Source organism: Megalops cyprinoides, chromosome 4 (assembly GCF_013368585.1).
Source record: "Megalops cyprinoides isolate fMegCyp1 chromosome 4, fMegCyp1.pri, whole genome shotgun sequence".
Classification (NCBI taxonomy): Eukaryota; Metazoa; Chordata; class Actinopteri; order Elopiformes; family Megalopidae; genus Megalops; species Megalops cyprinoides.
The window spans coordinates 25,560,808-25,704,986 of record NC_050586.1 but is presented as its reverse complement, the minus strand read 5'-3'; the positions used below and the strand labels follow the sequence as shown (position 1 = coordinate 25,704,986).

At 45.0% G+C, this 144,179-nt stretch overlaps 1 protein-coding gene across 4 annotated transcripts; it reads left to right on the top strand.

The window, feature by feature from the left end:
* Positions 1-46,935: 46,935 nt before the first annotated feature.
* Positions 46,936-92,702, top strand: LOC118775968 (transducin-like enhancer protein 4). 4 transcript variants are annotated; one of them, XM_036525969.1, is made up of 21 exons: positions 46,936-47,617; positions 48,144-48,241; positions 49,376-49,439; positions 49,955-49,999; positions 60,261-60,323; positions 61,314-61,391; positions 67,333-67,534; positions 68,686-68,702; positions 81,556-81,675; positions 82,137-82,190; positions 82,930-83,082; positions 83,411-83,543; positions 84,340-84,533; positions 84,705-84,781; positions 85,424-85,673; positions 86,821-87,068; positions 87,192-87,339; positions 87,722-87,872; positions 88,971-89,047; positions 90,165-90,622; positions 91,326-92,702. In XM_036525969.1, the coding sequence occupies exons 1-20, from the start codon at positions 47,573-47,575 to the stop codon at positions 90,270-90,272; spliced, it is 2,325 nt and encodes a 774-aa protein (XP_036381862.1). In that variant the 5' UTR covers positions 46,936-47,572; the 3' UTR covers positions 90,273-90,622; positions 91,326-92,702. The 4 variants fall into 4 exon arrangements, with proteins under 4 accessions (XP_036381862.1, XP_036381858.1, XP_036381863.1 ...); XM_036525965.1 differs by having other exon boundaries at positions 67,330-67,534; XM_036525970.1 differs by having other exon boundaries at positions 61,317-61,391; positions 91,326-92,701.
* The last annotated feature ends 51,477 nt before the right edge of the window (positions 92,703-144,179 follow it).

Genomic DNA, 144,179 nt, shown 5'->3' with positions numbered 1-144,179 from the left:
CCATTCAGGGCACGGTCAGAGAGTTCTCTCTGTCAGACACAAAGAAGAAAACCATGAACGCGTGATCCCCAGCAGCAGGTTGAAGCACTGCACCACAAGGGATGGAACTAACGTGATGTCAATCACTTACTTATTCAAACCAATCATAGTGTTTTGCTGTGGGGTGAACTGTCATCTCATAGGTTCGTATGAGCCAGTGATTCACAGTGCAAGGTATGTCCACCCATTATGGGGTTCATTAAGCCTGTCTCCCAGATGTCTCACATATACATGCACTCATGCACACACACAAGCACACACGCACACATACACAAACACACATACACACACGCACACACAAACATTGTATGTGCGTGTATACTTGTGGGTGTACACACAGAAGCTCTGATCCTGCCAAAGCTATGATAAGAGTAAGCTGTTTTCACATAAACGTATGTGAAAAAAGAAAAGATTTCAAGGCACTCACTTAGCTCTATAGCTGTCAGTCATGTGACAATCCCATTGCCATCCCTCTGCTGTTCGCTCCCCTTAGCACTGTAATCTCAGTCATGTCCCATGCAATCTTCCTACAGGTCCAACCTGCTAAGCCTGTGTTTACATGATGAAACAGAAAAATGCTCTGCTGCTGGCCTACTAATCCCCACGCTGAAGTTTCAGGTTCAGGGCTATGGCCCTACAGTGACGGTCAGCCAGTGATAGCACTCACCCAGTTTATTTATATTTGAGTGTCCTAGACCCGAAATCATACTTCATAGTGCCAGCAGTGTAGTATACAGCACTGATCAATCACAAATGGGAGAGAAAACAGTGTTTCCACTGTAATGTGTGACACTGACTATGGAGAAATACTCTTTACCAGACAGCAAGGGGGGGGGGGGGGGGTCTGCTCTAAAAGAGACCCCTCCTGATCTGGCAATCAGCCCCGCACACCACTGCAGCAGACACAGTCAGAAATACGTTCTGCCACGTAAACACGCCTTCTCCGAGGGTGGGGGCGTTTCGCTGACCCTGCAGACAAATAAGATTGAAAAGTTAGAGAATCGGCAGCGGATTGGACACGGCCGGCCGGGGTTTTACAGGAAAAGCAGAGCGAATGTGCTGGGCTTGCACCTGCAGCTGAAGACCTCCACATCCTCTGAATGGTGTGTTTCTCATGCAGGGCTAAATGGCTGAACACCAGGAAAAGGAACAGGGAAGAAGATGCCTTGTGGCTCAGATTAAATTACCTCTTGGATGATAAAACTGGTGTGCACAGATATCGAGGAACGTGTAAATAATACAACTAATCCTCATAAATACACTGCCAGTACAGGATTACTCACATTCATACATATGACAGTGTCACGCCTATAAGATGGGGGATCCACCTTATTAGCTGGTGAAATGTTTGTTTTAACATTAGGTGGATTTTCTGTGTTAGGCAAGGTTTTATTTTTAATAAATTATGGGTGTGGGGAAATAGTGTAGCATAGTGGTGGGGCACTGATGCTGTACCCTTGGGCAAGATACTTAACCCAAAATTGCCTCAGTAGATAGCCAGCTGTTTAAATGGATAAAACTGTAACCTATGTAAGTTGCTCTGCATAAGAATATCTGCTAAATGACAATAATGTAATGCAATGAGTGAAGCACAGGCTAATTAGCACATAAAATGAGATCAGAGGTGTAACCTTAGACTGCTGGGTGTGACAGGGTGGCTGCTGGATAGTGGTTAAGTTTCTTACAACCAGAAGGATACAAGATCAATGCCTTGGATACACCTTTTGTAATGAGATACTTGATATAGACTGCTTTATTGGATATCTGCCTGTATGAATGGATAACGTGAAATGTCTTCTGCAATAAGACCTTCCTGGAAAGCTGACTCTGAAAATTATGTCAGAGTAATGATTTTATCAGGATTAGCTACATCATCCATATCGCTTCTGTTCCTTCTCATTGGTCCTGTCTCATTGGTCTTCTTAATACTCAGCAAATTAATTAGTGCCCTGTGATCACTACTGGAAGTGGGGATTTAAACTTGGGTAAAAAATGCACAAATACCTGTTAAGGTCTAATGAATCTGGACATGTTTGTTTTCTCTTTGACAGGGACTTTTGTAACTGTAACAACTGATTTGCAAAAAATATGTACGGGCAATACTAAATTCCAAATCCTACAATAGTGGCACAACGAAATCCTCAACCTCAACATTCTACAGACAATAACTCTCAATTAAATCTTACTGAAAACTGCATGCAAACATTTATGAAAATATAAATACCAGTGTGGTTTCCAGACTACACAGTAAAAAAAAATACCAACATTAAAATAATGTACGTGCACGGCAAACAGGCATTACTTCCACTGGGGGGTATGACCAATTGATTGGCGAAGCAGCCAGGATCCCTCCTGTGCCCAAACGGGGATATGACTGTACCCCCTCCTGCCTGACTGCTGCAGCAAAAAACGAAAATCCTGATTTCCATGTTTCACTTGTGATTATGGCACTTGTTTTCTGCTCCCTGCTAGATGTAGGAAAGATGAAAGATTAAAAAAAGAACAAAGCATTTCACATTCGGCGCTGCCGAGCCACAGCGACTGGCTTTCATCTCTGCCACAATGGGCAAAACAAGACTCTATTCAGTGTTATTAAAAGAACGATTTTCCGGCACTTGGGGCAATGGTAATTTGATGACTAATAAGCGGTTGGGAAATGTTCAGGGTCAATTGCTGTCATTTTCTGGTTGATTTGTGCACCACGTACTTTACTCCTGGGACGAAGCTTTCACACACATTTTCCTTTTAAAATAATGTCGCCTAATCAAGATCAAGTAAACGCATCAAGTGCTGCTGCAAGGTGAAGGCAACACAGCTGCACCTAAATGCACCTAAACAACCGCTCCTACAGAACCAGCCGCTTCTGGGAGGGGACCACATTTATCTGCACACTTAATCCAGTTCCAACTGGATTTATGCTGTTAAAAAAACCCTCAGAGTTATCTGTACATTCAGTTGTAATATCATATTCAGACAGCCCAATATATATTGACGATATAAACATAAGTAAACATCGGGAATATATTCACACACACACACACAGGCCTATACATATGTTTATGTATCTAGACGATATATGCATATATTACATATATGTATATATAATATTTTTCAGGCACATCGTACAGGAAAAATATATTGCATAAATGAACATACAATTACAAATATTAAAGTGGTGATATTTGCAATATGTTGACTGATTTTGATACATACGTTGCCATCTACCAAAAATCCATTCATTATTTTTTTGCATTTTTTTTTCTCAACACGTATACTTTTTCATAAGGGCAACGTGTTGTGCAAACTAGTTACTTTCGGCTGGCTAACCCTACATTCCTACCGCTATTTTCAAAAACAGAGTCTAGTCTCACAAGAGCGTAATAAACTTATGTCTGCCTCTTCAATGATTTCACAGACGAAATAATTCCATCATAACAGCTTCAGAACGTTTTAGGAGTAATTTCCCGTACTCGTGAACACTCCATCTAACGTAGCCCATTTCAGACAGGCAATCACCCCTCCTCTGATCCCTCTCTGCTCCGGAAGGCTGTTATCAGAACGGCCATTACACATGATGAGAGATTATTACGCACAGTTTGAGAGATATTTCGATACATCTCTTTGACAGGGCCCCTTCTTCCTCTCCCGTAGCGGCAGGTAAAAAAAAATGCCGATCTCCCGCGAGCTGAAAGGCACAGTTAACTAACGCAGCGCAATGTCGCCAACTTCCCTCGGTTTACCCAGGGAGGTGACTGACGCTGTCGTTTTGGACACGTTTTTTTCGCATTCATCTGCTGTAATTGTGGGGCCCGAGAGCTTTGTAGGTGATAATGGGCTCGCCTGAAAGTGCGTCCGCGCATAAGTGGCTGCCTCTCCCGCAGAACGCACTTTATGCAAACCGTGTGGCCGTGTTTTAACCCCGCGAGCTCTGCTCGTAAGTACAGACTATTCGTTCTTACAATTTCACAGTCGGAGGCCTTCAAGTGCGCTTGCTGTTATTGTGCCATTGTTTCCGCTCGCTGTTTCGATGGCTCCACTTAAAACTGGATGGAAATGAGCTAATAGGTGACTTTCCCGCAGATGGGAATCTAAAAAGGACTTGATTACAGTGATTCCATCCTGCCCTCTCTCGCAACCCTCTCTTCAAATGTCAAGTTTACTTCATGTGCGACTGAAAGTAGAAGAATGGGAATTTTAAATTCCCCCATAGCAAAAAAAATAAATAATAAATAAATAAAATAATAAAAAATAAGTGAATAAAAATGAAACAAAAACACAATTGTGTCTGATGAAATATTTGATTAAATGTTATGGTCATATGTTAAAATTTGAAATGAAAACTTAAAGTTTGAAAACTCAGTAGAAATGCACTTTCTGGAGGGAGGGAGAGAGAGAGAGAGAGAGAGAGCCCTCTCCCACATGTCAGAGGAATGGGTGAGAGAGGTACGTGATGGCTGATGGGAGGGTTAAATGCGTACCTGATGGAAAAGGCTCATCAAACTGTTTGAATTCTGCCCTCATTTCATAGCGCCCCTGGCTGGGCAGGCTGAAGTGCTCCTAAGAATAAACAGTATGTGTCACTCGAGTGGAACATGCACATTCTGTACCTGGGTCCACACACACTAATGATAAATGGCTGTAAGCTGTCTGGTTTTTCCTGATTGCCACCAAACATACAAAAAGTATAGTTTCAATTTCATGGATTCAAAACATAATACAACCACCTGCCATTTCCGAGGAAAACGAGGCTAATAGATTTCATCAGTGAAAAAATTTCACAGTCAAAATTTTTTAAACCTAACTCCAAAATGTAATTACAGGGTTAGTTATTAAGAGAGGAACTGTCAATCACTGCTTCTTTTGTCAATACGGCTATTAATAAGTTCCAAACACATGGCAGCACATTAAAAAAAATAAATGGATATTTTGTATTTATGCTCTTCTGTTTTTAACACACACACACACACTTATTATTATAACACACACACAATTATTAATGCACTTTCTTAAACTATTTTTGTGATGCAAGCCTCTGCTGCTCCCTCTCTCTTTCCTTCTGTCTCCCTCCCTCTCTTTCTCTGCCTTTCCCTCTTTCTCAATTCAATTCGACTTTATTAGCATGACAAACATACATTTGTGTGTCTCTCTATCTGTCTCTCTCTCTCTCTCTCTCTCTCCCTCCCTCTCTCTCTGTGTATTGGGGCAGGGGGCAGACCGACCATGGCTTCCATGTAATAACCTTGGACAGTTTCAATTTCAGAGTCACTGCTCAAATAGTCTTTATAGCTGAGCCCTTAGATTATATTACAGCGCCCCCCCCCCCCTCCCTCCCCTCTCTCTCTGGCTCTTCTGGGCTCTGCTGTCCCACGTATAATTTCAAGTTCATTGTATTTTTTTCCCCCCATTTATCCTTGAAGAAAGATTGTTCTCGAGGATTACCTTCTTTATTGTCCAGAAATATCAGCCATGATTAATGCCCTGCCATCCACCATACATCACATTCTCCTGCAGACCTGGGCACAGCGGCCTCTGATGAGCTGCACTCACACTGCAAACACGTTCTCCTTTATTGTGTTTACAATAGGACGCTTTCCTTTGTGTTTCTCCCTCTTCCCTCCCCGTCTCACTGCTGTCTGCGCGCACCTTCAGAGCCGGCTGATAACCCCGCCCCAGACAGGCCAGTGTGGGCGACGCCGGGCGACACCAAGCGATACCAGGTGATTACATCTCATATCAGGGTCTTACAGGTGATGGTGGGATACGATGCTGAGGTTGCCAGGTGATGTCACTGGGTGATGACCCACTTACCCACGATGTTACCTGTGATGATACTTCTGGAGCTGAACGACCTCCAATAATGCTGGGTGATGTTGGGTGACACAGGTGATGCTGAGGTTTGTAAGGTTTGTCATTTTTAGGGGTTCAGCTGAAAATACACACCCCCTCAGCTTCAGACTTGGCTGTTTTCTCATCAGGCATTGCAACAGCACAGCTCTGTATTCCTACTGTTTCCTGCTCCTCGGCTCCCGGCTGAGAAGCGCGACCCAGCCGGCTGTCGCAGCTATTGATTGCAGGCTGTATTGATGAATGATTATGGTGTGTGGTGATGCATCACCTAAAACTAACCGCAAAAGGACTGCCATCATTCACCCCTCCCCCTCCCAGGAAACGGGAGATAAACTCTCTGAGACAGAACCACTCTGGGAATGAAATGACTGAGTTGCCGTGTGATGAATCCGCTTGTTTGAAGGGAAGTGGGGTTCACCTGTCATGTCTCCTGCAGTAAAGGGGAGCACGGCTGGCACATGTAATGGCAGCAGCCTCTCCCTCCCTGATTTCCTGACAATGACCGGATTGATGGCTTGTGTCTGTTTCAAAACGCTGACGTTCAAAATGGCTGGTTACTTTTTGTTCGTTATGGGACGATAGGGAGAACAGCTCCTTCATATCTGCAAAGATCATTATACATTACGTGGCACTTCGACTGCTCCACCCTGCGACCTCAGAACCCCCCGGCTGTCCTCTCCCCTCACCTCACACCATGTTGTGCCTCTGCCTCTTCTGCTACAGTCTGAAGATTCACCTCCTCAGACTGCACCTTGCCCTCTCTGCCTGATCTCAACACATCTTTCCCATCTTTATTCTTGTAACCCTCATATTACTGTAGGGCGTGTTGGACTGCTGTATTGCACATGTGAATGTACGCAGTTATGTATTTGCACTTTGAAGTAACTGTAGCATGTATATATTGACTTTTGACTATCTCAGTACTATGTGGGTGGCTTGTGCATATTCAAATGTGTTCTCTACATAGCTGTTCCTGCACTGGGTAAGAGAGTCTGCTACATGTAAACGTGGAACAACTTGACATCTCACATCATGTATTTATTTTGATGTCTTAGGACACATAGAATTCATGATGTCTTCTTCACTCCCTCTGTTTATCGATGTCATTCTTGGTGCAAATCAATTAGTCTTTTAATAAACCTGTAACTTTAAAAAAACAGTTTGTGTGGTTAATCTAGTTTGTCCATGGACACATTTAAAATTATGTGCGCTGTTGCATATTTCATGATAGCCTCTCTTTGAAAACATATGAGGACCTTTTTTACAGAAGAAAAAACTGAAGAACTATTAAACAGACCACAGATCTGAAACACAACCTGCAACCTATTTCCACCATTTTGGCGGTGAGAAACTCTCCATTTCAGAGCAGCGCTGATCTGAATGGCAAGTTCCACTCCACAGTGCTGAACTCTCATCTGAGCTCGACCCCAGTCCTGTGGCCACCACCAGAGGGTGCTGTTTCACCCTGTCACCTACTGGGGCCCTCAATCAGAATAATTAAGTTTCTCAAGGATGCAGATTGCCACAGGAGGGCAATGTCTTAACCTATTTGCCAGCTAAAGGCATAGCCCTGTTGTCTATACCCCCTCATGCACACACACACATAAATACACATCTATAAATAGGCACACCCACGCACATAAACACACACACCCCAGATATGATTTTCTCATTACCCATGTCCTCCAGTAACTGCCCTGGCTCCATTAAAGCACTAGGGGGTGCTGTCTGCCTCTGTCTCTCCCAGGCAGCACAGACCGGTCCTTATTAGGGGGTGGTGTGGATGAAGCAGTGACCAAAGAGACCTTTTTGTCCAGTGTCAATTGGAAACCATAGCCTGCCTGGAAAAAACAGCTCCTTTGAAAATGCTGAGAGAGAAAAATTCTTTTGGAAATAGTGTTCAGCAAAGGAGGCTGGATTTTTTGTCTGTCAGGAGAGAAGCTAAGTCCCAGATTAGTGCTTCTGCTTCATTCAGAGAAGTGTGTGTGTGTATGTGTGTGTGTGTGTGTGTGTGTGTGTGTGTGTGTGTGTGTGTGTGTGTGTGTGTGTGTGTGTGTTGGGTGCGTGGGGAGTGGGATTGGCTGTTGGGGGGGGGGAGCGTCATAACCAGCAAAAAGTTTATTCCAGCAGGAGTAATAGCCCTGCACTCACGGAGAGCGTCGCTCATAGATTACTCCTGTAAAAGCTGCCGGCGTTATCTGGCCTGGCTGCACATAAATCTGGCCCCATTATTCTCCCTTCCTCACATTCTGGGACATTAGTCAAGTTGACCTTTCTGCTGCCTAATAAACAGTCACTGCCATTTCTCTCTTTGCAAGGGGAGCTGTTGGCCCAATTAATATTAGGGCTGGGATCAGGATGTGTTTATGCCTCATGGTCCCGGTGCTCTGACTCCCCCACTGGCTTGCATGGTAATTGGACGAGCTCAGAGGGGGAGGGCGGGGGGGAGGTGCTGGACTGGGGGGAGCTGATGATGAATTTGTGGATAATTTACTAACAAGGTTTCCAGGAAGATGGGTCCGCAGCAGCTTCCACATTCACACACATGCTGTCTGAACACAGCTGGTTTCTGAGAGTATGCGCGCTGGAGAAAAGGTTCATTCATCTCACAGTGTTGATCTGGAACAAAAACCATCTTTGAAAATGCAAATGGTCTGTGTGCACAAGCAGTCAGTATTAAAAAGAGAAACAGAAAGAAGACATTACAGCAGGGATCTCCAACACAAGCTGGGCAGAGCAGATTTAAATATTCTTTTGACAACTGAACCAATGTTTGAATATTAATTAATTATCATTATGAAATATTAGGGCAGAGAACTCATGGTTTGCCTCCAGTAATTAGATGTTGATCCCAGATTTGCACAGTGCTGCTGCACTTATGCGCTGTAGCTAATTAAAAATATTGCCGGCATTTGTGTGAATCTGCAGTATTAAATTGATGATGTCATTGTAGAAGTACATAAAAGAGACTAATTTCACATATTTGTGCTTGTGGCTGATTCTGAGAACTAATGTTATATTGGGGTTGTGAGGAAACTGCAATGGCACTTCATAAAAGATGAAATATGAAATGTAGGTGAAGGAAGCCTGATTGTGCCGTTTTAAAACCTGACCTTTTCTGCTTAAGATGAAGGGAAAGAAGAAAAGCCCAAACCAGTATCAATTTCCTGTTTGCCTGTGTGTGTTTTAAAAAACCTCCCACTCTTTAAAGAGCCCGGACAGCTATCGACCTGTCTTTGAGTCTGTCTCCTGTTCTGTCTAATGATTGGCTTGTAAACGATGACCGGTTTTGCTGTTTGTCACTGTGGTCCCCAGACACCCCACCTCCCCCCTATAGCCCACGCTCATTGCTGGCCTGCCCACACTCCTGTGTGGGGTTGCCCCTCCCCGCCAACTGCCAAGAGGAGGACATTTCTGATTTCTGCAACTGAGGAGTTGTGCCCCCAGTCCCACTGCCCCCCCCCACTACCCCCACCCCACAGAAACGACTGTAGTGTCGTGTCACACTCTGGGATTGTGTGTTAGAGAAGAAATGCCATTTTCACAATGAAAAAGCTGCCTGTCCAATTACTGACTGCCACAGTGGGGGTGGGAGTGGGGGGAAGTGTAGATTAGAAGAAAGCTTTAATGAATTGTTCACCCCACCCCTGTACCCCCCCTCCCCTCCCCATCCCCCCTCATCCCCCTCCAACCTCAAATGGTGCTAGTGGAAGACTAAACGCTCTGCTGCAGGGGGGGTCTCTGAATTGGAACTCCCCCCTCCCTTGCCTTGCCCTGCAGACAATGCTCAGATGATTAATGTCCCCCCAGTTCAGACCTTGTTAAAGGCTGTACTTTAGAGCAGAGAGCCCAGGCACCACCACAGCAAGAGGCGAGCTGCATAAATCAAGCCCCTCTCCTGGCCGCAGGACATCCATTACACACGCCAGCTGGATGACTGCGAGATGGAGAAAAATGAATATTGTATCCTGTGGCCTTTTGGCTCTAATGACCACTTTTCAACATTTTTGCAGGCGTGATTAAATTTTGATAACCAGGGGGGAGTCTCAGTGAATCGGGGGGAAATAGAGATAAATTGACTGGGTCTCTGACGTCTCGGAGGAGGGGAAGGTACTAATTAGCGCGCAAATCAAATTCTGAAAAGATATTAGAAAAAAGCACCGAAAGCCCGAAAAGAAAGGGAGAGGGAAAGACAGGGGGAGACAGGTCTTGGGGGGGGCTTGGGTGGGAGAAATGTGTCGCCATGGAGATCTCTCCCCCCTCCCTGTACGAATGGCAGCCACTGACCCCATGGGCACAAAGCCTTCCACTTTACAGAAATAGCCGTCTAGTCTGAGAGAAAAACATGAGGTATGACGTGACCGCTTGCACCCCAGAGACGTGTGCCGCGTCCTGGCTGCAGAGCAGACAGGTTGGAGGAGCCAGCGGGTTTCAGGTGTGACATGGTTTCGGGTGTGGGTGGGTTTCAGGTGTAATAGGGTTTCGGGTGGAGGGCAATATTTAGCAGGTTTGAGCAGGTTCTTCCAGGTTTAGGTGTAATGTTAGCTGGGTCTTTGAGGTCCAGGTAACTTCACAAGGAATGGCACACTGATGAGCAACACAGAGGACCCTGTTCAGCTTCCAGTGTTCATCCTAGCTGTGTCTGTAGAGATGTGAGGGACAGGCAGTTGTCTCATCCTGGGTGTGATTGGATCAACATGTCTGCACTTGTGTGTATCTCATGTGTGTGTATATATATATATATATATATATATATATATATATATATATATATATATATATATATATATGTGTGTGTGTGTGTGTATGGGAGAGAGTGGTGTGTCTGTCAATTGTAGAAATAGTGGTTTTTCAGGGTCACAATTAAACCCTTTTTAATACTTTAATTACCACAGCACAGTGCTGCCAATAAAACTAAAAGATCATGGGAAATAATGTGAAACAATGACCCTTTAGCAGCAGACTGGGTATCTCTCTTTCCCCACCCTGGCTCTCCCATGTGCCAGACACACATCGCTTTATGTGCAGCTTTAGGTAGGCACTGATATGGTACAATGAAGGATGAGGTCATCGCCATTGTAGTGTGTGATTGGCCCAGATCCCTATTACATTTTCACTCTTCTATAGGATTCCAGTTACATTAAAGTCTTTCATATCAGCTCATGTTCTAGGCATGGGATCCATTCCCTCTGGACCCCAGTCTCAGGGCACTGTCTTTACTGCTAGTGTCATTTCACCTCCTTTCTTTCAGAGAGGAAAAGAAGGGTGGCACAGAGAGAGAGAGAATGAGAGAGAATGAGAGAGAGGGAGAGGGAGAGGGAGAAAGGGGGACAGCATATATGTAGTGGTCACTGCTATTATAATGGAACAGTAACATGCCTGTTTATGGTTTCATCTGCTGAGGTTTCCTGCTGAGGAACCCAATATCTTTCACAGAGTTAGCGATGTCTCAAACAACCCAATATCCATCACAGAGCTGGCTATCATTCACAGAACCCAATATCTTTAAGAGAACTGGCTTTCTCTAAGAGGTTCCAGATCTTTCACAGAGCTGTCTATCCCTCACAGGGCCTGAGGTGTCACATGTGTTATAGGAGATGCTTTTATTGGCAGACTGTCTGAGCCAACTGTGTTAGGTCCAGTTTTACACGGTAGCACAGAAACAGGTTGGAGATATTAAGCAGTGCTGTGTGGATGGAAGCACAACTGTAACTGTGACTAAGAACCCGTCAGGGCGAAAAACTTCCTACTTCAGCTTAAACCAGGCTGAGGCAATTTAGGATCTCATTTACGAGGGGACCAGGCAGCACTCCTGCCTCTCTCACGCAGGCTGGTCACACATGCGTATTTGCACACGCCCACATATATAGAGGAATGGGAAAACACTGACTTTCCCAGGGAGAAGAGGACACATTTGTTCCGGTCATACATTCCTGTTTCTGTAAGCTGTATTTTTGCATCAGACTGTTTCAGATCACTCCACCCCACTGATTAGTAAAAACTACACACTCCAGCACAAGTCCTTGTAATCCCTTTTAAAGCATGTAAATTGCTCACCTAGAGCATCTGGCCATGAGAGCTCGCTGTCCGCAGGTTAAAAAAATGTATCATAAAACAGTTCCTGTCCACAGTCCCCACACCCTCCAAACTGCCTACTCTCATTAAGTGTTGTTAATTAGCTGTCGCATGAGAGCAATCCTTTCAACAGCTTTGGAGCACATTATTTATATCTGCATCCCACCCCCCCAAGCCCCCAACCCCGTCGACCCCCCTCCTCTGGATTCCCTCACAAGCCCGCCCTCTTCACGAAGCCCCTCCCCCAGCCACACCCTATCTCCTAGCATGGCTCCACACATCCTCTCTCTCCTCTGGGTCCCTGTAATTGAGAGCCATTTGCAAACATCTTGTTTAAAAAAAATCTGCCACAGATTTGCCGGTGAAATGAATTAGCTCTCTCCGGTCGCTCGGCAGCGCGGCACGCCGCTCTCGCAGAGAGCTGCTGTAAATTTGCCAAGTGGGTAATCATGTTAGAGTCAGCTAACACAGCCTGTCGCCCCGCTCCCATGCAGCTGTCTAATTACAATTTCGTTATTAATAATTACATAGTAGAAAAATCATTCCTAATTAGCTTGTCCTGAATGATAGTTCAAACATTCAACATCGCATTACAAACAGTGGCGTAATTAAAAGCACTTCGCTGCTAAAGTATTTATTTAAACCCCAGGGTTCAGCCTGCCTTTGTTTCTCAATCACTCTGTTTATGTGTTTAAAAGGGTCCTTATCTGAGACAGCAATTAGGCACCGCTTCACAATTTCACACAGTCTACCTCTGACAAATCACAAGCGGGCCAGCCTGTAGATCCATCCCAGCATTGCTGCTATTGGTGGCCTCAGGTCACATGGGTCACATCAGGCATTGATATATAGGGGGCATCCACTGGAACAGCCAGGAGCCTCACGTCTGAAGGGCTGAAGTATGATGATCTCACAAACCTTTCTGGACTGCTAATTACCGAGCTGCCTAACATTCTGTATTTAAGATTCATTGAGTTTGACTCCCTGTTGATGCTAGCTAACCCACAATGATAGAAAAATGGGCCATGCAATGATACTTCAGGCATCCAAATGAGTTCTATAGTGGAGAATGGAGGATGAACATTCTGGGAAAACTATGAGTTATGACTTGCAGGGTTTCAGCCTTTATTATTTACATATGCCTTTCCCTTAATACGCTGGCCAAATAAGAAATGATTTATTGAGAAGCACTCAGACATATCATTCAAGTGCACATTTACATAGTATAAATCACATCAAATCCCATTTTGATGTTTAAACAAAATGCGCTTTCAGGGGTATAAAATATTTGCCTGTCCCTTATTGGAAAACAAACATTCTGTTCATCATCACGTTTGATCTAATGATGCAGGTAATGAATGACATTCGTATAGCAATGTTCATAAAACTCAAGGTGCTTTGCTTTAAAGCTGGGTGAATCTCCTCAGTCCCCACACACCTGGCTGATGAATCAAATTAAAGAAACATCAGTCACCTATCTTCATCAGAGAGTAACAGGCAGATGATGCTGGCAGAAATATCCCCCAGACTTCATTGTCATCCTGAACAATTTTGCTGAAGGAAATATTAGTTTTATGATTATCTTTTACGCTTTTGCAGGAGGTTGATTCTGAGTGGCAGGTGACCTGTTTCAAAAGGTCCACACTTAGTCAGCAATGAGGCAGGCATCCATGAGTTGGTGTCATACATACGTAACGGTGCTTCATCTACATTAATCACACAAGACACAAGACAGAGGGGCATTCTTGCCTGGCCAGCCTTAGTGTGCAGCTAGATTTCTGTTTAATTGGAGAATTATAAGGACAGAGAGAGAGTGTCAGGTATACCCATGGCATACAGTATACCTGATTGGTGTGATTACTCATTCAACTAAGTTTCCTCATTAGGACACACACACACACACACACACACACACACACACACACCCACATATATATTAATCAAACGAAATACACTCTTGGCAGGTGAGGGAACAGCAGAGTTCTGAAAACTGCAGACTGATAAGATGCTGCAATTAAATTAGTCTTCATCGTCTGCTTCTCTCCCCATCAGAGATCAGAGGGGTCTGACGCCAGCTTCTCCATGGAACCCGTCACATCCTCGCACTTTGGCCATCCCGGCCGTTACCTCAGGAAGGTGAGGCTGGCACAGGAAGTGAGTGATCGCATTAAGCACGTGGCTGCTGCCCCATGAGGCCCTGAGTCCAGCGGGCTGGACAGTGTGAGTTCCATTAAGTAGCGGATGTGGCAGTTGGGGGAGGGCTTGGAGGTGCACTCTGAGGTGATTACTGATGTTACTTCCATGTCTGTTCCCCTTCGCTACTCTCCCTCCCCTGTAGCCTCCTGACTCAACTGTCTGATCTGCCACTTCTCCTGAAGGCATCTTCTCTGTGCTTTTGGACAGGAAATAATGTCCTCCGGTGTTCCAGGAGAGTGTGTCAGCGATCAGATGAGCGGCTGGAGACACCATCTCCTGATGCATTGTTTTTGTGTGACTTATTCACATAGCACTGAGACTGTGCAATGAGAGTGCAGTCATCATACTGTTGAGTGATGTCTCTGTAAATGAAGGAGACCCAACAGTTATGGACAGCCTGGGTATTTGTACAGTATTTCTGTGTGTGTGTTAATGTTTGCATGCAGGGTTATGTGACAGTGTGTGTGTGTGGGTGTGCACATCTGCATTCCTGTGCAATTCAAATATCATTACATCCTGTACTTGAGGTACTTGAGGGATCGGGTGTGCATAATGATTCTAATAGGATTCATAATGGTTCCAATGGACGTGCCAGTCAGGTGGGCAGTTAGCTGCAAGTCCACCCCTGGCTCACAGGTGTACTGGTGCTTCTGGGGGCGGGGGGGGGGGGGGGGGGGGGGGGGGGGGGGGGGGGGTTGGGGGCGCACGGGTTCGAACTGAATGCTCCTCTCTGTGATTTATTTTCAGATCTTTCTGTGTGTTTGAGAGGAGACGGGCGGTAATGAAGTGGGCGAAGATCGTCGTTTTGTGCAGACTGAAGAGCGAGGCTATTAATGCCTCTTTATTCTGCAGACCTTCAGACGCAATCATTCTGTTTACCTCCATGGCACACGGCGAGCACAATAAACACTCTATATATTCACGTTAAAATCCTCACAATGTATTCCTGTTCTAATAGGAAAAGCCATTCAGAACTGCCAGCCTGTGACCCTGTTATTATAGAGACAGAGTGAAAGAGAGCGAGAGAGAGGAGAAATCAGAAATGAAGTCACGTTGAAGGCTCTGTGCGGTTTTGTTCACCCCAACAAAGAAGTGCGTAAATGCAACGTTTGCGGTGTGAAATTTCACCTTTTGTGTGTGCCCACTCTCTCCTTCTGTAAGTAAATGCTGATCAGAGCTCTGGGATGGGGAAACTGGTTTTTACAAAGTGCTCAGGGTGCCAGACCTTTGGTCTTAGAAGAGGTAAGGACACGGCTGCAGACCATCATTCCAGCAGAGTGGTGACCCAAAGCATGGGACTGACAGACCTCCGAAAGACAGACAAAACCACAGAAATAAAGTCTGACTGAGAAATGCTGTGCAGGAAAAGTAGTTTAGCAATTGCAAATGCACTTTCACTTTAGATCATCTCCGGTGTAATCACCATAATCATCCATCAACAAACACTACATTAATGTGCTAATGATCTCCGGCCCACAGAGGATAATAAATAAAGATTGAAATTTAAACAAAGGAGACAAACATCTATAATTCTTGGCTGGTAAAACAACGTCTCAATGGCAATTCACTGACTCATATCCTACTGTACCACCAGAGGGCATCACATCTCCCTCAGTGACCACATCTCTGCTTGGATTGATGTGACACAGCGTGTCCTGCAGGGCTCATTTCTGGGCCCCTCACGCTTCTCTATCTACGTACTTCCACTTTCCACCGCTCCATGCCCACACAGTTATGTCAGCACTGAATCCTTCTTCAGTTTACCACTTACTAATTCTGAATCCTGTTAATTAAAAGTAAAGTCCTGCATGCAATACAATTTCTTAAAACTCAACAGCGATCAGTCTGAGATCCTGTAGGGTCCAGGCCTATCCTCCATGAGGCTGGCAGCCTGGATCGGGTGGGTTTTACCGTGCCCCCCTCAGCTGCTGGTCATCACGCCACCCTGAAATCCAGCCGCTGGTCATTTTGCTGACAGATTCCTCTCCAGAATGGAGGCCAGGCTCAGGAACTCTCTCGCTATGTGTGTCTGTGACTCTGAATGCATAGCCGTATTCGAGCCCCCACCTTCTTTTCCTGGCCTACAGCTCACGTCCCTTCCACCCCTGTGCCTTTGACCCCCTGGACATTCTCTGTGTGGTGCCTCCTTCATCCTCTGCTGTCACCCATATTTTGCAGTTGCATCCACACTACTGCATGTATTGCTGTTGTCTATTTTACTTTCAATTTATTTGTCCCTATGCTCATTTCTCTCTTTCAGATATGGCTGCATAAGGCATCTTCGGGTTTTATAAATACCCTAAATAAATGTATTGTTATTAGTAGTAGTATTATTATTAGTCATGTCATGGATGATATAGCTGTTGATGCATTTGCACCAGTCCGCTCATGTTTCTTCCTCCTGCCACCTGTGATACCATCTCCCCCCTCCCTCTCCAGGCCAGACTCATTGTAGACAGGTTTTAATGAACACCATCTGCATCCCATTACTGTAAACTGTACAGTAAATGTTTTCTTCGGGGTGACTCTCATTACCATAGCTCCTCAGTACATGCTAATGAACTCGCCGGCTTATTTTTAGAGGCAGAGGGAAGTGTTCCGTGCAGGAGCAACACGCTGTAGCAGACTGCGCTCACTCTGAGTGAAACTGCAGCCAACATGAGAAAACAACCATGGCAGTTTGCCAAGCTGTTATTGAGATTTTTGTAATTAGTTTGCGTTTCTGAATATAACTTTCAGCTCCTATTGCACACTTGGACATTCATTCATTCTGATCACACAAAACTGTTTAGTTTATTCACTCTGTTGTTTCCAGTGATTCATTTAGCATTTATACAACTCCACTGGTTGTAAAAAAGGGGCATAAAAAGAAGTATCACAGGTTAACTTTGGCCATAACCTGCTTGGTTCACTGTAATGACTTAAATACACCCGGAGGAAAAGGAAAGCATATGAAGTAGCATGCTTGAAATTGCAAAACTCCACTCCAATGAGATGCAAGAACACTTGCATTTCTTTAGGGGGTTAGACAGGAGATATGATTCTGTAAACCACACTATAATCTGATAATGTTTTTATAATAATGATATGCTTGTGCAAAATATGTTTGTTTATCAAATCGTTGTTTTAATGTGGTTGCTTATGACATACCTGTTTAAAATGTCGTGGCTTGTAAAATGCATGCTTATAATAAGATTGTTTATGATATGCTATTTATAATATGATTGTTTAAAATATTTTTGTTTATGATATGATTCTTCATGATTCATTAATGGTTGGATGAATCCACGCCCCACACCGCACCCGCTCAGACGGAGGGAAAGAAACCCTGACAGAAGCACTTTCTTGGCTGTAATGTCACCTAATGCACGCATGACTCTTTGTGTCCTGTTGCCATGGCGACCCTCCTGCAGATCTCTGGGATGTGATTGCATTCCTTCCACTCCATCACTTTCACAAGGGGCCAGATTCCGCGTCCGCCTGTGGCGTGAGAGCGGACGGAGTGCGGGGGGGCTGGCTAAACGCGAAACGCACCACGCTGTGACCCGTGAGCACGTCCGCGGCACCGCCAGCGCCTGGGTACGCAAAAGACTGCACCCTCTCGGGGTCTCATTTTCCATGTTGGGGGTGTCATTGTCGCCCGTCTTTCCTGTTCTTTGAAAGTGAAGAAAAGGAAAAAAAAGAGACACGTGTGTAAGGATTTTAACCACAGGATAAAAGCAGAGAGCACTGCTGTCTCAGGTTTGGCCTCTGTCTGCGTCAAGCTGATCTCACCACCGTATGCTGGAATTCTCCAAATCCCACTGATACTCTGGGCTTAAATAAAATCCCTACAAACAAATATAATCCTTTTGTGTTATTACTGTGATCAAAACTAGTGGATTCAACGATTAAGGGAGGAAAGTTATTGAGATTCACCAAACCTTCTCTATACCAGTCCGTATCTCACTGAGCTCAGAGATGGGTTTATATTTATTTGTGAAAGGTGTGCTTAAGCATCAGTAAGAGCATTATTCTTACTGCACAAGCACACACATCTTTATACTGCATTTTGGCCCTTAGCAGACACTCTTATCCAGCACAGCATACACACTCTCACATGTACACTCACATTTACAAACACACAGGAAATACATACACCCGGACACATATGCTGAAACACACACACATGCATATCTGCACTGAAATGCTCTCACAAGTGCACATACACAGGGAGAGACCTGTTCATCACCAACAGGGAAACCTAGCAGTCTGAGTGCTCTTTGTCTTACTGCTCAGAAGAAGGACATCAGCCATGAAAATAGTTCTTCATCCATGTTTCTGCTGTTACCGTAACTGTTACTATTGCTGTTGCTAACGCCAGTAGTGCTAATCTTAATATAACTACTGTTACTGTTATTATTGCTACTCTAGGTGTTGCTACAGCTACTGTTCTGCTACTTTAACAGTTATTACTGCCTCTGTTACTACAGCTACTGTTATTGTTACTTCTGTTACTATCTGAGTTCCTACTCTGCTGTTACTGTCTCTACTGCTACTGTTACTACTGTCAGTACTGCTACTTTTGGTCCTGTGTGTTAGAGTTACTGCTGCTACAGTTACAGTACTGTTTCTCTTATTGCTGTTACTGCCACCATTACTACTGCCGTAGGAGTAACAATGCATTTCCTAAAACACAGGTGAAGAGATAGTCTAAAGGTGCTGCTAAAGCCATTGCAAAATATATCTTCCTCCTGAAGGGGTTTGAAAAGCTATGATATGAATCCAGACCCAAAGTTGAGAGTGGAGCATCCCAACAATGTCCCCCAATGTGTACTAGTGTGGGTGTAAGACTGCCAGCAGCTCATTCAGCCACCTCCAAACTTTGAGAAAGGAGACAGAAAGAGGGAAGAAGGAAGAATAAAATGAAGACAAATTTAATTTTCACCGAAAGCAAAATGAAATGTCAAAGGAGGACTCTGGAGGCTGCTGACAGGCAGAATCACAGCGACGGAATTCAGGAAAGACACAATGAAATTACTGCCATTTTATTGTGTTAATTATCTTTGGGACATGGCATTATTAATCCTGTCTCATAAAAGAGCTGATTTCTCCGCTGGTGGAAATCTGCAACCAGCACAGGGTTACATGGAGGCAACAGCCACTCTGTGTGTGTGTGTGTGAGTCTGTGTATGTGCGCATGTGAGTATGTGCATGTGTGTGCATGGGTCTTTGTGTTTGGTTGCCTGTGTGTGTTTTTGTGTGTATGAATGTGTGAGTGTGTGGGAGTGTGTCTGTCTCTGTATGTGGTTGCCTGTGTGTGTATTTTAGTGTTTGTGAATGTGTGGTGAATGTGTGTGTGTGTGTGTGTGTGTGTGTGTGTGTATTCATGAGTGTGAGTGTAAGAGTGTGCACATGCATGAGCATGTTTGTGTGTGTGTGTGAGTGTGAATGACTTACTGTGCATACACACGTGTGTGCTGAGAGTGCGTTTGTGAAATGATTGTGCGTGTGTGTGTGTGTGTGTGTGTGTGTGTGAAAGGATACAGAATAGTGTGATGTTATGGACAATATAATTGCATATAATAAAGGCACATAAACTAATTCTATGTATAATAACATGCTCAAAAAGTTTCAAATGACTAAAATCTATCAAATAATTGAATGTATAATTGAAATGTAACAAGTTCATATTTCGGAAGAGATGCTCTTCCCATAATCGATTTAACCTTAACATTAAGTTATCTCTTGATGGGCATAGCCTGTAAATCTTGCTGAAATTATACTTAGTGGATCAAACAAGCCAGGGGAAATATTCTTTGAGCAGAGGAGAGAATATTTCCCCTATATTATATGATATACTATATTATATTATTAGATTAAAATACTGTGTAAAAATTAATTCTAAAAAAAGGAGGGTTTTTGTTTAATGAAATATTTGAAATATTGGTTATTAAGGTGGTTTTGCGTGGTCATTCTGTGCAGATGTGCAATTGATTATGGCACCAGTCTGTAAAGTTGTGGAGCTAGTCAAGTTGTTTGCGGCTATATTTTGTGTAGTTGTGTATCTGGTTGTATGGGTGGGGCCAGGTGGCTGCATCTGCATCTGCATGTAAACACACACACACACATACACACACACACACAGAATGCATTCTGGAGGATACCATCTGGAAGAACTACAGATCTTTAGCTCACACCTCTGTAAGGATCTGAGAAATTAATTAAAGCAACGGAAATTTAGCAATGCGATTTATCCATGTGTATGCCATCCATTCATCTTAGAAACAACAGTGTGCATAATATATGACAAAAAATAGAAACTTTGGGCTTTGGCTTTGGGTCTGTCCTGGGGTTATTTTCAACTTGAATTAAGTGAAATGGCCGATTCATTTTTTTACATTACGCATATACTTTCAGTATATGCGTAATCCATTTGGCCCGGAGTTTCAACGGAGGAAAACTTTATGAGTTTAAATGACATTTCCAATGCAGTATTTTTACTGTTTTATAAGAAATAGTATTCTGCTTGTGAGTCAGCAACATGTTTGACAAGTAATTCATGTCGATGCCAGTGGAATAAATAATGTTTTAAAAAATAAATAAGTGACAAGTTCACTGGAATGAATACATCTTATTTTAAACCCAGACCACATCAGTTTTTAATACCGAGTGTATATGAACTGAGACAATTCCATTACACATACAACAGGTTAAAGGTGGTTCATAACTTATTTGCATTACAAAAAATAATTTATCTGAAGTACAGTCCTCGTAAACTTTTTTCTTTTAATTTCATTTCATTTTGGAATGTGTTTTATCACCTGTCATTGATGCCCCGCGGTATGTCCTCTTAAATTGGATCTGTAAGCCGTTCATAAAGTTTAATAAATCTTCAGCAGTTCTCCCCAGAGAAATAATATTAAAAACCTTCGAACGCGGAGCCGAACCGTGGACGCGGCTCGCGGGAATTAGATCACCATAATCAGGTTGTAATGAAAGCCCCTGTCGCTGTTATTTCCCACTCATAATCTCTCTGTCTTTATGAAAAAAAACGCGGGGGCATGTCTTTGGTTCATCTGCCACTTTAATTGGAAGATGTCTTCATTTTACCCAGATTCCCAGCGGGATAATAACTCCGCACCGTGTTTAAACATGGGGGCTCGTCTGCTGGTATTTCTCGTTTAGTAGAGCATGCCTTTTTAAGTGCTCCAGCAAAGCGCCGTGAATGCCAAAGCGCACTGATTGGCAGCCTGTCGCCACGGCAGCATTTGCATGGCATTTGCTCGGCGGCTGTCGTCGCCGGGACAAGCAAACAGAACGGGCCCCCCTCCTGCTCCCGTCCCTCGTAATCAAAGGCCACAACGAGCCCCGAGACGGAGCGGCGGAGCGGCGGAGCGCGGGGGGCAAAATGCAGCCGCGGAGAGGGGAAGTAATGATGATTACTGCGCCTTTATTTGAGTGACGACAGGGCACTTAATAACGTCGCCGAGTGCCAGGGCTCTGTCCGTCCCAAAAGGCGTGTTCGAACTGACCCCTAATCACAAGTGACAAACCGGGCTCTGTTAGCGGTTATAGCTGGCTGGCGGAAGGCAGGCTCTGTGCAGAAGAAGGTTTGAGAAGGTCTGTTCGGAGGAAATGTCATCATACATGACAGAATATGACTGGTATGCTGTGCAGCTGTAGCTACTGCACATCTTATGTGTCATTTCCTGCTACTCTAGTTGCAAAAGATGGAACGTGTCTTGGTGGGGAGAATTTTCAAACGTGAGCATTTTTAATGAAAAAAAAAAAAACAAGAACACTCAAAGTAAGGTTGGATACTGTAATGCTTATTTTCAGCATTTCTTATGGTGAAAGTGATTGCTTATCAATGAGTTCACTAAGCTTGAATTTAAGTCAAATAATACAATGAAACAAGTCTCCATTATATGATTTCACATCATAGAGCAACATATTGCTGAAGAGTAAGCATAGCTTACCATATATTTCAATTATTTCAACTGCTTCATAAAACCACGTAAACACAATATCATAGAATTACTACACCTTTCATGCATCGGCCCTGTGTGACTAACTGTGCGTCTGTGTGCTAACATTGGCCTACATGCAGTTCAAGACAACAGGAGATGAACAAAACACCTGAGAGAAATCCCTCTCTGTTTAATTATCTCTCCATCTGCAGGTTAATTCAGCACTGATCCAAAGCTCCACCCCTTGTCAGCAAGAAGAATATGTTCAAGTTTCTCATTGATTGTATTGACTCTCCTGTGAAACCATACAACAGCAGTGCTGCGCTTTGGATTTGAACCGGCAACTCCAAGGTTACAAGCTCAGCTTTCGGACCAATGGGGTGCCAGTTTGGGCAGGGCAATGAAGGATCAACATGCCCAACATTTTTCAGCAGCAAGTAATTTGAAATGTAACTTAAAGCACCATGCAACAGGCCATTACCATGGTTTTATGAGGACAGTTAAAATGCCGTTTAAGCCTGTCATTAGAGTGAGCGTTTGCCCAGAGCATCCAGCAGCAAGAATTTGGGGTTGCCTTGCAGAGCCAATAATCGAGCAGAGCAATAGGAGACCAGAATGGTCAGGTAATTGTGTCTCTCAGAGCTGCACACTGATATAATTGCTGCTGTTATTGCAAAAACTAGTGTTGCATATGATCTGAGAATGTGTAAAATATTCTGATGTGTTTTCCCTTTAATATCATGGAAGAAAATGTACATTTATAAAAGTAAAAAAAATGGTGGTTTTATAAAAAATGGTGGTTTTATACATAATAGATTTATATGTATATATTCCTTATATATTCTTTGATTCATTGTTTGCTGAAGGGCATTGCTTAAAAGCGTAAGCACAGAACACAAACTATAACATATATATGTTGACCATATGCTATTTTTACAGTGATACTGAATGTATTGAAAAAGGACAAGAATATGAACTCCTGGATGACAAATAATCTAAGTGCTATTTGTATACATATATATAATACTTAAGATCATTTCAGGTAGCGTATTCTTGTAAAAACATCAATGCCTCAAAATGACACAATGCCTCAAAATGAAAAACATGCTAGATTGATTTCCCTTTGAAGAACATAATCTGTCTCATAACATATTTAAACAATATTAGACCAGAAAATAAACAATTTGCTTTAAAAAACAATTGCACATCGTTACTCCTCTTAAGACTTTTTTATTTGGATGTAAACAGTGGAAAAGATGCACCACATACAGGGAATCGGTGTTAAGCACATGGTTGACTATAATTATGTGTTCCCATTTGCTGCTGATGTCATAGCTGTGCACATTGGGTACATCTGATCCCCTGTGACCTTGAATGTCCTGCTCTGCATCCCAGATGTCCCACATCCTCCAGTGTTACAGGTGCAGGTGGAATTAAAGGGAACTTTACTTATGAGGGTCTGAATACAGGTCATTTTTTGATCTGTCTTCTCTCTACTCCCCCCCAAGTTCACTTTGATTCTGTTCAGTTCAAGGTTTTGTTTGCATATAATGTGTTCTGTATTTATTTGCACAGTCTGTGTTACAAACACATATGTACAATACGTACTAACGTGACTGCATAGGCACAATATGCCATAATAAAACCAGCAACGTCTATAACTGAAAATGTATAGACTAGATTAATATATGTGTCTATCTAGTCATTTATCTATTATTAGTTCATGTTGTATGATTATTGATTCTATCTGTTCTTTTATTCCTCTCTCTCTTTTTCTCCCTCTCAGAGAGACAGCATCATAACTGAGAAGGAGAGAACAATAAGAAGCTCTTTCACTCAAATCCAAAAAGTTTTTCATCAGAAAAACAAAATATATATATTGCTGCAGCATTGCCAACTCATTCCATTCTGTCTATAAGTTTGACATTCAAAGCTTATTAAGTTTAGTAGCACATCGACTTTGAAGTACACAGTTCAGATGTATTGCACATAGTCTTATATATCACCTCTGCGTTTGAGGAATGCATGAGAGATATTGTCGTTGCATGGTAGGCCGGGCATAAATGCTGTCTGTGAGATTTGATATATTAGAAATAAATGTGATCGTCCCAGTAATCTAATTTTATTATACTGGGGGCTCCCAGAGGTAAACTCTTAGCGATGGCGGTAAGACCTAATTTTATTAAAGGAACACAGAGGATTGTGTTTGTGTGTGTTTTTTTCAGTCTTTACTTTGTTCTATTATTATTCCAAATGTATTTCTGTGGCTACTGTGTGGCAGTGTGTTTTTACAGTTTTTGTCATCCTGATGTCTGTGAATTTCATCATCTTATTGCTTTCTATATTTCATAAGGTGAGCGTGTGCTTGTTATTATTTATTATTATGCATAATTTGTCAGATGTCCTTCTCAAGAGTGACTTGCAGAGCATTCAAAATTACAGTACAGAATACACACAGCAAATAAGGCATGGGAACACAACCTGTGGCACACAATAACCTGAATGGAAACACACAGTCATCTCATCCAATTACAACACAATTCCCCCAGTGTAACTGCAATATGAGCCATAATCACAGCTAGCTGTAGGCTATGAGTACAATGTAAAAAATTACAGGTGTATTTCAGGACTTGGTCTGATTTTGAAGACATCCAAGCTGGATGAATCTTGGTGTAATCAGAACAAGTAATTCTGCAATTTGATAGAATAATGTTTGACAGTGGGCTAGTGGTCATCTTCATTATATTAATATTATTTTTAAGGTTAAAAGGTAAATCAAAAAAGAAAAATACTGCAGACTATAGAGCACTGCATTTTTCATCTCCGTCTCTAAAGCATCTCTAAAAATGAGTAAGGTTTTTGCTTTTCTTCACAAATCATTATTACTTGGTCTCATAATTTCCATTCAATACAGCTCTACACATATTGATATATACACATGTATAATGTGTTTGAATGTTAGTGTATTTCGACTGCTTTAAATTAAGTTTAGTTCCATATGAAAAGTCATTATGTTAATTAGCCCCAAGAAAGCATTTGTTAAGCTGTGCATTTGTCAGCCATGTATGGAATATTGATCAGGTCTACTAAAACTACTAAAATGATAGGAAATGTAAATTTGAACCAGTTCTGTCAATATCAAGGATGGGCAGCCCCTGCCCTCTAGGGCCACAGTGTTTAAAGATCTGAAGCACAGGAAGGAAATCTGAAGCACAGGAGAGACGTGAAGAAAATGCTGCTTTTTCCGCGCTTGGTTTTTGCTTGATTTTTTCTACCACTGACCTCCAAAAGGCCTGGTGCAGCATAATGTTTGAATATGAAAAGAAATAATGAATCTGGCAATGAGATGCTCTGTCTGTCTGCAGCTATTTCTCAGTGTATGTCACTGTTTCTCACAAAACATACCACACACACATGCACACACACACACACACACATGCACACACACACACACACACACATGCACACACACATACACACAACAACGATAAAAATAATAATAATAATAATAATAATAATAATAATAAGAAGAAGAAGAAGAAGAAGAATAACCAACAATACAAATATGTAAAAATAATATAAACCAATATCTAACATGTGTAATGCCTCAAATGCAAATTTTTACATATATTCTATAGTGTCCAAATCCATTAACTTTAAGACTTCAAATCAAATAACAAAACATATTGACCAAAGGGCTGCAGGTTTGAATTGCAGGTAATGAAGCAAGACAGCTCCCCCTTCATGTTCCTGCTCAAATAAAAATCCAGATATAATTGGACACTGGGTGGAAATACGGTTTCAAGCTTTGTGTTTGTCTGTACATATCAAGCAAGAAACAAATCATGGAACTGACTTTTGTGCTTCAGAGCACAAAAGCAAATATTCTGTGTTCTAGAACTGAAGTCCTTGGTGACAAATCTGATTAATTTCTACCTGAATGTGATCACATGTTGTTATACCACGTTGTTATTAATAAATAACACCAAATATCCTTTACGTTAATGCATGAGTTGATGATAAAGACAGGATTTATTGGTGGATTTATACACAGACTTAAACCTTTTTGCTAGGAGGAATAAATCTGTGCAATTCAGGCTAATTTTCCTAAATGATGGAGAATCTGCTTTTAATCTTATCTCTGCGGCTGAAAGGCCTTTAAAGCTCTCCTTCGCATCTCCAGAGCTGCTTTAAAGGGATTGGGTGTTAAAGGGAATGGTGTCGTCTGAATTTACAGTCAAAGCTGTCAGGAGCGCCAGAACGCGGCTCTCTCACCAAAAGGAAATCTTCACAAGACAGAGCTCCTGGCTTTGATGTCACCTCATTAAACTGAGATTCAAATCGTTCTAACAGATGTATTATTTTAAAAGCCTCTGCTGCCAATGGAAACATGTCGACTGTTTGATCTGTGCATTTCAGAGCAGATTTAAACAGGGTGAGAATCTCCCCCATTACCACCCCCCCCCACCACCACCACCACCAACCACCAACCACCACCCCAACAAATCCCCCTGATCCTGTGGATTTCAGCACTCCTATCTGTTCTACAGTATGCAGTGCGGACTGGGAGGGACACAGGTAAGCAGCAGGTGTGTGTGTGTGTGTTGGGGGGGGGGGGGGGGGGCGAGGGGTCGGGGGAAATTGAGGGGGAAGAGGTACACATATATACAGTGGTTCTAGAAAGTTTACACACCTTTTCAGAATCCTTGTTTTAATTTCCTTTAACTGAAAACCAATTAAATCAGATTTTTTTCTACTTTCATTTAGACGTGGTAACCCACAGCATCAAAGTAAAAAGAAAAGGCAACATATTTCTGAATATTAATTTAAAATAGAAAAACCAAAATACCTTGGTTGCATAAGTGTACACACTGTTTATAATTGGAGCTGTAATTGTGCTCAGGTCTATCTATTCACCGTCCAAATCATTCCCAAAGCTAATTGACTTCACCTGTGACTGAAGTGATTCTGATTAGTTCAGAATAATATGAGATGCTTCTGTAGGTTTTCTTAGCAGGTCTCCTTGTTGCTAAATCCATGCCAGTGTAAAGAGATCACTCTGGGCAACAAGGAGCAACCAAAACATCTCTGGGATCAGACTGTTAAAAGGTACAGATCAGGAGGTTATAAAAAGAACATCCAGTCTTGTCTGAATTATGCAAAGACACTCTCGACCTCCTGTTGCCATGTGGAAAAAGGTCAAATGGTCTGATGAGACTAAGGTAGAAGTTTTTGGCCTTATTTTCAAATGATATGTTTGATGCAAAGATAACACAGCCCATCAGCCTAACAACACAGTCCGTACTATCAAGCATGGTGGTGGCAGCATCATGCTATGGGTCTCTTCAGCAGGGCCAGGAGCTCTGGTGAGGATATAGGGGAAAGATTGTTTACAGAGAAAAACCTGCGACCCTCAGCAAAAAAACTGAGGTTGGGGAAAAATTTCACCTTTCAGCATGACAGTGACCCAAAGCACACAGCCAAATCCACAGTAGAATGGCTGAAAAAAGGGAAAATGAATGTCCTGGAATGGCCCAGTCAGAGCCCTGACCTCAACCCCATTGAAAATCTTTGGATTTACCCAAAGAGAGCTGTTCGTAAGCAGTTCCTTCGCAATTTAAGTGACCTTGATCCCTACTACAAAGAATGGGAGAAAATTGCAAAATCTAGATGTAAGAAGTTGACAGAGACTTATCCAAACAGACTCACTGCAGTTATCAAAGCAAAAGGTGCTTCCACCAAGAATTTAAGGGGGTGCAGACATTATTAATACTTTTTTGAAAAACAGAGGCATTTGATTTTCACTTAGATGTTTGTTACAACATCTGTAAATAAAGCTAAAAAAGTCTGACTTCACTTGTCTTGATTTCAGTTTTTTAGACACCAAAAACAAGAACTTTTTTAAGAGTATGTAAATTTTTAGATCCACTGTATATGGCAGCACATCATTTTTAAAGCCGGTGAATCTGTACCTGACACTGTAGAAATGTCCCTGTTGATACCATGAGATTTCAGTTACATTAGGAACTATGAGAACTTCCCTCAGATAATCTGAGTTCAGAACAAGGACAAGTACAGACAAAAGAAGTGGCTGAATTGCTGACAATCATGAGGCTGTCATTCATCCAAAATGTTTCTGCCATTAACATCAATATTCAATCTACAGAAAACCCCACACCAAACACTCAGTGAAAATCCTCTGCAGACATACTGTTCCCATGGGACCTTCCAATCCTCCTCCCCTGCCTCTAACCCACCATCACTTCCTCCCCCGCCTCTAATCTATCACCTCCCCCTGCCTCTAACCCACCACCACCTCCTCCCCCACCTCTAATATATCACCTCCTCTCCTGCCTTTAACTCACTATCACATTCTCCCCTGCCTCTAAGTCACTATCACTTCCTACCCTGCCTCTAACCCACCATTGCCTCCTCTCCTGCCTGAGTGTTGCAAAGATAATTATTCATAGAAATTCATTGACATTATTTAAATGCTCATATTGTGCCAATATTAGGCCAGTACATACCTGTACATTCCATATGCTCCTCTGCACACACGTGTCTGCCAGTGTTGGATGAGTGTTTGATTATCACTGTGTGTGACACGTTTGCCCCTGCCGGATAGGCACACACCCTGTCCAGCCAGAGGTGCCTCTGTGTTTTATTGTGGCAACGTAAGCCTTTTCCCTTGTATTTATAGCCTCAATTATATCTCAATGAGGTCCATCTACAGTACTAGCTTCACGCTAATTTTCTCCCTTGCTGGGTTCTTGGAATAGGTTCTGGACTGTTTATGAACCAGACATATTGACCTCATTTACAGCTTGCTGTTTAAATCTATAATTTTTCCACCCACAATCCTCTTTGGCATTCCGAGAGTGCACACAGCTGAGTGAGACTCAAAGTCTCATGCTTCATTGAACACCATTATGTGGCTTTATGCTTATAAGCCCCCCCACATACACACCTCTACCCCCCCCCCCCCCTCCTCAGTTTTCCGCTGCACTAGGGCATTGTCTGAGTGAGGGCAGCCACAGATTAACTGGAGTCTCCCATAAATCAGCACGTCAGCCCACTCTCCCCCCCCTTCTCTTTCCCCCTCTCTCCCCCACCCCCCCTCCTCTCTCCCACCTCCTCTTTCCTCCACTCCACTCACCCTCCCTCCCTCTCTCCTCTCCTCTCTCTCCCCCTCCTCATCAGGCACCTTTTCCCACTCCAGATGAGTCTGACCACTGCCGCATCCTGGCTGAGATTTCCTGCTGCTGATTGGTAGGGAGGCGACCCCAGCACGGTAACTGCTGTTATCAGCAATGAACCCTTTCCCTGCCCCCCCCCCACCCCCCGTCCCTCTCCTCTCTGCCCTCCAAGGGTTTAGAGGCCTGCTTCACGCAATGGCCATCTCTTGGGCTGCCTTTAACTAAAAACAGAGAGAAATATTCATGGCTGCTGACGACATCTGAAGGCTAGTCTCTCCCTCATTAGTCACAGTGCTGTAGAATGACAGACAGAGAGATCAGATGGAATCGGAGCCACTGGAATCTGAGGGGATGCACTGAATTCAGGTCACACCGTCTCAAAACTGAATCTGTTTTCTCTATACTACAACACATATGTAGAAATGAACATTTTTCTCAGTATGTAACATACAAACAAATTGAAAATTTTTTTAGATATTGACAAATATGTTGTTTGTATTAAATAATAAACAGAAATATGTTTTTGATCTGGAAAAAAGTGTCATGTAAATTGACCAGGCTAAAATAATATTACATGTTTAATTTTAACCATATAACCTTGTTGTGTTTCAGCTAATTGACTGACTGTACTGTAACTCTATTATACCAGTTCTGAATTCTGTTGAGCCCTGTGGCATTTTTCCTGCTGAACTCCTGATTCTCTGTATCTCTGACTCTCGGCAGTTTGCAATACCAGTTTAAATGGGTTTTTTTTCATTCTCTGCAGAACAAAGTAGCTTATTCTCCCACCTAATATAGAAAGTAAAAGTTCAGGGATGAAATTTTTGATATTTTTCCTGTCTCTTTTCCTTAAAGGCGATATTTTTTAGACCAGCAGAGCTAAATCCATTCCACCCAGAGTCAATATCAGCTAGACGTATTTCCATGGCATCTAAAATGGTTGCTGATTGAGACAGATAGACTGCTGCTCGTTGCTGTGATCTGGTTCTTATTGATTATCTATCAAGATTTTTGATTGCATCCTGGAAGTCATTTTTTTAAATAGACCTTAATGGGGTCTACAATTATTTATTGCACTTTGCTGATGATGGCTGCAAAGCTTTGCATCTGAAATGCATTTGGCCCTCTTTAGAATGCGCGTGGTATGTTGGGAAAAAAAGTGGAGAAGCGACATCATAGGCTTTCAGATGAAAGGTGTAAACACACATGCATTCTCCCGACAGGGTGTGGTATTGATGCGTGTTCCGTCTCCCAGCTATCAATAACAACCGGTAGCGTTTAGCCGCTCCATCCTCTCCTCGTCAGGGCCGTAGACGCATTAAAGCTTGTTTACAGAGAACGCTCAAACATCACCCCTTTCTCGTTTAGAAGCCTAACCGCTGATGCCGTGACTGTGGCGCACTGTAGCTTCCCGGCAAGCGGTCAAATCAACAATCGATACCTGAGCGGCGCGCTAAAGAGAAGCTTCCACTGGCCCCCGGGAGCCCAGAGACGATCGGCCTGTAATAAACCCGGCTCCTTTCATTTACCCTCGATCAGCTGGAGATGCAGGCGCCGCAGAGAGCGTTCGCTCTGCCGGAGGGGGAGCACGCCACATCTATCACCCCCCCCCCCCACCCCCCTTCACGGGCTGTCAAACCAGGAGAAGGACCCCGGGGGAACGCTGACCGCAAAAGAGGGTGGGGGGCCGTTACCAATTTACTGCAACGCAAACGCACCGAGCAGGAGAGAGACGGCCGTCTAATCCCCTCAATACCCTTACATTACCCTGAAGGCCAAAGGATTACATGAAACGCTAGCCGGCCAGCGACAGCTTCGGAGGGGCCCGATAGCCTGACACCAGAGAATGCATTAAAGTATCAGAGCGTGTTTTAATGCGTGTTCCTGATCCACACGCATTTATTAATGGGATCACATGTAGCACGGGCTGCATTTGAAGCGCCCCAGTTGGGATTGCGGAAGGCTACTGTTGCATCCCTCGCTCTGTCGAGAAGGAGCATCTTCTCTGCTGTCAAAAACACTCATTAAATCTGACAAAATGGCGTTTCGGCAACAGGTCAGCCATACGAGCACTAATGGCATCGTTTAAAGCGGAAGTGCATTCGTAGGCAGATCTCATTTCAAACTTGAGTTGATTTCAGTGTCACCTTGAATCCAGGGCAATACCTTGCCTCTGCATGCTTTCTGGAGAACTGCAATACAAGGTTGTTTTAAATAAAAGAGAGAACACTTTATAGGTTATGTTTATCAGTACCAATAACCGTCCCACGCCACGGTGCTGTGGGAAAAGTTGCAGAGGTGTTGACTCATCCACATTTGGTGTTGCCACGTTCAGTATCTCTGTCACAGGAAGGCAGCAGGAAAGCACATTATCTAAAAAAAGACAAGGACAGTTACGATATAGATTTTCTTTTCAGATTTCATGTGTATTAAAATAAGTTTGTTTAGGATCAAGCTCGTTTTACCTCAGTAATTGAATAAGACTATCGCTTATGCTGATGGTGTGATCGATATATAGCTTTCAGAGACAGAAGTGCTGTGTCTTTCTCTCTCTATCTCTCTCTCCCTGTCTCACTATTTCTCTCCCTCTCTCTATCTCTCTCTCTCCCTCTTCCTCTCTCTCTACCCCTCCCTCTCTCCTTCTCTCTCTCGCTCTCTCTCTCGCTCTCTCTCTCTCTGTCTCTCTCTGTCTCTCCCTCTCAATCCCTCCTTCCCTCTCTCCCTCCCTCTCTCGCTCCGTCTCCCCCTCTATCTTTCTCCATTGGGATCACCTGGTTGCTGATGTGATGAAAATCTGACGATGGATGAGAATCACATTAAATTGATTATTTTACAGGCAGAGCCACTTTGATGTAAGCCTAGCTGTCTCTCTCTCCAGGCTGGCTTTACTCACCAGCGGAGAACACAGCAGAACTCAGCCTGCTACTAACAGTGAAGCCCTGGGCCCCCATCATGTCATTCATTCTGCAGGTGACAGCTTTTCAACCAAGTAAATCTGAAGCTGGAGTGGAGACACACACAAAATAGTGAAGGCTCAGATCAAGGCCTTGGACTGGAGGAGCTCCACAGCAAGGATCTCAACCTGAACATTCAAATTTATATCTGAATTCAGATGTAGCTTGTGAATGTTATGCTTACGTTTTTTATTGTGTTGCCATTTTGTATCAGATGCATTGTTTGTGTTTGTGATATATCATGTGTTCTCAGTGCGCCAGTCCTGTTCATAGGTTCATAGGGTCATATTTCATTCCACAATCACCATTATGTCATATGTTGTTTCTGTTAATTTCATTGAATGCTGTGTTACAAAACTGAATTCACCCTGGGCATAGTATTTTGTCCAAGCCTCTGAACTTTGAATTACGATACTGAAATTAGCTGTGAAACTGGAATGAAACTTTCATGTAGTAAGAATTGTGTGAAATGATTTATTGGCAAGCTGCTTGATGATGGGAAAAGGGTCATTGCAGTCATTAAAGGTCATTAGAGAGATGTGATGCATCAGCTGGGTGGACATGGGGGGATTGTGAAGGAAGAGGCATAGCTTTCCCTGGGATCAGGAATATTAATATCTGGCCCTATTTGGCTGCAGACTCATAGACAACAGCAGATTCTGTTAAAATTTTGTATTATTAGTATATGAATATGATAAGTGTGTGCGCTTCACACACAGAGACTGTGTCACAGACAGAACAAAAAATAAATGTGGAGGCATATGGCTAGGAGGCCTAGCTCTGAAAGCCCTTGCAGTGTGATTGAAAGAGCTCTAATGAAGGACTACAGCCAACTGGGCCTGCCCAGCGGAGCAGAACGTTTCTGGAAAGATGAGAGGTCGGAGTGCAGGGGTCAGTCTGTCCCGCCCGCGGCGCGGAGACGCGTGTGAATCTGACGTGACCTTTCCGTTTTTTTTGCCGGAGAGAGAGTGACGTTAATACCCGGCGCGTACGGAGCGCCAGGCGCGGCAACGGGGGCCCTAAGCCGCGGAGACAAAGACAAAGCGGAGAGAGTAATGCTGCTGTCTGCGGCGCCGTCAGCCTCCCGGCTCACACTGCGCCACCTCTAATGCACCGCATAACTCCCATCTCATCCCTCAAACATCAGCGCCCGGCCTGTCTGATGAGCCACGTCTGAGAGAGAGAGCGAGGGAGGAACAGGGGGAGACAGGCAAGGAGAGAAAGGAGAGGAGAGAAAGGCGGGGCGGGGGGGGGGGGGGGGGGGGGGGGGGGCAAAGAACGAGACAGGGAGAGAGTGGGTGAAGATGAGATGGATGGGATAGGATGAGAAGGAGGGAGGCAGACAAGTGAATGGGTCAGAGAGAGAGATTTCTGTTGCTTTTAGTACAGTACTGTCGGAGATGGGCACTGACAGTCAATCTGGACAGGACTGTTTATGGTGTCCCAGATAATAGCCAGATCTCAGGGAAACTGGTACCACTCCACCCTGGATTACGCTGTGTTAAAACTTGGTAGTAATTATCTTGTACAGTATATTATATACCCTATGGGCATCAACAGTGTAGCAAGGGGCTCCAGCCTGGTAATAAATGATTTGAAAAAAAGCACTGCGTTCTACACAATAAAAGCTGGATTTGTCAGAACTAAAATACCTTTAAAGGCTCAAACTTTTTCATAACTCCTGTATTATTGTACAGCACTGAAACATGGTTCCTCTTCCAAACTCTGATTGCAAACATTGTGACAAAGGCCCAAGAGAAATCTTTTTTGAAAAAACGTTCTGCAGGTTCACAGAAATGCACCAAATATTACCAAGCAGAGCAGAGAGCTTATTTAAATTTTTAAAGAGCAGCAAGCTCTTGTACCACTTAAACAGGCCAGAACCCACCACAAAGCAACCAGTTCTCTTGAGACAAGGACTACTTGGGCCAGCTGGCTCTGAGGCTCACTGAACACCCACACTGAAATCACTGAACTTCAGAATCAAACCACAGAAACCACAAATTCCAATGCAATTATTAAATCAATAGATCTTCATTTGAAAAGCAAAGACACTGAAACTTGGAAAAATAAACAAAAATTTCAAAACATAAAATTTAAATATAATGAGGCAGTGGGGAGAAGCATGACATTGGCATTCTAAAATCATGAAACTCAAAAAAAGGGAAATTGTAACAAAGTACAAACTCATAGCAATTGCACACACACACACACACACACACACGCAGACACACACACACACGGAATCAGGCAGCAAAATACAGTAAAAATGGTAAACTAAGGCTCTGGATTTCAATACATCTGCAGAGATTAAACTTGGATAAATAATACAAAATATTAATTTTCCACAAAGAAATGTTTCCCTGAAATTATTTTTAGAATTTTAGAATACTAGAAGTGTTCAATTAACATGAACAAGGTTTTCGCATGGTGGCTTACATCTGTCTGCATTGTGCTTGTTGTGATGTGATTAGAAGTGGTGGTTTTAGTGCATTAGCTATCACACGAGTGGCTGCAGAGAGTCTCTCAAGCGGAATCCGCTCACAGAGCACACAGCACGGCTCATTGACTGTCTAATACTGTTTGACTGGGGATACAGCAGCACACCTGTACAAACGGAACCAGCGTAATTAATGAGGAGGAACAGCACTGCTCCAGCCCGGTACCTGAGTTGTCACGGGAACCATGCTGATGAATTAACCCCTATCTGGAGGGGGGGGGGGGCATAAAAGTGGTTTCTGAAAAGGCTGGGAGGAAACTTGAAAAGCTACATCAATTCCATAAACGAACTCCATTGTGACATCAAAGGTCATGTGACAACCATCCTGAGGTCATTTGATGAACAGTACTGCTAATCCTAAAGCAAGTGAATAACATTATCTTTTTTACCATGACTGATAAGTATGTCTGAAGAACTCCCCGCAGCTGTGACATTTGTATGTTCACCATAGCTATTGTTTTCTGAGGTCACACCAATGTTACATTGCATTACAGTCGGTGCTGGCAGAGAATCACCTTACTCTGGGCCTGTGATAGGCCAGTTTACTCCACAACTAATGTCACAAACACACACACACACACTCAGACATACTCAGAAACACACACACACACCATCCTCTCTCTTGTCATTGAGATATGTCACCCCTACCCCCTAGGAAGTGCTAGCTGTTGGCATTTGCATTTCCCAGCCCTCTCAATATGATGTTCCATTTAAGCAGCCTTTTAATTGCGTGCTGCAGAACGCAGACGGAACATGACTGATGCTCCCGCGCTAATTAGAGCCCAGTGTCGGCGCACGCTGGCAGCTGGAAGCAGAGAAACAAGGGGAAATTATTCTGTCATCAATCAGCAAACCACAACGCCACCGTCGCTAATTAGTTTGCAATCTGGGTGACAGTCTATCTGATGCATGTGGTGGAGAGGGTGAGAGGAGGAGAGGGCTGGGCTGTTTTGCAGAAAGCTGCAGAACGAGAATGTGATTTCTTCCTGTGTTTCGGAACACGCAGTGCTGGGATTTCCTGCGCCAACAGGTGCCACAATGCAGTTTCATTAATATGACATTGGCTCCGAGGATAATGGGCCAATCAGCACGTCGTCTCATGTCATGTGACCACTACACTGATGAAATGTGCTGTAGGAAAAGAAAAGGAAAAAACCTTCCTATTCTTCTGTTCTCCTTTTGAGTAATATATTTATTGGTAATAGATGAGGAACACTATGCTAAAAAGGCAATCTTCACGGGCTCCACACTGTCGTCCTTTTGGTATCTGCAGGGAGGAGAATTAGCCGAGAAGCTCCCGGCTGTGTAACTGATTTGTTTTCCAGGGCTGCTGTGGCGGCAGAATGCTAAACAGGGGGATCCTAGCCTCTTCCTCCCAGGGCGCCTTCTCATCAAGGACTGGGAGGGACTTTAACAAAACACAGCTAACAAGATTGTCCTCCTTCTCTGCTTTTTTGGCTTTGTTTTGGAGGAAAAATGAAAGGCATGCCTATATGTTTCATTCAAATTATAAACACCTCCAGTATGTCGAGAAAAGTCCTGTGTGACTTGGTAAATAGAGAATCACGTTTCACATGTGAAGTGGCAGAATTCTTCGAAGTGTCTTGCAAAGTTTCATTCTGGTTTCTAGAGTGAATCTTCAGAGAACTGACATTGACATTCTGACACAGATACAGAGAGGTTTATGGGTAGTGATGCCCTTTGACCTGTTGCCTTAAAACGGTGTGTTGAATGATCATACAGTGGCTGTGGTGGGATCAGGCTATGGGAGGTATAAGTGCATGCTGGGACATCATGCTAAAAAGGCATGGAAGGTTTCACATAATTAGTGTTACACTGCTGCAGCTGGCCTGCATTTGACTTGTCAAGCATTCTGCTGTGAATTCAAAACAGAATGAGAGTGTGTGTGTGTGTGTGTGTGTGTGTGTGTGTGTGTTTATGCAGTTGTGTGTGAGAAGATCTCTTGCCTCTTGGGAACTCCATGACAACTACATGTTCACTGCCTTGGTCACTTTACAGGGAAGAGATTTCCCATCATCCCTCTCACCTTCTAGGTGGCTCAATCTGCGGTAAATACACTTGCCTGCCTTGGCTCCTCTGTGTATTCATCAATGGACTCTTTCTGCCTCTTTTCTTCACCCTGACAGTAACCAGTGCTGCAAACCCTGAGAGAAGCAGCTATGTCAGCACCATGTGTGGCTCACTTTGTATTCACAGCTCAGTTATACATGGCTTCTTCCACAAAATCAATCCATTTCCCCTGCCTGACGTGGACTGTGCTGTCAGACTGGAGCATCATGGCCAGCATTGATAAAGAGTACTCAGCACTAAGCAGACAACATCACGTGACTATGTTTAACTAATGTTAAAGGGCTGTGCAATGCACTACCCAGTCCTTTGGTTTTTATTGTACATGATTTCACTGTGAATCTTGTGCACATTTTTCTACATCTCATACATCTCAAAGGACTTAAACAGATCATATATTATTCTAACATAATTAAATCACAGATGTGTATTCCTGACTTTGTCACCAGCTGGCTAGCTCGTCCCTCCCTAATTAGCTAGTGCATTTCGGTGTGTCTGATTGCTCACAGAAAGTCATTCAAGGTATCTCTTACAGGTGCACCATTTTGCCTCTATTGTCTCTATGTTCTTCCTCTTTACTAAAGCGGTATGATTATGAAACAAAAGGTATTTTTAAAAATCACTTTAACACTTTTCTACTTGATGAATACATGATCCCTGGTCAGCTACTGTTTGTTTTAATATTATGCGTCCCATGGTCCTGTGAGCTTCTTGGATTTTGTTAATTGAATTCTATGAACATAAAAAAACAACCTTGCTGTCTCTTCTTGTGTTCATTTTACAGCCATTACTTACCTGTGAATTTTTAATTAATAGCTCAGACTCTCTGTGGAGAGAAACTCTGGATTTATAAACAGAGAGAATTATTGAGGGAGCATGAGACAGAAGCAAGCATTCATCATGTATTTGCATTTTGGCTCTGTGCTTTCATTTTTATTCAAGCAGGCTTTATTTAAACCTGTGACCTATGTCATGAAATACAGCCAGTATAGTTTTCAAAATAACTCATTTTTGTGTGTGATGTTTGATGTGAAGCATACTGTTTGCAGATAGAGATGAAAGGGCAGGGTGACCTTGACGGTCATAGATACAGGTTGCTGGTGAGTTCTTGTGTGGTGGGGGAGACCATTAAAATGACTCATCTGATTGGATGAAATTCCTCATCTCATTCACAGCATATGTTTTCCCTGTTCTGGAAGCTCTGTGCTGGAGGTTCACTGAGCATGTTTTACATATTCTGCCTTGAGATGGCAGCGTGATCGACCACTGACCATTGATACTGAAAACTGTTGTCCTTGCCAGAGCCAGGACAAAGCCAAATACAAGTGCCCTCACTCTGGGAAACTCACAACCCATTCTGTCTACATCCAGGCTTTCAGAGCTAATACAGGGCAACCAGTGCTTGTGTGTAAGGTTACTGTAGCCTGTGGCCTACACTGAGAGCATGTGATAGGATAGGTTGGGTGATGGGTAAACTTAGCAGATCTGCCAGCCCCAAACCCTCAGGGGTTGGAAGGTGGGCCCACTCTCACTGTACCTGGAGATTTAGCTGCTACCAGAGAGAGCAGCCAGGTGGACAGCACTCAGACATCCCTATGAACACAGAGTCGAACCCAACACAGCAGAGATGTCTATGACCTGGTGGTCTGGAAACCAGTATGTGAAGGGGTTATGGCATCACAGGCATCCCTTACACCCCCACCCCCCAAAAACCACCACCAGACAAACACACTTTTATGTGCAACCATGGTAATGACTATCTTCAGTCTCTCTATCCCATAAAAGTGTAGAGAATTGATCAGAAGCTTGAGGCATACACATTGTAGTACGTCAGTTCTGACTCGTTGTTATCCCACTGATCGCTGAGAGTGGGAATGAGTACAAATCATATTCCCTCCATAAATGGAATTAATAAAAGCAATATCTGACAGGATTATGTTTTTGAGGTGATGTTAATTATGTTCATGAAGTGATGTTAAGTATTGAAACAACTGTAACAAATGCCTTTTATGAGACTTTTTCATTTCCCTGAAAGCCCTTTATTAATATATTTAAAGAAAAAATCAGAGACATTTCTTCTTGAAGTTACCTTGGCTGTTAGAGTGTAGGAGGGAAGTTTTGCTAGCCGAAGATGCAGGAGCGAAGTTTCCCTTGTCAGGAGGATTTCTGCATCTCTTACCTCCTGCTGATGCTGTTGCCAGTGAAAGGGCTGGATTTTTCACCAATAAAATCATTTGCTGATCCAGGGCTGTAGGCTGGCTTAGGAAACACCGAAATAATATTTTGCTTTGTTATGATGTGGTCTTTTATTGCTATGGTTTTGAATTTGGGGAGAAGCAAAAGCTTTCATTGCTCTGAGGCTGGGAGCAGACCCCAAACGCTGTGGGTGTCTTTGTATATGAGTTAGAGCACCGTGCAAACAGCAGTGCGTGAGGGAGAGGGAGTTATATGGAGGGGGAGATGGAGAGAGAGGTAAGAAGAAAGACAAAGGGATATAAGGAAGAAAAGTGAGACAGAGATGGCGTGAGATAGGAAAAGATATAGAGATAGGGAGAAAGGAAAAGTATGAGCAGGAGAGAGAGAGAAAATGAAGATTTACTCCAACTGCTTAATGTTGTACTGATTACATAGCTGGCTCTTATTACCGGCTCCCCTTATTCATATCAGAACGTTCAGGACTGGAATGGATGCCGCTATCACTGCTCTTTACTCTCATCATTTATTCACCAAGCATTCTGCACATGGGGGAAGGGTTGCACCACAGATTGTTTTAGGTAATACAATAAAGACATCACGTCCACTCGTACACCTGCATACGGAACTGCTGGCATTGCCAAATTACTTACAGCTATCAGTATTAAAAAGGACAAATGCCCTTGTTATTCTGATGGCCTCAGAGCTGTATCTCAGTAGAGTGCTGAAGAAGTGCATTCTGGGTCATAAATAAAGAAGCACCTGTGCACTTTTTCATCTGAGTGGATTTTCCCCTTAAGAATGCAGACTGTGGAGGAGCAAGAGCCGAAATTCATCCGAGAATGCTCTGCTAAACTTCTTCCTTGCTCCTGGTTGTTGACTGCGTCAGGAAGATGATTGTGAGGAGGAAAAGAAGGTAAATGATGATGTCATCAAGGATGTGAGAGGCAATCATTCGGGAAGCTTGAGGATGTTTCCAAAGAAAGTTTATTAAGTGCAGCTGGCAGTGGAGCTGAGCCATAAGGATTCTGGGTAAATCCGTCATTTGGGCAGTACCTCTGTTATGCACATCCTGGGTGCAGGATGCTAGTAATTCACAAACACTTGAGTAATTTCCTTAAGAGAATTTTCAACACAAATCACACACGGGCACACACACACATACACACATACATGCTTGTACACACACAGGCGTGCACCGTTTCCCACACACACATATACACTAACCCCAGTTGTGAGGAGATTGCATTTGGACCTTAGCTCTGATTGCTCAGAAGACCTCTATATCTGAGACAATGCTCTGTGTTAGACACTGTACTCTGTGTTTGAGGCTGTGCTTATCATCTCCTGTTCCGGGTGTTTAAGAAGATGTCTGGAGCAGGGCGTGAGGGGTACAATGGGATCAGCTCAAGAGCATCAGTAATGAGGCAGGATTTGATTCTATTTAAACATCAAACTGCTGACTGTGCTTATGGAGACATTATGGAGTCTGATGGACTTGCCCCTCCTACCTGAACCCCTGTGATTTTCTCTTTCTCTCTCTCTCTCTCTCTCTCTCTCTCTCAGACACACACATACTCTTACCTTTGTAAACACATGCACATGTGTGAGGGTATAAGCCATGTGCTTGTGTGTGTAAAAGTGTGTATGAGCATGTGCGTGTGCATTTATGTGTGCATAGGTATATATGTATGTGTGTATATGAGTGCGTATATATATGTGTACATGTGTGTGCACATGGTTGACAGTGCAGGTTAGTGTGTGTTTATGAGTGTGTGTATGCGTGTGCGTGTATGAGAGTACAGATTGGTGTGAGGCTGGCGGCAGTGGTGGAGAGCAGGGCAGAGGTGCAGGGGTCTGAGAGGTGGACTTGACTGGTGTCGGAGGGCTGTGCAGATCCAGATAAGATTAAGTGACATGTGTAAGAGCTCCGATAGACAGGCTGAGCCGCGCCGGATCAAAGCCCTGATACCTGTGCTAATAGCGCCCTCCTGTTTTACCTAATCCCCCCTCCTGCCCCCCCCTCCGATAAGCCGCTCTGCACCGAATTATCTGCCCACAATCTCTGCCCTATCCATCGGAAAATGAAGTTTGTAAAAAACTCCGAATCCCGGAGCTCGCAAATGAGAATTCTGCCGCTGGATGTTCCTTGGCTGCGGCAGTCCTGGGGAACACGGCCCTCCTGAAAAGCCAATAATCCTGCCATACACACGCCGCGGCCGGGCCGCCGTGACTGACAGCTCGCCACATAAAACCCCCTCACTTGACATTTTGGTTTCATAAGGTCTGGAACAAAGGAATGGCGTGAAGGCGGGGAAAATCATAATAAACTCCTGGAAGCAAATAAATGTGTTTATATGCGCCCGCGGGGACATTACAGCCATATTACAGCTCGGAATCTGCTGCACAAGATATGTTAATGGAATAACTCCATATCGGTGATGCACTTCAGATCTGTTATCATTTTTTTACAGTGGAAATTAGTGCTGTTGCAGAAGGTGAGGCACAAGTATGGCTCACGGAGGGTTGCTGGGGGTCTGTCCCTGTAGTCTTTCCACATGAAACCGACAGCAGCCTAGTGAAGCCAGCCCTGAGAGCCACGCAATGAATACATCAGGTATGAATATGGGCAGTAATATGAAATTATGGGCTCTTTAACATTTTTCAATATCCCCTAAAAGCACCCATTTACCTGTGCTCCCATAAGTACCCCAACAAGGTCCTTCTAAGTGCCAATCTCACCATCTGAGGTTACTCTGCTATCACTTGCTGTGGTACCATTTTATTTTGGCTGTCTGATTTCGCTGCTTCATGTCCACAGAGTCTCTCTGTGAGACAGTCTGAGGAGAAGCTGAGGGCAGCTTCACTCAGATCACAGTGCAATCAGATGAAGGTGGATTCAGGTGATGCCGTTTTCAGGTGAGGCTGCTGCTGGGAAAAGATGGATTCAGGTGATGCTACTTTCAGGAGAGGGTGGAACCACCAACCAATGTTTGAGTGGGTGGTACCTGTGACTCCATGTCATTCATAAGAGAACTTTACTGTCAAGGTGGGCATTGTGTTCCTGTGGTACTACTCTGTCACAGAAAGAAATGTGAGTTTCCAGAATTCAGAGAGAAGGAGGACAATGATAAACTATGACAGAAAAATCTGATGTTTAATTGAAGGCACAGACAGGTGCAGTAACACAGGGCTATAGTCGTATTGTGTAGCATCCCCTTACGATACCATTTTATATTTGAACTGCTCCATATAATACACACTTCAAATCATAAAGGTAAATGATATTTATATATTTCTCAGAATGGTGTGTTGTCAGGCTATCTGAAAATAGGTAGTGTGGTGTGGCGGTGGCCTGTTCTGTACACAGCCTGAAACACGGGCTGGAAGAGCTTTCATTCTACAGCCTGCACTTGCAACTTCAGCCAGCAGAGGGGGGCAGACTGAAGCAGAAACTATTGGGTAGAGTCAGGGAATCATGCCTGCAGCTTACAATGGGCACAATGGGGAAAATAAAGGTTCTGTGTTTGGAACACAACTAGAGCCACGGCCATGAGCACATATTATCCTCCCTGATGAGCGCAATTTATTCCACCATCTTTAGCTGAGCTTCAGATCTGCAAATGACCTGTGCTCAGAAAGAGAAAGAGAGATGGGGAGAGACACAGAAAGAGAGTCACAGAGCGAGGGAGACAGAAAGAGAGAGAGACAGAAGGAGAGGGAGAGACAGAGAGAGAGAGAAATTGACTGAGCATGTATAACAATCAGCTGTGATTCACACAGCATAAATAAACAGGGTGGATGCAAGGTCATGTTGTTCCTAAGTGCACACAGTGAATTCTAAAGAGCTTTCTTCCCAAAGGGAAATCAAATATTACAGGCCGGAGAATGGGAGGACCCTGAAAGGCACATTATCATTGTGTGTGTGTGTGTATGTGTGTGTGTGTCTGTGTGTGCGAGTGGTTCCTGTCTGGCTGCAGTCCAGTGGGGTTTATTTGAACAGGCTCCATGTTAACACTGTTTTGATTGCAGGAAGTCTCTGCCTGTTGCTGCGGGATACAGTTTCACAGACGATCTTATCGTCAGCCTGTGTTTGATTGGCGGTTTGATATGACAGGGTGTATTTTTAGGCGCTTTGGGGCATTGGGCAGGTTTATTTACCAACCTGCCCCAGTCCTGGCACTCTGTCCCGTAACTGATACTCAGCCACTGACCTTCGGAGCTCCAGGGAGCAAGTGGTGATTGTTTAAGACAGATTTAACAGTTTAGTCCTCCTCACATGGGACTCCAGTGAGCCTGTGTAGCCTCCTGTCGAACCATGGCAGTTCTCTGACAGCGCTAACCTGATCTGCAGCGCGGACAGACTGTAAAACACTGACCATTCTCACAAGACCTCACAGCCAAAAAAAAAAAAAAAAAGGCTTGGCCTCCTCATCCTTTCTCTGTGAGAGTGTTTGTCCCAAAAGCACTGAAGGAGTCTGGTTTTATGTGACATTTTATGTGAGGCTCTCTGTAGTCTCTTTAAGATGGAGAGACCTTGTGATGGCTGGCTCAGTCATTCAGTCTTACAGATGGGAGGATTGGCACTCCATATGTTCCTCTAAGAGCTGAACAGTAAGAGGTGGGAGACAGATCACCATCTTATCATTTACATACCTCAGCCTCTGGCTCTGCTCCCCATGTTAGCATGTGACTCTTTCCAAAACACAAGGTTAAAGATTGATTTTGTGGATGAAGTGGTAGAGCTCTCCTAGGAAAAATACACACTTGACAACAATAACAGGTCTATCAATAATTAATAGGAACTACAGAGAAGACGATTACCAGAGAGAGTTTACAGACGTACGATCTTCACTGAAGAGCACTAATGTCATCCCTGCACTGTGAAAAAAAGGTTACAAAGCAGGTTTAAAAAGGGTTTTCGGTGAAATGTCCTTTAATACAAATTTTAAAATCTCAGCAGACAGTACCACTGTCTGTGGCTGCATCGCTCTCACATTATCACTTTGTTACAGCTGTGGGCAGGGGCTACATCAATGTGACCTCTCCAGTCAGCTGACTGAAAACCCCAGCAGATGTGTGGGGAACTGAGATGTCATTGACCTGAATTCCCATATTCTAAAGGGCTGGAGGGAGTACCCCAAACCAGTTCAGCAACAAAGCCACTTCAGTTATAATCACATGATCTGAGACCCATGATTGGCTAATCTCTTTATCATGTGACCTGTACACTATGGCTGCAGTTGGCCTGTTGTTAACCAAGATGCTCTTTGTCGTGATGACGTAATCATCTTTCCATTCTACACTTTTCGTGGTCCTGAGTTCATACTGGTATGAAGCAGCTCTCTGGGCCAATACTAAACTCCAAACACCACCTCACCCTCACTGTTTCCCAAACACACACCTGCAATGGCTCAGGGCTTCACAGCCCCACCCAACACCACTCTAATGCTGGTGGTGTTTAAAGGTGTCATGTTGGAGTGTTTTGGGTTTAAGGGTGTCATGTTTGAGGGTGACATGCACTAAAATTCTGTGTAGGTTTACTTATATTTATGTCACACGGATGGGCTATTCCATTCACCGTGCACATGACATCAACCAATTTACATTCAGTATAAATCAGTCAACCTGCACTGAATTTTGCATGGCATGTCACCCTCAGATGTGTAGTGTACACCAAGGCTGTGACCCTCTCTCCCAAGCATGTCTCTCTCTCTCTCTTCAGCGCAGCCTGGGAATGCCGTCTACTTTACTGTCAAGTGTTCTCATAACTAACGATGTTTTTAATTGTGCTGTTTGTTGTTGCTGTAATTACGACCTCATCAGCATAAACAACACGGAAAAGATTGAAAATTGCGAGCGATTATATCACTTAGCAATTCCGCACCTAAGTAAAACTGCATTTTCGTTTCACGTTCATGCTTTCCCCCCGTGGTCTCTCCTTGTACCGAACATGGTTAATGATGTTACATATTCGTCTATTACAAGACAGTGTCCGCTGCCTATAACCAGTGAAGTGTTGTCCCCTACGTTTTCCTTGACTTCACTCACACAGGTAAACTCATTTATGTTGCCATATTCTCCAAAAGGGGGTCACATGATACATTCAATTAAATCACACAGTATTAATCTACACTTTTAACCATAAATTAAGTCCCTATTCTAGCGGTCAACCCAGCCAGCTCCAGTGTTAAAAATATATGTCAGTTACAGGAGCATTATCTATCGCAAGTACCTACATATGACTAGCCAAGAGATACACATTTACATAGAGGCAATCAACAATTTTTCAGGGGTGGATCGCCAAAGTTAGCAGAAAGATCCGCGCAGTAAAAAAGGCATCGTTATTTTTTCAATTACGTCCATGTCTCATAGCGGAATGCAAGATCCTGCCAAGGCCGGCGCGGTGACTGTGACCCGTGCGCCCGCTGTCCGGGAGGTAGAAATCATTCAGATGAGAACAAGGCGATGAAACGGGGGAGGGGACAAACCCAACACATTATTGCAGATTGCCACAGATCGCGGCAGCGATGATTGGTGGTGGGTGGAGAGAGATCAAGATTTCATTTCAGTGTATTTTTATTTTCCCGCTTCCCGAAGGAGAAAACCCGTCTCCGTTGTGCTAACTGCTAATTCCGTAGAGAAAGGTCGCTAGCTGGCTAGCAACTATAAAAATGATGCAAACAGTAAAACAAAGAGCACACAAGACGAATGCAACCTTACAGTCGACCAACTGCTAGAGAGCAAAATCAGTTGAGCTACGGTCGAATGCACTTTGTATTAACACACATGATTGAACGAAATCGTTTGACAGGTAGCTCCGGGGCAATTGAAGTACCTAACAATTAGCTAGCTAAGGCTGTCGAAACGTGCAGACGTCCACGGCTCGTTCGGTAAAAATGTTTTTTTTTTAATTATTCGTTTTTATTATTATTATTATTATTTAACCTTAAAAGATTAACACGGTCTCAAACATCCGACCGAGCAACTATTTAGCTGTATCAGTTTGAAGAAATCAAGACAGCCAGTTAACTACCCTGATAACGAAAATGCCCCCTGTGCTAAAAGTTAAATCCGCAGCAGTTTGGCTTCAGTCACACAGATCATATCGCCAGGACCCACGACAATCATTGCACGTTTTCGATTTTACCTATTAGCTAACTGTCCAGCTAACAAACCAACACAAAAACAACAAAAACATGTCTACTGGCGACCATAGGATTAAGGACGTGGACTCTCCAAAGAGATGTTTTTATGATGTAGATCGAGGGTTGTTGCCTCTTTAAGAGGACATTCAACACTAATTAACAAGAATTCCAAACGGTGTTAGTAGTCGGGCGAAGGACAGACGAAACAAAATGGGAGATTCACTTGTCGTTTTCACTGCCAGCAGGCAAAACGACCCCACGTTACTTTGATTGACAACTGAACAAATGTTACTCTTGTTCCCTAGCCCGCTAAAGAGAACGTCATCAAAGGGGGCGTGCTGCATGGGGCGGAGCACACTGTCAAGCTACCATTGGATACTTTTTGACAGTACATCATGTCCCCACGTGGGGAGTGAGAGAAAAACTCCTCCTTGTATGTTTCATTGGTTCAGAGTATAATGATTGGCATTATTAAGAGGCGTGTCTGGAATTGTTTTCTAAGCTCATTGGTTGTCTCTAATACTCGCTCCTCCTTGACGTCTACTGCCTCACCTTCCGGCTTCGCAGGGACACGAGGAACTTGTAGTTGTTAGAGGAATACGATTCAATTGAAGAAGTTACAACATAACGTCAATAGCGACTACATTACCCAGTATCCATTGGGTTCGCTTGCCGTTGTTATGAGTATATGACAGATTTTTAATGACTAGCTGCTTCTAAATTTGGTCAAAGAAGTCACTACAGCAGCCTTGAACAAGAGTACTCGTCGGACACAGCCTCACGTCCATGGGATCTAGACTTTCACTCTTTCAGATTTTGCAAAATGGAAATAATATTAGCAGTGCCTTTTAAAAGAGGAATTTGATCGAGATAAAGAAGTCTTAAATAAAATTAACTGAAAATAAAAACACTGAATTTGGAAAACATACAGCCATTAACACATTGTAGAGAAGAAATAAAAAGGGACAGAAGGAGTACTTTTTAAAAAACGACTGAAGACTGCTGTAACTAAAGGTCGGATGTAAACAGGATTCTTACTAACCAGATCAATGGCCGTTTAACAACCGCATACTCTATTGCTAAGAAACGTTCGGAAATAGCTTGCTAGTTCCAGCTAAAATTGAGGGGGAAACCTGTCGGATTTGTATCAATAGTGACTGCATATCAGAATTTTGAAAAAGAATGTTGGCGCATTATCTGCGAGGACATTCTACAGAATGACACAGAGTGCTGGCGAAGTGTAGAGGACATTGTACTTGGCCAGCCAACGCCGAGAGCAGAGTGTCGACGTGCAAGCGAGCGCCGTCAAATTAATGTACGCCGCATAAGCCATTGTTTTTCCCCCTACTTCGCATATTGTTGGAGGATTAAAAATACGTTTTTGATGATTCGAGACCTGAGCAAGATGTATCCACAGGCACGGCATCCGGTGAGTGTTTCAAAAACAAAGCAAACATCACTCCGCTTGATGGTCCCCACGCGTAATCAGTTTGTATCAGTTTCCGTGCTGTCACCCGCGCAGGACAATCGCTTATACTGTCAAGGCAATGCAGTCTGTTGTCAAAAGCGATTAGCACCGTGCGTGCGTGCGTGTGGTTTCTTTTACTGCCTTGATTTTGTAAAGAGACGATGGGATGCATAAGTAAGTGTTATGGCTTTGAGTGATATGTCGGGTCAGACTTAGCTCCATTGTGGCTTAGAAGGTTGGTTTCTCAGAAATGACGATGCGAAGAAGAAGAGATGAGTTGAGACCTTTTGGTTTGTGGTTTGCAGAGTAAAACACTCTTGTGTTGTGCAGTCGTGTGAGAAACCATAAGATAATCTCACAGATTCCGCGGTCGGCAGGAACACTAGAAGTACAAGAAAAAACCTTACGAAAATTGTTATTTTTTCTTTTAGTAATTTTTTATGCCTCATTCCAGTAAATGTTCTCGGGGCTCCTTTTTAAATTACAGGCACCGCACCAACCCGCCCAGCCCTTTAAATTCACCATATCCGAGTCCTGCGACCGCATCAAAGAGGAGTTCCAGTTCCTGCAGGCTCAGTACCACAGGTAAACTTTGTGTTCTCATTTAAATGTATTCACCAACTGCGTTAAATACGCTTAATGCCGTGTTTTAATTGCTCTTATGACATTTCACAGCGCACTGATGTACATAAATGCCTCCCAGAGATCGACAGTTTCACGCTAACAGCAGTATCTGCTTTTATCCAAACAATAAATCGACCAATCAGTCAACCAATCTGTCAGTAAAATAGAGTTTTTCCCTGGAAATTATGAGACTGTCTTTTTATGTATACATTCTATTCACAGAGTAAAATACAAAATTCAGAATTAGATGTACATTTTGAAAAGAAAGAAAGAAGGAAAGAGAGAAACAAACAAAAAAAATGCATATATCCAAACAGATACAGTCACAGCAAACTGAAGCCCTGTTCCCCAGGCATACGCGGTGTCTGCTGCACGGGTCTCTCTCTTCCTCTTTCTTGTGATGAATGCAGTTTACCACCCAAATGCTGCCTGGCTGCATGAGATGGGGAAACACTGGGCTAATTTGTCATATAAATGTGACATTTATGACACCATGCACTGGCCACATTCCCCCGGGGGTTTCAGCAGGTAATCAACAGGACAGTCGGAAAGGACAGTTTTTAATATTTTTCATTTATTTATTAGCTGCGCTTTGCAAGCTCCGGAGAATACCGAGATGAAGAACGTGTGCATTTACCTGTCTTTATGATGAATAAATTTCTGACATCATAATAATATGCAATAATGTTTAAAAGGCAGGATTAGTATCAGTCTCCTCTTGTGTGTGTGTGTGTGTGTGTGTGTTTGTGTGTATGTGTGTGTATACACACTTTTTTCTTGAGTTCATTTTTGTTATGTGTTGTTTTTTATTTTTATCTCAGGTGTGTGTTTGTAAGCATGTCTTTCTGTGGCTGTGCTTGTGTGAATTTTTCTACTCTACTGGATGCATGTTTGTGTGTGTAGGTGTGTGTCAGGTGGAGATTTGCTGGCAGGTGAGTGTGTGTGTCACACACACGCATATCAGAGTTCAGTATGCTTTTGCAACCCCACCTGAAACATTGTTCTCCGCGATTGCTGAAAAACGTGCGATGTGTCATCTGCCTCCGTGATGTGTGTGTCCCTACAAAAGGTGTTTTTTCTTTTATTTTCCCTCAGCCTGAAGCTGGAATGTGAGAAGCTGGCCAGTGAGAAGACGGAGATGCAGCGGCACTACGTGATGGTGAGAGCCCGCGCGCTGGCTCCAAGAGATCTCCCAGGCACTGTGCCGTAGGCTGAGATGGACGCCCGCTTGCCCTGTGTCCTCTCTGTCGGACACCGCACTACATGCTGCTCACAAACGCATCACGCTTAGCTGCTGTTCGTGTAGACAGTATTAAAATCCAATGGAGTTAAAATGTACGTTCCGCTGGCAAGCGCAAATGGTGGCTGAGTTACGGGGATCACAAAGACTCCCTGTGTCTGTGCAGAGTAAAAATGTCCAAATAGTAGTGGACCCGGTATTGTTCTGTCTTGGCAGCATGATAATTAAGAGAACACGGACTAACATCTAATTTTTGTGTTCAGAAATAATACAGTTTTGCAAAGCATCAGCCTAGAAACAGTACATTTTAAAGCAAGGTTTTATATGATAAAGTTAGAATGTTGTATTTTTTACTTCCAAATGCATCGCTTCCTCGTACATATGTATGAAGCTGTTTCAGTTTTGTCTAAATCTGTGTTTCTTTTTTTTTCTAGTACTACGAGATGTCATACGGACTCAACATAGAAATGCACAAACAGGTATGATTTGGGATTGCGTGTGTGTGTCTATATGTGTGCGTTGGCAGACTGTGTTGCAGTCCATCATGTGGATGCTTATGGCAGCTTTTGTAAATGGCTTGCAGAGGAAAGCTTCTCTGTGGCACAGAGGTGACAGGGAACATGTGATCGGAAGCCCTGATAATGTAAATACTTCTGTCTTTTCTCTCTATAGTGACTGCGGAGGGATTGATTTCTTATTTGCTCTGAAAGAATGGACAGATGTTTTAGCATGAGGCATGTTAAGAAAGCCCGTGTTTGCGGTAATTTTGCGGCTGTTTTGAGGTCACTCTTTTGTGTGAGAGCACAGTGAGACTTTCACTGAGGCTGTTGCTTCTGTCACTGCATGTGAAGCTTCCCTCCTGCGTCCCCTCCATCATTAGCTGTGCCCTCTGACAATGCACTGGAAATAAGGCCAGCTGTAGAACACACACACACAAATATACACATGCACAAATACACACACGCACACAAATAGACACACACAAATATGCTCACACACGCACAAATATGCTCATGCACGCTCACATACACATAAATATATGCACACACAAACTCACGCACAAATATGCACACACACACAGACACAAATACACACACATATGTATATATATAATTTATAATTTAATATATACATATATGTATAATAATTTATTATATTTAGTGTATGTACACACGCACAAACACACACACTCACACATGTACAAACACAAACACACACCCGCATACTTGCGCACACACAAACACTCAAGTTCAGTCTCTGGGGCATAACTTCAAATAACATTCAACCTTTAACCGTGCTGCCAGTATTCCTGGCTGCCAGTATTTGTGGTCTTCCTGGTTGTTGTTAAATTCAAGGTACTATTTGTACGGTTTTGTGTGCATTTAGGAAATCAAGGCTGACGTTTCAGGGGGGCTGAAAGATGATGAGTGAGTTTGAGATTGTAGCGGGCCTGCTGTTTGTGTTCTGAGAATCCCTTTGGTGTTTTGGGAATCAACAGGAATTCTCTGTAGGGTGAGACTGCTTCTCCGTAACCGTAAATAAATAAAGATTATTTTTCTCTCCGTTGTGTGTAAATGTTTTGACCATGTTAAGTGCAACAGTGTTTGGTGTAATGGTGCTCATGTCAGCATTTGTGTGTGTGTTCATTAGTGCTGGATGTGTGGGTTATGATATGACCGCCTTGGCCTGTTTGAGACATACAATAAGTGGGGTTATGCTGCAGCTATAAAAATGTGAGGAGCATCTCAGCTCTGAGTGTGTGAAATCACACCACCTGTGTCAATCTGAAAGATATCCAAGTGCTGTAGGTGTACATATGAGTCTGTGTCAGTGTGTGTATCATTGTTTCAGTGTGTGTATAAATGTGCTTCTGTGTGTATATACGATTGTGTGTCAGTGTGTGTATGAATGTATGTACAGCTGATGGTTTGCGATCACTGCCGTGTTTTGAAGGAGTCTCCTATGAGGTGTAGCTGCAGTGTGAAATTGTGGTTTAAAAAAAATCCTACAGGGGTTTATCTTTTTTTAAAAAATGTTTAATCTCTGTCTCTCATTCCCTCACTCAGTCTATCTCACACGCACACACACGCACACTCTCTCAGACTCAAACGTTCAGATCTTGTCTGTCCTTGTTTGTTGTCAAAGGCAGGCAGGGTTGGTTCCTGTGCTCTCTGGCTGTCCTTGTAACAGGAAGCCGGCAGTAATCCAGAGAGATTGGCCTGCGGCAGAGCAGGACCCAGTTGTGGAGATCAAGTTTGTCTTATTCTCTTCATCTACTCCTGTAAGGGAGGGGGGTGCGGGGCAGGCAGCCCCACAGGACACAGGGGGACACTCTGGTAATTGGTGACCCTGATATTTGAGACGTGCATCTTGGTTTGTCTGATAAAAGCTTTAGTTTGTGTTGACTGCCCCCCTCCTCCCTTCCCTCAGCATTAGAGCTCCCACTGGGACAGGCCCCTATGGCAGCGATGGAGACAGGAAGCAGCTAACGAACAGAAAAAATCTAATCAAATCACATGTTCAAGGATTCATTTGTTGTATGTGTGTGTGTGTGTGTGTGTGTGTGTGTGTGTGAGAGAGAGAGAGAGAGAGAGAGAGAGAGAGAGAGAGAGAGAGAGAAAGCGTATACGTGCTCAGGGAGAATAGGGGGAGTGTTTTGTGGCACTTGTTTGGTCAGAATTGGTGAGAGGTGATTTATGGGAAAGTAAGACCTCGGCAGCGCTAATGATAATGGAGAGCTTCCATAAATGAAATAATATCCTCCATAAAATACTGAATGTCAATCAGAACACTGTGCTCCCCCATTTTGGTCATCAGATTAAAAAGGGTGTCCCTGTAGGATCCCTCCGCCTGCAGGAGGCACTACTCTGAAGGGCTGGGTGGAGTCAGGCAGGGGCGGGGCCTGGCGCGGTGCGAGCGCTGAAATATTAATTGAATAGAAATGAAAGGGCCTGCCTCCGCCAGTCGATGGCAGATGATGATAAATGACATCAGCGCCCCTTTTAGCAAACTGTAATAACCGGCGAGGAGGAGAGCTCTGCGGATCAGCATTAGACCCGATACCCTCTGGTACCGAGTGGATTGCCACTACTGCTTGTTTAGCATTTTCTAAGGGCAATAGGTGCATTGATTTTTTTAACTTACAAGGAAGGGCTCTATTCTCACTATAGAAACGCACTGCGGGTCGTTAAGGAGGAATTGACTGGAGGTGGCCTGACGGGTGTCAGTCACGGAGCGAGCAGAGCGGCGTCGCCGAAGCGTATCGGAGCGGCGAGATGGGGCTCTCAGCAATTTGCTGCTATTAATTTAGCATGCTCGACAGCAAATCAATGGGCGCCACCCCCGCCCGTTTGAGAAAACGCTGTCCGGGGCAGATAAAGGAAGGCCCTGGTCCGCCGAACGGAGGCTCGGCTAATGTGTAAATAAGTGAAGTAGAGGCTGCTCGGCCCGAGGAAGCGGCCAGTAATTAAGTGGTGAGAGGTAATAAACTAAATGCCGCCGGGGGGGCTAGTGATTGATTACGCTGCAGGGCCTTATGTATTTACGCCTTTCTTATTCCAGGGGTGAACGACTCTAACAAGTTGATTAATGGACGATGAAGGGATGCTAATCGCGTAGCGGAGTTTAATACCGACTGATAGGAATTTTCCCGCTACGGGCTGCGGACCCCGACGCTGATTGATTCGGAGTAAATGCAGACGGAAGCTGGTGCCGCAGTTCGTAAATCAAGCGCTCGGGCGTGCGGAGCGGAGCGACGGCACGCAGCGCCGGGACGGGGGGAACGCGGCGGTCGCGGGAGCGTGTCGGGGGGCCGTTTAATAACTTGCCCGCCGCTGATCGTATGTTTCAGAGGAGTCGCTCGCCAACAGACAGGAAAGGCGACGTGAATAAAGAGAGTCAGTTTTAAAGGTCCTCATGTTCACGTTATTAATAACATGTTCATGTTATTAAAACAGACAGACGGCCGTATCGTACTGTAGGGAATGCAAGGGCTGCAGTGGAAAATGGATCTGCTTTAGCTCTTGTTTGGCAGTGCGTCTGACCCTTTTACTGGACAAGCTGCTCACATCTAAAACAAAATGTGATCGGTATGCAGGTCAGCAAAATAGGAGCATTGAGACGGTGAGACAGTGAAACAGTGAGACATCTCAGTGTGTAATTCTGTTCCAAGATGATGATTGAAATCTAACTAGTTAGATCTAAATATTTAATTATAAATATATGTTAATGAATATGATAATTATACATATATTAATAAACATTATATATGTATATATATTATACAAATATACATTATAAAGAGTTCCAGTGTCCTATAGTGTTGGATTTTTCTGTCTTTAGCTGTTGTAATCATTATTATTCATTGGAATAACTTTAATATGAAACCCTATTGAATTCACGTTTTGTAAGTCGCTCTGGATAACAGCGTCTGCCAGGTGAATAAATGTAAATGTGAATGTGACTTCCTTGAGCCAATCAGCAGCGTTGCCTCCATGTTAGCAGCTTCGCGATTTGGAGGAGGGCTTGCCTGGGAGGGAGGGGGGTAATCTGGATTTCGGAAATCTAATCACCAGGGCTGCTGATGCGCAGTCATCTTTATTTATGTAAACAGCAGTAAACAGGCATGCAACTTCCAGCTATTTATTACAGAGAGCTTAAGACAAACCGGGTGAGGGGGGGTTGTAAACCGCTTTTACGACTTACAACTCTGAGCGCGGGAATGTGGAATGAGGGAGCGTCCGCGCATTCCCCTGCTTTTGCTGTGGGATTGGATTAGTTTAGGGATTATGGCAAAGTGGCGGTGATAGCCAATCATTCATTATTCATGTGCCGGGGGGGGGAGTTGGGGTCGTGTGAAACAGTGTGGGTTGTAACAGCGGTCGCAGAGTAGGGCTCTGTTTTGAGGGGTGCATTTCTGTGAACCCTGCTCTCTCTCCCCCAGCACTATGTAATACAAGGCCCTACCTCAGAGAAATGCCTTTGCATCTATTTTGTCTCCTTCCTTAAACAGCCTCTTTGGTTTCCTCTTTGCATTATTTTCTTTTATTTATTTGATTGTGCGTGTGTTTGTTTTCCTGCCCCCTTGAGTCCCAGGCGGGGGTCTGGGAGGGGGAAATGGCTAATTGAAGATGTCTGTTTACAGATGGCTGTAATTTGTGTCCGATTGAGTCCCAGGGGCGGGCGGAGCCAGCAGGTAACGGTGGCGTAGCGGCGGCCTGTTTCCTGTGTTTTTATTTCTGCGGCGTGTTTACTTGGAGCGCTGAGCTTCTGCACGTAGAGCCGTCGGGAGTGCTGTCGCTGTGGACGAAAAAGCTCCAACGCCCTCAGTCACACGGCACGTACACATATCCCCTCCGCACATACACATATGCTAACACACAGTAGCACACACTAACACACACATGCACACGCACACACACACACACACACAGAGCCATGTCTTATTTCAACAACTATGGAATATCCAGAATTTCGTGCCAAGGCGGTGCCCTGTCAGCTCCCTCTCTTGTTCCTCTGGATTACATGCCTTTTAGTGTCATATCAGTGAGTTCCTCTTAAAGGTGATCGGATCTGTAATTTGACCATATTCTGACTTTGATTTCTGGGACTCTTCCTCAGCAGAATTGCTAAATTGTGTAGTTGGCCTCTTTAATCCTCAGCCTTATACACTTTTTGGCAGGATGAGATTTTGGTGGCAGGATTCTGCACATATTGGTGGGGGGCCTTGCAGGCATGGACATAAACATGTCATTTCCATGCAGGGATTACAGGATTTTACTTTCTGTTATATATATATATATTTTTATTTTTACTTTTTTTTGGACCAGGGCCAGGCAGGGGTTGTGAGATATGAGGCAGAGATTTGACCTTGATTGACTGCAGCGTGACCAGGTCTAAAAGGCTTTCATAATGGCGCGGTGGTCTGGCTGCAGGGTCAGAACACAGGGCTTACCAGGCTGTCGGCGCAACACAGGAGCTGTTAACTCGATTAGCCAATAGGATTTGGAGATTGAGTACGGCTGATAGGGTGCTTACCCTGCTGGTCCTGTGCTGAGTAAGGAGCCAGGCTGCATTGTGCTGTGGGGCTCAGGAAGGGGAGGTTCTGAAAGGGCCTTCCTGGCACTTTTAGGGCAGCCAGGCTCTGTGGAAGATGGTTTCTCTCCCGGGAGTCTGTTCCTGCATTTGATTGAGCTTGCAGCGTGGTGAAAAGAGACGTCAGTGATTGTGTCAGGAAAGGCCAGCTGTTAACTGTATCTTATTCATGTCTGTTGTATGTAGACCATGCAAGGTTTGACTTGTGTGTGTGTGGTCGTGTGTCTGTGCATGTATATGAATGTGTGAGTGTGTGTGTGTCTGTGTGTCTGTGTGTGTGTGGTCGTCTATCTATGCATGTATTTGAATGTGTGCGTGTGTGTGTATGAATATGTGTGTGTGCGCGCATGCACGCGTTTGCGTGTGTTTGTGTGCACGTGCATTTGTGTCATTCTGAAGGGTGGGGTGTTCTGTGAGTGTCCTTTTCTGAAAACGGAGAACACATGATAGTAATGAATGCTCCTCCCACCATGTCTCAGAATCATAGCAGGTAAATTAGGGCACAGGTGTGTCTATGTGACAGACGTTCAGGTGGGATTTTGTGTGAAAGACATTCAGGTGGGTGTCTGTGTGATGGGCGTACAGATGTGTAGGAGGATCTCTCTAACAGATGTACAGGTGTGCTGTGAGTCTCCATGAGACGGGTGGGATTCCGCAGCACTGGGGATATTCAACCAGGCATCATTTAACAGAGGCCGTTTGAGGCTAAGCAATTATAGCAGATGATTCATCTGTGTGTGTGTGTGTGTGTGTGTGTCTTTGTGTGTGTGTGTGTGTGTGTGTGTGTGCGTGTGTGTCCGCATTTGTGTGCGTGTGTGTCCGCATTTGTGTGCGTGTGTGCGTACGTGTGTGTATGTGTGTGCAAGTGTGTGTACGCGCGTGTGTGTGCGTACACATGAAAGTGTGTGTACGTGTGCATGTGCGTGTGCGTGTGCGTGTGTGTGTGTGTGTGTGTGAGAGTTCTCCCAGACGGGACTCCTCATTATCTCACAGGACCAACGCCTGCTTCAGTCTCCTCTGTGAAATTCTCCATTTGAAGTTCACATCACCACTTGACAAAACAGAGCATAATGTGGCGTAGAGTTCACAAGCAAAAAACGGCTCGGCACTGGCAGGGCGATTAAGGATGCCAAGGCCTAATTACAGCAGGCTCGTTAGTGCACTGCTGATAAACTCTGCTGCCATTTCTTCCCTCTCAAGCTAAAGCAGCCTTCGTCTACACAATATGTGTGTGTGTGTGTGTGTTTCTGTGCATGTGTGCTTGTTAAGAGAAAAAAACAAGGCTTTCGAGCACCAGCATTCCTCAGTAACATAATTGCTCTGCTTAAATTTACATCCCCTATAGTTAGACAATCTTGCATGTTAATGTTCCCCTGGGTAAAATAAGCATGTTCTTTCTTAAATGCAAATCCCAGTCTTTTGTAAGTGTGAGATGAAAACGCTGTGTTACAGGGGATCTGTGCATTGTTGCGCCACGGCCCTCTATGCTTTGCATGACTAAATTCTTTGTGTGTGTATTAACTGCACTCTGGATGGCTTTAAATAATGTAACGAATGCTAAGCAGTCATTCAACAGAAAGGACCAGTGCAGTTTTGACAGTTTCTCCTGCAATATGTATGAGTTTGGAAGCGTTCACTTCTCTTAAGGGAAGGCGGTCTGGGGCTGCAGTCAGGCCTTTAACGAGGCGAGTGTTATGTGTGTATATATACGGTGCGAGTTGTGTGTGTGTGTGTGTGTGTGTGTGTGTGTGTGTGGGTTCTCTGTTGGTGGCTCATTTTACTAATCTGGGCTCTGTGTTAGTTACTGAGGTTTGAAGTAAGAGGGGGCTAACCCTGTGACTAAGGGAGACAGTGGGATGGAGAGAAGGAGGGATGGAGAAACAGCAGGATGGAAAGATGGATGTCCTGTGACTCTGGGGTACACAATAGCAGGTCACACTCCTAATGGCTGTTTCAGGGAAAATGATTCCCTTTAAAATGCTCTTATGTGCTGGAGTTATTTACTCCTTTTACAGGAAATGATATGACAAAAGCGACACTAACCGCACTGGACCGGCCACGTCTCCCAGGGAATAAAAGGCCCTTTATGTCGGCTCATTGTTGCAGCTGCTAACAGTATCGATTCTTATCCTGCCTGCAAATCGGCTTGAGTCGCCACGGCGACATTAATCACCCCCGTACCACTCCCCACTGTGTGCTCATTTAAAAAGAGAGAAAAAACAGTGAAGGGGGGGGGTGACTTGTGCTCCTGCCCCTGCTCCGCTCTGCGTTTGACTCCGCGCCCTCACGCTGGCGGGGGTTTGCCGAGCCGCCGACGCGCGGATTACAAATCTCTATTCCGACCACGTGACGCGCAAGTTTGAGATCCATTGTCTAAGCGGCAACCGTCGGGACGCCGCCTGAATTTCAAGTGGATGAATGAAATTCAAATGCGTCGCGTGGCAGAGCCGCTCCGTCGCCGTTCCCCCCTGTGTGCGGTGCTTCCTTTCAGCTCGCCTTTCCTGATCTTCCAGAGCTGGGAAAAACATCTCTGATGAATCTGCCGCGCGCCCTGAAGCTGTCTGTCTGCTTCTCATCAGAGCTGGAGCTGCGCTTCGCTGAACAGAGGAGAGGATTTTAATAAAAGCTTCGCCCACGGCGGTAATGCATCATTTTAGACCCCTAATTACATTACAATGACAAATACCAATAGTGACAACAGCAATAACCTCCATCCTGTAACGCCAGCGCGCTCGGTGGAGCAGGGGGAACAGTTGGGGGCTCATAGCCGTTTTATTTAGGCCACGTCTAAAAAAAAAAGATCTTTTTTTTCCATTATGATATGTAGGGTTTTCTTTTGTGACGTGATTTCTCCAGGGCAGAAGAGGGATCAGTGGATTGGTTTCTGGGGAAACCCGAGCTATCCCAATCATTCTTATTGCTAAACCGGCCTTTCCTCACGGGTTTCCATGCGGCTTTCGGCAGCATTTGCGTAAGCCAGCTGTAATCGTACTGCAGCACATAAACCCTGCACCGAAGCGGGTTGGTGTGTGAGTGTGGGAACCGGCGCACCTACGCCGGTCATGACCTGTCTCCAGCCAGAGCGGTTGCTGGGCAGTGTTCACTGCCGTTACAGAATGTAACTGTCACTCAGATTAAGGGGCGGATGTGGTAGCTGTCTTCGATTTTGTTGTGATGGGGGACTCAGGTGGAACGTTCAGATATGTCATACAGTCATAAGTGATTCAGCCTCAGACGAAAGGCTGGCTGGGATCTGAGATGTACAATGCTTCCTTTTGCTCTCTGCAAACACTACACTTTCAGATGACTGGCCTGAGTCATATTTATCAATGGGTAGTAATTAGGGCCAGAGTGATCGACAGGTTAATCAGACCATTGATAGCTTTGCTTGTTAAGAGTTTTTACATTTGAGAATAATAATGTTTTAATAATTTAAAGATCAATATTATTGGTCATGTGTTTTTGTGGATCCCCGAGGGTGGCCCTAAACCTGATGGGCAAGATGGGCAAGTGTGGACCAGCTGTGTTGTAGAGAGGTCTGTAGCACGTTATTGTGTCAGATCAGAACTGAGCTGCCGGCATGGAACTTCATTATTGAAAGTGAACCACAGGCAATTAGTCGGAAGATTAAGCAACTAATGGCAAAAAAGTTAATCAATTAAAAAGATGTAATTAATCACCCAACAGCCCTAATAATCAGTTAATACATGACAGGTCATCTACTTAAAGGGGAGGAATTTCCCGTTGAGCTGCTGAGTTGTGTGTTTCTCTTCCTCTGTGCTCGGATTCAGCAGGGGTTACTTTGTTTCTGAGGTGTTCAGATTAGCAGGTGATCAGCAAACTGAGAAAAATGCATTTCGACATATGACAGATCCCTTCAGCGATGGTTGAATCACTCTCAGGCGGGTCTACATACATTGTGTGTTCGAATCCTGCACTGCCTAGACCTATTTGACCTGCTGTTACTGCAGGACAGCTGACAGCCTAACACACTAGCTGTGGTCTGGCCTGTCAAGACATCCAGTGATGACTGTGTTCTGAACTGATACTAACGTATGCGCAGTGGCAAATCAAGAGCAGTGGGTGATTGACACTCTCAGTCAGTATTTACAGGGTGTTTCACCAGATGTAAGAATGAATGCAGGTTGCAGGCCTGGTATAGCTTGGTAGAGATAGGCTAGCTGATAGCACACCAGGGAAACCGACATTGGTGGGTCCTAAAATGGTTTGCCTTTGAACCGTGATAAAAAGCTTACTGCCCTTTAAATACCTTACATTCAAAAAGAGGAGAATCAATATCCAGAAGTCTCGGTTTTCTCAATATAAATTAAAGTCAGTTTCCTTCCTCCTGAGTGTCTACAACTGACCCTACCTTACTGATGAACTCTGTGCTCTGTATTGGTAGTGTTAGGTCCATGTTCAGGCTGCTGTATGCTATTCTAGATTGTAAAAGAGGAATCCATTTAGTAACATTAGAGAGGCAAAAACATTCCTAGAGTGAAACACACCTGTATATTTCTCTGGTGCTCAGCAGGGAGGGCAGCGTTTGCACTCTGATTATTGGGGTTTCCTTAGTGTGGGATGTCTGCAACTCTAGCTACTGTCAGCAGTGTGTGAGTTGACGTGTGTGTATCTGTGTCTTTGCAGGCGGAGATTGTGAAGAGACTCAATGCCATCTGTGCCCAGGTGATTCCGTTCCTGTCCCAGGAGGTAAGAGACCAGCAGTGGGGACAGATCATGTGATCATCACAGCTCCAGACAGAGGCTGGATTTTAGATAAGAGTGTGACTTTGTGATCATTTGAACCTGAGAGTCAGCTGCTGTTGGACGTACAGTGTCTCGCAGGGCATAGAAGCACTTTAATCTTACCATATTCTTACTTTTTCCTCATTCATTTGATTCTGTGGCTTGTATACATCTGTGGGAGGTCTGTTGAAAACATCTGTATGAATTATGAAACTCCCAAAGTTTAGTCTGATTACTGGTTGGTTTCCACATTCTATACTTTACAGTATGAATTAGTGTCTGTGAAAATATATTATTACAAAAATTGTTTTTTGAATGAAACTAAAACAGGCAAAGGGTTTTGGAATTAGGACATTTGGTAGAGAATATTTTCATATACATATAATGACTGAAGACATATTGATAATCAAATAAAAAGGGTTTGTTATGTATTACTTTGCGTCAGAGCACCTCACTCTGTGCTCTATTTAAAAGTGAAAGAGCAGAGGAGATGGAAGGAGGGATGAGGAAGGAGAGCGGTGAGATGAAGGATCAGTGGTGTATCACTCTCCCGGTGAAAGCCGCTGCTTTTTGATTTTGAATATAGATTATGACACAACATGACGCAAAAAGATTATCTCTCCCTAATGCTCCAGGTTTAAATCCACAAAGCCTCCGTTGGGGTAATACATTGTGCACTTAATAAATATCCTGAAATAAGATCTGTAGGAAGAGAGTGGTGATAATCCCAGGCCCTGGCTGAGATGAAAGAAGTGTTTGTCTCGCTGGTTTCTGCAGGAGTGGCGCACATTGGAATAAATGAAATGAGATTAATGCAGACGCTGGTGCTGGTGGAGACAGGATCTCAAAGGCTAATGGGAAACAGTTTGTTCCATGTGAATTTATTTATCTGGCCCTGTCTCACTCCCCCTCTCCCTCCCTCTCTAACCCCCCCCAACCCCCCCCCCTTCGAAGCAGCATCAGCAGCAGGTCGTCCAGGCTGTGGAGAGGGCAAAGCAGGTGACCATGGCTGAACTCAACGCTATCATCGGGGTACGTGAGCTCTCCTGGACTATATTTATTATTATTTTATTCTATTGGAGCATTCCATTTCTGGAGCGAGGTGGGGGAGTGGAGTGGGGTGGTGTGGTCAAGGTGGGAGGGGTGGCGGGGGGGGGGGGGGGGGGTGTAGATGTTCTCCTGTGGTTAAAACTGAGGAGAGTTTGGAGCAAAGAGGATCAGGCCCATTAGTATCATTAGTGTTTGTGGGACTGCAGCTGGAAGTTTCAAACATACACACACACACACACACACACAGCAGTAATTATTTAACAGAAATAATTCTACCATCCTGAAGCCTCCAGTGACAGCTTCAGTTTTTCAATGGAAGTGCATCTCCCTGGAAAGCCATGTGTGAGGGGTCTGCACATACTGAACATGTGTTTGGAAGGTTCACTCTCAGAGCAAGTGACAGGTGGCAGAAGCTGGGTTTCCTTGGAAACGCATCAGGTGCACGACTGACAGAGAGGTGGACCCGTGACCGGGCGGGCACAGGTGTGAACTCTGGACAGGGCCCTGCTGCTGTGGTGCTTAAGCGCCATCACTGCTGTGACTATTCAGCTCTGCGTCTGGCTCATATGTGAAAACCAGTCCATAGGAATGACATCACACAAGGGCTCAGGACCACTGGGATTGGTTCTGGATCCGGTAAGGCCGAGGTGTTGTGGCCGAATAAACAACGAGCGTGGTTTCAGTCCTTTCTTCATCCTTCTGCGTCTCTCAGTGCCGTGGGAACGGACACTGAGGGAGCAGGGTTTTCTGTTTGATGACACAGTGATGACAGCTGTCACTTACCTGGAGGGACAGGAGAGCCTAATCCTCACAGCGACTGTCTGTCTTTCTCACACTGTCTCTCTCTCTCACTTTCCTTCTCTTTCAGTTCAGTTCAGTTTAATAACCTTTAATGTCAAATACTGTATACAACTGTATTGAGGAAGTTGAACAAACATTGATACACAGATTTTTTTTGTCTTATTATTTTTCTGTTCATATCCAAAGCATTTGAAATGACAATTATTTGGTTACTGTGCAAAGTTGTGTGTTTGATCACCAGATTTCAGTCTGTTTGTGTGGAGGAGACAAGCCCTGTTCCTGGATCCATCTGGGTATAATCACCTGCAGTGGTTTACTACAATTTGGGCCCACCACAAGGTCTCTCTAAAAGGACCTTCATAAATGGGAAATGACAGAAAAACGTCAGGAACAGATGTGTGGTGTTTTTGCTCTAACTAGTGTGTTTGTGCCTCTTGAAGGCCACTTTGAATTGAGTTTGTACTGGAATGTAGCTCTCTGCATTTCTCTGATTGATCAAACTTCCTGGACACAAAGCCATGATGCTGGAATTCCTGTGTCTATTATTAGGCAGAGAGGGGTGTTTTTATTTGAGAAAACTGTGAGAGGCAAGATGGAAGAGGCACTGCTGTGATCTGAAGTCATTCTCCAGCCCTCTTTCACACAGCAGGGAGAATATACGCGTTTTACATTTTCCTCATTCATACGGTCTGTGTGGTTCTCTTGAGAATCCTTGCTGGTGGCATTTTGTGGCAGGTTGGGGAGAATTATCATCAGTTTTTATGCGCAGTAACAGCCCTTATTGGCCTTTGCTTGCGTCTGGCCGTGTTGAGAGCTTTCAGAGTGATTGCTCAGAGAAAGTTGTGAGGAGGTAAACGTGATTAAAACACTCATGCCTGAGTGCAAAGGCGAAAGAGGCTCATTTACTCCCTTCCTCCTGCTGCTCCAGCAGAAATATTAAAACTCGATGGCTCTACATTTCCTCAGTGAGGAAAACACTGTCTTTTAATGGGCTTGAGCTCCTAATTCAGAGCTCTGTCCACCGCAGCGCCCAGTAAACGCGTGTGGATGTTACTTATGTAAGCTGAAATAAGTGAGCGTAATTGTTACGCTGTCCCGGCGTGGAGTTGCTCTCCTGCGTTTCTGTCGCGGCGGGTGGAAGAGCTGTTTGCACAGAGCGCCGCGGCGCCGTGGAGGCGCTTCGGGAGGGATGGAGCATGTCCTCTGGAAGTGGCGGGAAGCGTGCCAGTTTGAGGCAGAACGGCGAGGGAGGTGGGGTGCGTCTCGCACGGAAAAGCGCTGACGCTCTCAATGTCTGGCTCTGCGGTGTGTGGGAGATGCTTTGGCTCCTAGGAGCCCCGCCTGCACAGGGGCTCTGTAACCCAAACCTGCCACGTGGGACCCAGCCCCAGAACCCACTGGTCCAGAGCTCTGACCAATACTGTACTCTGCTACCCCTCATATTCTGCTTTTGAAAGAAAATGGCATGGTCAGAAATCATTTATTAATATTTGTGTTTATGCCTTTTATTATTTTTCATTATTCGGTTAGCTGGTATTCTTATTTAATGAGCCAATTCAGGTTAATTACTTGCACAGGAATACAACAGCAGCAGCTCACCTGGGAATCCATGCAGCATCCTTTGGATTGTAAGGATTTGCTCCTCACAACTACACCACAATGTTGCTCTTCATCACCACACCATACTGCTGCCCAGCTCCTTACTACTACACCACTGAACCAAAATGAACCAAATTAGAATTGTTTGCTTTTTTTCCAATGAAAAATTTTATAATAATTTTATTTCTGAACAAAATTAATCCCTGATCAGAGTTTAGTTGATTAATCTACCCTTTGAAACTTTCAGTCAGTTTATTGCAATATAAAAACTGGGTTCCCTTTATGAGTGGGACTGAAAATTGTAAATGTTTTTGCTGTGATGCAGCCCATCTTGATGTACATGGATAGAGAGGTACAGAACAGAAGCTGGAGAATATCACAGTGGCCTTGGAGGAATGGCTACCGTCTGTCTGTCAAGGAGATGATCTGAAGCACCCTGAATGAAGAGCTGTGTCTGCAGCTGTGCCAGCCAGGCTCTTTTGGGTGTCACATACCCGTGGGGGGTGGGGGGGGGAGCATGTGCCTGCTCCCTGTCCAATGTTAACACACACACACTCTCACACACACACACACACACACACACACACACACACACACACACACACACAAACACAGCAGACTGTGTATCTGGTATCTGGCTGGAGTGTGATGCTGGCAGTGAGCTCCTCTGTGATCCTCTCTAGGGGAGCCAAACCTAAACTGGCCAGATGTCTGCTCTAGTGCAGGTGAATGGAGGGTCAGAGTGCAGCCTCTATTCAGCTGTTAATGATCCAGTCATTACTGTAATTGCTGTGGGCGCTTATCTTCATTAAGAGTAAGCCCATGCGTGCCAGTGAAGCAGCGAATATGCCAGATTATCGACCGTGCTCAGGTTACTGGGGTAACCGGGTGTTAGGTGCGCAGGTGCTGCCAGAGTCAGTCCTGTTATTTAAAAACGTGGACCACGGAAACACGGACATGCGGACGGATGGACCGTGGACCATGGACCATTCATTTAGATGAACAGAGCTGTTCGGGCGGTGAGCAACAGTAAAGAGCAGTGTGTTGTAGGAAGAAGGATGCAGGGCATGCAGCTTTGGGGTTGCAAGTTTAAATCAGGTTGGGGCACAGCTGCTGTTTCTGTGAGCACAGCGCTTTAGGTGAGATGCTTCAGTGAAAATGAGCTCTGTCCCAGTATCCCTTGGAATGGTGTAGTGATGTGCTGGGAACTGATTGGGACACTAGAGATTATTTTTGTCTTTAGTACAGTTTTTTATTTGTTTCAGCACATGCATTTAATGTGCAGGAATTTCACATTGAATGGACTTGTACTGGCTTTCTAGGTATGGATTGAACCATGAAGTATTGTAAAACAATGCTTGCAAGGAAATAATATTCATTTTCACAGTTGGTAACAAACTGTTGAACAGGATAAAAATAAATAAATGCTGAATTCTGGGGGGAATTAACTTCCTGGTTAGGGTTGTCTCTCTGTCAAACAGACAGGCCCAGATCCAGTCTGCATTTCCAGTAGACAGACAGGCCCAGATTGAGGGGTGGCTCTTATTTGCAGAGGCTCTGGTGCGTTCTCCTCCATTAGGCAGTGCAGAGAGGATGTAGTTTATTTAATGGAATGACTCACACGCTGGGAGGAGTAATGGGTTAGGGGCAGGCCAGCAGGCGTGAAGGACACTCACTAATATGCGCTCAGCCCCACCCCCAGGGGGGACGGCCTGCAAAGAAGCTTTACCCTCACTGCTTTGTTTGATTGGACTGTGGGCTGTGGGGTGGGGAAAGGCAGGCCCGAAGGAGGCGGGGTTCTGTTCCTGTTGCAGTGAAAGCCGCACTGGAGATGATGGACTCCCTTCACTGTCCTTCTTCACCTGTCTGTTATCTACAGGAAAAAGGAAAGAGAGAGAGGGGGAATGAGAGAGAGAGAGAGAAAGAAAGAGAGAGGGGGAATGAGAGAGAGAGAGAGAGAGAGAGAGAGAAAGAAAGAGAGAGAGGGTAAATGAGAGAGAGTATGGCGGAGAGGCAGGGAGGCCCTGCAGGAGGTGGTGCAGATGGATGCCACTTGTCAGCCTCTGGTCCCTGGGTCTCTGGATCCATGTGTCACATGTGATCTGAGTCAGTACTGATGTTCCTGCAGATCTACAGCCAGCACAGCCTGGGGGGCCATTGGAGGGCTTTAACTGTAGCTCTGCAGCCAACAGAATAAACAGAGGGAGAACCATCCCCCCCATCACTGCACACACATTACACACTACACTGCTGTCTCTGTGCCATACAGTGACACACACACCCTCACACTCAAACACCTGCACAAACAAATACATATACACACCTGCGTACACACACACACACACACACACACACACACACACGCACACACACATCCACATACCGTTCTCCCTTGCCATCTCTCTGTCTGACAGTAGTTAGCACAGCTCTCCATTCCCTCTCGCTCTCACTCTCTCTCTCTCACTCTCCCTCTCTGGTAAAACAGGCTTTAAACGCTCGTCAGCAGGCCTAGTGGAGCGGCGCGGCCGCGGTCAGAGCAGCGTGCAGGCATGGCGAGCAGAGAGGAGAGCGGAGGAGCACGGGGGCAAGCCTCCAGCTCTTCGTTCAGGCAGCACTAAACGTGCACAGAGTGCCCAATTATTTCTGCATTATTGAGCCGGCCTGCAGGAGCGCCCCAGACGCGCTACATTAGATTTTCTTTGGTAATTTGCTCAAGTACCGCTGAGGACACTTAAAGGGCCTAAAATGGTGACTGCAGCCCGCTTCCTTTCTGGGCTATTAATTCATCTGTTTCTCCTCTCTCTCCCGCTCGCTCGTTCAATCTCTCTCTCGCTCACTCTTTACCCCCCACTTGTCCTCTCGCTCCCTCTCTCTCTATCTCTCTCCATCTTTCTCTCTCTCTCTGAAATTATCTCTTGCCCGTGTACTGTTCCATGGTGCTGAAAATGTGTTTTTCCACTAACTCTCAAATATTATATTTTCGCCTCAACCGAGTCTCTTTCAGGGACTGTTTCATGCCAGTAGGCCTTTCCCTTGCCCTCTAAAAATCCTAGAGATTTAGAGGGGGATTACTCTAAAGCACTCTTAGCAAGTGTGTTGGTCACAGTGTATTACCTGTGGCAAACTGAACATTTAATAGCATTAAATACCCATTTTCCCTACCACATTGTTGAGGCATTGCAGGGTGGAAAAGCCTGTAAGTCTGTACAGACGTGGTATTTTTTGGCTATTAGAATATAAGGCAATCACACAGGATAATGAAAGTGTGCGGGATATATTGTTTGTTTGATTTTAGTGTATTTACGTTTATATGTTTTGTAAGTTTGCATAGGTATATAGATATGTGTAGGTGTGTATAGGTATGCGAAGATATACAGAGGTATGGGTGCATAGAGTATTGTGTGTGTGTAGACATGCATGTGTGTAGTTGTGTGTAGGCATATATGGATAGGTGGATGTAGGTCCAGGTGTGCACAGGTGTGGGTATGTGCAGGTTGAACATCTCCTCTCTCTCTCACAGCAGCAGCAGCTCCAGGCTCAGCACCTGTCTCACGGTCACGCCCTGCCGGTGCCCCTGACCCCCCACCCTGCCGGCCTGCAGCCATCCACCCTCACTCCAGTAGGGGGCAGCGCAGGCCTCCTGGCCCTCTCCAGTGCCCTCGGAGGACACCCCCAGCTGCCAATCAAAGATGAGAAGAAACACCATGACAACGAACACCAAAGAGGTAATGGCGCTCCCAGCCCCCCCGCACCTTTTACACAACTGTCCAAGAGCACAAACATGCATCCAGCCTCCACGCCAGCAGCCTTTCTGCATGCCCCATCTCAGTCAGTACCTGGAGGAGGGGACAGAGAGGTGGACACAGAGGGGCTGCTGGGATGGGCGCAGGGTGGACCCCTCCCCAAACGGCGGTGCAGAGAGGCGTGAGGGCCTCATGGGGGGCATGTTTCTCTGGAGCGGTTAATTGCCATGGAGAAGCGAGCAAAAGGAAGCTGTAACGTCCCGCTCATAACGAAGAACACACTGATTAAGGACACAGTGCAGATGGTACAATTTACTTTAAAAAATGCTTTCTAGTCAACGAAACGTTGCGCATATGCAAATCCGCCAATTAGCGAAGCGTTTAATTACAGAGGGTTTCCTTTGTAAGTAACAGCTTACTGCACAAACATGTCAGTTTTAGGGCTTGTTTATTGTCATGAAAACAGCACCACATCCACTGTCAACAAAGCAGGCTCCTGCAGTGGGAAGGAGGATTTCTCCATGTAAACCCATCCTGACTGTAATCGTTTGTGTCATAGCAGGACACTAAGTGAAAAGTTAGCAGTGTGTCACCCGGTGTCTGTGTGCATACTTGTGCATGGATACAGCTGTATGTGTGTGTGTGTGTGTGTTTTTGCTTGTATTTGTGTGTGTGTGTGTGTGTGTGTGTGTGTGCGCGCGCGCGTGTGTGTGTGCACATGTTCAAGCATTTGTATGTGATGCTATATTTCCTGTGTCCACATGTTTGCCTGTACCTGTATGTTTGGTTGTGTGTGGGTGTGTTTTTTCTTGTACCTGTGTGTGTGGTTGTGCATATTCTTACATTTGTATGTGATGCTATGTTTCCTGTGTCCACATGGAGCTGTCACTCTTTCTCTGACGGTCCCCGGTGTTCTGATGACGCCTGCTCTGCCAAGCTCTGCTGCTGCTCAGACTGTCAAACTAAATTGTCTCACACTGTGGTTTCTGTCCTGCACCATCATATTCACACAGAATATTAAATGTCTGTGAATATTAAATGTCTATGAATGAGCTGATTACGCCTTTAATTTTTGGACAGAATTAACGTCTTCATTTTTCTCTCTCCTCATGTGGTGACCTGCTTCCCTGCAGACAGAGACTCAGTAAAGGTGAGTGTTAGCGTTCTCTTCTGAAGGACAAAGAACCACATTCACACACTTTCACACAGAACTGCATTCACACACTTTCACACAGAACCGCATTCACACCCTTTCACACACAGAACCGCATTCACACCCTTTCACACACAGAACCGCATTCACACACTTTCACACACAGAACCGCATTCACACACTTTCACACACAGAACCGCATTCACACCCTTTCACACACAGAACCGCATTCACACACTTTCACATGCAGAACCGCATTCACACCCTTTCACACACAGAACCGCATTCACACACTTTCACACACAGAACCACATTCACACCCTTTCACATGCAGAACCACATTCACACACTTTCACACACAGAACCACGTTCACATGCAGAACCGCATTCACACCCTTTCACAGAGGACCGCAATCGTGTGTGCGTGTGTGTGTGTGTGTGTGTGTGTGTGCGCGTGTGTGTGCGCGTGTGTGTGTGTGTGTCTGAGTGAGAAAGTATGTGTGTATGAATGAGTGAATATAAGTGAGTAAGTGACTGAGTGTGTGTTATAGAGTGAGTGAATGAGTAAATGAGTGCAAATGTGTGTATGTGAATGTGTGTGTGAGTGAGTAATGAGTAAATGAGTGTGAGTGACACAAATCTCTCACGCTGTCTCTCAGAGGTGCTTGTTTGGCCAGGGTGCAGCACCGGGGTTTGGCAGCAGTGTCAGGTCATTAGATTCCAATGGCTAGTGATAATTAGACCTGCAGCTTAAGTTGGCATAACCCTTTAAAACTATATGCAAATACAGGAACAGATGAACATGAATTAACTTGTGGTTAAAGGTGTCTCCCTGGAGGGTGTGTGTGTGTGTGTGTGTGTGTGTGTGTGTGTGTGTGTGTGTGTGTGTGTTGGGGGGCTGTGCACTGGCATAAGGAGGGGGTGGCACTGCTGTGTCCTGTCTGGACCAGGTTATGGTGCCACCAGCAGGTTTAGGTCTGTGACCTCATTGTGTGTGTGTGTGAGGGAGGAGGACTTTCTGAAGCTTAGACGGAATTAGCATTTCATCGACTGACTATATTTATACAACAGGAAAATGAAAATGAAAACAATTGCTTTTGTATTGACGGTGCGTCAGTGGGATGACGGCTATGTGAAGTATAAACTGGGATTAATGGAGGCGTGGTGCTGAGCGGTGGCTTCCTCTCACAGGGCCCTCAGTGCTGTGCAGATCTGTGCTGTGGATAATGTGCATTAGTGATAAGGCAAGGCATATTAGTTCAGCATTGTTCTAATCATTGAAGATAATATCTGTAAACCGTGTCGCTTCCTTGATGTGAAGACTCTCTGAAAGCATTGCTCCGGCGCTGGCACATGGAGCGAAAACCTTTGCAATATTCATCATATGTTCTTTAAATGTTCTGCTCACTGCTGGTCAGATGGAAGATCCACACCCCCCCCCCCCCCCCAGCCTGGACTGTCTAACCCACTCTGTTATTGACCCTTTGGGCTTGATCCACAGACCTTCATGGCATGTGGATTGGCTGAGTCAGTGGACATGGTGAATGCCAGTCAGACGACTTAAAGAACAACAGATATGCAGACCTGTTGCCGGCACATGATGCCCTCCAAAAATCATTTAAATATGCCACAGTTTTACCCCAGATGCACAGATTATCATGCACTGTCTCTGCATTCCTTTGCAATGATGCTCCTTGTGCCATGTCTATGGTCTGATGTCCTTTACAGTTAATATTACTCAGTAATAAATAATTCAATTATCCAGCCTCCACCCTCTCTGTTAGAGGGATGGCATTTTCTGCTAATTGCTCGGCCATGGAATGGCTGATAGTGGAATGGTAGTTCAACAGCAGAGACTGCGGAGTTAGGAGAGCAGATTGCGGCCTGCGTCTCGTTAGCGCGTGATGGATTCGCAGTGGCGGTCGGAGTGGGAGTCGTTATTTACAGTTAGCAGCGGCAGGGAGGAGTGTGTAGGAGGCAAGGCGGCGTGCTGATAAGCCAGGTGAATTATCGCGGGTGGAATGGCGTGTTCCCAAGCCCTGATCCTGCCGGAGATTTGCCAGGTGCCGCCCATTGAAGTGGAAGAAATTTTAATTGGTTAAACGCAGCCGTGTCATGCTGGTCTGTAGCTTGTGATTGGATTGGACAAGTGCCATTCAGAGCTGTGGGATAGTTGCAGGTGGTAGTACTGGAAGCACACCTGTCTGTGTGAGATCCTGTTTTAAACGCTGACCTGCCCCTCATCTCTGTGCTTTACTAACTATAGATATTCAGCTTCAAACCACACCCCTCATAAATATTCATAATGAGCAACAAACTGGAGCAATGACAGGGACAGAATGTTCAGTGTTGAGCATGAGGAGCTGAATATGTGTCTGTTACAGGGCGTACCTGTGCCATGCTCTCTTCCTGCTTCCTGCTGTATGGGGCAGCCAATGGGAACACGGGCATGTGTCTCATGCCTGGAGACAGGATAGAATCGCATTGATTGTGTCATAGACACTGCTGAAGGTCGTGACCTTTTGCAGGAAGTGATGCATCTCATTTTTTCTCCGCAGGGAGACGGTTGTTTTTTTTTATTAATATTGATTTCTGAATTTGGATTTGGTTTCACAATGCCTTGTATCACGCAGGGGAGAAAAAGGGCTCAGAAATGAATGGAATTTCATCACCCGAAGCAAGATGCATCATTCCCGAATATTTCCTTCTCAGACATATACAGGATTTACATTACATTACCTTACATTACATTACAATGCATATCTCAGCCATTCTGCAGGCTCTCCTCCTTTTAGATATCATTGTGATTGCTGCCCTGCTAGTGTAGATATCCATCAGTACTAGCCTGTGCACTCTGGCCAGAAATGAAAGGTTGTTTGTGGCATGCAGTGTGACAGCAGCTGCTGTGACGAGCCCGCTGTGGGAAGTGTGGAAGCCCCGCTACAGCTTTAAAAGGACAGTCAAGGTGTCTAGGCAGGTCCCCCACTGTGGAGTTTACCTGTCAGTCTACCTGTTAGGCTATAATCTGCCTGGCTTTAACGAGGGGACACGGGAATGTTGTCATGGTGACCACCCCTCCCTCTTTGTCCTCCTGTTGTCATGGTGATTAATGGCATATTTATTCACCTGGACTGAGGTGCACACCTGGGTCAGGGAGTGAGGGAGAGGGAGGAGTGGAGGAGACTGGAGAGGGGGAGAGCGATGCACAGTGTCACGCTTAATTAGTCCCCTAAGCAGGCTTTTTCAGCTGTAAACATTTGCTTTGCTCTCTGGTTGGCTCATTAATGCCTTATGAGCAGATTAGCATTCCTTTATTTTTTTTTAGTGTGAGCGCGATGCTGTTCCTCCCCAAATTAACAGAAATTTCAGAGCAGTTATTGCTAAATGCAGCACAGCACAGTGGTAATGCTTGGGCGTGGCCGTCTGAGCCTCAGTGGAGTAACTCTGTTCTCCCAGCATGCAGTGGGCTGGTGGGGAAAATGGCCCATCTCTTAAAGATGTTTTGATGTAATTTAGCAGTGCTTTACTGGAATGGCTTACAAGCGTCTGCCAATAGCAATCTGTAGATCACAAAGAAGAAGATGACTTAGCACTCAGAGCTGAGGGCAGTAGAGATGTTGGAGCTGAACCCGGATCAGCAGGAGGGACTGTGGAAGTACTGGGGTGGGGTGAGCAATGCTGCTGGCAAACTGAACCCTGACCTGTGTTTCCATACCCAGCATGCTTAGCTACACAGGTCAGAGTGATTCCATCCATGCATCCTTATGCGTCTATCTGACATCAGCAGGGAAGCCTATTAATGTACAGGTGTCTTGCTGCAGGGATCAGACGCAGTGCCAGTGTGGTCTATAGAGGTAGCTCCTCCGCAGAACCTTATGTAAGGATGCAGCATTTACGCCCCTGCCGGGCAGACAGGCTGGGTAGGAGGAGAATTCTGCACTTGGGCGTGCAGATTGAACAGATGCAGATCAATAGCACTCGTTACAGCATGGGGGGTTTTGGGTTGTGCAGGTAAGGGGGAGAGGGGGGCGGTTTGGGCCGGGCTTGGCTTTGTGTCCCCCTGTCGAGCGTGGTGACATACTGTTGCGCTCCCACAGGCCTTGGCCGTCTGCATGTCTCTCACCGCATCGCAGCGGAAGCGATGAAGGGAAAAAAAACGTGGCGAGGGCTAGGGGCTGGGGGCTGTTTAATTGACAGCTCTGGGAAAGGCCTCAAATGAGATTTTTAATGTAGTGGGCAGAGGAGTTGATTGGTCGCATTTGACAGACACTTGGCCTTTTTGAAAGGGGAAAAAAAAACAAAAATGGAATAAAAAAAAACAAAACGAGAAACGACACACTATCCAATAACGTGGAGGAGCGGGGGGAAGGCAGGTCTCCATGGTAACAAAGCTGTTTTCTTGACGGCAGACTCCGAAATGGCCTGGATGTAGATGTCTGAACAGAGCAGTCGTCTCTCTGACCCCCTTAACATAAACACATGATCTGTGGGTGGGTTGGGGGGGTGCTGTCAGTCACGGAGCCCGAACCCCTCCCGCTGTTTCCCATTCTTTATGCTCCTGTGAGGAATTCATTTTGAGTCACAGGTACACCTTTATCCTTCTTCTGTCACTGTCCCCACTGCCTTGTCAACAGTTTATGCCGTGCTCCATCAGTACCTGCCGAGACCAGATCAGTCCTGTTCAACCTGACCGAGACCAGATCAGTCCCGGTCAACCTGAACGAGACCAGATCAGTCCTGTTTGAACCAGCTGAGACCAGATCAGTCCTGGACAAACTCACTGCTGAGGACATGAAATAAATCACATAGAGGGGGGGGGTTCATAAAGTGACCTCCCAGTCTGCCATGTTTTGTCAGTGCGTAGTCCTAAGAGGGCTCTTTAAGACACCCCCACACACACACACACAAACACACACACACACCTTCCTGCCAAAGAAGCAATTTCCTGTGCTGATGCTGTATTGATGCTTTAGGGGACTCTCTGATGTGTAGATTGATAATGGATTAGATACGCGGCTATAAGGAAAGCATGATGAATGTCTTTCATTAAAGCGACACAGAAAAACAAGCAGCTTTGGAGTGTTGGAGGAGGCAGTGTGTTTGCGCGCAGTCCGTGCGCGGGTGGCGCGTCTGGCTGCAGCGCTCCAGCGCTAATGTAGACATATTGTTTTAATAGCGTGTCACGCGCCGGGAGCTGCGCTGATCTGCTCTTCCTCCTAATCCGCCGATGCGGCCGCGCTGCCGAGCGCGTATGGGATCGGGGAGATGATGCGAGCAGACTGTCACCGCGGCACCGGATGCCTCTCTTCCCGCTGTGTAACGACACCCCCATTTCCAAGCCCTGGCCCCCAAATGCAGGGGGAGTGTTTCTCTCCCAGACAGGAGCGACGGGAGCTCAGCTGCCTATCAGTCTTTTCTTTGGGGGGGGATTGTTTTGCACACACACACACACACATGCTGTGTGAAGGGCAAGCGTGTTGCTGTCCCTCCACTTCCTCGGGCTGCAGTGTTTTCAGCACTTCCTGGTGGCGACAGGAATTTCACAGCTCAACTGGGAGGATAAAGCCGGGACATGGAGCTTGAGAAAGCTGTGCCGCTCTCCACCAGCATTTATCACCCACCCCCCCCATCCCATCCCCACCCCCCCCAACTCGCCCCCCCCTCCCCCCACCGCACAAGGCCCTGTACAGCCCTTGCTGGTGGTCTCCCTGTTGCCCTGGCAACGGAGCACAGGGCACGGCGGATGTGAAAGGCGTGAACATCTGTGAATTAATCTCTTTAGTTTATTCTCCTATTTCCCGGGCTGTGATTGGGCCGGCCGGGGCCGGGGCGGAGGTGTTGCGTGCGCAGGGTAATCCAGCTGACTCCCCCGGGCTCTGCCCTAAGTGGCAGGCGGAATGGGAGGCGAAGTGAGATTTATCCAGACTGTGCTCTCGCTGGCTGAGGGATTTGGCTTGACAGCGCTCTCCCTGGGATGTTATTAGCTTACTCTCAGCTACAGACGGGAAATGAATAGAACATTTTCTACTAAATCTGAGCATTAGTGCTGCTTTTATTGGTCTGCTGAGGAGAAATGGCTGAATAATGGCTTTTGTCCTTTTATGTGAGTTCCCTTCCAGGCCATGCTCTCCCCACCCACGCAGGCTTTTGTGTGTGTGTGTGTGTGTGTGTGTGTGTGTGTGTGTGTGCGTGCTGTGTGTGTGTGTGTGTGTGCGCATGTGTGTGTGTGCATATGTGCAAGTGTGCGTACATGCATGTGTGTGAGTGAGTGTGTGTGTGAAAAGCACGCTGATTGAATTGCACTGCACATTTAGACATAGCAAGGGGTCGAGCTGAAGGTGAGACTCTCCTGAAAGACACACAGACACAGATTGCAAACACAAAAAAACACTCATTACTCAGATATACAGGATTAAAGCTAGGACGCGCACACACGCGCACACACACACACACACTCCTAGGTCCCTGTAGATGAGTGATGGCAGCTGTTTGTGCTGGTGCAGCTGTGCACATCTGCCTCTGGGCCTGGGGACGCAGCGTTTAATGGAGTAACGAGGGGAGCCCTGACGTGGCGCTAATTAACGAGGTGCTGAGCTGAGCCTCATGCTGCTCGCTCGTCCTCCAAACATGCCAGGAGTAAGAGACAGTCCTCAGCAGGCTGAAATGGTGTAGAAACACATCCGCTCCCTCCTCCCTCCTCCCTCTCTCCCTCTCCCCCCTTATCTCTCCGTCCTTCTCTCTTTCTCTGTCTCTTCCCCCTTTTTCTTTACTTGGGAAGCAGCAGGCAGCACTGTGCCTGGGGTGTGGAGGGGTTGAGTGAGGCCGTTCAACACAGAGCTCCATGACAGCTGACTTGATGTAGCAGGTCATTGTGGGATACATTAAATGCCAATAAATAAGTGAAAGGGTAGATGGTTAAATGACACAGGAAGTGAAGCACGCAGGGAAAAGGCTTCTGTAGCATAAGGAATTAGACTGAGTAAATGTGTGTGTAACCATCATTACCCTGCAGTGCGTGTGTGTGCATGTGTGTGTGTGTGTGTGTGTGTGTGTGGGTGTGTGTGTGCATGTGAGTGTGTGGGGGTGTTTGACTGAACTCTTAGAAACCGAGGCTCCGATGTAGCTTGAATGTTGTGTAATTTCTGTTTTGCTAGTAAAAATGTAAATATTGCTGTATCTGTGCGTACTGTACGAGACCCTGTTTACCCTGTGAGTTATGGGAGGTCTATTTCCGCAGCACCGAACCTGCTACCACACCGCACACAGTGCTTCAACCAGACAAACGGCTGATCAGGGAAACACGTGTGTGGGGGACCAGACACTGGAGTCACGGCACTCATGCTGGTGTCATTTAAACAGCGTGTTGCTTTAGCAAAAGAAATGAAGAGATAAAGGGAAATGTTTTATGTAGAAGGTGGAATTATTAACAAATTCTGGCTTTGAAGAGGAAGGGAAGAAGTGTGTGTTTGGCCATTCTAAGATGCGAAACGGTCCCCCCATCATCAGGTCAGAGGAGCGTGGGGGAAGGCTGGTGCTGCTTGATGTGGTGAGTAAAACTGTGTCCGTCTCACTTCTTTCAGCTCCATGCAGGGCTGCAGTGTTCAGGGCCAGGGCTGCAGTGTTCAGGGCCAGGGCTGCAGTGTTCAGGGCCGGGGCTGCAGTGTTCAGGGCCAGGGTTGTAGTGTTCAGGCTCTGGATGCAAGTTTGTAGCTTTCTGGCTCTTGTTGCAGGTCTGCCGTGTTCAGGTGCTGGTGGTTCAGTGGAGGTTTGTAGTGATCAGGTGGCGTTTGCAGGTTTGTAGCATTAAAGTGCTGGTTGCTCGTTGGTAGTGTTAAGTTGCTAGCAGTTCCGGTGCTGGTTGCAGGTTTGTGGTGTTACGGTGCTGGTGGTTCGGGCGCTGATGTTGACAGCGGCAGGGGAATGGTGGGAGGGGGAGGGGGAGGGGGGCGGGTGGGTGTGTGGCAGCAGCTGGTGGCTAATGCGTTGAGTTTAGCACCGCTGCTGTCAGAAGCCCTGTTTGTGTGCTGTGTTTGCTCGCCCTTTTCTGGGCTGTTGACAAAAGCATTAGATACAAATGGAGACAAACAGTGTCTGAGATAACACAAGAGCCTGACCGCAGCGCAACCGTGATTTCAGTATAGAGAGCAGTCCAGTGACCGCGCCGATGGCGGGAATATTAACCCCGGGCTGTCTAGGTGCAATGCCCTGTGCAAATTCTAACACCTGCAGTGTGTCCCATATGTGACTGCACTGCGCTGGTAGTCAATTTATTCTGCCGTTTACAGCTCAGGGTGACCTTGCCTTATTTAAATTTTGAGAATGGTGGCACAGTGATTGAAACCATGGTGGTCTTTAGTTCTTTCAGATCTTCTCCTTAATTTTTTGTGTGGCTGTAGTATGATGAAGACATTAATTGATGTTTTCTTTTTTACTACTTTTTCCACATCCGCATATGCAGTTGGTCCAATTTTTATCCCACTGAAAGTGGATACTGTCTCAACAGTCTCAAATATATGCATTCACCAGGAGCTGCCTGTACGTCAGCAGCATTCTATGCACATTATTTCACATTATTTGTGTTTTCTGTATCATCACCCAATCACCGAATGGAAGTGATATTTAATGGGAACTGATAATCATAACAGACAGCCACTGTGTGCCGCGCCTGCTTGCCACAGAACTATCATATGTAATTACCACCGGGTGACTTGTTTGACAAACAAAGGGGTCTTTTTATTTGCAGTATATAAACACAAATAAAAGGCTGTACGTAATCATCCTGCTCACCGCTGAACATTACCTGTCAGGATGTATTTACCTTCCTGCTGCAGCTGTCGGGGAAAACGGCTGCCCAGGTGGCAGGAGGTAAACAAAGCCATGTGAAATTCACGTTTTTTGAAGGATCGTATGGAATCCCAGGGGAAACCGCAACTGCAGCAGCGCCGAAATATGCAGAAACATGCAAAAACATGCAAATATGCCCCCCCTTCATTTCTCTTGAAGAGGGAGAGGTGTGAGGAGGAGAGAGGAGAGATTAGGGGTCCCAGGGGAGATGGGGACAGAGGAGATGCGTCTGCAATAGTGGGGATGTGTCTGTGGTAGAGATGGGGACAAAGGGGTTGTGTCTGCAGTGTAGTAGAGCTGGGGACAGTGGGGATGTGTCTGTATTGTGGCAGAGATGGCGAGATACTTTTCAGACCAGCCATTTCCCCTGGTGATGTGCGAGATCCCATATCTGCCCTCCCCTCCTGTAACTGCCCTCCCCACCTCTAATCTCCTTGCCTGTTGCCTGTGCTAAGCGGAACAGAACAGACACAGAACAGTGTCTGAACTGAGTGGCATTAACTCCTCTCCTGTGAGGCTTCCAGGCTGAGTGCAGGTCCCCAGAGGCCCCACCTGCTGCACCCCCAGATCCTCCTGCTGGTTTTATTACAGCGGAGAACCGCACTCAATCACAGGGCCAGCGTTACTATCACGTTACCGGAATGTTTCTTCTGCCAGCACAGGTGCCTGCAGAATGCTTCAGAGGTCTTATCAGTGCATCATAAGGAGCAGCTGCGGGGATCTGTGAACGTGGCCAGACTCCGATAAACCCTTCGCTTTACGACAGGCGAACGCACACTTCACTGCACGCCCAGTCAAACGGAACGGGAGCGGAGCTGGAAAGTTCTAGATTTTTCAAGAGGCAGTTCTGAAACCTTTTGGGCATTTGTCGGGTGGCTGGGGCTGAGAATTTAATCAAATTTCAAGGTGTTAGGTGCAGGATTGAGGTCGTGAATCCAAAAATTTGATCCAGACACACTGAACAAAAGAAGCCTTGTGTGTCCCTGAATTCTGCATCGTCACAAGTACCTCAGCCAGCATCTCACTGCCAGTCTCACTCTCTTTCCCTCCCTCTCTCTCTCCCTCTCCCTCCCTCTTTCCTCCTCCTCTCATGCTGTTTCTGTCTATTCTCTCTCATTGAAATGCCCAGCCTGTCCATCAGACTCTTTGAGAGGCCTTTCATGAAGGGAGCTGCTGTGTGGAATAATCACCCAGGACCTAAAGACACAAGCTGTGGTTTCAGGAATCAAGGATTCAAACTGGCTTTATTAGCAGGGGAGGAGTCATCTCATGTTGCCAAAGAGCTGTGATTCTGGCAAAAAAGACAGCCGATACACATAAAACATGGGGGGATATAGATGTGAAACAGGCACAGAAGACGAGGGATATAGGTGTGAAACAGGCAGGGAAGACTGGGTATATCGATGTGAAAGGGGCACAGAATACAGGGGAAATAGATGGGAAACAGGCACAGAAGACGAGGGATAGAGATGTGAGACAGGTACAGAAGATTGGGGATATAGATGTGAATGTTTTCTGTTATTGGTGCTGGCAGAATTCCATAGCCCTGTAGTCAAGGAGCACCTGAGTCTGTCATTTTGTAATTAAATTAATTTAGATTCATGTTAATGAGCTGCTTACATGAGCCCTTCATTATGGGCTTATTACTGTGCACAAGGTTAATGGGGAGGCTGTGAGTGATTTGATTGTACCGATTTTTTGGTTCAGCCTGGCAGCGCGACTGCCTCCCGTTAAAAAGGAACATTAGAAAATAGCATTATTATTCTGCTTTTTTTTTTGTGAAGACAGTCTGAACGTTTGTTTTTTGACATGGAAGTCAGCCTCACAAAGACTTCATTTATTTGTAGCTTTTTTTCATGGTCATTTTGGTGACCACGGTCCTGGAGGAGGGGAACAGTCCCTGCATGCTAATGGGAGCTGTGTGGGGACTGAATGCCATTTAGAGAGAGGGGGGCTCCCATTACGGAGCATGCCGCTTTGTTTTCGGCAGTAATGCACATTTTGACGAGGTCGTCTTTAAGCACAGGCACAGACCCAAAAGGAACATGTTTTTGATGTTGATTTCAGACGGGCGGTGTGTGTGTTTGTGTGTGTGTGTTTCCTGCCTACATCATCCGGCTCTCCTTTATGAAACATGAAAAGGGAGATGGGGTCGGGGTGGGGTTGCACACTTCCTCTTAACACTGAGTAAATTATTAAAGCAAGTGGTACTTTCTTTCTGAACCTAACCAAGATACAGATTTTGTCTGTCACTGAAATTAACCAAAACACTATTGTATGAGAAAAACATAATACTCCAAGTTCTGTACACAACATTGTAAACAAAGCACTGAAGTAGGTGGAAAAAATGTGTTCACACTATAAATCTCTGGGTAACAAAAGATTCATACATATCAGTGATTATCAGTCATGTTTTTGTGCCCGTGGATAAGGGTCATCAGTGACTCAAACGATGTAGGAGTGTCTCTCTCTGTGGAATAAGTCTTGTTTCATGGGGTCTCTTTGTTGTACTCTGTCTGGTTTCTGAAGGTCACTCACCGTTTAGGATAGTCATCCTCCTTTTTGGATAGTTGTGTTCCTGTGGACCTGTGTTTGGAATATTCTCTCAACACTTGGGATAATCTCTGTATTTGGGAGAGTCTCCCTCAATTTAAGTCTATTTGTGATTGGGATTGTCTACCTGTATTTGGAATAGTCTCTTTTTTGGATTGTCTCTGAGTGTTTGGGATAATCTCCTGCTTTTGGAATAGTCTCTAAGCATTTAGGGTAATCTCTCCATTTTGGATAGTTTCTTAGCATGTGGGATAGTGTCACTGTGTTGGGCATAGCCTCTGTTTGGGATAGGCTCGTGTTTGGGATAGTCTCTGTTTGGAATAGCCTCTTACTGTTTGGGATAGTCTGAGTGTTTGGGATAATCTCTAACTGTTTGAGAAAGTGTCTGTGTGTTTGGGATAGTCTCTAACTGGTTGAGATAGTGTCTGTGTTTGGGATAGTCTCATGTTTGGGATAGTCTCTAACTGTTTTAGAAAGTGTCTGTGTGTTTGGGATAGTCTCATGTTTGGGATAGTCTCTAACTGTTTGAGAAAGTGTCTGTGTGTTTGGGATAGTCTCTAACTGCTTGGGATAGTTTGTAGAGATCCTCTGGCTGCTGCGATGCAGGCTGTCTGTGTGTTGGCCACTCGCCCAATTACACAGTGTCAGCTTCTACTATAATTACCTCCTCCATCAGACCCACAGGGGAGAGCAGAGAGAGGAGAGGGGAGGGAATGGGAGGGGGAGAGAGAACGAGTAAAGGGAGGAGGAGACACAGGGAGACTGAGGAGTGGGAGAGATGGAGAGACGAGAGAGAGAGAGAGACTCTTAATTAAGCTGGGGAATCTCAGTGTGTAAGTAATCCCTGCAGGGTGAGCTCACCCGACAGTGTGTGAGTTAGCCCCACGTAGGGAGCTCACCCGACAGCACGTAAGTACGCCCTGTGGAAGTGGCTTTCCCGACAGCATGTAGTTAGCACATGGGTCTGTCCTGTGTGTGTACCACCTGAAGTGGCTTTGTCTTTTTCTTCCCTCTGATATCTAATGGCTCTTCAACAACAATTTTATTTGACTGGATAATTTCATGAAGAAGCAGTGTGAGTGAAGCAGGAGAAGTAGCAGTGTATGCGTATGTGTGTGCTTCTGTGCATGCATGCCTGGCTTTGCGTGAGTGTGTGTGTGTTGGTGAGAATATGAAGACTCGTCTCTTACTGTGTATTACTCTATCTGACCCTCAGTAGCAGATGACTCTTGCGTACCTCAACACTACCCCTCCCTCTGGGGGCAGAGATAAGGGTGTCATGTTACACATGAGTATGAGTTTTTTATGATTTATTTAGGTTAGCCTGGGACAGAGTGTGCAGCTGGTAAAGGTTTATACACAGTAATGTACACTAGGGGAAAATGAGGTGTTAAATTAAACACAAGTTTGCTATGGGAATCAGATAATAATGACTGTTACTCCCATCCTCCAGAGCTCGTCTGTGTCCCCATCAGCCAGCTTCAGGACAGCAGAGAAGCACAGGAACTCCACTGACTACTCCTCTGAGAGCAAGAAACAGAAGACTGATGAGAAGGACCTGGCAACCCGCTATGTGAGTAACATGAGACTGGACATAGCAACCCGCAATATGAGTAACAGTGAGACTGGACATGGCAACCGACTATGTGAGTAACATTGAAACCGGGCCCTGGCAACCTACAATACTAGCAACACTGAGACCGGACCTGGCAACCTGTAGTGTGCGTAGCTTTGAACCTAAACCTTCCCTGTCAGGACTGTTTTCAGCCCTCCACTGGTCTGCATCTCCTCCACTGAGGAGGAGATGCAGGCCTTGTAAGGCATTTCAAAATGGCCAGTACAGCCATTACAGTTGAGAGAGAAAGTAAGATGTCCTATTGAGTGACATACCATATTCTCTCTCTATGTCACTGCCTTCCTCTCTGGAGCAGCAGTTGCTGAAAATAACAGCTAAAACTTGGCTGTTTTTTTCTTCTGTGGTGCTAAGACTGAGAGCAGACGGCTCATGGAGAATGCTCTGTGTTTTGCTTTCAGGACAGTGATGGGGAAAAGAGTGATGACAACCTGGTGGTGGATGTTTCCAATGAGGTAGGCCTCTGACACGCAGATGTGAAAGTGACACCTCTTTCTTGCTCTCTCTCCCCCTCACCCCCCCCTCCTCTCTTGCTGACTCTCCCCCTCATCCTCTCCCTCTCTCTCCCCCTCCCTCTGTCAGGGCACCTGCAGTGATACCACAGTCGTCTGCAGTGACTAATTTCAGATTCACTGGAACAGAATGCTGTGAAGAAGAGTGTGTGTGTGTGTGTGTGTGTGTGTGTGTGTCAGTGGGGAGGTGTGATTGGCCGCATACATAGTGGAATCTGTGTCCTCTACAGCATTCCTGCCTACTGTGTGTCACATAACACCCGCTACTTGAGTGCTACATTATGACATGCATAACCACTCATAAATATTCATGTCTGTCTATGACAGCTTGCTTAGAGGAACGTTCAGTCTCATGGCTGCAGTGCCTTGTTCTTAACTGATAAGTTTACAAATTTATGAAAGTCCTGCAGCTTTTTTATACCTGCGCGTCGTCAGGAATTTAGCAATCTCTGCAGTCAACAAAGATATTATCTATAAATGAAACAAATGTGATGCCTATTTACATAGTTCTCTCAGAGCTCAGCAGAGGCTTGCTTGAGTGCCCCTGAATATCAGAGTACAGTAAGTCCTATGGTAGTTTGTGTCCATTGTCATACTGTAAATCTGTGGATAAATGCAGGTTAAGGCAATAGGATGAAAGATCTTGAGTTGTCTCCTCTTACCTCCATCTCACTTCCCACAGGACCCTGCTTCGCCCAGGGGAAGCCCCGCCCACTCCCCTCGGGAGAACGGATTGGATAAGAACCGGTTGCTGAAGAAGGACCCGCCCCTCAGCCCCGCCTCCATCGCCTCCTCCAGCAGCACGCCCTCTTCAAAATCCAAAGAGCTCAACCTGGTGAGCTCTGCCTCTGGGAGCAAGACACCTCTGTATTGCCTTCCACCCTGTCAATGGAGAGCTGCTACTCTCCACTTACTCTGTCTCTACTCACCCCCTGCACCTCCCCTACTCTTCCCAGAATAAGTTCCTACTTTCTTCCCACTCCTTCCCTTCACTCTGCTTACTTGCCTGCTGGTCTCGCTAGGATTGTGAAGCGTAGTAATTTTGTTGAGCTCTCTTGAGAAGTGCTGTGGTAATGCTCTCTCTGTGTGCAGAGCACTGCTCAGCATTGCACTCTGGGTATTGTACACAATATACCATAGACACAACTGTTTCATTTCTCCAGAACGAGAAGTCGACCACTCCGGTGTCTAAGTCAAGCACTCCCACGCCCCGCTCCGACGCTCCCACCCCTGGCAGCAACTCCACCCCCAGCCTTAGGGGAGTTCCTGGTAAACCACCCGGAGTGGAGCCACTGGGTAAGCACACATACATACATACACACACACACACACACACACACACACACACACACACACACACACACACACACACACACACATACATACATACATACATACATACACACAGCCACTCACACACACACACACACACACACACACACTCTCACACACATACACACACTCTCCAGGCTCTGTGGATTTGGGCTCGGTGACCCTCGTCAGTGTCTCAGAGCTGTTTAATTAAAAGGGGAGAGTGCGTGTCTGCTCTGAGTCTGTGCGCGACACAGGAAGAGATTTAGCTCTGCAAATGAACAGCCTGCTGGCACAGGAGATTGGCTCTGCCTCCACTTTCGCACAAGCCATTAGGAGGCTGCCACCCTGCCATCACACAGACGGGCCTGAGGCTGCGGCTTCACAGGACAAAGCAGCATGTTAATGCCTCTGAAAAAGTCTGCGACTGAACCCTCGTGAATGCAGAGGGAAGCGAAGCCTGCGAGTGTGTGCGCGCTGAGGCGGAAGCAGGCGTCAGCAGGGCCCCGTCATGCGATACACACACAAACACAAACACATGCACGCACTGACAGTGGTCTTCTATTGTGGCGTAGCAATTAAGGAGCCCCAGTCAGATGGTGGACGAGTCAAATACCAGGCAGTGCACTGCTGTTGTACAACTGAGCTGCTGCACTGCTGTCAGTGAAGAAACACAAACCAGCTCTGCTCTCTCTCTCCTGTAGAGGGTGTCATTGATCGCGCTGCTGTGTCTGTCCTGTAGGGGGCATCAGTGATCGTCATGCTGTGTCTCTCCCTCTAGTTCCTGGGCTCCGTACCCCGATGGCTGTACCCTGCCCGTACCCCACGCCCTTTGGCATCGTGCCCCACGCTGGCATGAACGGGGACCTCACCAGCCCGGGTGCCGCCTACGCCGGTCTCCACAGCATCTCCCCTCAGATGAGTGCTGCTGCTGCGGCCGCCGCCGCCGCCGCTGCCTACGGACGCTCTCAGGTGGTACGTTGCTCTCATCCTGCCCCCACGATGGAGACACTGCGATGGTTGTTGCTTCAGTTCTGGTTTACTGGGGTGTACACTGGCAAAGAATGTCATGTTGATCTGTAATCTGATCTAGAGGCTCTTTCTTAGTGTGATTTTTTTGGTCTGAATTCTTCCCTGGTTCTGCAGGTGGGGTTTGATCCACACCACCACATGCGTGTTCCAGGGATCCCGCCAAACCTGTCAGGGATACCAGGCGGAAAACCGTACGTAGCCCAGAGGGGAAATGGCCGGTCATGCTGGGGCCCCTGTCCTAGCCTGACTGATCTCAGGCTGGGTCAGCCATGTCGAAATGTAGAGGACAGCACGTTACCTTACATTATTGGCATTCAGTAGACGCTATCCAGAGCGACTTACATCGGTTACAGTTTTTTTACAGTGTTGTCCAATGTTGTCCATTTATACAGCTGGATATTTACTGAGGCAGTTGTGGGTTAAGTACCTTGCCCAAGGGTACAGCAGCAGTGACCCAGCAGGGAATTGAACTGCCAACCTTTCTGTTACGAGTCCTGTTCCTTAACCACTATGCTACACAGCAACCCGACAGTAGCTATCTTTCAAAAAATATTTTCCATGCTTAGGAGTTATTATTGTTATTATTATTATTATTATTATCGTCATCATCACACATTATCATCATCACACACACATTAGCCTTTCCAGCTGTGATGGCTGAGGTGATGTGGGGTTTTTAGTGGTAAATCTTGTGTTTTGATGACAGTAGTGTTGTGTTTTAGTGCTCATAACCCAAAAAACTGTTCTATAATTAGCTTCTCTCTCCTCCTCCCCCTTCTCCCCCTCCTCCCCCTCCTCCTCCTCCTCCTCCTCCTCCCCCTTCTCCTTCTCAGTGCGTACTCCTTCCACGTGAGCGCAGACGGACAGATGCAGCCCGTCCCCTTCCCTCCGGACGCTCTGATTGGTCCAGGGATCCCGCGCCACGCCCGCCAGATCAACACGCTGAGTCACGGAGAGGTGGTGTGTGCCGTCACCATCAGCAACCCCACCCGCCATGTCTACACCGGGGGCAAGGGCTGCGTCAAGGTGTGGGACATCAGTCACCCCGGCAACAAGAGTCCCGTCTCCCAGCTGGACTGCCTGGTGAGTGACACTGTGGAGATTCCACTTTACGGCAGCACTATGACAGCCGCCTCTCTTCCTCACGCCTGGCTGAAAGTCCAGCTCCTTCCAGACAGACCCTTCCTTTACTCTGAGACTGCCCCTTTCTCAAAGACATGCCCCCTCCCTAAAGACTGGCCTGTTACAGGAAGCAAGACAAAGGTGGGCAGGAGGCAGAGTTATCCCATAAGGGGGAAGCATGAGAAGGATGCAGACACTGACTCTGAATTTGATACAGAGAGAATCAGACATTTGAATCGGAATTTACAGCCAGAGAGAGGCAGAGATGACAAGAGAGGGAAAATATTAATTTATTTATTAGTTCTGTTTAAGAAGTGCATATGTGCTTTGGCATTGGCAACGTAAGTGCATGCTGACTTGAACTGAAATGAACCGGTAAAGAAGAATAAATACACAGACTCAGAGAAGGACAGAGAGAAAGAGGGATGAAGAGAGAGAGAAACAAAGAAAGACAAAGAGGGAAAACAGAGGAGAATAAGAGTGTTACATGTAAGAAGAGATTAGGAGAGGACTCTCTCACTGTGCCTCTCCCAGTGTTTCTCTCTCTTTCCTTCTCTGTTACTCTGTTTCTCTCTGTCTTTCTCTGTCTCTGTCTCTTACTGTCTTCCTCTGTTGTGATCTGTTCCACCACCACAAAGAGATGGCAGAGACAACCTTAGGAAAGTTGAAACAGCAGATGAAAGTGAGTGACAGTTCAAAGTGCTCTTGTCTGCTTAACATGCAGGCAGTGTTTGTCAGGGAGGGACACTCCAAGGGCATGCAGACCCCTCACCAGCAGGCCTCCTGTGTTTGTACAGCCAAGTTACTGAAGAGTAAAATTGGAAAAAAGGTTTTCCTCAAGTAAGCATGCTGTTCAGCATGCAGTTTCCAGAGCAGCCCAATTCACACGCCACCTGCAGCCTGGCCAGACTCACCTCTCCTCAGCCTCTCCGCTCTTAAGCCCCCCTGTGTTAGCTCCCCTGTTCTTCTTCTCTGATGCGGCAATAGTTATGTTAGTAATGGTTATTTCCTCATGTGTTAGCTCTGTGGTTTTCTAATGTGCTAGTGGCTATCTCCTTCTGCATTAGCTCTGTGCCTCTCTGATGCACTCATGATTTTTGTTCCACAGAACAGAGATAACTACATCCGGTCCTGCCGCCTGCTGCCCGATGGCCGCACCCTCATCGTGGGCGGGGAGGCCAGCACGCTGTCCATCTGGGACCTGGCTGCTCCCACCCCCCGCATCAAGGCGGAGCTGACCTCCTCCGCCCCTGCCTGCTACGCCCTCGCCATCAGCCCCGACTCCAAGGTGTGCTTCTCCTGCTGCAGTGATGGAAACATCGCTGTGTGGGACCTGCACAACCAGACCCTCGTCAGGTGAGGCCCACCCCCCCCCACCCCCCTTCACACCTGTGTGTTCATGTGTGTAAGGCAAATGGAAAAAAAAACAGTGGAGATCCTGTTGTAAGTCCACATGTTAAGTGTTCCTGTGCATTTCAGGCAGTTCCAGGGGCACACGGACGGGGCCAGCTGTATTGATATTTCCAATGACGGCACCAAGCTGTGGACAGGAGGCCTGGACAACACCGTCAGGTCCTGGGACCTGAGGGAGGGCCGGCAGCTCCAGCAGCACGACTTCACCTCACAGGTAGAGCTCCACGCCGGCTACCCACATTCAGTCACACCCACAGAAACACCCAGCCATGCCCACTCCCCACACCCTCCCACAGCACAACAGCACACCTCACATCTCCTCACTGCCATGGTAATACCTTTGCCAAGTGACCTGATGAAGACACACACCAAATTCCACATCCTTGCCATGTCTTCTCTCTGATTCTCAAAACGAGGCGGGTGTGAGTATGGAGGTGTGATCTGATCTTGTCGTACATAGGTGAAACATTTGTCCCCTGTGTGTGTGTGAGCTTGGCGGTGAGGTCTTGCACATGTGCATGTGGGACAGGCTTGGGGTGTAATGGTTGTGATCAGAGGGGAAGGATATCTAAATGAAGCTCTTCTCCCTGTTTCAGATCTTCTCTCTGGGCTACTGTCCCACTGGAGAGTGGCTGGCGGTTGGCATGGAGAACAGCAATGTGGAGGTGCTGCATGTCACCAAACCGGACAAATACCAGCTGCATCTTCACGAGAGCTGTGTGCTGTCGCTCAAGTTTGCCCACTGCGGTAAGTGTTAGACGCACTCATGGCAGTCACCCACTGCAGCTGGTGTCTGTTGGCCTTGCCCCTTACTGTTACCCACAGCGATAAGAGCCATGGATTTAGGAAGAGGCAGATGACTCTTTTAGTCCCTGTTTCACACCCAGCAATCATGCCAACATGCTCATCGATGTTAAACCATTCACCCAAAAACTATTATGACTGCTCTGCTTAAGAAGATGGTGGGGATCATGGATTTTGTGTTTTCCTTTTTGAGGGGCTAATTTCATTTCTTACGGTAGAGACATAGTGAAGGCTCTGCCAGTGTTCACATCACGCCCACGCTATTAACCTATCAGTTAAAGTCGCTGTAAGCATGTCTCAGCTGTGATGTGATTGGCTCAGGGGGGCCCCCAGGGGGTGGGGCCCGGGTGTGACTCACACCAGCAGGTCGTCACGGCGATGGCAGCGTGGGCAGTGATGATAACTGAAGAGCCAGCAGGACTGCTACGTGGATTTCTCTAATGCACTGGATTACCTGGTTATCTTCAGCAAATTAGTTGGAGTGCAGGCTGGATGTTTACTGCCATGAGGAGTTCCCGATTTCCGCTGATCAAAGACGAGGTGGAAGCGGAGTTTTGGGGAAGGGCACCATGGCAACCAAGGGCTGTACATTCCTCCCACGAGAGACGGCTTAGTCCTGACACTTTTACCCAGAGAGATAAGGGTAATTCCACATAATCTGCAGAGTTATTTTGAAATATCCCAACATGCACTGCACCGCGAGGCTGGCCTCTAAATCTGCGGCACATTGTGGCTAACGTGGGACTGAAGCGTTTCTCTGGATTTGTTCTTTCATTCGCAGCAGAAACCGAAACTCAATTAAAAGTGCCTTGTTGCCGCAGTGCATAAATGAAAGACATGAATGTCAGGGGTGAGGTTAATAATTCATACTGTGGGCTTGTAGAAGTGCTGGTGTCCCCTGCCGCAGCAATGCCACACAGAGCGCCGGCTGGAGGGGCTAAGGACCTAAGGCATGCACTCACTATGTGTGTACTACTGGCTTTGTTATGTTTAATTCCACAGGTAAATTAAGTGATGTGTTTATTCCTTTTAATTCTGCAGGTAAATGGTTTGTGAGCACAGGGAAGGACAACCTGCTGAATGCCTGGAGAACACCTTATGGAGCCAGCATATTCCAGGTAAGATGCAGGATTCTACAGAGCCAGCATATTCCAGGTAAAATGCAGGATTCTACAGAGCCAGCATATTCCAGGTAGGAAGCAGGCCTTGGTTTACTGTGACATCACAACTGTCCAATCAGGAGAAACTGGGCCACTTCATCAAATTATCAGAGGGGCACTATCACTCATGTGACAATACATTCAGGTCAGAGGACATCAGTGGCAGAATCTGTTGGAGGTAGGGCTTCGTGTGACTGTGTTTATCCTGTGTGTCTTCCTAACTCCGAGAGTCTTCGACCGTCCAGCACGTGGCACACACGCACACACACACATTTATGTCTGCGAGTCGTTAATGTGGGAAAGATTAATAATGGATGACAGCGCTGTCTTTGGAAGTGACCTCTGTAAATAATGAATGCTGGTGTGACTGGTATGGGCAGCCCTCCCCGGGTTCGAGCTGGGATCAGACATCAGAAAGATCGTACAAAGCCCTGAGGTTCTGGTCTCCTGTCAGTCACTCAGCGAGGACCAATGGCAGCAGCTGCACTTTCTCCCTCTTGTAGCTCACCTTCCCTCAGTATTATTGCAGAGAATATTTTCATAAGCGGTGGCACTTAAAGCATACAGTGCATGAATGAATTGAATGATTGAGTGAGTGAGTGAGAGAGAGCAAGTGGGTAAGTAAATGAGTGAGTGAATGAATGTGTGAGTGAGTGAATGAGGCCTATAAAGTCCGTGAGCATGTTCGCACCCTTGCTTATAGTCAAGGCAGCTTCCAGCGGTGCCATTTGAAGAAAAAATATGGGGAAAAAAAAACCTGTTATGATTTCTCATGTGCTGGAAACCACTTATAGGGCAGCTCCTGTGCCAAGAGCCACAGATGATATTTGGAACTCCCCGAATCTGAGGGGCCCACCGCTGCCAGCGACCGCTGAGAAAATAATCTATTAAATGGTTTCTTTCTGGCAGAAAGACGAGTTTGAGGCGCGGCCCCAGGAACATCTGCTCCTCGTTAGGGGCTTTGAAACGGACGGGAAGCGAAAAGCAGACTCCGTATTTCTGTTCATGGTCTTATTTTCCTCCTCTATTTCACAGGAGACATTTGTATCTGATGAATTTCCTCTCTGTCTTCCAGTCGAAGGAGTCGTCCTCCGTGCTGAGCTGTGACATCTCCGTGGATGATAAGTACATCGTCACCGGCTCTGGGGACAAGAAGGCCACTGTCTACGAAGTGATTTATTAGCCGGAAGCCACAGTGGCCGAGGGGACTCCATGCTGAAGCACTTTGTGATGTTTGTTCTGTAAGACTTGACTTTTTTCTGACGCACGGATTTGTAAAAAGACACTGCGCTGCCCTCTCCGTGACCCTTGACCCCGTTTTCCCACCACACTGAGGAGGAGTGCTTATCTGGGCCTAATACCAAATCTGCTGAGCAGAGTTTGACTGACCCGACGCAACCTGACCCGGCCAGACGGAACCGACACTCAGACTTGTGTACAGCAGCTTTGCGCTATTTATTTGTAAAGGAGGATATTCTAACCAACGTTTGGGTGGAACGAGACCAGTGCTTCACGCGTCGGTGTGCAGGAAAGGTGGGGTCTGTTGCCTGATACCCTGTGTCTATTTCTGAACAATAATAGCAATGTTGTAATCACACTGTCGCAACACTGTAGTAACACTGTAATAATACTGTCGGAACACTAGGCACACTCATATTTAATTTAAGGGCAACTGTTAAGGCCCTGCAACACAATGCTGCTTTTGCACGTGGATGGAGTTGTGAACAGAAAACTGGAAAGGGTAGAGGCCTGGCTGCTCACGTGGTAGGAGGATGCGGAGGAGGTAATTAGCAGTGTTTTTGTTGGCGTGGCGCGCTACAACACCACAGGTATCTGTTGCATCACAGCTCCCAAGCTAGCGCAATTAGCAGACTAGTAATCAGCACTTCCATGCCTGTGAGTGTCAAGAAGTGGTGTTGAGACAGTCCCGCTGATTTTGCTGTCAGTAATACACAGTACAGTGTAGTACAGTGAAAGTGGTTTGTTATGGGATTATGAAGCAGCACTATAGTGTATTACCAGTTGTAGTGTATGTTATATTTACATGTAATGCACAGCAATAAATATGTAGTCATGGCGTGCTATGGATCAAAGTGAGACAGGCAGTATTTGTGTATTGTGGAAAGAGGTGTCTTATGGGCTGAAGCTTGCTGTAGGGTTGTTTAGTAGTTGTGATTTGTGTGATGGATCAGTGGTCACCCGTCTCTCTCTCTCTCTGTTGCTGTGTGTGTTTCAGGTCTTCGGGGCTGTTTATCTCCAGACTCAGGCAGGAAGCGCTGATCCCTCTCAAAGCCTAATATTTAGACAGCACCGCCTGCTCGGGTTTCAGCCTGTTTCCTGGGAGAGCGGACAGGGAGGAGGCTTGCTGGAGCAGCGTGAGCGGGGATCGATTGATCCGCCTGTGGAGGGGAAACGGGGATCGATTGGCCTCCCCGCGGAGAGGAAGACAGACAGACAGGATTACCTGGTCCCTCTCTCCCCACCTCATCATCAGCAGAGAGCTGCAGGTGGTCTGCGCTGGACGTCCTTTGAAAATCTTTCCAAAAGACACAGTATTCCTCCCCAGGCGTATGTAAATAACATCCTTTTTTTCTGGAACAGTCTGTGCATTGAAAGCCAGTGTGTGAATCTGCTCATGTCCAGTGCCTTCTGCTGCTGTAGATGAAGTTGTTCATATGGGTAACACTGTGTTATTGTGCCGGTGTAGGTGTTCTGTCCGTTTGATGGTAGATTCTAGAGTGTGCTGGCCGGCTTACACTCACACACCTGTACACCTGGAGCAGAGGGACAGTCTGGGGTCAGTGGGCAGGGCCTGTTGCCATAGTGCTTTGGTACGTAGGGTCATCTTGTTTTGAGTAACGTCACTTGTGTGTCAGTAATGACGCTTGTGGCATATGGATATCTGAACATACTGCTAATGGAGACTGAACACATTGCTAACTGATACTGAACACACTTCTAACAGAGACAGAATACACCGCTCAAGGTCACTGAACAAATTGCTAACTGATACTGAACATGCTGCTTACAGCTACTGAACACACCATACACAGATACTGAACACACCAGAAACAGGTACTGAACACACACTGTTAATGGATACTGAGCAGACACTGCTAACATAGACTAAACACATTGCTAACTGCTACTGAACACACTAGTAATAGAGGCTGAACACACTGACATCACCTCAGCGCCACACCCATGCACTGGTACAGGGTGCTACAGTGCACTAAATACCAACAGACCGGTCCAGTAGAGTATGCTAATGAACGTTACAAACCAACAGACCAAACAATGGTGTGGTCAGTTAGCCTGAGCTACAGAGCTCTACAAACCAATGATGTGGTCCAGTAACGTACGCTACCAACAGTCCGGTCCATTGGTCGAGTGCTATTCACGCAGGCTCTCTCTGCTGGCTCCAGCTCTGTCTCTGACTCAGTGTTTATGTGGTAATGGAAACGGTCACTCTGGGACTTTGAAGGACTTTTGTACTAAAACATGTATATAGTTCTAACGAAAACCTCAGCCTCCTTTTGCTTCTTCTGGGACAGCATATATAAATGTATATGTGCACGTGTGTGTGTGTGTATGTGCGTGTGTACTGATACACATGCATATGTATGTACTGTATATGTGTCCATACATGTGATACAGTGCTCAATTTACTGAAACAGTTTTATGAAAGTTTATGAAGCAAATGTTTAATTTCTTTATATGAAGAGCAGAAATGGGTAAGTAACCACTGTTTGATTTCTTAATGGGGTCTTGGGAATGATCGCTACCTGAACGATTAAAAACGAAGCAAAGCTGCTTGACCTCCAGAGGATTTGAGGTTCAGAAAGTCTACATTTATACAGGAGAAACCTATCACAGGCTCCACCCGCAATACTGAATGAATTTCATTGGTCTCTTTATAGCTCCACCTTCTACATGACTCCACCCTCTCTAAATAAAACTCAGAGGATGGACTTGTCCGGTTCAACATCAAATAGTATCAGTTGGATGATTTCTAGAGAATCACAGAATGTGTGTTATCTGCTGGCTTCAAATGAGAAGGTGCACATAGTGAAATAAGATATCTGCTGTTGTTCCTGCACTAAAGTCTCCCATCAGTTCCCAGCCAGATCTCATTCAGATCTCACTCAAATTTCAGTATAATCTCAGATCTCACTCAGATCTCGCTCCGATCTGTCAAATCTCACTCAGATCACACTCAAATCTCAGTTCACCCTGTTTTTCTTACCCGACAGACAGGACTGCAGTAAATTACACTGCACACTAAGCTGGGTAGTAAAATAAACAGAAAAGGACATGACGACACCCCCTTCTCTGGCATTTAGAATAAATGAGGTGAACATGCTGAGCTGGTGTACATAAGCAATTTTTCTTTTGCGTAATTGTTTACGTAAGAATATGTAATCACAACAAAATGTACTCAGAACGTGCGTATTGTCTAAAGCCCTGTATCAAACCATCCACTGCATAGAACAGGACATGAGTCATAAAAATGATGTTACCTTGAGACATGTTTAGACATGGTTTTCTACTGTATGGTAAGAACTCTTAAAACCCTCATTGAGTAAGAGCGCCTGTCTCTGCTTTGGTATTGAATAGATCGTTAAGACACTATTTTATAAATAAAAAAAACATGTACGCTTAAAAATGAAAGAAACTACCTGTTGCTAGTTGTTACTGTTACTTTAATACAAAATGCATTTTGTCTGTTTTTCTAGTCTGTGTCTGAATTTATTAAAATCCTCTACAGCGTTACTTTCAATCTCTGTGTTTTGCTCTTTATTAGATTTAGCCAGTAAGAGCAGGAATACATGCCATAATTTGAAGCATTCATACAGTTATGGTAGAGGTCCACCGCCTCACACACAACTTGTCAAGATTCCAGAGTCATTAACATGCCAAAATAAGACGGGCTTTAGCCGTAGAGGGCTTCTACCACACATGATATGGAAGTAAAGTAACATATTTAATACTTATTATTTGATTCATTGGTTGTTGATGTTGATATGGGGGCAGCCTTGGAAGTAAAGTAACATATTTAATGCTTATTATTTGATTCATTGGTTGTTGATGTTGATATGGGCAGCCTTTTCCCTAGGAAAAATGTATATGTAATATATATATAATATGTAATATATGAAATATATAAAATCTTGCATGTACCATAAACACGTCTGCTAGCTACTGTTTTGTAGGCTCTGTAGGAGTTATTGGTTAATTATTACATGTTGAATGTGAAATTTATAGCCTACTCAGTCTACCCTGGCTGCATTAAACAGCAGGTTGCACTTGTTTTGTTTTTGGTTTATAAAGTCATGGTCCAGTTTAAATTGTTTCATTTTGCTTTGGACATACAATCCCCAAATTTTTTCAAATGAGTTAGATGTTTTTGCAAAATAGCAAAATCCAGAAATTCTGGGTTAAGATAGCAACATCTTTCTGACAGGAACCTGGATTGTAGCTAACTTGCATTTTATTGAAAATCCTTTTTTTTTCCATCAGTGTGTATCTGGTAGTCGTTAAAGATTAGTAGTTAAGAAACGTAGGCCTGCGCTAGAGCAGACACAATGGCCGGCTGCAATTCTGCAGTCTGTGTTTAGCCTGCATCATGGCTGCCTGTGGGTGAGGATTTGATTGCTTATACAATCTGCTCTGCAGGGGCCAGTGGCACAGCTCCTCTGTGCAGGCAGGATTGGGCACAGGAGGTGCGGGGTGGGGGGGGGGGGTTTGGGGCAGCAGCTTGTGTTGACAAGCTCTTAAATAATACACCTGCAATGTCTATCCCTTGAACCGTGAGGAGTGCAACATGGCCCTGGGGACTGTGTGCTTTCTTCCGCTGTTTGAAGTATATTTGGACTTCTACTCAGGAAACGCCATGTCAGAAGCAATCAGGAGGTAGGACTCTGGTGAGTGATTTTCTGTCTCGTTTACAAGAAAACTGTATTATAGGGTTATCATTCCTTTTTCAACAGCAGACTGTTCAGTGTCACATCATGGCCATCTCACAGTACTTTTGCCAAGATGGGATTATTATGGGGTCTGGTTCCCAAAACATAAGTCATTGTATAAGTTAAAAAATCATATGGTTTTGTACATGTATTCATTTTATGCTGTTTTTATCGCAGAGAGCCAAATGAATAGGTAGTCCTTTAAAGAGTACATATTAAATGACGATATCAACTACAGATATGGTTTAACAATATTTGTCAACGGTAGCTAAGGTAATTGAGTATTGCACAGAGTAAACCGTAAATCACTGATTAAATCACTGCAGTGGTTTCTGAGGAGACAGTAAAATGTTGACTGAACACATACTTCATTAACGTGGTTAATGAAGCCGCCCTGTCTAACCCTCACCATAGTTTGAGGAATATGGCTGTGTGTGGGCCATAGGGCTCATGTTATAACCCTGTCATGGCCAGTTTGAAAACATGCTTTCAAAAATGTGTTTGGGCTGTGGTCAAAGACACCCCAAGTGACCATGTGCCCATGCTTAAAAGCTGTTTGAAAAGCCTGCATGAGACCCAGATAGGTGGGTGATGTGACCATTCAGGGACTCAGATCCAGCGTTTCCAGTCTGTTCTCCAAGGTGCGGGGCCACACAGTGCAGGCGCTCCCTGACTCCATATTTAATGTGGAATTTGCAGAGCTCAAGGATAAGCACAGAATTAAGCTACATAAAAATGAATTATGCAAAGCTCAAGTGATGTCTTACTATTCAATCCCGCTTCAGCGTCGGCCAACACTTTATAACTCACAGGCTCTTTTTTTTCCAAGTGCCATTAAAATTCAAGTTCAGCAAATAATTGCTGCTGTTAACGGTTCTTTTGTGGGCTCCGAATGCTAATGGTGACTTGGCAGCTCCTGGCAGGTGAAATGCGGCACTCTGTCTTAGCGAGGCGAAGCCGACCTGCCAGGCTGCCAGCTCAGGGGTCGAGGAAAGCTCTACAGCAGAGCGGCGCTTAGTGGGGCGCATTTTATTCAACACACAAAGCACAGAGACATGGCAGTAATGCACTTAATGTGAGTGAGTGAGTGAGTGTGTGTGTGTGTGCACGTGAAAGAGATGCCATCTAAAAGCTGTTTCTCTTTCAGTCAGGCTTGCGTGATGGTTGATAGAAATGTGTGTGGTGTAGTTTTGTGACAATGAAAACGGTGACCAGTGTGTACTTAGGGAAATAATTTGGGTTGTGCTTTCACATTCAGACCCACAGAAATGGCAGGAGCAAAATAATTTACCATGTGGACAGATCATATATAACGTATTATTTGAATTTGGTGGATTCATGATTGCCATTGATCGCGATGATGATTTTAGGTTTTGAGATTTCCCTGTTCCGTGAACAGAATGATGTTGCAATTGTAATTGTTTTAAAGTGCAAACCCATGCATCTAATTGCCAATCTGTTAAATTTAAGATGACATTCCACGTCTTATTTATGGAAAAGTCAGCCCTACTCACACATTTCATGATACACACTGTTAATTGAAAAGCAGTCATGTAGATCGAATGGCAGCTGGCCAATCCCCCGCTGTCTCTCCACACACAGAAAAGCTTCATCAGAATCTCATAGGCAGCACCCCCAAACTGGATGTTTCAGGAAAATTTGAGGCAACGGGATGCATTTTGACGTAACCCCTAAGTTGTGTTTTGTGTCTCCACACTGAATGACTCCACTGGTAGGTCTCCATGTTTGTGGAACACACTGTTAACTATCTCTGGAATAATTCAAAAGCTTGTTATATGATTTCATACATGATTGCACATATTATGATTTCCATAATCATCCCTCCTGTTGTGTAATATTGGTATGTAATAAAATGTAGTAATTTTTCAGAATAATAAATATGAAAAATAGGGTGTTAATCTCACAAGGGCCACCTGCTTAAAAGTGGGTGAGTAGAAATAAGATTAAATAGAAACAAATATGCTTTGGCACGTTACCCCAGAGCAATAACACTGTCCTCAGAGATAACGCAATGGGGTCAGAGGTCATGGCCTCCCCCACAGGTGCACACCCCCGCGTCTGGTGTCTTGTTATCGTGTCCCCATTTTAGCTTCTCTGACACTGCCTGGCAGACAGACATGTCAGAAAAGCCTTCTGGGATCAGTAAGCTCTGATCTCACCGTCTGTGTGTCATGCATGGTCTACATGTGAGTCTGAGGGGTGCTCCAGAGCAGCATGCCCACACAAGCATCCCTGTTTGCTTACTATGCAAATGAGCAGGTCAAAGGCGCCGTGCATTTTGACTCCACCTCCTGCTGCACCTGCTGTCCCCTGTGTGCTGTGTTCTGTGTGACCTCTGTTCTCCCAGAATCCACCTGTGGTCTCTGCATTGTGACATTCAGTCAGCTCTGCAGTGACGGAGTGCCCATTAATCTAGGGGAGCAGTAAGTTTTGTAAGTGCATAATCTTCAGCTCATTTGCTTATCTTAAAAGGACATATATCAGAAAAAAATATCTAAAAAAAACAGAATAAATTTCTTCACAAATATTGTACTTCATCACATGGTTTAACCAATCACAGTCGGGGCTGAAATATAATTGTATAACGACTTCTGTGCAACGGGCTGATAGTCAGTTCATCCAATCAATGAGATGACATTCAGGCATGGGTTAGAAGTTCCCTGCCCTATAATTAATATCCCACAAAGTTTGGTTACCAATAGAGTCTTCACAACAGAGATCTGTTGAAGTGAAACATGCCCTGATCAAAAGAGATTTCAGAAGAGTTATTGAGCCTCGTAAGGCTAGAAAGGGCTACAAAAGCATTTCTAAAGAGTTAGGCCTCCATCAATCCACAGCCAGACAGATAGTGCACCAATCGAAGAAATTCAGTATCATTGTTACTCTCCTTAGAAGTGGGCGTCCTGCAAAGATCACTGCAAGAGTGCGCTGTACAATGCTCAAGCAGGTAATAAGGAACCTTACGGTAACAGCTAAGGATCTGCAGACATCTCTTGAACTTGTTCACGTGTTCATGTGTCTACAATAAGAAAAACACTGAACACGAGTGGTGTTCATTGGAGGACACCATGGAAAAAACCACTGCTTGCCAAAAAAAAACATTGCTGTTTGTCTCAAGTTTGCCACAGACCACCTGCATGTTCCACAACACCACTGGGACAATGTTCCATGGACAGATGAGACAAAAGTTGACTTTCTGGCAAAAGGGCACAATGCTATTTTTGGCCAGCAGCCAGCTGTGAAGCATGGTAGAGGGGATGTCATGGTTTGGGGCTGTTTTGCCACCTCAGGTCCTGGACAGCTTGCAGTCATTAAGGGAACAATTAATTCCAAATTGTATCAGCAGTTAGGAATCAGAAGAACTTCAGAGTAATTGTCCATGATATGAAGCTTAATAGAAGTTTGGTCAAGCAGTCTGACAATGACCCTAAACACAGAAGCAGACCTATATCAGAAAGGCTTGAAGAGAGAGAAATTCACATTTTAAAATGGCCAAGTCAGAGTCCTGACCTTAACCCTATTGAAATGCTGTGACATGACCTGAAGTGAGCCTTCTGTCTAAGACATCCTGAAAATATCAATGAACTGAGCAGTTCTGTAAAATGGAAGGGTCTGCTAAAGGGTACCAGTTACTAAATCTGACAGTTTGCATTCATTTTAAACCATGTGTTCAATGAAGACATGAAAAAGTTCAATTTTTGTGTTATTTGTTTAATAAGATGGTGCTGACCTATTCTTATGACTTAGATGAAGATCAGAGCACATGATAGGAGCAATTAAGGCAGGAATGCAGGTAATTCCAAAGGATTCACAAACATTTTGTCACAACTGTATCCTAAAGTATGAGCTCAGTCACATGATTGATACTGTAATTAACACAATATTGTATACACGTAATGATCAATGTATGTGATTAGTCCTGTGACTGTGTGCACGTGAGTGTGCATGTGTGTTTTTGCATGTGTGCGGATATGGCGGAGGCTGTGCTCTGCCTCAGTGCTCTCTCAGTATTGATGGAGCTCACAAAAATTGCTGGCTAATTGTTGCTCCGATCCACTCCATCTTGCTAAGCCGTCGTCCTTCCCTCCTTCCGCGCACAGAGTGGAACCCAAGGGCCGGCAGTAACTCATTTCCAGTGACAGAGGGCCATTTCTGTGCAGTAAAGGCAGATTTATGAGTATTGGATTGGCGTGCGTGCGATGGCCCTCATGGTCTGTGTACACGTGTAATTTCCTAGCACTTGGGGACCCCTCTGGGAGCTTGGGAGGAGTATTAGTGGTGTTTCCGCTTGTTTTTCAATTTATTATCCCAGTTGGGGTCATGAACTCCACTTAACCCATGGTTGTAGCAGATTACCTCCAGGGCGGCGACACTGAGTCATGTTTAGTTCCCTACTGGGGGTGTGTCTGTGCTGGACAGTTCGCTGGGGGGGGGGCATTTTGAGTGTCCCACTGCCAAATGACCCATTTTGTAATGTCTTCTCCTCTCTTCAGAATGTTCTCATGCTGTATTGTCTGTACCCCTCTCACCTCAACCCCCTCTACCCCCCAACCTTCACTCTCTCCCTCCACTCTCTTTTTTTATCCCATCTCTCCCTCCTCTCTTTCTTACCCTTTCTGTCTATCTCTCTCTCCCCTTCTTCTTTCTTTCTCTCCCAAAGTTTTCAAGATCGACAGGACATATCCAGTGTTAACCAAGCATTTTAGGACCAGCCGTCCCTCCCGTTCTCTTTCACAATACAATAGGATAAGATGGCATAAATCTAAAATGTAAATAGGAATTAAAAAATATAAATTCCTTAAATCTGTGGTAGTGCACTGAGGAGATGTCCTGGGAAATCAGCCCTTCCCGGGGTGGGTAAGATTATAGCACAATCTTCATAGCCCAACCATCAGTCAGCCGTACATCCATGAGGCTGTACTCGGTCATCTGTCCCGCACATCGGATATGCATTTCACACATTGGGCCACTATGGCTATGCTGGATCCAGGGTGTGGGTTATTCTATGCTCACAGAACCACAGCTAAAGAATTATTCTCAGATCTCAGACCTAAGATCTTGTAAGATTCAGTATTAATAAAGAAATATTGAAATGTGTTTCCTGCCTGTATTTCCTGTTTCTTTAGTATAGCATGTACCTTTATACCCCAGCGTGGGCCTGGCTCCATGTGAATGAACAATGGGCACAAGTGAAAATTTTCTCAGTTCTTTTCAAGCACACCTTCTCAGCTGCATTTTTGAATGTTTGCTGACTCCTCTCCTTCACCTTGGAGCAGCTGCAAGCAGACATACAGTGTGCGTGTGGCCTTGTGGGAAATGAGCAGGATCATTGTAAACCACAAAGCTCCAGAAGAATAGTCTCTCCTCTTTCAGCACGTCTTGAGTCTTTTCATAAAGCTTTTGTTTCTTGACATTTTCATTGGTCTCGAAACATTTTAAAAGACCCTTTCTCTTAAAAAAAATCTGAGAAACAAAATAGTACAACACCCTGTAAAGTTTTCACACCTTGTGAAAACTTTCTGATAGTCTCTGAGTGAATGATCACATCAGCTGAATGAGAAGCACAGGGCCTCTGACTGTATAAAGTTGCCCATTCCCCGTTGACTCCTCCTCTTTCCTGTCTCACCACTCACAGAGAACCACTAGCACCCTGTAGACCTTTCGGCCTCTTCAGTTTATTAAACTGCACTAGTGTCGCATGAGGGCCGAGACGAGGAACATCCTCTCTGCGTGTGTTTCAGTGTGTGTATGGATGTGTCTGTGTATGCCTATTTCAGTGTTTGTGTGTGTGTGTGTGTGTGGCTGGCTGTTTCAGTGTGCACATGGTGGTGTGTGTATACGTAGGGCTGTTTCTGTGTGTGTACAGTATTTGCGTGGGTACAGAGCTGCTCAATGACACCTCCTTGCAGTGTGACAGCTTTTAAATGACCTTTGACCTCAGAGCTATGTCTTCACTCTCCGCACAGCTGAGTTCTCCCTGCTGCTTTCTGACACCAGACCAGATGCATGTTGACTTTGTGAACATCTGAAATGGTTCCAGGCCGCCACCCACCGTGGCTCCCTCCCCTCACGCTGCGGTCGTGGCCGAGACTCCGGGCCCAGGCTTGCTCTGGGGCCTGAAACTTGACACAGCATGTTGAAACAGGGATCGGATGCAGCGGCTGTGAAACTAATGTGCCACGTAAGGGTGCAGGGGCTGGCCTGACAGCCTGACGAGTGTCAGCACCTCTGCCCTGCGTGTAAATGAACACCGAGACTCCCAGGAACGCCCCCGCAGGTCAGTCAGGTTCATGCGATCACTCACTCCATCACCACTCCCTGCTCTCAGAGGTTATGGTTGTCCCCCCCAAGATTCAGTTCAGCTACCCATCCTGACATCAATCCCACCCGAAAAATATCAGCTTCTCCAGTTATCATCTGAAAACACACAGGGGTATCAATTCTCCCCCTCGACTGACTCCCCCAAATCTCCTGCATCGTTCCGGAGGCATCTCCACAGCTGACATTCCAATTCCTCTCACCTCTCAGAATCACCCCAAGGAGTCTGCTGTAGTAAGATCATCATTCCGGTCATCTTCCCCACTCTTACAGTGAGGAACTAGAATGTGAGGGATCTGTGTATACTTTGGCTGGGCTGTGAAACCAGCTCTCTTAAACAAACTCTCTGCCCCCACCTCCTATATCCCACACCCAAAGTAATGATCCAAAAAGATGTATTTTAATTTAGCTTTTATTTTAGTTTACAACATTCCTAGTGCATAGACTCTGGTACCTGTATGGTGATTCAGTTGTGTTGGAGAACTGACTGCCTAACAGAATCAATGCAATCTTAATAAAAAATATTGTGGATAAAATCAAAATGTGTGAGAAGGCTTGACATTCATGACATGAGATTATTTTGAACATTCTAAAATAAAAAAATCTTCAATTGAAAAATATGAGTTTCAGTTTGAGCTTTAGCCATAGTATAATTTTAAGAAGAACACAAGAAATTTAATGAGGAGAACAGGCTATTCGGCCCAGCAAGAATTATCATCCAATCTGTAGTCTGGAGTGTATCTATGACTGTGTCAAGTCTAGTGTATTTTAAAGTAAAATAGATCGGTCATTTTTTTATTGTGGGTTTTCTCATCATTGTGCTCCCAAGAAATTGGTTATGCACCATATTCTTCCCTATAGAACACTTTCCCTGCTCTACCTACCCGACTGAACTCATCAGTAGCACTTTTGATTAGCTGAGCACAGCTGATTTAATCAAGAGCATGCACACTAATTTCAATCAGGTGTGTTTGGAGCAAGGATAGATAGAAGATATGCAGGACAGTGGGCCTCCAGGAGTAGGACTGAGAAACACTGCAATAGAATAAAGAGCATGAGGAATAAAAAGGAATGGAGAACTTGTGGAAGGAAAGGAATGTAAAGAGTACAGAATAGACACAAATGTAGAGCAGGTTGAATGGAGAGGAATGTAGAGAGTGTGGAATGGAGGGAGTGGAAATCATATCAACTGGAGCGTGGGCAGGAGTCTGCTGAGCGATTGGTCTCAGGCATACAGTAGATCTGCCCCCACATTCTCCCTGATCCAGGGCATCAGTGTGGGCACGCTAGTGTAGAATCCCATGCTACCCGCCACACACCTTCTCCGTGTTCCATAGCTCACAATGCCAATCTGCGGCACAGAAAAACACAAGAGTTCATATTGTGTTCACATTTCTTTCCCACAGTGCCTGCAAAGCCATAGAGCTTACAACCTGTCTCACTGGCGCCTTGACAGTCATGCTTCTCTGTCTCCTTTCCATAGTTCTTTGCAGACTGTCTCTGAACACTTGGATAATCCACTGCATTTCCCTGCTCACTTTGTAGCACCGGTACGGTTGTAGTAATGTACCTTGCTCAAAGACACAACACTCGATCTCATTTAGACTCATGGCTCTGAGGCCAAATCTACTACACCATAGAGCAGCAGGACCTTTGACTGAAACTGAACCTCACTTCAACAACCAACGTACCTGAATCCAACGGCCACTCTTCTTAATGACGAAAGGACCCCCAGAATCACCTGTAGGGAGAGAAATGGATCAGCCTGATGCCAGGGAGTATTTGTGTCCATGTCATTCTGGTGGCAGACACAGACAAAGTGATTCCTGATAATGCTGGCCCAAAATTTACTGATGAATTGAACCATTAGTTGGGTGTTTGAGTGCTACATTTTGTGTCTCTGCTAACCCCACCCAGATTGGTGCTGCACACTGTTACATATGTTATCTACCACCCTCTTCCATCCATGTCATATAACTACTATTGCTTGCATGGTGTGGAAACATTGAGGATATATGGAGAGGCTGTCACCTTTGCATGCGTCCACTCCATCTCCGTTGGCACAGAACTTCTCCTCGGTGAGGCTGACCTTGAATTCAGTCTTGGACGTTTTTTCACATTGCTCACGTTCCTGTGCACAAAATCAACAGCTAATTTTCAACTTCTGCAAAGTCTAATGTATCATGAGCATTTGGTTGCTGACTTTCTTTTAGTTTTAGGTAGGTTCTATCATGATTTTTGTTATTCATGAATGTTAATGGATAATGTAAAATCAGTGCATTTAGAATATCAAAGTCAGTGCTGTCATTTAGTTATTAATATTTTTCTTGTGTCTACACCAGTCTTAACAGCCTCAGCTTCATAAATGACCTCCTGGCCTCCTTTTTCACACCAGCAGGTTGCATGTTTCCCAGGCTAGAACTAAAGCAGTCAGGGTGCTGGGACTGCACAGATAACTTTGAGGACATCAGTTATTTCCTGTATTTTGATAATGAACTTCAGTTGACATTTTAGCGCTGATGCAACACAATTATCCAAGTGTCCTGCATGAGTGCAGCCTATGTACCACTCACCCTGATAGAAATGCTTCCATAGTTGAGATCCTCACTTTTGATGTCACCCTTTTCTGTGTAGCCCCATCCTGTGACGAACCCGTTGACTGTCCTGTGGTCTGCACCACCATGGCCGGTGAAAATGAGGTCTGCAAACAGAACGCTGTGTCACTGAGGTCTGTGATGTCATTGGTCAGAGGCAGTCTCACCTGTCCCACCCTGTCCATTACCTTGGTGATGGCAGCGCATGGTCCAGTTCTGAGATGGGAGGGAGAGGACCTGAGAGAGACCAGCCGTACAAGGAAGACACACAGGCCTATGGAAGCACACACACATACATATTTCATACACACGTGACATCCACACTATACAGATGCATGAATATGTGTATATATGTATATGTATATGTATGTGTGTGTGTGCGCGTGTGTGTATGTATTTCTATATTTATAAATAAGAGAGAACATGCATGTGCACCTCTTTTTGTCATCAAACTGTATGTCCTTCTCCATCTTCAGCAGAGCGATGTCATAGCGGTATTCTTTAGGTTCATAATCTGGGTGAACGATGATATCTTCTACTTTCAGGGTCGGGAGCGAAGGGCCACCTCTTCTTGAAGGATTCTTTATTGCTCCTGCAAAAGATTAATATGCACGGCATGCATTTTCAGCAATATTACTCAGCTGCACTGGTACCAGAACACACAGCATTGCACACTCTGCAGCTTCCACAGCTGCAGGCACCAAACACAACCAACACAGCTCCAGTTCACTGGTCACACATCGAGAGGCATGTCATCAGCATCAGAATTGGACTGGCAGTAAACCTTATGACCTTGTCTGAAACTGACAAGGTCGTAAACCGAACAAAGTCTGTGAAACTCATACTGCAAGAATTTCATTATGAAGGGCTGATCTGCTTATACAGGTAAAACTCAAATATGATTTTTTTTCTCAAATTTTACTCATCAAAACTTGCTTGACACATTAGCTGAGTGTTTATCAGACAGACTAAGCTCTACAGCAGGCAGTTGCTTTACAGTAATTAATGAAAGAGGCTCATCTGAAGGACAGCTTATCAAGATCACCAGGCAAATACATGGAATTTTATTTAAAGATTACGAAAATGTGTCTGAACAAAAAGTCGATGAGGTATCTGATTGGTTGGAAGTCAAAAAGGGAGAGTAGCAATGACAGAGTAACAGCCCTCTGGTCTCACATTTCCCTCAGTTCTGACTCTCTGCAGAGTTTCCACTGCACTTCTGATCTACTCCCATGTCACATTGTCAGGCAGTGGCCTCATCCGTCTCAGACCAATCAAAGCAAACTGCTTGGAATCATCGTCTGCTGAACTCAGGTGTTTGAATTCACACAGCTCTTAAGCTCATTGCTGTGAAGTCTCTCAAAGCAAAATAAGTGGCATGTCATGTGTCAATACAAGATTATTAAGACTTTATTATTAAGTCTTTGAACTGTGAATAGTCATGGATATCCAGCTCCATGCAAGAATTTCTAAAAGAGTACTCAAACCCACTAATAACACTGAGTAGTTGTAAAACAGATTTATTTCACTGCCTCCTTACTTAAGGAATCACTTTTTTCTTTTTTTTTTAGATACCCTAGGTTGATGTATTTTTCTCTAACCTTTCTTTTACCCTCCAACAGCATCAACATGACCACCCGCCACAAAATGACAACATTACTCTCAACACCGTAACAACTAATCACCTCTATAACAATGCACTGCAACACTGTGTTCATACCAGCTCAGCCATCACACCCAGAGAAAATGGCACAATTGTCACTATGACCGCTGAAAATACCAAACTCCCCTGTCACAGCCATTACAATAAACAACCGCATGACACTCACACAACAATCATAACCAAAAGCATAATCCTGGTTTGGATGTTACATCATCAAATGACTAACAGTAGATTATATGATAGATGATATCGTAGATAACAGTAGATTATATACGACGTTGGGGGGTACCTGCGATAACGGTGATACTCTGAGGGACATCAAACTTCCCGTCATCATCGTGCAGTACGTGTGCAGCCGTCAGAACCCATCGAGGGGCGATGATGGTCCCCCCGCCCGTGAATATACCCTGTGCGGAACAGGTGGCTGCTGTTACAAGACACCCGGGACCCACCGCCCGCAAAGCTTTGACATGTTTTATCATTGATCACATGTGGCTAGCTAAAGCTGTGGGTGTGTTACAAGATTCAGTTCCTGCCAAAGACACGTACTGAAACGTGGAGCAGCTGTGCTGGTGTTTTTAGCTGTGAGACTTAAGAAGTGACTAAAGCAGCTGCCGTTGGGCTGGTTTCAGTCTGGCATCCTCTGTTTGTTTTAATTCACTTTCATGGAGTTTGTTCTTCTGTCTGAGGCAGGTGCTTCTCCTGTATCATCAGGTGCTTTAGGTGGATATGTCCGGTGTTTGGAAATGAAACCCACAGATGCTAAGCTGACATTGGGAAAAGGACCCTCACAGAACTGACAGATGAATGCAGTTTGTGCTGAGCTTCTCCTCTGAGTTTCCTCATGTACAACGTGCAGTGTGTCTCAGCCTCCCCTCGTGTAAAGGGCCACTGACGTGAAGGACCACCAACTATTTTGGGGTGAGTGTCAAATGCACTCACCCTTACCCTTCAAACTGGCTGAAGGCCGATTTCAGTGACACAAATCCAGCCCTCTCGAAGCGGGAAGTTTTTGCCCCAACAGAATATATCATGAAGTGTGCCTTTTGATGCTGTCAGACTTGAACTGGGTCATTGATGCTCTCAGCATTAATGGCTCTTATGAGAACAGTGCCACAAGGGCAGGGAGAAAGCATCCTTGGTTCTGTCTGTACATCTGGACCCCAAGAGGGTACCTGAGGAACCCGTCTGTGTGCTCATGGCTGCTTGCATTCACTTGTTCTTCTTATTTAAGACACAGACAAAGAGGTGAATCAATGAATTTCGGGGTGCAGGAATACTGGATTTCCTTGCAGTGTGTTGAGGGGATATGCAGCAAAAGGGTCCATGTTGGCCTCACTGGATTTTTACCTACTGTAGCACTTCTGTATTCAGGGTAACATTGGACATTATTGTACTGTTTGGTAGGATAACGTGTTCAGATGTGGTCTGGTCGTTTTCTGTATACACTGCTCATCGGACTTCATTGCCTGCACTTTGTACAACTGATTCGAAAAATGCTTTGGATAACAGCTTCAGACACATGAGTGCATAAGTCTTACTGTGCAAATGCACTTGTAGAATTAAAACAGTTTCATTAGACATTTGATGGTCCCATGTGTGGTTCACCCTGGGGATGCTGTGAATCCTGGGAAACTGGTTGAGGGGAGACCTGATGATACTAGCCATGGGTGAACTCTCATTTTTATAACAGAATTAGAACAGCGCAGAGCAGTGGCCAGCTCTTTAATCCCCCTAGAGGATCATGGGATGGCTGTGTCATCCCTCAGTGGATCATGAGATAGCTGGGTCATCCCCCCAGAGGATCATGGACTCACGTAGCTCACAACCCTGCCTTAAACAGCCAGGAATCAGGAAAGTAATGATGGAAATGTTGGAAATGTTGGGTGACAGAAGCAGGTAGGGCACTCAAATGCTGGGTGATGGGGGCAGTTTCTGTTTCCTGTTTCTGTTTGAGATCACACCTAGCAGCTGCTTCTCCCATGGCAATTGTCTCCACACAGGTTGCTCCTCTTGTTTGCCTTTTTACTAAATTTAACCAGAGCGTTGTCTCTCAGGGATCAAACCCATGATGCATTTCACCGAACTCAGTCTCACTGTTTCACGCTGCAGTTGGGGTACGTTCCATGTGACAGAGTTAGGCATCACTCACATCGCACATCACCATGACCTGCCATGGCCACTGGTGTTCCACAGACTTCCTCCCTCCGAACACCCGACCGAAATCTCCCAGACTGCCCCTGAATCCGCAAGGTGCTGCTGACTCTGCAGACACAACACAGGCACAGGTGCTGTGGTTTCAACACCATCCCCGTCCACACTGATGTGACACACATTTATTTTCTGTTCTTCAGTCGCTGTATTTTTTTTGTTCATATTTACACATTTCTCAGTATGACCAAAAGCAATACTGCTTTGTTTAAGTATTTTGCATGTACACTGCAGTACAGTGGCCTACAAATGCATTCAACTTTTTTTTTCTTGCCTCTTTTTTTTGATTGAGATATGAGTATAAAAGACAAGAAAATAATTTCCTTCTAACACCACTAAGTGGTGAAACCTACTTACCCTCCCCCAAGTCTTTGCAACTTTTGATAAACAATAACATGAAGATGATTTAGGAACAAAAGAAATGCAGTTTTACAGTCAGTGTTTGTACAAATAAACTGAAATATGTACCATTTTTAAAAACATGATCAGATTCATTCACACCTCATAATTATCTAACAATCCTGTAATTGTAATCCTGCCACTATTTATTGATGCAAACTGTACTGATGGCACATCTGTGCTGTTAAATCATCTTTTTGTTATTGTTTATGAATTAATTTGGGTGCCACGGTGTAGAAATTTGATCCATACAAGCGTGGTGTGTTACCCTCTGGCCTGAGCTGTGCCAGCGAACCATAGTCAGGCAGGTAGAAGGCTCTGGGCTCTGCCCTCTCAGAGGCAATCTTCTCCAGACCATGCCTCCTGCTGCCACCACCAACTCCAATCACAAAGATTTCTGTGAATACCCACAAAGGTCATTCAAATGCTGCAGTACTCTGACTGTACTTTTCCTAGCTTTCTCTCATGTCCCAAAACCTCATCCTTGACAATAATTCCCCCACGTAGACATTACTCCATGCATGGTGTCACAGCGTGCCACACTGCGTTCTGTTAAAAGGTGGGAGAGCATTGTTTAGCTCCACTGTCATTGCTGCACTCAGTGCATTCAAATCAGTGTGTTAAAGTTAAATCTCAGCAGCAGTCTCACTGTCCTGATTGGTGTGAGTGGTACATGCGTTGTAATTGGACACAGGCTCACCCAGGTTGGCGTCAGGATTGGGAATGATGTTGGTCATGTTGCTGATGACGGAGTCAGGACTGGGCCCCATGTTGTGTCTTCCTGGCAGTCAGAGGTGGAATAATCGTGGTTAGAGCACTAGGTATTGTGAGGTACTCTATCTGCACACGGTTTCACATGTGTTTCACCAGTGTTTTATAAATGTAGCATTTTTACAGATGGTTTTCCTTACAGAACACATTGACTAGAGGAGTGTGTTGGGTCGATGTTGCCGTACCATCAGTGATGAGGATGATTAGGTTTTTGGCTGGCAGCTTGTTGCCGTTGGTCGGCAGCCTGTCCTGGATCATCCTCAGCACCAGCTTCAGGGCATCTCCTGTGTTCACCCCTGTCCCATTCAGGAACTCTGTGCCACAAGAAGTATTTATTATTATTTTATTAGTATTCATTTTATTAGTGTGGTTGTAGTCTGATGGTAATGCAGTGTTGGTGTTGGTTTGTGGTTGCGATGTCTTTGGTTGTCTGGCTGTTGTGAGGCTGTGTGCTAATGCTGGTCGATATTGTCTCTGTAATTGATGGTTCCAAGTTTCAGAGTGTTTGAAAGCAAAGGGGGATATATTATCTCACACTGAGACTGAGAATCAACCCACAGATCCAGAAATATTGGATCTGAAAAGTTCTTGCCTCCATCAGCCCTAAAACTCGATGATGAGGTGTCATGGCATTACTTCAAATTTTTTACATACTGGTAACCTGCTCAGAGTAACCATGGGAACACACTGTAAGTTTTTATTAAATGGTTATTATTTGATTATAGAACTTACATGAATTTTTTTTCATTTCAAGTGGACCTGCTCTTTTTCATTTTTATCATTACATGCTTTTTTCTACCTTCACATCCTGTCTGATTTAATGCAGGTTGATGCATTCAGTTAACAAGAGTCACTGTTCTACAAATCTGGTACCAAGGGGGAATTTCCACTTTTACAACTAATTTTTAAGAGCAGTTGTATCCCAACCCTCAGACCCAGCCCCCGCTCCCAATCTTCCAGAGATACTACCTTCATAGTCCGTTAGTTGCAGGCCCTCCAGCCAACTGAATCCCATGTCCTTGGCAAAAGCCCCAAAAATGATTACATCCACCCTCCTTCTGTTAGTGAAGTCCATCACCTGCACAGAGCCAGGACATGTCACTCTACTTTCCCACTACTACCGCTTCCCATAATAATGAATTAATACTTTAAATGTGTATTTACTGTCAGTTTATAGGTTAGAGAATCTCCTCTCTAGCCCTATCTCTCTCTTTCTCTCACTGTCTCTCCCCCCACCTCCCTCTCTCACCTCATTGGCCGTCCGGTACACAAACTGAAGAGCTGTCTGCACGTTTTCGGCTCCGACGCTCCTGGAGGCCTTGATAATGAAGTACAGGTGAAGCTCTGTGGGGCACAGTCACACGCTGAAGATAACAGCACAGGTCATTAATCACCTGGCCCTCTGCCCCGGCAGCAGCAGCGCGGGGTCCTGACTGTTTGCTTCTGACTGAAAGCAAACAGTGGGGCTTCAATCTTGAGATTGTTTGGCTGCGGATATGGACAGCTCAGCAGCCTGAAACTGCCTGGCATTAGCTCAGGGCTGCTGGAATCGATGTCTCTCACTGTCTTTCCTGTCCTGAGTTACTAAGCTCCAAGGCCATAGGGTGAACACTGTTTTCACGCCACTAAACTGGTCGCGTGTTTGACCTGATTGCTGTGGTTCTTGATTCCAGGTGTTATTGGTGCTGGTATGCCAAAGGGCAGGAGAATCTCCTTCTTACTGATCTAAACAAAAAAAACAGACCTTGATGGGGGCTGAGCAGGGCATGTTCGGTCATGGCGAAGTGCTCCGCTATCTTCCGTGGATCATCATAGGAGTGCTGTCCTGGAAAAACAGGAGAGATAGAGAGGAGAGATAGAGAGGAGAAAGGTACTTTATAGAGGAGAGAAGAGAAAGATATTTTTCACTTTACCACTGTGAGATGGAGGGTAGACTGTACCACTGTTAGATGGAGTTGAGTTTGGGGCAGGCTGTACCACTGTGAGGTGGAGTGGAGTTTTGGGTAGAGTGTACCACTTTGACATGAGATGGAGTTTGGGGTAGACTGTACCACTGTAAGAGGGAGTGGAGTTTGGGGAAGGCTATTTACTCTGGGATGGGATAGAGTTGGGGTAGGACTCTACTGTGAAATGGGGGGTACCTTCACATTGCGGCTGCACTCCAGACCAGCTCCCATCCTCCAGGCAGATGCGAACGCTGGGGCCCATTAGTTGCAGGCCTCTGTAGCAGGTGTACCTGACACGCGAACCTCTCTCAAAGCGCTGGCCCATTCTCTGACCCCCTGCTGGCACCCCAGGGTTTCCACACAGAGAGCCTGGAGAGAGGGAGCGCGGGAGGAAGAGAAAGAGGGAAACAAAGGGTTATATATATAGAGTGCAGAATACACTGGTCTGTAGGTTGTGCTGTTCTTCCTGTTCTTGATCACCTAAGAGGCAGCCACAGCCCAACTAGCTCCCACTGCATGTTATCGGGCAAATAGGAAAGGAGCTGGAAGGACTGCACTCAACTAAAATTTTGAGAAATACCAATATTTTTAAAAATGTCTTTTTTAAAATGCTTCGGTACAGCATTGTGCTGATCTCAGGTCAGACTGAACCTCTCTAGAAGAATCAAGAAAGAGGCCTGGCCAGTGGCCAAAACAGGTGTGGCACAGCAGGTAGTGTCTCTTACCACCAGTGTCACAGACAGCAGGGGGTGCACTCCACTTCCCTGTGGGGAGGCAGGTGATGTTGGAAACCCCGTAGAGCGAGTGGCCTGGCCAGCACTGGAAGTGGATACTGAGCCCAACTGGGTATGAAGCCAGACGGGGTGACACCCAGCCTTTCTCCAAGGTTACGGGACCACTGCAGTGATACTCTGAGACAGAGAGAAAGCATAGAGTAATGCTCTGTGTTGTAGTTTTGTTTGTTTCTTTGTTTTATTTGTTAAAAACTCTGAAAAAGAGGAAAGTTATATTGCCCCTCTTCTGTTTAATTTTTTATTGTTGTTTTTCATTTTTTATTTTAATGTGTGCTGTCCTGTTTCATAGAGTGAGGGCTCAGAGCTATTTTCCTAAGACATGCTGTTGTGATGGGGGAGAATTTATCTTGTCCTCAGACATGATACCTCACATTTGCATAGATACATACCCATGCAAGCTTTATTCTTATGAGCTCAGTGTAATGCCCTATAGCTGTGAGCTCACCGCTGAAATGCTAAACTGATGCAGAGAACTGAGGGAGTACTCACTGACGCAGGCCGCTGGCTGTCTTATTGGACTCCACTTCCCATCTGTCCCACACACCCTCCACGACACAGGGGTTGCTCTGGTCCGGTTGTGACAGATGTACCGCAGCACGCTGCCCACCTTGCGCTCCCCAGGAAACTCCACGTGCCCCCCCGCAATCTGCACATCCTCTGTGCACTGTATCTCTGACTGAATCTCTGGGAGGAGGGAGTAACAGTTCCAATAAGGGCATGTTCATGTGATACTCAGACTCTGCAGCAGCATGTACGTGTGCTTTCATGTGGAGGAAACACCACCGTTTATGTCCGCGATGAGTCATCCTTGCACAGTTTTGACATGCTGTGGCATGCAAACTCCTGAAGTCTGTGCAGACTCTAGAATGTTAACAGGAGCAAAGCAGCAAGGAACAAGAGGTGAACTGAGAACTGGACTGCTGTAATGAGTGACCACTCATTTATGCTTTAATTAAAGCTTTGGACAGTGTATCATGTAGCCCAATATGAAACAGCAACACAGAATTGGTGTTATTCCTTCATGTACATTGGTCACAGTACAACACAGAGCTCACATTCCCACTTGATTTGTGGGGCAAACACGGGCTCCTAATCCTTTGTATGGATGTTAGAGAGAGTTAGGGCTTTGTGGTTCAATTGCAAACCACATTTTATAACAAAGCAACTTGCCCTGCCTCCTTCTCTAAGTAAACTTCTGAACCAGTTACTTCACACTGATGCCACAGTACACTTCCAAAAACAGACAGAGAGAATCCTGGTCTTTAAGTAATGTGCATCACTAAGAGCATTCAAACAACTTTTGGAAAGGCAGTTTCCAACATGATGAGTCCAGCAAATGTTATGATTCTTGTGTATTATGACTGTAGAATATTGTTTATGCTTGTTGTTTCAGATCTGTAAGCTGCTCCCTGGGTTGCAGGCTGTTATCTCTTAAAACTCAAACAGACACAGTGCGTCAGCAGCAACGCACTGCTTCGTAATGCCATGCACTCTGCATCACAGCCTAATTATAAACCACTTCTTAAAAACGTTTCAAAACTGTTTATAAAAATACACCCTCTTTTCAGACTCTTCCAGTGAACTGGCCAGCATCGTGTGGATTAAGGAATGTGTGATCAAGTGTGAAAATATGTGGTATGTGGCAAAGAAATAAAAAAACTTCCTTGACAGCGCGCTATAGCGTGTTAGAGCAGACAGAGAGAGAGAGATACACTGTGGACTTCGCACATCACATTGACTGGATGCCAGAAATATACAGAGACTGAAGGGCTTACAGAGGCTTTAGGTGAGTCTTATCAAGCAATCCTTACCTGCACAGACTGGAATAAGCACAAGTTTCATTAGGATGATAAGCTTAAGCCCCTGCATGTCCACTGCTCTCCTGGCCAGTGCCAGAGCTCTGATACAGACAGTTTCGTTTTCCTGTAAGTGAGGGCGGAGTTTGCTCATGTTGATGACTAATGATAAACAAGGCTGCCAAATTCTGGAGAAGAACTTTTTGCAGCTACACAGCTGTGACACCACACTGTTGTCTCCATCTTAGAAAGCAATTTAATATTGTAGGAGCACCCTCTAAAAAAGCAATGTACCTATTGGTATTGTGAATATTAACTTATAGAAGAAATGAGATGCATAACAGTTGTTCATGTCTGCAATCCAAGCAAAATGCAGAGTAAGAATTCAAAAGGAGGTATTGATGATACTGAAGAACTATTGCACCCCCTCAGTGGATTAACATCCTAACCCCAAAGCAGCAAGTGTGATTGTGCTTGAATGCACACATGTTGGATTGGTCACCCTGTCTTTAAATCGGTGCCAATTCTGCAACAGAACTTTAGTGCATTGCCAGTGAGTGAATATGCAACTGATACGTACTGCAAAAATGTCAGCTTCATGGGTTTAATGATCTTATGCTTGCTCATGATGTTACTGTAGCCTGTTACTGTTTGATAGATGTGCCGTGTATTGACAAAACAGATCAGTAGGGAATTATTTGTACAATGTAAGTGTTGGTAAGGTCTTTGTATATATACTTTGGAATATATTAATATTTCATAGTGATTCATCTTTCTGTGCTTTGGGCTCTGTCCTATTATATTTCAAAGTAGTAGCTGATGTCTCAAGCTTTTCCTTCAGCAGCAATATATGAACGTGCATAAAATATCAAACACAAACAATGACGGCAACTTGAAAGCTGCCGATGGAAAAAAAAAAACTCACATTCCACAGGGGAACAGACTTCCTCTATCTGATCTGTCACTGAGCTCTCAAATTTTGACATTCCCTTGAATGTAATATACTTTGATGATAAACTAGATTAGATTTTGTGCTGTAAGTGAAAGGCCACCTGTTGCTGGAATGCCCATATTCCTCGTTTGGCCGTCATGTAGCTGTCATCACCTTAATGCAATCTGTGGCCAGCACACACTGAAATGTAATGAGTTTGTCAGGCGCTGGAGGTCAGCCATCAGACTACACAAAGCCTTGGCCTCAGTTCAGCGTGAGAACCAGGTGGGTGTGGTGAGAGGCTGGGTGAGACTGGGTGTGTGAGGGATGTTGGAGTGAGGTGGGTGCTGAGTGTTTGAGTGAGATTAACTGCTGGGGTGTTAGAATAAGGGGGTGTTCGGTGTTAGAATAAGCGGATGCTGGGGTTGTTATAAAATAACAATGTCTTGACCTGGAGCATTTCATTCCCATCAATGAGTGTCCATTCTTGTTTAAGTATGTACTGAAGTACAGTGTTACTCTGCTGCTGTGTTAAGTTTCTGACTGCAGAAATTAAAACGCCAATATACTGTATTGTATGCATCTGTGTAAAATACAGGAGGATAGTGAATAAACAGACAAATAAACAAATAAATATCCATCTCTGCAGTGAATTGTATTAGGTAAGAGAGTTCTGTCTGTGACAGTGCCCCTCATGTGTATGCTTGTAGCCCTTTCATCCTGACGTTATTGTGCTCTTTATCTGCTGTCGTTTTCCTCTCTGCTGAGGGCTTTGTCACAGTGTGCTGGACTGACAGGTAGGGCGTGCAAGAACACCTCAGAGTTTCCACTCTGATCGCCTCCACCCACACCCAACTTGTTGAAGGTCTCCAATCGCGCTGAAATGATTTATGTATTTAGTTATTGCTTTATGTTCCTGTAAAGAACTTGTCAAAATGTTTCTGAAAGTGAAATTGTGAAACAAGCAGGTATTTGACTGGTGCAAGCCTGAGGCTCAGTCTCAGTCCAGGTTCTGCGCTGTTTCCCTGTGCCGTAAACCCTGAAGGGCCTCTCTCACACCCCCACTCTGCCACACTCCATCCTGTTTCATAGATTTTCATTTTAATACACTCATGCATTTAAGGCAGATTTGCAACTCGCCAGCTTTATGGCATCTAGTCTGTGACAACATATCGTCCCTGTAAACATGGTCATAATTAAGATTTACAGTAAAAGCCATAAACTTGTCATTTAGTTATTAATAGAGAGCTATCTTATAAAACAAGATAGGTTTACTGCAGCTCTAATTTGGAGAAAGCCCCTCAGAGCATAGTTTTTGGGTAACACTTTTTTCTTGACAATAACAGTAATTGATGACCAGTATTTTCCTGTTCCATATTATTTCAGTGAGTTGAATATACAGTATACAGTAGACATAGATTATTTCCCTTTTGTGAGCTGTAGAATGTGTTATTTCAGTTATCTGAACATAAAATATATACAGAATATTTTCCTTTGTAAGCTCAGAATGTGTTATTTCAGTGACTTGAATATACATAGTAGTGTATTTCCTGTATGAGCTGTTAGAATGAGTTCCCTCATATTCACTCCCACTATTTATCTCTGCTTACAAGTAGCTTTTACCTTTCTCAATGTTCCATCACTGTAACACCAGAGAAATCTCCATCAGTGTGACACTGGGGGGGTCATTTTCACTGTAACGCCAGAGTGATCTCTGCCATTGTGACACCAGGGGCATCTCCTTCACTGTGACACCAGGGGGATCTCCAACACTGTGACCTTGGGTTGATCTCTTTCACTGTAATGCCAGGGGGTCATTTTCCCTATGACACCAGGGGGATCTCTTTCACTGTCACACTAGGGGGGACTTTTTTCACTGTAATACTAAAGGAAAATCTTTCACTCTCATACATAGTGTCAACAATATATGCAATACCTTTGAAATATATCTGAAATATATCTTAATAGTTACTCAGCTCCCACCAGGTGCCTGGGGTCCCGTGTGCAAGTCAGAATAGCAAGCCCTGATGGTGTAAAAGACTTCCTGGACACTGTGTTCCACAGAGCTGTCTGCATTCAAACACAGAGGGCCGGATTGCTGCGGTGGTGTGGTTCTGCCACCTCCCTCCCCACAGACACATGGCCTGAACGAGGCACATCTGCAGGCGGCCTGAAAATCGGGCCATTTTCAAAGAGATTGCCTGTCTGCTTTCCGGAATGAGATATTTCTGGAGGTTGCCTGTTTTTTTCTGTCTTTCCTTTTTTTTTACCTCTCTGCAAATGCTGCGCCTCATGAGGGACACTAAACTAAAAGTGAAATTTATGGTTGTGGCCGGGGGCGCTGATCCAGAGTCAGTCAGGCTGACGTGTTTGATAACATGCCTGCGAGGCGATGCGCTTCGCACCATCCACCAGGGCAGCTCCACCTGCCCCCCCCCCTCCCCAACTGGAGCATTCCCACCCCCTCAACCCCTAAAAGCCCAGCAGCTGGACTCACAGGCGGGATGGGGCGGGTCGGGGGGGGGGGGGGGTTGCTGGCAGAGCCCCCCCCACCCCCCTCCCATCAGGAGCAGATAAACAGCACTCGACAGGGTGCTCTGTCCCTGTGTGTCAGCACGTATTACCCAGCACACCGCTGACTGGAGGTGTCAGCTGCCCATTAGAGCACAGAGAGAGAGAGTGCGCCGTGCGCCGCGAGCGTGAAGCATGATATTAGATAAAGTGATGAAATTTCACTCCATTAAAGAGCTGGGTCAAGGACACTTTCCTCAGGAAATTCCTTTTTTATTTTTTTTTTTTACCCTGCAATGTTCTGACACACTGATGATCCTGAGTGACCAGGATTCGCAAGCACACACACATATACACACATACACGTACACATACTCACACAGGAAGACATAGGCAGGAACGCACAAAGACATGCATGTGCACAGATGAAGGTAGACACACACACACACTCACATGCATGCACACATATACACATGAGTACACATGAACACACAAAGACATTTGCACGCATTTACACACTCAATCATTCTTGATCATTTAAACTGTACACATACACACACATACTCATACAGAGAGACATGCAGACAGAAAGACAGAAAGGCAGGTACACACACACATATACATGCCTACATATACACAATTGCATGTACATGCAAACACAAGCAGGAACACAAACATGCACGCACAAAGAAATTTGCATGCATTTACACACTCATTCACTCACAATCATTTAAACTACACACACACACACACAGCAGTGTGTATCTGCACTCAGTGTAATTTGGGATTTAGAGGAAAGGTCAGAGTGCGCTATGATGAACATGTTCTTCTCCCAGATGCACAGGTTTTTCTGAAAGCCGGCAATTAAGTGCAGGTCTGACATGTGGGTTTCTTTTCCTGTCTTAAGTGGTTTAAATTTGAGTCTGATTATCATCTGAGAGAAAGGCAGATAATTTAACAGCTGTAAAGGGGGTTGTAATTAGGTCTTCTATTTGTCAAGGGACTTGAAGGATTCAAATAGCAAAATCTTTCTATTTGTCTCTGCACACTTTTGAGATTTAAAACTTATTCAGGTAAATTTCAGTGCAGCTGTGTGCTGGTTCACAGGTAATAAAAAATTCATTGTGACAAGTGATCTCAGACTCATGGAATTTTGAGATTGGCTACCACCAGGGGGTGCTGTGCAGCACTGAAAAGTTCCTGACTCCACCCACCAGAGACAGGGTGGAGCCAAGAGGATGAAACAGTGGCCATAGCTGTAGACCTTTTACGGTGAAATTGGTCTGAATGACCAATGATATCTTTTCTGTCTGCCCACTAAGTTTGATTGGGGAGCCTAGCCAATGAGAAAACAAAGCAAGTTAACGTGAGGATCTGCTGTTCATGTACTACACATATATGTATGAGCTTACTACACATGTGGGCATAAGGACCTGCTAATTATTTACAGGGCAGAGCTGTTGTGTGTGACAAAGCTACTACAGTTATAATTCTGTAGTTCCACTTTTCAGTAGTTCCCGTACTTCCTCTTTGTTCTGGCCTGCCTTAGACGTTATTAACCTTGGCAGTGTGCCAGAGTGTCACAGAACAGCAGGATAAGCAGCATCTCAGTGTTGTTGCGTTTCCTTCAGGATTCAGAGTGGAATGACTTGCTCTCGGTGAAGATGTCCAGCTGGGAGAGAACTGTGGGGCCATTAGAATACACCTGCTTCTGATTGGTGTGTCAGCTGCAATACTGACAGGAACATTTAAGAAGACATGTTCACTTTCACTGTGCTGTGGTCTGTTGTGGAATCAGTGCGGAATCCTTATGTGTATGTTAGGTGGATCTGAAGAATGTCCGTGCCTCTAATTAAACCACAGTATGTCAGTGCACCAGCTGGAGGAAAAAGTACAGGTATTACAACCAAAACCCAAAGAGTTTTCCCCTGCCAGCATCACACAGCTCTGCATGTGTTCTCACTTTCAGTCAGACATTGACGATCGATGACTTTTAGATGGAATGATCTTGTGTGCTCCACCCTGAGAAGCTTTCACTGAGATAAAGATGCATTTTACGACGCAGGTTCTGCACGTGTGCTGGTCCTCCTGTCGCACTGAATGACTCTGCCCTCATCCTTGCTAAACAGCCCAGAGAGTTCAGCTCAATAGCCTCCTCCTGGGTGGGGGGGGGGGGGGGGTGGGAGGGGGGTAGAGGAGAAAAAGCAGGCCAGAATGAAGTGTTTGCCATTACCGGAGCACAACCAGATCGATCCCCCCGTCTAACGGAGGATCAGGCTGATTACACTGCGTGGGGAAACAGAGCCTGATTGAGGAGCTCCTTGAGAGAGTGCACTCAGGGCTTTTGGGGATGGAACGGCCGTTGTTTGGTGAGGGAGCCGGAATGCCGCATCGTGCGTCTTTCCGTTCTGTGAACCTCTCTGAGCCAAGCACAGCAGCAGAGACATTACTCCCCAGATAAAAGGCCTCCCTGGCCTACTCCCTGATTGTTTTCCTGTGGTGTAGCTGCAGAACCCCTCTTTTGAAACCATGAGTGGCGCTGTGGGAGGATGTGTCCCCATGATGTTGTGGAATGGCAGTCACTGGACACCTCACTTGGATGAATAAAAGGACCGGTTAAACCAAACTCATTCTGTTTATTATGACCTGGTGTGTAACCCAGTGTACTTCACACTGAAAGCTCTTTCTGCCATGGCTGAAGCTATAAGTGTACCCATTTGCTGGCTTGTTGTGAAAATTCTTGAAGGGGCATGGTCTAAAACAGAACACCAAAAAACGCAGAAATTCCCCTCACCAACTGGAGCCTCTTATACAGAGGACAGAAGGAAGGCTGAAGCTGAATATCTGGTCATAATATATAGAATATCTGCAGGAGGTTATATTCCATGCCAAATTGGAACCATTTGACTGACAGACAGGTTGCATGCTGATGAAATGGACCTCACTGACGGCTAATGTGAATGACGTATGTGATCTCCAAGCCATAATAGACCTCTATTAACCTAATGGCTTTGTGTAATCTACATCACTGCACTGTGGAAAAGAGAGAACACAAATGTTATTCTTATGAAGTGTGTGCATTGCTTCGCTGAGTAGCTCACTGTAGTTGAAGGTACTTCAGATTTTTATATTTAGAGTGGCAAGGACGTTTTGAGGGTTTTAGGGAGCTAATATCAGCTAATGTACTTGTGAATTGCAGTAATTGTTACATAAATTAATTTCCACACTTCTGAGTCAGAAGTGGCCAATAAATGTAGTGTGCTAAAATGAACATGTTGCAAAAAATATATATATATATATATATATATTTATGTATGTATAAATAAATAAATAAATAAATAAATATATATATATATATATATATATATAATTCATTATTGTCTTTTACCTAAATCTTATTGTTAAGTGTTGATGAAGAAATACATTACAGAAATTTTCAAACCGTTTTAAAGAAGGTTAAACTGAAACAACGTTTTCTGACTGGTGTATTGTGTATTTGACTCCTGGCTGGAGAGGTGTACTAATCTGGTTTCATAAAATAACTTCCTCTTTGTTTGTGTTTCAGATGTTGTTTGTGTTGTCATGATGTTAGAATAGAATAGAATAGAATAGAATAGAATAGAATAGAATAGACTTTATTTAGATTACTGTCTCATTGACACAGTCTCACTCTCTCATTAACAGTGTGAATTTAAACAAAAAACATTTAAAAACAGAAAAATATTATTCAGTCTCAGTTATTTCACAGCCAGTGGGTCTGAATATGTTCAGCTGCTATGAGACAGCCAAACTTGAAATATTTTTAAATGTTTTAGTCATATTTCAGTAATGACAGTTTGTGCTAATACCATTATCTGGGTGAAACGTTTTGAACAGTGTTAGGCCATAAACAATATGTTGTTTAAACATTAACCCAATATTTTTTGACATAGCAAGCATAAGAGCAAGTGTCCAAATATTTTATGCATACTTGTGTACCCACAGTGCATTTCTTCTGCATTGGTGTGGATCAGGAAGTATATAGTCTCCCCACTATCACTCTGAGTTACCGCAGGCAAAGTTCACCCATTCTCCTCTTGATGTCTTACAGTTCCACAAGAGACCTGGACTGTATCATTGTAAGAAAAAAAAAAACCTCAGAGGAACACTCAAAATGCGAGGTACCTTAAGGCTGATTAGGGTGCTCATTAAAACCACGACAGCACGACTAATCAGCTGCACAGACATAATGCTGGTAATTAAGATGGAGAGACCCTTGGCTGCAGTAATGATCTCTCTGGGAGAGGGGAAGAGCTGGCGCTTCGTTAGCATTCAGCGGCAGCCGTGTTTATTTGTGTAGCACGGAATTAAACTGCGGTGGGATTATTCCATTAAAGGGATTTCCTGTCCTATCAGAAGTTCTGGTTTTCTGAGAATGTGGAGCGTACGGAAGCGATGGCTTAATCCCCCATTCTCTTGGAACCAGAGGCCTCAGGTGGGACTGGGGTCGCGCTTGGCCAAGTCGGCCATTTCGAAGCACCAGACACCGCTGTTTTCAAGGATTGTTAGGGTTCCCCTGTAATGACTGTACGGGCATCCAAAAGAGTGGTCTGTCAGGGACTGACAGCTTCAGATCCCTCACCAGTCCCTTTTATCTCCTTCTTCTGCACCACTCTGATCTTGACCAAGTAGGGTATCTGTTGTTTTGGTGTCAGCTTTGTGGATAGAAAAGGCTTACTACAGCTGTAGTAAGTCATTAATTCCCATGCTATTCCATGTTGAGGAACTGATTATGTAAATAAGCATATTATTTTAATATCCTACCCATCCCTCAAAATGCTTACAGTCTACAGGATTAAACTTAAGTCTTGCCTTCAAATTCAGTTTTTGTGACCTCTAATACTCCATCAGAAATTCCTCCAATAGCATTCTAATTACAGGCACCTCATTCTAACCACTTATCTAATTAGCACCTATCTAGCCTGCTCATGATTTGAAGCTATTTTGTTAATCCATCTCTCTCTTGCTCTTTTTGTAATGAGGACAATATGCTGTAAATGTAGGTTTTTGATCAGAGGGAGAAATTGCTTTTTTTTTTTCTTCCTCCGTGTGCCTTTGTAAAAGGAATGGGGCACAATTATGATTTCTGTGCCTAAGGGTTATTAGCCGATGTACAAACCCTGCATCTGAAGAAAGCAGTAATGACATTCATGGAGGTGCTGAGAAGGAGCTAATCAGCGCTGGGTATTAAAGGGGAGAAAGAGCTCACAATCACGGAGGGACTGATCTGGCTGCCGGCGGAAGAGACCCAGGCTGCTCCGTGGTCCCCGGCGTTCCGCTCCGGTGGAACCTCTCAGCGTCACGTCCGCCTCGCCCTCGCGGCTGCCCGGGGAATCTCATCAACCTTCTTTAGAGCTGTTCTGACGTTAATTGCCGGAGTTTGAAAATGAGCCCTTCAGGTAGTTCTGTGTGCTGTGTGCTCTGCGAGGTGTGTGTGTGTGTGTGTGTGTGTGTGTGTGTGTGTGTGTGTGTGTGTGTGTGTGTGTGCGTATGGGAGCCTACAGGCTTCATTTCGTCAAATCAGCAAATGATCAACCCTCAGTACACCACCTTCATGGAGCATTTAAGAATGGCATAATTTTTATGGAAGACAGTGTTTTTTATTAGGTGGCCAGTATAGCAATGAGCAATAAACAGCAAAATGAATGTCTCAAAACCAGATCATAAAAAAAAATGCATAAGATGAGTTGCCTGTCCACAACTTGGACCGTAGCTCTGTGTGATCATGTTAATTGATTGGTCACTTTAGCGAGCTAACAGCCATTTTAAAAATGTCATCATGGACAGCTCCCGCTGGCAGAGTGAAATCTCCACAGAGTAATTGCCTCCGCTCTTCTCTGTTTTCATATTTTATAAATTGATCTGAGCTGGATGGATACATCATGCCTTATTAGTTGTATATGCAAGCCAGGGTCATAATGCTGAAAGAGGAGAGTGTTCCTCTGAATGTCTTGGTTTGTAACCATAGTGGAAAACATTAAGGCAGTCTGTGCTTGGTCCCACGGACAACTAAATGGAAAACAGAATAAGGGTTTGGTGGGGGCAGGACTATTTGGTGCAAAGTCAGTAACTTGCCCCTGCTCTGCACACTAACCAGCAGCAATTGTGCACCCATGATTAGCGGAAGCGCATTGTCAGCCATTTTAGGCCCAGGAATAAGGACGTGACCCATTAGCAATTTTGGATTAAAAGGCAGAGCAAAACAGAACACTTCCTGTGTGATGTAACCACCTGGAATCAGAGCAGGACAGACTATCACCACATACACTTCAGTCATAATCTTCTCTACTGCTGATAAGCGTCAAAAAAACCACAGCTGTAAACATGGACATCAGTGATACCACGGTGCTGGTTTCATGGCCATAACTCTACGGCAGATATCCATCTGGGAAAGCACCATGTACACCTACAGGAGTTTTAGAACAGGCCTTACATACTGATATCTACCTGCACACTGACACACCCGCACATTGAAATATACCTGTATACCGTAACACCTGCACATTGATACACCCGCATGCTGCAATGTACCTGCACACTGAAATACACCTGTACACTGAAACACTTTCATGCTGAAATATACCTGCACACTGAAATACTCCTGCACACTGAAACAACTGCACACTGAGTTATACTTTTCGAAATATACTTTTTTAAACAGCATACATCTCTGAGGAGCAGAGTGCAGATATCTAGGATGAAGGTGATGATGATGAAGAACTTGTTTAAAGCTGCACAGACATGAAGGGAGGCGAGCTGTGCTACAGGAGTCTACAGGGCAGGTTAAGAAAGCGTGCTTATTTCCCTCAGTAAAGCTCCCTTTTGTTTTGTCTGGCCTTGGTGGCAGAGTCAGCCCGTTGAATGGGATTAGGGTTAATGCATGTTTGGTCACGCACAGCCTAGCAAGGGGAAATCTGATACACACAGAGACATGGCACCTAATGAGCTTAGCAAATGTTTGCCATATTTTTAATGAACCCTAGGGCTGTCATTTAGAACTGCTTAGCAACTGCTTTTCCATCCTTGAAAACAGAGGTGCTGAAGGACACCGAGATTAACGCTACGCGCACTGTAAATAAATCCAGTTATTTAAAGGAGCCATCCACAAGGTGAGAATGTTGGAACGTCTCCAAGCAGGACACAGTGACTCCCAGTGCTGAGAAACTCCTGCACCCAATAAAATGCCTGGGTTCCGATTCCCAGAGCTTGGCTTACGTATCACATTTAACACAAAAAAATCTGTTTACCACATGGAATGTTTTATGTTCCAGCAGTATGTGTGTGTGAACGCGTGTGTGTCTGTGTCTGTGTGTGTGTCTGTGTGTCTGTGTGCGTGTGCATACATGAGTGTGTGCAAATGTATAAGCAAGTGAGTAGTGTGTGTGTGTGTGTGTGTGTGTGTGTGTGTGTGTGTGCGTGAGTGCGCATGCACGCGCGTGTGTGTTTGTGTGTCTGTGTCTGTGTGTCTGTGTGCGTCTGCATACATGAGTGTGTGCAAATGTGTGAGTGGCTGAGTAGTGTGTGTGTGTGTGTGTGTGTGTGTGTGTGTGTGTGAAGTGGCCCCCAGGTCTGCCTCCAGCAGTCATTAAACTTCTGTTAAACTGTTTACTTTGATATGCTGAATACTTAAATTCAAGGTTATGGTAACATTGCTGTGCCGACCTACTGTAAGATTAATTTTTTTCTGGGAAGGCTGTTCATTTTTTTTCTCCCTTAATTATATTTCAGTGAGCAGTAAAGCTGTGGTATGCCTTAGATCTAACATTTTTGAGCTCACATCTTCTCCCTAGACTCTGACTATACTATATGGAATATACATTTCATACAGCATATCACTCCAATCAACTGCTGTCAAGCTTAAAAGATAAAAAGAAAAAGTAGGATCTTACTCTGTCTCCCAGATGCATTTGGCAAAAGGTATTTCTTGTCCTGCGGGGAAGCTGTACTGACAGTGAGCAGTGTATTTGTGTTCATGTGTGAGATCTGGGTGTGTGTGTGTGTGTGTGTGTCTGTGTGTGTATGTGTGTGTGTGTCTGTGTGTCAGTGTGTGTGTGTGTGTGTCAGTGTGTGTGTGCGTGCGTGTGTGTGCGTGTGTGTGTGTGTGTGTGTGTGTGTGTGTGTGTGTGTGTGTGTGTGTGTGCGCCTCTGCTGTGGAGTGTTGGGAAGTAAATCAGTGGTCCTGATGCTGCAGTGGTCAGCCTGTAAAATAAGGTATCATCAGTGGGGAACGCTGTGATCAGCATGACCTAAAATTCATTGCGCTTTAACACCTGTTTCCATAGCTACGAGGCATGGGGGCGCGGTGAAGGGGGCGGGTCAGTCTCTGTCAGCCCCGTCGTTTAAGGAAATAAATTGAGGAAGCCGACGACAGCGGCCAGAATGTACAGTTTCTATTAGGCTTCTGTTCCTGCAGCACAGCAGCCATGAGCACCTTCAATATGAGATCCTCTCTCTCTCTCTCTCTCTCTCTCTCTCTCACACACACACACACACACACACACATTCTGTCTCTGTCTGCTGCTTTGATGTGCAGCTCCATCTGACTGACGTTACCAGGAATCATGTCTGTCAGAAATTGGAAGGAGAGAGAGACAGAGTGTGTGTGTGTATGTGGTGGGGGTGTTAGAGGTTTGATGGGTAAGAGAGAGAGCTTTGAAGCAGTCTCTGTCTCTTCAACTGCCTTTCCCTCCCTCCTTCTCTCTCCCTCTCTGTCCATCTCTCCCCCTTCCTCCCTCCCTCCATCTCTTTCTTGTTCTTTCTCTGCCTCCCTCTCTTTCTTTATCCCTTTCAACTTCAGTTAGTTTTTTTTTGTTAACATTACACACGATCATTCATTTTGTCACAGCCTGTGCATATAAAGCAATGCACATGTAGAAAACATAAGTGTATCCATATCACATCCCAACATATCTCTCTGTATTTTCGACGATCTCAGACACCCCCATAGTGTTTTAACATGGACTCTTATTATGGACACAGTCAGATTCTCATTTTTCTGTCCCACCGAGCATCTTTCACACCTTTACATTGTGTTGTGTTTTTTTTTTTGTTTTTGTCTCCCGTGGATACGGCAGGGAGGAGGTAGCGCTGTTCCAGTTGTCAGGGTTTCTCTCCCTAGTTTGTTCCTCCTCTCCTCAGCTCCGCAGCCACGCGTGGCCACGTCCGACGCACCACCCCCAGGGTTCAGCCCCATTAGCTGTCTTATAAACTGCTTCCTGCTTCCTCATCAGCAGCTGCCATTTCAGAGTCAGCGCTCGATTAGTTTAGTGGCGCCTCCGCCATACCGTGATGCGTCTCTCCCCGTCCTCTCTGTGAGGTCACTCTCCCCAGAGACAAACAGCAGCTGTCCTCTCACTTCCCCTCTGTGTCATACAGTGGAAAAGGCCATTTGGGTTTTCACAGAAAAGGTGGCCTTGGTATTGATACTGTGGGTTATTTTGGTTTGGGTTGATATCTGAGCAGCTGGCGCTTCACAGACTGAGAGAACCATGTGATTGAGCCTGTGACTGAATTGTACAATTCAACATGATACAGTGCATCTACAGTCCTCATTCTGCAGTGATTCAAAATTCTGTGAAGGTGTGGTTGAGCTGCCTGTGTGTTTATGTATGTTGCGTCTCCCTTTTTGTGCAAGTGTGTGTGTGTGCGTGTGAGTGTGTGTATGTTTGTATGTGTGTACCTGAACCTAAGTAACATATGGACGGGATGCAATTGGTAAAATATCCATTAGTTTTCCCATTACTGCTCTAGTGTGCCGCTGCATCTTGGGACCAGGCTGAAGAGTGCCCCCTACTGACACATGCCTAGCCGTAGTTAGCGTCAATGTATGTTAACACAGCATTTCCACAACGTTGCCACAATATCACAGGAATGTGAGAAAGCTATGCATTCTGCAGGAAGAGTCTCTCAATGCAAACCAGCAGCGTGAGTTGCATGGCTTTACATGTCAGGGGATGACAGTTTTTAATCATGCGTTTCTTTGTAAGAGAGTGTCACAAAGTTATCATTGGGACAGGAGGAAGAGGGAGTGTTTTCCGAGAAGCAGAATGGAGGTGGACGTTGGTTTAAATTATTCATTTGATCACTAAAACACTTTGTGTCTTTTATTTCTTGATGGGGGCTGGCCAGGGGGAAGGTACAGGGAGAGAGAGAGCAGTATGATGTGTATTCCGTTTGCAGCGACACGCCCACACGGTCCTGTTTAATCACAATTGGCTGGTTTCCGCTCTCGGTCCTTTCGGCTGGGCTAATTGTCCCCGGCTGATGGTGGAGGATGTACACAGGCACAATGCTGACAGCGCTGAGGAAGCCGACCTGAGAGAGGAGATAATTAAGTGCTTGAAGAGTGAATCGCTGGGCGCTGTCATCTCCCCGGAGTGTCCTGCGCTATAATTAGAGGACAGAGAGGTGTGTGAGCAGTTTGTCACATTGAATTAGAATGCTCCACCAGCAAGAGAGCACTGAGGAGAGAGAGAGGGAGGGAGAGAGGGAGAGAGGGGGGAGAGAGAGAGGGAGGGGGAAAAAGAAGGAGGGAGGGGGAGAGAGAGGGAGAGAGAGAAAGAGGGAGTGAGGGAGGGGGAGAGAGGGAGGGAGAAAAAGAGGCAGGGAGAGAAAGAAAAGAGGGAGTGAGGGAGAGAGCTATGTGGCTGTAGGAAATGTCAGAATAATGCTCTAGTAATTATCTGACCTATTTCTGCTCTGCTGGTTTCACTCTGCAATGCTTGCTCGTCTTCTTTCGGCTGTTCCTTGTGCTGTGACCCGGCTGCCTGTGGAAGGAGGCGTGGCATTCAGCCGGAAAGGTTACCTGTGGACATGCCCCCCCAGATATAGTCCCAAACGATTGTAATTAACGTTTGTGTAACAAATACTGATCTGATGGAGTTTGACAGTAAAGATGGTGTCTTTCCTTATTAATGTACTGTAATGTCACTGTGAATAAAAACAAGCCATTCACTTAAAGATAAAGTGCAATGTTAAAATTAACGACGTGATGTCGTGATTTTGTGCCTGTGCAAACTATGAAGTATACAAACTGTTTTAATCACATAATTTAGAAAAGATAATGAGTAGTTTACTAGCATCAGTATAGACTTACAAAGTTCCCACTGCATCTCCATCTCTGCGAAACAGAGTGAACTGCCTGTGTCCTGCATTACAGGTGAAGGGCAGGTGCCCTGAGGGAACGGGGGTTCGACAGGCGGCGCAGGAGCCAGGCAAACCTACATAAACCCTTTAAAATGAAAACACTGGTTTCTTCTTCTCAATTAATGCTGTGAGCTGCATCTCTGCTGGCTCTCCTGCTACCGCACACTGCGCTCTGTATCGGGCGTGTAGCTGTATGTATAGCCTTTAATACGGAGAGGATCAACGCAACACAAGAGTACACCACGCACACCAGATGAAATATTATTTACATGGCGTACTTAGAGGGAAATTTCATAAGTCTGCCGAGGAAAATAACTCGATAACTTCAAGCTTAATCCCTGGGGACTCCGTTACAAAGGTGCCCAAAATAAGACCTGTTTTATGAAAGCATTGTGTTTTTTCAGTTATGTTTATTATTTTTTTTTTAGAAACAACGAAGAGACAGCAGAAACCGAGCTGTTTGTGATGTCGTGCCCAAGCATGTTCCTCCTTGATATGTTTGTGCAAAATCCACACAGAGCCACTTCAATGGAGAGCTGAAGATTAGTGTGTGTAAATGATGTAAATTAATATTCATCTTCAAATGGTTCTACTCTAACTGCTGCTGTACTAGCTGTTTTTATTTTTATTTTTATGTGAAAGAAATTTGGACTTACACAAGTTGAATTTTTTAATTCCAAACTAATTAGTGCATTAAAGATGAGGAGAGCTGGATCTGCATCATGGCCGAATGTGTAAAGCGTCAGTTATTTTATTGAGAAATTTAGGGACAGGAACAGACAGTGTAAATTTGCAATTGGCATGTTTGATCCTCACCTGTATTTAATTACAGTGTGTTCTCTCTGGTTCTGTTAAATGTAAGGGCTAAATTTATCAAAGATTACTGTGGTTCTGAACTCAGTGGAAACACTGAATACATGGGGTGTTTTCTGAGTTTAGTTTCAGACAAGAGGCATGAAGTCTTTAAGAGACTTGAGTTCCCATAAAAAAATACTCTAAAAAACTAAAGATGTGATTCGTCCTGTTTTGGCCAGAGTTCCGTTAGAGTTCTATTCTGTGTCCTACATCAAAAGCATCAAAAGGTCAGAGGTCACTGCGGCAGTGGAATTCCGGCTTAAGAGCTTCGTAATAACAGGACTCTCATGTGCTCAGTGATGGCGGGGGTCCAGTGCTCAGGGCACTTGCCTAGCAACCGCAGGGTTTTAGGCCCACATCCATGCTGTGACAATCAGCAGGGCACCCCTGAGGCAGACACTGTACCCCAAAACCTGCTCCAGAGGTGCTACACTGTGGCTGACCCTGTGCTTCACTCCTGTCCTCCCCTGTTGAGGGGTGAAACGGACAGGAGGAATTTCCCCCCTCCCTCTGAGCCGTATTCTGTTCATATTGGGGTTATTATTGTTGAGGACATTGCGGCAGACAGCCACTGGACAGGTTTGAAATCTCTGCCACATTCTCCATGTAATAAGCCCATAACCTGAGCTTCAACTGGAACTGCGAGAAGAATGCGATACTAATCCTAATTATGCCTGTCTTCCACAAATATTTACTGATCGCTACAGTCGTGTGCACTTGTGTTTTTAGCGAACAGATTATATTTGTTTTGATCCGGTAAATAGTGAAGATAAAAATGTTTGGGTTTCAACAGAGACCCAGAGGATGCAATCATTGAGTGCTTAAGCCAGCCATGTGTTTAAATGAGTCAGGGAATCACAGCACACACCAATCGCACATAAGTGAAGGATTTGAAACAGACACACACCAATCACACGTGAGCAATGGATCTGAAAGGGGGGCTAATCTAGTCTGTGGGAACTGGTCGCCACACATTTCATTTGTACATAAATATTCTACAAACAATTTAGTGGCAATCCTTAGCACGACTTAAAAACAGCTGCGCATATTCACAACAACGATTACCTTAATCATCAACGGACACACACACACACACACCCACTCATATACACATTCATGCATGCACACCCACATACACACATGCATCCACTGATACACACATTCACACACACACACACACACACACACACACACACACACACACACACACACACACACACACACACACACACAGGGTGGGATTGGTGTTATAGAGTGAATTGCAACACACTTACGTAGAATGATAAAAAAGAGCCCCCCCCATAAATCCCACCCATCCCAGGATCAGCACCCCCCTTCCCCTGCTCTAAAGGGATTAATTTGCTGGATGGTGGTGCCCTGGAAGTCCGTGATAATTGAAAACATCCATATTCATTGCATGTTCAAAGGGATCTGCCTGACTTTGTAATGTAAAAAGTGCATTTTTAACCTGAGCGAGGGACCTGCATCTGGTATAGCTTAATCCTATTAGTCGGACAGCTCCAAAGATGTGGTGTATAATCATTAGCCGGTGTTAATCCTCAGACAGCCCCGCGGCTGCGTGCTGTCAGAGGGAGTCCCTGTGGGGGAACGTGGAGGTGCTGATAGCGCCACAGCGGCTAATCTTATCTCCAGCCCTGTTCAGCAGCCTCAAGCCGTGATAGGCAGGGAATTAAAAACACATTTTCCCTGAGTTTTGGGTGATTCGCCTTTTTTCGTTTTTTTTTTTACCTTGTCCTAGTTTTCTCCCATCTCTTTTTTTCCTCCTAATTTCTTAAACCAGCTCGAGCGCGATTTCCGCGGAGCTGGGGCTTAGCTGCGTTTAGCGTGTGGCACTTTGTGGGCCTGAATGGAGCAGAGGCGCACGGGAGAAAGACACCACTGTTTGCGGTGGCAGGAGGCCGTGCTGTGATGCTCGCGAACGCTAGTGTTAGCGCATCTCTGGCGTGGAGTCGCAGTGTAGGCGGAAGGTTTGGGCTGTGTGGGAGGGTGTGTGAATATGCATGTCTGGGTGTTGGAGCTTGATTCTCTCACTGTGTTAAAGGGGAGGGAGATAAACGGCAGCCACAGTGCCAGGCGACTGATTCGCTATGAAGAACAGGCCCTGGCACTAAACACATCAGGCAGCTTGGCACATCCCCAGACAGGACGCGGGGAGGCGGGGAACTGACTGGCACCAGCTCACCCTCCACCCCCTGCCTGCCTCTACAGAGCTCTCTTTCTCACACACACACACACACACACACACACACACACACACACACACTCACAAACACACACACACCAGATTGTGGGATAGGTACCAGAGGTGAGGAGGAATTATGGGGTAGTTGTCAGTGTAGTGGAGGATTCCAGGATAGGTATCAGTCTGGTGGAGGACTCTGGGATATGTATCAGAGTAATGGAGGAATTCTGGGATAGGTATCCGACTGGTGGGGGACTCTGGGATATGTATCAGTGTAGTGGAGGAATTCTGTGATAGGTATTAGTCTGGTGGAAGACAAATGGAGTGTTATGTGCTGTAGCCTCTTTCATAGTCAGATGTCAAACATTTAAATAATTAATGCGCAAATATATTTTGCAGAAGCAAGTTCTCTGTTCTATAGCTGCTCAATGATTCAATATCATTTATGGAGGATTTCTCAGCAATAATGGTCAGACAGCAATTCCTTTGGGAGACGAGGAATACCAATTTGGCTATCAATAAAACATGGCTTGCCAAAGTAACCACAGGGTGTCAGCTCAAACCATAGCGGTTACTCAGGGAAAGATTACAGTTCTTTCACTCTAATCCTAGCGGGCCACAGTTTTGCTATAGTGCCATGTGACCTGTGCGGATTAATTATTCCTCTCTTAAAACTGTAACTTTCTCCAACCCTGACAATTAAAGATGTTGGGTATTTATGACCAAAAAGAAGGGGCTATTCAAAAATAAATCGAATGGGATGAAGGTTATGCAGGAGCCATTGCATAAGAAGGAGTATCGTGGTATGGTAAACTATTGGTATAGAAAAGCTATGGTTAGCTAATTAGTGTGTTAATGAATTCAGCAATCTCTGTGAATACAAAGTTCTGTACAGAAACTCCTCACTGCAGGAGCCATGCTGGCCCCATGCCACCATGCAGTGATGCTGATGCTGAAGGAAGCCCCCCAAGAGGTCACTATTACACCCAGTCAGAGCACTGAACACCACCATGAACCTTACACCATGAAAGTTACATTTCAATGCCAATTCATTTCAAGCCCCAGTCAGACATCAAGATGACTATACAAAGGGCCTTTAAGCTCTGGAAAAAGTATGGTGAAGGGCAAGAGTTCCATTTATCACACCTTTAAGTTATGAAGAGCTATTCAAGTCCCTTCCTTTCTTTAGTCTCTGTAAAAGAAGTAGGAAGGCCTTTAGATGAGGTTTTTACATTTAAAAGGAATTAATAAAATGGGCTACTAACATTCTCATTGTGAAATGTTTTATGTTCTGACTGTGTTTGATGGCCAGGGACAATATTGATCATGATAAGGGGCAGTATTGATCATCTTCAGAGAACCTCTCTTGCTGCTTTTGAAACTGTGCAGTCTGTACAGGAAGACTTTCATCCAGCTCCCTGGAGTTCCCTCAGTTCTCCTCTCTGGATTGGATCAGGCCCATTTTCATACACGGGGATGGGGACAGGGGGCTCAGGACCTGTCGGGCCCCAAAGGAAGGAGGGTATCATGATTCATGGGGGAGGATCAGCCTTTTGGAATGACCTTACAGGACCAGTCAGGGTCACAGTGATGTGAATGCTGTTTGTTACAGCTTTAAATATCCAGAATTACTTCATGTTGTATCTGTTACTGCTCAAAGGCCAGTAATGTAATTTACCATCATCGGCTTGTCTCATGTTCAGCTCATAGACTTGACAACTGTAACATACGATATGAAATTCTCTTGTGGTGTGCTTTGAAATCACTGTTTTGTATTGTGTTATACAAAATTAAGATTTCTTTTAATCTGTTATGAATACTAATTAAGCAAAAGACCTATGGTGCCCTGCCGACCTTCTAACATCCACGTGTGAAAAAGCTTTGCCCGCTTGACTTACCCAGGGTTTGTCTGTGTGCCCTCGGTTTGCGGTGTTTAAAAGGAACTGAGTGAAGGGGTGTTTCCTGCCTTGTCCTCTGTCCCCTCGTCCCCCTGTCCTCTGCCCACATTAAAACCGTAACCTTATCTCAGTAAAAATTCAAATTGCCTCTCAAGACTGATCATGCAATTAAAGTCAGGATTTACAGTGGGGTTAAAGCCTTTGAATGCATGATTAAGTGCGAATATTTCCTAATAAGCAAAGCTGGGGAATAAGAGGAGCTCGCTCTAATGAGTGGATCTTATGATTAATTCATACTTTTTACATCCCTCTAATTGGCTGCGTCCAATCTGCAGCTCGCTTTGACAAATTCTTTGATAGTCTTAGAGTAATTTTTGGATTATGTTTTAACTCCTAAATCATATTCCTAAGGTGCTTGCTAAGGTTTTATTACATAATTAGATAGCAAAAACTGTTGGAAAACATTTGAAAATATGAAAGTTGTTTCCAGCAGTGGGGGTGTGATTGAGGGAAGGTATTTATAGAATTTACTGCTTTTGTTCTTGTCTCTGTAAAATGAATATGTTCAAGGATGGTTTTGAACAGTAAGACTAAGGAGCTCCCGGCTGTCTGAATTTAATGTCACTGTGAAGTCTGCGTGACTGTGTCTTTGACGTGTGCGTGTGTGTGTACATGTGCATGCATGCATGTGTGTGAGTGGCCTGTTTACGTTTGGCATTGCGGAAACGAGGGAATGAGGAAGAGAGGAGACTCAAGGATGCAGATTACACCTCTCTGTTGAGGAAAAGCAAAATGTGAAAGAAAACAGAACATGATTATATCGGCCCCCTTCTGAACACACTGCTGGCATGGGGCAGTGCATTCTGGGAGAGGACCATCAGCCAGAAAGATGAATGTGGGTGTCTGGTCTGCTACAAAAGGAAGGGAGGGTGTGGGGGCTTTCAGCTTTGGCAAGCCAGAGCTGTTATCTGGATGGCAACCAAAGTGTGATTTTTTTTTAATAAAACCATTGGAGATACCAGTGATCCCACTGATCTGAAAAAAAGAGTGCTGTTTAGTAAGTGAGGGAGATTGAGAGGGTGCTGGGAGAGAGGGAGGGAGAGGGAGGGGTGTTAGGAGAGGAAGAGAGAAAGAAAGAGCGAACAGTAAGGGTGTTGAGAGGAAGAAGAACAAAGCGAAGAGAAGAAAGAGAGGAAAAGAGAGAAAAAAGGGGGGAAAGGGAATCATGCAAATGAGCAGATCATTAAGAATCCTGGCTGGCTCTAACATTTAGTAACTGATAATTGCTGTAAGTAGCCCATTGAGTTTTGCAAATACTACCCAGTAAATTATAATTAGCACCCTGGGGATTGGAGAGTTTGGCCACCGCTCCTGCGAGACTCCCCCAATCAGAGGCGGCGCAGACTGGGTAATTCTTCCGCAGCCAGCCTGTCAGTTCGAATCAGCGTCTTCTGACTGCTTAACCCACCAAACCTGCCATGGAGACACCTGCTGATATACATGCTAATAAGAGGGCATTACCCACCAATTTGTTCTGCTTCCTCTCCATAGCTGGCACACAGAGCAACTGTGCGTGTGTGTGTGTGTGTGTGTGTGTGTGTTATCATGCATTTCTCTGTGTGCATGTGTGTAAATGTGCATATATGCATGCAGATGTAGAGATTGCATCATATGTGAATGTCCAGTTCAGCTACTCAAACCACTGACATAATTAAAGATGATGTTGCATGCAGTTCTGAGCAAACCTTTAATTAGAGAATCTCTGCAAGAGGTGGGGCTGGAGTTGGGGTGGGGGGGATTGGGGGGATGGCAGGTAAAAACACCTGTGATCTCTCCTGGCCCTGTGAGGAGGGTCATACCAGAGAGCTGTTGGTCGGCTGGTGTCTCTGTTTCTCATGACCAAACCAGTCTGGAGGGGCCACCGACCTACAGCTGCAGTGCATTTAGGCTAATAAGAGGGTGGAGCTCTGGAATTTGAATCCACAGGTCCTGGGGTTTAAACCCAATGTTCTCTCCCCTAAATCATCTTTGCGAAACAAAGCTCTGCAGATAAACACTATAGAAATATTATAGTGACCCCCCTCTGTCTTTCTGCCTGTCTAATATAATGTCTGTCTGTCTGTCTGTCTGAAATGCATAGAGGTGACAAACTGGGCATGCCCTTCAGTTTCTTGGGAACATGTTTTTATGAACAGTCTGTTGTAACAGTTGTTATAGACAGTCTGTTGGGTACATGGATGTTATAAACTCTCTGTGGTACATATAAACACAGTCCTCCCAGCCCTACAGACCTCTTATGAGGAATGTCAAATTATTGTGACAGTGTACCTTCACCAGAAATATTTCAGCCATGGTATATCAGTAATGGGGTGTAAGAATGGTGTAATAGCCTTTGGTATATTGGTGATAGTGTGTAATAATAGTGTATTACCCTCTGGTACATCAGTGGTAGGGCGTAATAATGGTGGAAGAGGCTTTGGTATACCAGTGATAGGGTCCGTTTGTATATCATAATATTAGTGGTAGGGTCCTTTGGTATATTGGTATCAGTGAGTTCTGTAAGGAGTGCCCTGCTGTTGGCAGAGATACTTGATTAGTGTCTCATGCAGGGGGACCTGTGTCTTTTGGTGGAGTGGGCGAACAGCACTTACTCCATTTCTGTCTTATTTTTATATTCTTTATACATGGGAGTTTGGTCTAATTTTATTTTGTAATTATAGCAAGGTTATTGCATGCACACCAATAAAAATCTCCCTGCTTTGGCAAAGTACCGTTTCAGGTTAAACACCATGACCAATTGAGCCATTCGGAGATAAACCGAAAGGTTTTATGTACTGCAGAAAGGAGTTTAAAGCATTTCTGATATATTTTTCAAAGTCACATTATTATTAATGCCAGAATATATTTAAATGTAAAGTAGTCTATATCTCCTGGTTTGCCAAGTTCTTCTTTATTAGCTTGCTTCTGCGCTATCTTTCTTTTAACATCCATTATAAAAAATCCTCCTTAATCTTCATCACACATCACACGCGCACGTCCACAGGAGGTGGGTAAATTATTACAGGAGGAAATTGTGATGAGAATCAAAGGCTGCGGGGAGGAAAGAATTAAATATGCAGACTGCAGTTAAGTTTATATTTCAAATGTATGACTTCTATACACACTCAAATTGCTGCTCTCATCATCCGTGGTTACCTTTGCTTTTATTCATGTTTTAAATCCGAAATTCAGGGAAACAAGGACACTGTGAAAGAGCTGCCTGCATCTTTATAGAGGTGTCCAAGCTTCAGGTGACTCCGGGTGATCCAGGTTGACTGTGCCATCACCAAGCCCTTGCAGTTGCACAGTTGACTAATGGGAGAAAAGGCCAGACACTGAGACCAATATTGGAAACGCCATTCACATTATAATGGAGATGCCATTTGCAGAAGTGATGAACAGCATGTTTTCTGTTTATATACCAACATCAAAGACTACCTCGGTCATTACATAAGGGTAACTGATCTGATGAAGTAATTTCACATTTACACAAGCAATCAGAAATCAGTGTGAAACCTGTAGGACCTGTTTAACACACAATACAAATGTACATGATGTAGTTATGTCTTATTCTTTAATGCTGTATACATACCCCACTGTGATATGAATTCTTGGCTCTTTAATGTTGGAGTGGTACATATTCCACAGCAATATGAATTCTTGGCTCTTTAATGTGGGAGTTGTATATATTCTGCTGTTATAAGAATTCTCTGTGTAGAGATAAATGCCAATTAGTTACATAGAAGACATAATCATAATTGTACATGAGTACCTCTAGCAGTTTAGGCTGACTGATGGATGTCCGGTGGAGTCATTTATCAGTGTGCATGAAGGATAACTGTGTTCCTCCTTCCTTAATGAACATGAATATTCTGCTATACATCTGAAAAATACACCCAATTCTACTTTACTCCTGATTATGTGAAATTATTTCTGTTTTTACAAATAGCTTTTTAAAAATTAAACACACACTCACAGTTCAGATGAATCCAGGGTCATAAACATCCAGTTCAAATGAATCCAGTGCCATAAACATCCAGTTTAAATGAATCCAATGGCTCCTGTCTGTAAGGCAAATCCCTGCCCTCATCGTGGGCTTCTTTTTCCATGTGGTGGACACTTCCTCATATTCTTCTTCTTATAATTATTATTAATAACAGCCACACTAATAACAGCAATAACTGTTCTACAATCACAGGACCCATTTGCAACATAGGTGCCAGCAGCCTTTCCCTCTAAACCAATGAAAATGATGTCAAAACCAATCTGTATTAACCTAATGTCAAGACACCTTTTTCCTTACATTACATTACATTGCATGCATTTAGTTATTTCCAGCACAATTACCTTTCAGATAAGCCAGATTTACTACAACCACTCTCTGTCTTTGCTGTAATTCATAGAGAGGCTGCTATAACATGACTTTGATGATATTATGAATAAATGATGCTAATTTGATGAATAAAATTGGTAAGGTTGAATACGTGAAAATATTATATTTTCAGCCACTTCTACCCGAGAGTGAGGCTCGTCACTCAGAATCAAAGAGCAAAGTGACAATCACACTGACATCAGGCGCCATCAGAGCTGCAAAGGGAGGCGCTGGCAGTTTTTGTTATGAATTATGACTGTGCCATACCATAAGGCGAGATGCTCTGCAGATCCCAGCAGGGTGAGAAGCTTCTTCTGTTTACATTTAGGAGGAAGGCGGAAAATAGGAAATGGTATTTTTTATGATTCATTACAGAATTTGCAAAGCAACAGCAAACATTTTAAATTATTGAAGAGCATCCTGTTATATTTATTAGAGAGATGATTGATATGGCTTCCAGTTGTCAGTTTTCAGTTTCCTGTTGTAGATTTCAGGCGTGGAGAGTGCGGAGGGAGCAGGCCTGTTGCCATGTGCATGGCACCCTGTTGCCAAGGCCCCATCCATCTCTGGGGGGAGGGGGAGGGGTCAGAAATCAGAAGATCAATGCCCCCCCCCACCCCAATCTGCCCACTGCTGCTGAGAAATGAATATGAGGACAGCCATAAATAAAAGATGAAAGATTGTGTGGGGGTTTCTGCTGTAAAATATTAAGGCTGGACACAACGTGCTGTATCAAAGTCTACTCAAATGAACCCCCACGGGATGCCCCCTTCCTCAGTTTGGGTTACTCTCTGAAAAATACAAATACACCAGCACAGTCTGCAGTGCTGCAAACAGCAGAAAACCCAGACTGCTAATACTGACGCCATCAGAGGGACACCACACTCAGCACTAATACTAATGCTATGAGAGAGACACTACACTCAGCGCTAATACTAATGCTATTAGAGAGTCACTACACTCAGCGCTAATACAAACACAATGAGAGGGACACCACACTCAGTGCTAATGCTAACACTGTGAACTAATACTACAATATACTACTGGTGTGTTTTACAAGTGGCAGTGCAGTTCTTCCAGCTATAAACAATATAAATCAAAAGTAAAAGGCTATACAATCTCACATGGAAATAGGAAAAAGTTCTGAAAAAGAAAAATTCTGAAATGTTCCTCTTCAATGTATAATACTTTGGATGTAGATCTAAAACTAAGATATTATAAAGCTGATACTGTGGAGTATAAACTACATAAACACACGGTTTACAAAATCTGTCCACAAATATACACATAGCTGATGATTCATTTGAGTTGACAGTTTTGTAAAAAAAAAAACCTTAGGCTTCACATGAATCTCTGAGGTTTGTGGAGTGCTTCAGTCTCAAAACTAAGTCTTAACACTTGCACTGAAACAGTATGCCATGTCCTTTTACAGGTTGCATATGAAAAATCATCACTGCAGTACAACATCCTGATAGCATGCTGTTATATTTGTTTTATTCATTAAATATGAGTGTTTGCATGCGTGTGTGTATGTGTGTGTGTATGTGTTGCATGTGTGTATGTTTGTTTTGTCTCTGTTATTTGTTTCTGCTTGCTCTCTAAAGAGTGATATAAAGTGCTTTTGCCCCTGCTGATAGACAGTCTCATGTAAATCCCAGAATAAATGGAAACAAATGGAAAGAGAGAGTAAACAAACCCAGAGAATGAGATGCACAAACAGCGCTGTCCCTTTGAATCAATGCAGCCTCTGATGTTGCCTTGATTGTGGAGGGGCGGCTGGGACGCTGCGAATGTGGGGCATGTCTACCTGTAGCAGTTAACAGGTAATTGCATGTAGTGATCAAAGAACAGGATTGGTTCCACCCACAGCCCCATCCGTGTCAGCCTGCCAATCACGCACTTCAAATGCAACGTTTCCATGGCCGCTTCCAAAGAGAGGCTCACAGGAAGTCAGCTCACGTCTCCCCCCAGTTGCACAGATAACTGCCCACAATTTCTCTGCGTCTGAATATTCCAGAAGTTTGCTGACATTCAGCCGTAAGTGTATTCATACGCAGAGCCAGCAAGATAGTAATTTACCCTGTGGGAGAGGGTGTGTTAGGATTATGCGTAATGATAACCTTATGATAATGATGATCAGGTTATTTAAAGACAGCCATGGCTGCTGCAGGGGACACTGTAGGGGGGCACATGTCCTCAGTGACCTCACACCTCCCCGTCTCTGACTGAGAGGCAAGGAGAAGAGCTCTGCAGAGACACTTTTTAATAACTGACACAAATTATGAGTGGACGTGTGTTTTCGTACTTAATGACTTTGGGATGTGTGCAGTGAAATCCCTGATTATTTTGAATGTGTTTGACACATCTCAGCACCCAACTCTGATCCAAGGGCAATGCCTCTCCTCCCTTCTGCTAGCTGACTGGGGGTTCATCTGGGAGTATGTGTGTGTGTGTGTGTGTTTGTGTGTGGTGTGGGGTGGGGGGGTCAGTAAGCTGCAGGGGGAGGATTAGACTCGTAGACCCCCAGGAGTGAGAGCTGGAGCTGAAAGTGAAATGAAAGATCAATGTAAGATGTTGGCTGCTGGTGATGTAGAAGATTCAGTCCAAACATGGCTTGCTGCATCAAAGTGCCCCCTCCCCAACCAGCATACCTCTGCGTTCTCCCTGGGGACTTTAACCGAGTAGGGTGTGAATATGTGGGCCACGGACTTTCTTGTTAACTTTTGGGCTTTGAGTCCCCAGGGACATCCTTTAGTGGTTGGGCCATCATGAAGCAACATTGCATCCTGGGTATTCTGTAATACTGAATGAATGATGTGTGTCTTCTTTGTCATCCCAAAGTCATCCAGTCAGTAACAGCAGTGGTCATAGTATCCCTTCAGGAAAACACCAAACATCTAGGGTTAAACTGTGAACTGTAAATATATTCTTACTTTAATTATACTGTGTCTTTAAATATGCTACATCTCTGTATGAACTATGCCTGAAAGTATGCTGTATGTTACAATGTGCTGTATGTTCAAACATGTCATACCTTTGAATGATAAGTGTGCGGAATAGGTCGGGGTCTTGGGCTTTATAATGGTGCCAGACATGCCAAGCTGACTGCTGAGGTACTGATGGCACTTGAGTGTTTTGTTGCCATGGCAGGAGGTAGTTTCTCATGGCCACAGCGTGCGCCTGGATTGGATCCATTCAGCTTGGTCAGAACCCTCTGTTTTTGCTTTTGTCTAGGCTTTCCTCCTGACAAGTACTGCTTTGTGTTTTAGTTTGGGTCCAGATCCAAATTCTATCCATTTTGTTGCCATGGTGAGTGACCAAGTCCAGTGCAGCTCAGGTGAGGGTTGTGAGATTTGTAGAGAGTGTTTGCATATTACTCTCACAAAGAAGCAGCTAAGACACTTTTTTCTTTTCTTCTTCCTAGAGAGCTCAAATACACCACTCTCCATGTGAGAGAATGGAATCCTTTTAAATGCCTGGTCTATATCTGTATCTATATTTATATCCATATCTATACGTATATATATGTGGACTCCAGTCCAAAGTTATATTGTTATAGTGCTTTGTTTGTTTTCAGGTAAAGGGCTTTCATTTCTTTACCTGTTTTGGTTTCTCTGCAGTTAGTTGGAGTGCAGTGCGCTGCTGTGTGTTCTAGAGTGTTACAGGACACTGCAGTCTGTTACAACATGTTACACTGTGTGGTAAATCTGGGATAAATTGAGAGTTGTGTTGGGGATTTTGTGCTGGCTGTTGGTTAACTCAGACATCTATAGGTCAGTGATGCATTGCAGCTGTGCAGTCATGAGCCAACAGAAGCGAAATAAAGACAAGTAGTAACAGACATCCGTCTGCACAACATCAATGAAAACAACAGGAGATACCTCCATCTGCGCTGTCCACATCCACTCCACAGCCCCGAAACAGGAGATACCTCCATCTGCGCTGTCCACATCCACTCCACAGCCCCGAAACAGGAGATACCTCCATCTGCACTGTCCACATCCACTCCACAGCCCCGAAACAGGAGATACCTCCATCTGCACTGTCCACATCCACTCCACAGCCCCGAAACAGGAGATACCTCCAGCTGCACTGTCCACATCCACTCCACAGCCCCGAAACAGGAGATACCTCCATCTGCGCTGTCCACTCCATCTGCACTGTCCACATCCACTCCACAGCCCCGAAACAGGAGATACCTCCATCTGCACTGTCCACATCCACTCCACAGCCCCGAAACAGGAGATACCTCCAGCTGCACTGTCCACATCCACTCCACAGCCCCGAAACAGGAGATACCTCCATCTGCGCTGTCCACTCCATCTGCGCTGTCCACATCCACTCCACAGCCCCGAAACAGGAGATACCTCCATCTGCGCTGTCCACATCCACTCCACAGCCCCGAAACAGGAGATACCTCCATCTGCACTGTCCACATCCACTCCACAGCCCCGAAACAGGAGATACCTCCAGCTGCACTGTCCACATCCACTCCACAGCCCCAAAACAGGAGATACCTCCATCTGCGCTGTCCACTCCATCTGCGCTGTCCACATCCACTCCACAGCCCCGAAACAGGAGATACCTCCAGCTGCACTGTCCACATCCACTCCACAGCCCCGAAACAGGAGATACCTCCAGCTGCACTCCCCACATCCACTCCACAGCCCCGAAACAGGAGATACCTCCTGCTTCATTTGCCACATTCATCACACAGCTCCCAGTGTCCACTGCACAGCACAGGCATACAAAGCATAGTGGAATGTATTTCAGTTGTTTCCAATACTTTCCTAAATCAGTCACTCTCCAGGAGCTATACGGGCTGTACTGTGGTTTAATATGCACATGCACACACAAACATATAAACATATACATGCATCAACTCGTGCGCACACACACACACACACACACACACACACACAGAAAAAATCCATGACTGATAAACAATAGATGCATGATATCAGATAGTTTTGCTTTAAGACCACTTTGTCATTAAAATCATGAAATGTTTTGCACTTGAGCTGCGCTGAACACTAATGGTGATGAGGAGGGAACTTTGGGCTCATACATATTGATGAGCTGAAAGTTTGCCTCTGAGTGCGAGCGCTCTTACACAGAGAGGAGATCATCGTGTCACAGGTAAAACTGCGCAACGCAAAGGTAACACTCCGAAAATTTCACAAGTGCCGGGATAATTAACAGAACACTTTCTCTGGTCCCAGAGTGCCGAGCACCACTCGGAATAAAGAGGGATAATGCAACACTTCATTTTATTCTGTGAATATTCACTGTGTGCTAGGGCGTCTGTTAGCCACTACCGCTAAAGAGCTCTAGTAAAGCAATTCAAATACATTTAATCATGTAGCGCCTTCAGGCCCTCTCTACGGCCATAGGTTCTGAAAACACACTTTACACAAATGTATATCAGCTCACGGTGAGAGACTTAGGCTAAATGCTTGTGAATCTTTACTTGATAACATCATCAACAAATGGTTAAAGACCTACTATGAAACGCTTGCTTTTTTCAGCAGAATATACAGATATATCAGTCTGCGTCTTTTTTTTTGACAGGGCTGCGGTGCACAGACTTGGAACACTTCAGAGAAAAAGACAGAGTCTCTGAACCTCAGAATAATGGAGACTGACATCTCTTATTCCCCTTGTACTCTTTTGAAGTAAAGTGAGCCTTTGTTGTCTGCTAGCCAAGTTCCATTATTCTCTATTTGTGCGGAAGCTTTGAGCTCTGGTCGACTGCGGCTCTGAGGACGGGGGAAGTGAGTGCAAGAGTGACGGCTGTGTGGAGGAGGCAGAATTACGGCATTAATTCACCCACAGGTCAAAGGCATGTGCTGAATAGCAGCACAAATAACATGGCACCATTTATGTTTGCTTTCGCTTTTCTTTTTAAGACACACAGTAGGTAGTAACAAAACAAAATATTATTTTGAGATTAAAAGATGCATTTACTCTATCCACTGCTGTCTGCTATCTGATATCCACCCCCAAATGCAAAATATAATTTTTTGTGGAATGTTACATGTAATCCCACATTTTAAAACAACAACCACCTTCTTTATGACATACACGTTGTATACTTGGCAAATAATATATGTACAGTTAGATTTCATACTCAGTGTACCTTCATAAAGATGCAGAATGTAGTCATATAGTTAATATAAGAAGGACATGAGAACATCATAACAGCATATATATTTACATTTAGTAATTTAAAGCCATTTACAGACTAGTGCAATTAATAAGTAAATAGTAGCACAGACAAAAAAACCCTCTATAACAAAATAAAAAGGCTTTGACCGCAATCCCAAAGTACCCCAGACTAAAGCAGATTTATCTGAGCGAATGGTTGAATGTGGGACTCTGAATGAGTGAACACATGAAGGTGCAAAGGAAGGCGTTTGGGACTTTGTCATAGGGGCAAGTTACCGGGGCCAAACAAATGCTCTGATTGTTCAGCAGCACTGCTAATTCCCACCTTTATCACCCATAGGAAATTGCACCTGGTTTCAAGTTTGGAAGGAGACAGAGTCCACATCCATGTGCAATTTGTGATTTTACATATTGGTCAATATTATGATTTAATCCTGGGTCTTTGAGCTG

Excerpts from the sequence above, each read along its gene's own strand:
- LOC118775968 (XM_036525965.1), top strand. The coding sequence starts at position 47,573 with ATGATTCGAGACCTGAGCAAGATGTATCCACAGGCACGGCATCCG. Across the intron at positions 60,324-61,313 it reads TTCCGTTCCTGTCCCAGGAG|CAGCATCAGCAGCAGGTCGT; the intron begins GTAAGAGACCAG and ends CCCCCTTCGAAG. Across the intron at positions 87,340-87,721 it reads AGCACGACTTCACCTCACAG|ATCTTCTCTCTGGGCTACTG; the intron begins GTAGAGCTCCAC and ends TCCCTGTTTCAG.